This window comes from Anomaloglossus baeobatrachus, chromosome 9 (genome assembly GCF_048569485.1).
Source record: "Anomaloglossus baeobatrachus isolate aAnoBae1 chromosome 9, aAnoBae1.hap1, whole genome shotgun sequence".
Lineage (NCBI taxonomy): Eukaryota > Metazoa > Chordata > Amphibia > Anura > Aromobatidae > Anomaloglossus > Anomaloglossus baeobatrachus.
Window position 1 is genome coordinate 150572497 of NC_134361.1, and position 144179 is coordinate 150716675.

Sequence of the window (144179 nt, forward strand, 5' to 3'; positions counted from 1 at the left end):
CGGCAACCTCACAGCAGGGGCCAGGTCGTTGCTGGATGCCACACACAGCGACAGCGACGGGACGTCGCTGCAACGTCACAGAAAATGGTGACGTAGCAGCGACGTCGTTGTCGTTGTCGCTGTGTGTGACACCAGCTTTACCCATAGAGTCGACACCCTTACTGAGCAGCAATCAAGCTCCCAAATCTCTATTCAAGCTATCCAAGAGACAGTAAAGAATCAGTCCAAGCAATCATTCGCCCTTCAACAACATATAGATGACCAAGAGAATAGAAATAGAAGGAACAATCTACGTATTAGAGGCCTTCCTGAATAAATTGCGGCCCCCGATATCCCCGCTGTCCTCCGTTCTATTTTTAATAATTTGTTACAGAAACCACCGGGAACCCCTCTAGAGCTTGACAGAGCTCACAGGGCTTTACGGCCCCCACATCCAGAGGACCCCCACCCAAGAGATGTTGTGTGCAGGGTGCATTTCTTTGCCGCAAAGGAGGCCGTTTTACAAGCAGCCAAGAAGAACACGAACCTATCGTACAACGGCTCTCCCATCCGTATAATGCCAGATCTCTCCAGACACACCCTAGCCCAACGTGCTACTCTTAAGCCCCTTCTGGATGTTTTAAAACAAAAGGGACTGCCATTCCGGTGGGGATTCCCATTCTCATTAGCGGTACAGAAGGACTCACGATGGTGGGTCCTGCGTTCTCCAGAGGACCTCCCGGCATTCACCAAGACCCTGGGCCTGCCCGCAATCCCTATCGGGACCTGGCCCATTACCCTGCTCCAGCCTTGGGTCCCCAGGGAAAGAATCATCCCTACCAGACCAACCCCACCTTCTGGGTATAACAAGGGACTACCCCCGAGAGGAGAACGGGGACGTGGAGCGGGTCGCTCTCGTTACCCGACATAGAGAGAGGCACAGAGGCCGCGTACGCCTATATGATCTATGTTATCTACAGTTATTCAAAGCCAAATGACTGTTATTTGTTGCTTTAAAGTTTACTCACTGCCCGTAATATATCAGCATTTCAATCTTTTGCCGGTATTTATGGTCATCATTAATGTTTTCAATATATCCAGAGATCTGCTTGGCTATGTCTGACATCCTTTTTCCCCAAATAGGTTGGGATCCTCTATCCCGCCAAGATGACACGGATATGTTCCCTAGGAACGTTTGTTCGGTATTAGCATACTATGCAAGGTTTTTTCACCTGATGTTCTTTGTGTTTTCCTCTCCGCTATACTCTACTCACCTCAAATCTCTTTGTCTCCCTTCTTCCGGCGGCCTGGCTGATCGTGTTCGATCCCTTTCTCATACATCTCTAATACTTCACTCCCTTATAGATGGCGGACCTAACTATCGCTTCTTTTAACGCCAGGGGCCTCAATGTTCCGGAGAAACGATCACAGATATTGTACCACCTCCATAAGCGGTGGGTGAGTGTGGTGTGTTTTCCGGAGACCCATTTCAAACAAGGACATGCCCCCATCCTCAAAAATAGGTATTATCAGACATGGGTATCCTCGGATAACCCGGATTCCCGTTCTAAAGGTGTGGCGATAGCCATTCATAAATCCCTCCCACATCAAATCCTAAAGTGCACGACAGATAGTCTGGGAAGATATATTGTCCTCTCGCTGAAGGTGGGGGATCAAACACTAACAATAATTAATGCTTATGCCCCAAATCAAAAGCAGGACAGTTTTGTTGCCCGTCTGGTAGACACCGCGATCCCACTAATACAGGGTACAGTAATTTTATGTGGCGATCTCAATGTCACCCTTGATCCCACTTTGGACAACTCCAGGGGGAAATCTAACATTGCTTACACCACCATTAAACGTATTAAAAAAGCTTTATTGCGCATTCAATTGTTTGACACCTGGAGACTGAAGCACCCGTCTGATAGAGACTACAGTTTCTATTCCCATACTCAAGACTCATACGGTCGCATTGACTACATATTATTACAGCACAATGCCCTCCCCTAGATCCGACATACTGGGATGGATAACATACTATGGTCAGACCATGCACCGGTCTATTGTTCAATTGAGATTCCTTCTCTCTCGGCCCCCAAAGGATCGTGGCAGATGAATGAGTCGTTGCTGCTGGATGAACTCTGTGTTGCAGACGTCCAGACCTCTATCACTAGGTTTGTGGAAGACCACTCAGTAGATGACACAGCCCCCACTTACAAGTGGGAAGCATTAAAATGTGTCATACGAGGTATTTTTATTAAACACGGGTCCCGTATCAAAAAAGAACGGGCCCAAGATATAGTAAAAGCTCTTCATAGGGTCTCTGAACGGGAGCTCATTCACAAGCAAGCCTTATCGGCCACGAACTTACCGGCTCTTCTACAGGCCAGGATGGAGGTTAAAAAACTATTAGATTCCTCATATAAGCGCCTGATACAGGTGGGGAAGGGGAGGTTTTATGAGTTTGGAGATAAGCCGGGCAGGTTGTTGGCTAATGCGTTGAGAGAAGGGAGAGCCCACACCCTTATACCTTGCATCAAGAACCCACGCGACGAACTACTCTACACTACCCCTGACATCTCTAACACTTTTCATGATTACTACAACAAGTTATATAATTTGCCTGTCGAGCCCTCTGGTTCAGATGACAGATACCCCTCAATGCCCTCGCCTTTTAAACGTCCCAGTAGCTCCACAATTGAGGACCTGGAAAGTCCATTTTTACTGAATGACTTGTTGATGGTGATCCGTGACACACCGGGTAATAAAAGCCCTGGACCCGACGGATTCCCTGCCAAATTTTACAAGCCCTTTTCGGAACAGTTAGCACCTTTAATGCTTCTTTCCTTCAATTCAATTTCGGACTCTGTCCCTTTTCCACCCTATTCAACCACTGCCCATATCTCTCTGATCCGTAAAGCTGGTAAAGACCCCACGGCATGTAGCAGTTTTAGACCGATATCAATCCTTAATGTAGATTTAAAAATCTATGCCAAGCTTTTGGCAAACAGGTTGGGCCCTCTGCTCCCTGACCTGATCCATTTAGACCAGGTCGGGTTTAACCCGGGAAGGGAGGCAAGGGACAATACCATAAAAACCCTAGACATAATTCAACACGCACATACTAAAAAACTTTCTTTGATGCTGCTGTCTTTGGATGCAGAGAAGGCTTTCGACAGAGTCTCCTGGCAGTCACTCTCACAGACACTGGAGCATATAGGCCTGGGACCTGTCTTCTCATCCAAGATAATGGCCTTATATCATTCCCCGACTGCATACCTCAAGATTAATGGCACTCTGTCGAAACCCTTCTCCATCCGGAATGGGACACGGCAGGGATGTCCCTTGTCACCTTTACTCTATGTTTTGGTGATGGAGCATCTGTTATCGGCCATCAGGAATAACCCGGATATACAAGGTATTCGGATCGCCAAGCGGGAGCATAAATGTGCCGCGTTTGCCGATGATCTTCTTATTTACCTATGCAACCCTCTCACTTCCCTCCGTCACTAATGTTGGAGCTAAACCGCTTCAGCAAATGGTCCAACTTCAAAATTAATTTTGATAAATCAGAGGCCCTAAACATCTCTTTACCCCTAACACTGGTAAATGCTCTTAAACCAAATTTTCCCTTTAGATGGCCACCCCACGGCAGTATCGGATATTTGGGAATAAAGATCCCCTCCGACCCGGCTAGGCTCTTCCAATTAAATTATCAAACTTTTCTTTCAAAACTTGAGGGAGATTTGGCCTCATGGCAAAAAGGTACTCTATCGTGGTTTGGCAGGATTAGCGCTCTCAGGATGACGGCCATGCCACGACTGTTGTACTTAATCCAGATGGCTCCGGTATACATCCCGGCAGCATACTGGGCCAAGATACAACGCTTATTCAATCAATTTGTTTGGTCCAAGAAACGCGCTCGTTTGAGATGCAGTGTCTTAACTAGGACCAAGAACGCGGGAGGAGCGGGTTTGCCCGATTGTAGGCGATATTACATGGCAGCCGCTTACGCAAGGGTCCTGGACCTTCTGCACTGCTCGGAGTCCAAGCTCTGGGTTGGTCTGGTGCAGGATTTGTGCCCTTTATCAATACCGACCCTGCCGTGGACATAGCCTCTCCTCACCAAACATAGAATTGAGATGTCCTATAGCACCAAACAAACATTGAAAACATTACACTCTATGCCATCACGCAACCTCATGATCCAGCCTAGAGGTCCCCCTTATGCCACTAACTGACAATCCAGAGTTCCTGTCGGGAGCATCGTCCAATAACTTTTTGGGCAGCATGAAACTAAACCCCCTGAGATTAAAACAGGTGGCCCCGGGGGGATCCCTCCTTTCGCTCCGGGAGATTGTAGAGAATCGCAACTTCAAACTGCGGTTCCATTTTGAATATGCCCAACTCAAACATTTCATAACCTCCCAAGACACTGTCATGTCCCTCTGTCCGACCCAAACACCTTTTGAAAATCTTTGTAGTGGGTCTTCTGACACACGTCATGCAATTTCAAGGGTGTACAAGTTTCTGACAAGCGCGGAGACGTCCCCCCCTCGCTTCTGTGTGGCATGGGAAGCAGAGCTCAATCAGATGTTCCCCTGGAAGCAATGGGAGCGATGTTTCCGCCTGACCCACAGGTCAGTGGTGGCCACCAGAATGCAAGAAACCAGCTATAAAATACTTTCTAAGTGGTACAGGGTCCCAGCCTCTCTCTATGCGTGGTGTCCCGAAGTTCCTGATACGTGCTGGCACTGTGGAGCGCAGGGGGGTACTATGTCACACATCTGGTGGTACTGCCCGAGCTTGTCGGTCTTTTGGAACAAAGTACTAGTAGCCATCCACGAGGTCACCGGGATTGCAGTCCCAAGCCGCCCAGAAGCAGTTTTATTGTATATCTTTAACATATCCGAAAAGGTTTATAAAAAATCCATCTTAGGTAACCTCCTCCAGGCTGCCAAGACTGTAATTCCACGACGTTGGAAGGACCCTAGCCCCCCTACGCTGGACGAATGGGTAATGGAGGTGAATGTGATTCACCGAATGGAAATGGTAATGGCCCAGTCACGTGGGCAAACCATAGAGACAGCCTCCAAATGGTTTCAGTGGGAATCATTCCTGTCGAGTAAAAAAATTCTGGAGCTACTCTAACTCCCGGAAGACAGTTACCCTGGCCCCCTTATTCTTCAGATAATATACCGTCCTTTTGACAAGTCTTGGTCCAACAAACAATGTATTAGTCCCGGCCGCTGCGTCCAAGTTCCTATCTTTTCACTTCTTTCTCTGACCCACTCTTTCCTCTTTACACTTCATGACTGCCTCTTTCCTTTAGCTTTCTTCTTTGTTTTACTATTTTATATGGTTTAAAATGAGTATTCATGTATCAATGTAATCTTCGATATTCCATTATGAAGCCCATGATAGTTTGTTATCGTTCAAATTGTCGATGAGTGCTATTTGCTACAACACGGTTCCGTGTTCTTCTCATGTATGTTTCTTTTTTTGAAAACTCAATAAAACTTTAAATTGGAAAAAAAAAAAAATATAGAGGAGTTATGTGTTTTCGCGTGACTTGACCACGGTGTTTATGTATTAAACTGTTTGGGAGGGGTACACTGGGAATATATGGGTATACCGGAAGGGTGAATTATTCCTTGTTATATTGTTTGACCTGATGTAATGATTATGAAAACTGAAATAAAAATTTGTGTTTAAAAAAAAAAAAACTGGAGATGTATGTTTTCGCTGTCCATGAGGTGCAATTTTTTGGGTACCTGTTGTCATCTTTGGGGTTTCAGATGGATCCAGAGAAGGCCCATATGCTACTTGACTGGGATTGTCCAGAAAACCTGAAAGCATTGCAGCGCTTTCTAGGGTTTACCAACTTTTATCAGAAATGTATTCAGAATTATTCAGTAATCGTGAAACCTCTCACAGGTATTGAAAAAAAAGGGTCCGGATTTTTCTAAATGGTTGGACTCCACCAAACAGTCTTTTTTCTCTTTAAAGAGATGTTTTTTTCCCACTGCACCTACACTCATCCTGCCTGATGTTTAACAGCATTTTATTGTGGAGGTTGATGCGTCTGAGGTGGAGGTTGGGGCTGTGTTTTCACAGGGTCCGTCTCCTGATAAATGACATCCATGCACTTTCTTTTCCAATAAATTGTCTTCGGCCAAGAGAAACATTGATGTTGGCAATAGAAAACTCTTGGCGATTAACTTGGCTTTTGAGGAATGGCGCCATTGGTTAGAGGAGGCAATCATTCCATTACCATAATCACAGACCATAAAAACTTGTCATATCTTGAGTATGCCAAACATCTCAATCCTAAGCAGGCTAGATGGTCCTTGTTTTTTTGCCAGGTTTAATTTTACTGTCACTTACTGTCCAGGGGTTAACAACGTCAAGGCAGATGCCTTATCCCGGAGCTTCCCTGATGGTAGTGATCATGTAAACTCTTTGCCTATTTTGCAGAAGGAGATGGTCATCTTGGGATATTGCGCAGACCTGGAGGGGAAGGTGTTGGCGTCTTAGGGGGGACGCCCCGGCCTCTTGCGCTTCAGGGAGGTTATTTGTGCAACCTAATTTGCGTCATAAAATAATTGAAAAACATCACAATATTGTACTTACGGGTCATTATTTTTGGTAGCCGGTTTTCCATTAGGATGTGCTTGACTAAGTGGCTACTTGCTGTATTTGCGCACGTTCCAAGGTAATGCATACTCGTCAGTCTGGATCTCTTCTGCCATTGGCTATCGCTTGTAGACCATGGACGCATTTTTCCATGTATTTCATATTACTGACATACATTTGTCTGCAGGAAAGACTGTGGTTTTAGTGGTTGTTGATAGGTTCAGTATGATACTACATTTCATCACGTTACCGGCACTTCTGAATGCCAAGATTCTAGCTCAGGTGTTCATCAACGAGATTGTAAAGCTTCACAAGGTTCCTTCCGATGTGGTTTCAGATTGGGAAGCCCAGTTTGTTTCCAAATTTTGGAAAGCATTTTGTACTCGACTGGGGGTACAGTTGTCTTTTTCTTCTGCCTTCCATCCTCAGTTGAATGGTCAAACCAAGTGCATAAATAAAAATTTGGAAAATGATGTTTGTCTCCGAGAACCAAAAGGATTGGGTATCTTACTTACCGTTGGCCGAATTTGCTATAAACAATCATCACCTTTTTCTGGTGCATACAGTTTTCATCCGCCATTTGATACCTTTAGTCGTACAGAGGCTTGGGGAGTTATTGAGGAGCGTTTTTTCTCATCACTCTCTTCTGTATGGCAAGGGGTTCAGAGTAGTGATGAGCGAGTATGCTTGTTACTACTCGGTACTCGCACGAGTATCACTGTACTCGGTCTACTCGGCGGGTACCGAGTAATTTTGCAATACTCGTGCTTTACTCGTGGTCTTCATCCCTGCATGTTGGCGCTCTTTTGAGAGCCAGCCCTCATGCAGGGATTGGCTGGCAGACCACTGCAATGCCACAGGCCTGTTAGTTGTGGAATTGCAGTGATTGGCCGGCCTGCACAGCGTGACCGAGCCTTTATACCGGCCGGCGCGCTGTGCTCTGTACACAGCCATCTCATATTCCCTGCTTTCCACTCCCACAGGCGCCTATGATTGGTTGCAGTGAGACACGCCCCCACGCTGAGTGACAGGTGTCACACTGCACCCAATCACAGCAGCCGGTGGGCGGGTCTATACTGTGCAGTAAAATAAATAAATAAATAATTAAAAAAAACGGCGTGCGGTTCCCCCAATTTTAATACCAGCCAGATAAAGCCATACAGCTGAAGGCTGGTATTCTCAGGATGGGGAGCTCCACGTTATGGGGAGCCCCCCACCCTAACAATATCAGTCAGCAGCTGCCCAGAATTGCCGCATACATTATATGCGACAGTTCTGGGGCTGTACCCGGCTCTTCCCGATTTACCCTAGTGCGTTGGCAAATCGGGGTAATAAGGAGTTAATGGCAGCCCATAGCTGCCACTAAATCCTAGATTAATCATGTCAGGCGTCTCCCCGAGATTCCTTCCATGATTAATCTGTAAATTACAGTTAAAAAACACACACACCCGAAAAATCCTTTATTAGAAATAAAAAACACTAACAAAGTCCCTCATTACCAATTTATTAACCCCGACAAACCCTCCATGTCCGGCGTACTCCACGGACCTCCAGCGTCGCGTCCAGCTCTGCTGCATGGAAGTGACAGGAGCTGCAGAAGACACCGCCGCTCCGGTCACCTCCACGCAGCTAATGAAGACAGCCGTGCGATCAGCTGAGCTGTCACTGAGGTTACCCGCTGTCACTGGATCCAGTGACGGCGAGTAACCTCAGTGACAGCTCAGCTGATCGCGCTACTCACCTCATTTGCTGCGTGGAAGTGACCGGAGCGGCTGTGTCTTCTGCAGCTCCGGTCACCTCTATGCAGCAGCGCAGGATGCGACGCTGGAGCATCCTGGATTCCGGCGGACATGGAGGGCTTTTTGGGGCTGATTAAAGTGGTGAACCAGGGTATATGTGTGTGTTTTTTATTTCTAATAAAGGATTTTTTCGGGTGTGTGTGTTTATTTACTGTAACTTACAGATTAATCATGGAGGGTGTCTCATAGACGCCTGACATGATTAATCTAGGGTTTAGTGGCAGCTATGGGCTGCCATTAACTCCTTATTACCCCGATTTGCCAAAGCACCAGGGCAAATCGGGAAGAGCCGGGTACAGCCCCAGAACTGTCGCATATAATGTATGCGGCAATTCTGGGCGGCTGCTGACTGATATTGTTAGGCTGGGGGGCTCCCCATAACGTGGAGCTCCCCATCCTGAGAATACCAGCCTTCAGCCGTATGGCTTTATCTGGCTGGCATTAAAATGGGGGGGGACCGCACGCCGTTTTTTTTAATTATTTATTAATTTATTTTACTGCACAGTATAGACACGCCCACCGGCTGCTGTGATTGGGTGCAGTGTGACACCTGTCACTCAGCGTGGGGGCGTGTCTCACTGCAACCAATCATAGGCACCGGTGGGCGGGGAAAGCAGGGAATAGGAGATTGTTTAATGAGCGGCCGGCTTTTTCAAAATAGTAAAAGCCGCCGGTCACCTCCACGCAGCTAATGAAGGGAATAGCGCGATCAGCTGCTGTCAGTCAGGTAACTCCCGGCCACCGCTGGATCCAGCGGTGGCCGCGATTAACCTCAGTGACAGCAGCTGATCGCTATACTCACCTCAGTTGGTGCATGGAGCTGACTGGAGCGGCGGTGAGTATAGCGATCAGCTGAGCTGTCACTGAGGTTACCCGCGGCCACCGCTGCATCCACCGCTGGATCCAGGTAACCTCAGTGACAGCTCAGCTGATCGCTATACTCATCTCATTAGCTGCGTGGAGGTGACCGGAGCGGCGGTGTATTCTGCAGCTCCTGTCACTTCCATGCAGCAGAGCTGGACGCGACGCTGGAGGACTGTGGATTACGCCGGACATGGAGGGTTTGTCGGGGTTAATAAATTGGTAATGAGGGACTTTGTTAGTGTTTTTTATTTCTAATAAAGGATTTTTCGGGTGTGTGTGTTTTTTAACTGTAATTTACAGATTAATCATGGAAGGAATCTCGGGGAGACGCCTGACATGATTAATCTAGGATTTAGTGGCAGCTATGGGCTGCCATTAACTCCTTATTACCCCGATTTGCCAACGCACCAGGGTAAATCGGGAAGAGCCGGGTACAGCCCCAGAACTGTCGCATCTAATGTATGCGGCAATTCTGGGCGGCTGCTGACTGATATTGTTAGGGTGGGGGGCTCCCCATAACGTGGAGCTCCCCATCCTGAGAATACCAGCCTTCAGCCGTATGGCTTTATCTGGCTGGTATTAAAATTGGGGGGACCGCACGCCGTTTTTTTTAATTATTTAATTATTTATTTCACTGCACAGTATACACACACCGGCTGCTGTGATTGGTTGCAGTGAGACAGCTGTCACTCAGTGTGGGAGCGTGTCTCACTGCAACCAATCATAGGCGCCGAAAAGCAGGAAAGCAGAGAATACGAGATTGATTAATGAGCGGCCGGCTTTTTCAAAAGAGGAAAAGCCACCGGAGTTTGAACAGCTGTGCAGCGCCGCGGCAGTGATCGGGGAACGGTAAGTAAGAGAGAGGGGGGGGAACTGACCGACAGACTGTGAGAGGGGGACAGACAAGACAGAGAGAGACAGACCGACGGACTGAGGGAGATAGAATAAAAAAAAAAAATGACCGACATCGTTAGTAAAAAGCACAAAACGTGCGTTTTGGACATCGGACTGCCACACAAGGTTTTCATGTAAAATCTTTCATGTATTAATCTCAAAAAGTAACATACACCAGCTCTATCTCACTATTGGGTATGTGCCCTTAACATTTCCGCCATGAAAATTCATTTTGGTGTCATTTTGGAAGGTTTTCTGGTGAGTCCGTAAAAATGGCGTAAAACTCGGACAAAATTGTTCACAGCTGTGACTTTTGAGTGATAAATGCTTCAAGGGGTCTTCCCCATGCTGATGCCATGTCATTTTAGCACTCTTCTGAGACTTTTGTGACATTTTTAGGGTTTCTACATGCTGCCGGGGGGTCATTTCACAAAAATACTCGGGTCTCCCATAGGATAACATTGGGCTCGGTGCTCGGGCCGAGTACACGAGTATCTTGGGAGGCTCGGCCCGAGCTTCGAGCACCCGAGCTTTTTAGTACTCGCTCATCACTAGTTCAGAGTAATTTGAAGCTGATGGGAGACAGATACAAAAGTATGGCTGACAAAAAACTCTCACCAGGTCCGGACCTAAGTGTGAATGACTATGCGTGCTTTTCTACCAGGAATATCAAGTTGAAGGTTCCTCCCTGGAAGTAAATTGCTGTCATTAACCCAGTAGCATTTCATCTGGAGTTACCTTAGGCTTTTAGGATCTACAATGTGTTCCACAGGTCTCTGCTCAAGAAGTATGTGATACAATTGGACTCGCCCCCGCTTTCTGCTGACCCCAATCATGGTTGATGGTATTTTAGAGTTTCAAATAGCAAAGATTATTGATTTCGTTTTGTGTGTTGGTTCCTTCAATACTTAGTGGAGAGGTTACAGTCCAAAGGAAAAGATGTGGGTCCCAGCATTGGTTGTGAATGCCACAAAGGTTGGTTAATTAATTTCATGCTTCCCATCCAGGTAAGCCTGGTCCTGAGTGTCTGGAGACCACTCGTAGAAGGGAGGAGTACTGTCACAGGTGTGTTACGGTTGACAGACAGTCCCATGATGTCCGGCTGTAGAAGGTCACAGCATTTTGCTACTAAAACTGCTCCCTGACATGCTATTCATCCTGTTGTGGTGTAAATCGTATTTATGTATCTTCTCTGCTTGGGGTTTATCCCTATCCTTTTAGGACACTGCAGATAGCATCACCTTTCAGGTGCTATCATAATCACTTCCCCTTGTGTCCTTAAATACTCACATTTTCCTTGGATGTTTTCTGGTGATAGAGTTATATTCCAATGCAGGCCTTGAATGCAAGCAGTCAGCTTGCAATCATCTGAAGAAACATTGTAATTTGTTGCTGTTTCACTCCCTGAGTCTTCTTGGAGATAAGTTATTCCTTCACTCCCCGTTTGTGGTCCTTGTCTCTTCAGTAAAGCTTAGTGGGGTTGTTTAAGCGCTCATGCCATCCATTCCCTACTTAGGACCTAGATCAGGGTCAGCCAGGCTAGGTATCCTGCTCAGCGCATAGGTGTGGGACTTATCTATGGTGATCAGGGGAGCCAGGGGCCAGCAGAAGGTTTATTCAGGGGTCACCATCTCCCCCTTCCCTAGACATATGATCTCCCTTCCCTGTTGCCGTATACATGGTACTTCCCTATACCTAGCGTGATAGAGTAATGGATATCACTAATACCTTAATATTCATTCAAGCAACGAATAGTGCCAAGTATATATGCTTATTACTAGTCATGTTCTGTTCATTTCGTCTTTGATAATGTTGAGTTTGCCTTGGTTTATGGTTAGATACATTCCAAGCTTCAAACTAAATTATATTTCTGCAGCTTTTGATCTTCCTTTTTGACCAAGTGATATCAGCACCAGACATTCTTCTAGCTTTAATCCGGCACATCTTGCCAGGTCTAACTTCCACGCAATAATGTGCCACTCGTGAAGGAGCCACAATGAATCAGCATTGTATGTTCTCACTATAAATGGCCTCATCACGCAACGTCCTAGTGGTGACGCTGGCTCTGGGCATTCTGCTTAGTCTGACACCTATATTGAAACCAATTTGCCTGAGGTATGCTGGCCCTGATAGCAAAATATATTGCAGACTGTATAGTTTTTAAATTGGATATGAGGAGCCAATAAAGGGATTTTCAGAGGGAGGAAGAAGAAGAGTAACGAGGAGAGAGATGGATTAGTTGGACAGCAAACTTAAGGACAGAGTGGAGAAGTGCGAATGTGTTAGCAGTCATGCCACAGAGAAAGTTGTTGCACTAATCATGGTGGGAGATGATGAGTAAATGTAAAATTTGTATTCTTTATACCAGGAGTCCCCAACTTGTGGCTCTGTAGATCCTGAACCTCGGGTAATACTGATGGTTCGGTGACCAACATTAACCTCATCCACGAGAGCCATGGCCTCTTGAAACCAAAACAGCGCTATTTAACCCTTGCTTGATCCTCTTTGATTTTCCTCAGAACTGCAGGAATCAACTGGTGGGAAGGCATGAGTTAGATTAAAGTCCCATCTGACCAGGATGGTGTCTACCATATGCGGATCTTCTCAGGGATTCAGTGAGCAAAACTTCCTCACTTTCCTGTTCTGTTTGTTTGCGAACAGGTCTATGTCCGGAAGACCCAGTCTACTATCTGGTTGAAGTCTGCTGGATTCAGAGCCCATTCTCCTTGGTTCAGGTGATTACGGCTTTAGAAGTCAGCTATGTAGTTTTCTTTCCCTCTTATGTGAAGTGCTATTAACCCCTTCCTGCTCCAAGAGACATAACGTTTTGTTTTTTTTCTGTCAAGATAGCCATATGAGGGCTTGTTTTTTGCTGGGACGAGTTCTACTTTTGAATAACCCCTTGCATTTTGCCACAAAATGTACTAGAGCTGGCAAAAATTAAAAAGTATGTTGAAATTACAAAAAAACAATTCCACAATGATTCTTTCATTTACCACGTTGACTATATGGTAAAATTGACTTGCTAATATGACTCCCCAGGTCAGTACGAGTTCATAGATACCAAACATGTATAGTTGGGGTTTTTTTGTTTGCTTTTTTAGTTAAGCGGTGAAAAAAAAAATCGTAATTTGGTTTTTTTTTTTGTTTGTTTTTTTTAAAAGTACTTTTGGCTCCATTTTCTAAGATCCATAACGTTCTCATTTTTGGGATCGGGGGCTATGTGAGGGCTTATTTTTGTACGGTGAGCTGCCATTTTTAACCCCATTACAACAGTTTATAAACGGCAGGCAGAAAAAAGTAAATAGCGCCCCCCAGCATCCGAAAATCTCCGGGGTTTCAGCTCAGACCCTGAAGATCATGATTCGGGATGGTTTTTCCATCCCCCGGTCACGTGATCGCCGTTACACCTGGTGTAACAACGATCCCATATAAGAAAATATAATCGATGCTGAAAAATGCTTTTTCTCCCATCTGATATGATCAATCATGTTAGATGGGAGAAAAATGTTCTCCCCAGATCCCCTACGGTCCCCTGGTGCTAGCACGGTCCCCCACGGCCCGCCCCCCGACCATGTTTTCAGCCTCCAAAATGGCGACCGCCAGCTCTGTGCGGCCGCCGAGAAGTATCACAATCTGGTGATCTCTTTCACATCTGAGAGAGATCACCAGATTGTGACTTGAGAAAAAGCTCACCCGGTCCCCTCCGGTGCTAGCACGGTCTCCACCCCCCCCCCCGACCCCCACCATGTTTTCAGCCTACAAAATGGCGACCGCCAGCTCTGTGCGGCCGCCGACAAGTATCACAATCTGGTGATCTCTTTCACATCTGAGAGAGCTCACCAGATTGTGGCATGAGAAAAAGCTCACCCGGTCCCCTCCGGTGCTAGCACGGTCCCCCACCCCCCGATCCCCACCATGTTTTCAGCCTCCAAAATGGCGACTGCCAGCTCTGTGCGGCCGCCGAGAAGTGTCACAATCTGGTGATCTCTTTCACATCTGAGAGAAATCACCAGATTGTGACATGAGAAAAAGCTCACCCGGTCCCCTCCGGTGCTAGTACGGTCCCCCACCCCCTGATCCCCACCATGTTTTCAGCCTCCAAAATGGCGACCGCCAGCTCTGTGCGGCCGCCGAGAAGTGTCACTATCTGGTGATCTCTTTCACATCTGAGAGAAATCACCAGATTGTGACATGAGAAAAAGCTCACCCGGTCCCCTCCGGTCCTTTCCCGGTGCTAGCACGGTCCCCCACGGCCCGCCCCCCGACCCCGACCATGTTTCCAGCCTCCAAAATGGCGACTGCCAGCTCTGTGCGGCCGCCGAGAAGTATCACAATCTGGTGATCTCTTTCACATCTGAGAGAGATCACCAGATTGTGACATGAGAAAAAGCTCACCCGGTCCCCTCCGGTGCTAGCACGGTCCCCAACCCCCGATCCCCACCATGTTTTCAGCCTCCAAAATGGCGACTGCCAGCTCTGTGCGGCCGCCGAGAAGTGTCACAATCTGGTGATCTCTTTCACATCTGAGAGAAATCACCAGATTGTGACATGAGAAAAAGCTCACCCAGTCCCCTCCGGTCCTTTCCCGGTGCTGGCACGGTCCCACACGCCCCCTCCCCCCCCCGATCCCCACCATGCTTTCAGCCTCCAAAATGGCGACCGCCAGCTCTGTGCGGCCGCCGAGAAGTGTCACAATCTGGTGATCTCTTTCACATCTGAGAGAGATCACCAGATTGTGACATGAGAAAAAGCTCACCCGGTCCCCTCCGGTCCTTCCCCGGTGCCCAAGTACCGTCAATGCCCCCTCCCCCATTCTCCTCCAGCTTGTCTAATAGCGGGCGCATGCGATGTATGCGACCGCTGCAATCAGCTTCTTCTGTCCCATCTAACGTGCTCAAACATGTCAGATGGGTCAGACGTGTGCTCCCCCGGTCCCCTCCGGTTTTCCCTGGTACCTCAATAAAATTATAAGTCCCCCGCAGCCCCCCTTCTTCTCTCCTGGTCCAAAATGGCGGGCGCATGCGCAGTGTGTCCACAAGAATCTGCCTCCTCCACATAGCAACCAGTTTCATTGGTTCCTGGCATTTTATCACTGTGGTAGATCCTATCACAGTGATAAAATACCCAAAATATTTACAGAAATGGCAGCATTTGGGTCTGCCTCCCTCTTTTCTCCCTTGTAGTTGATCTGGGAGAGAAGAGAGAGAGAGACTACATCTGCTGCTGCTTCTTGTAAAAAAAAAAAAAGAATAGTTTATCATAAATTCAGCTAATATCCTCACCCCAAATATCCTCACCCCAAATATCCTCATCACCTCTTTCAGCATTCCCCTTAGTTAGAATTTTTCATTTTCTATTTTAGATCAGGGTTAGGGTAAAGGCTGCTTTACACGGTACGACCGATTGTGCAATTTCACAATCGATCGTACCCGCGCCCGTCCTTTTTGCGTCACGGGCAAATCGCTGCCCGTGTCGCACAAAGTCAGTAACCCGCGTCACACATACTTACCTCTCGTGCGACCTCGCTGTGGGCGGCGAACGTCCACTTCCTGGAGTGGGAGGGACGTTCGGCGTCACAGCGACGTCACACGGCCGCCGGCCAATGGAAGCGGAGGGGCGGAGATGAGCGGGACGTAAACATCCCGCCCACCTCCTTCCTCCACATAGCCGGCTGCGGCCGCGTGACGCAGGTGAGCTACTGTTCATTTTTCCCGGGGTTTCACACGGAGCGGCGTGTGCTACCCCGGAAACGATGAACTACTAAATTAAACAATATTATGGAACCTAGCGAGCAGTACACGACTCACGATTTGTGAGCGATACTGCGTCGCTAGGAGGTGTCACACAGGCCGGCATCGCCAGCGATGCCGGATGTGCGTCACAAAAACCGTGACCCCGACGATCTATCGCACGATAGATTGTCTGGTGTAAAGCAGCCTTTAGTGTTAGGGTTAAAAAAAAATTGTATTTTTTCTTTTTTAGTTAGGCAGTGAAAAAAAAATGGCTTGCAGAACATTCACTGCTGAGCAGGTATACACGCTGCTTGCCGCCAGCAGTTCAGGCTCAGATACAGAGTCTACAAAACCAAAAAAGATCCCAGTGATCAATTATACCAGTATATAGAATAAAAAGGAAGATCGCTGGTAAGTAAAGGAGACCAAAAGCAAAATATATGGTGAAATACAAAGAATTTTTAATAATAAAGTGTGCGTGACATAAGGACAGACAGTAGAGGCGAACAGAGTCTTAAAGTCGCCAGACACAAAGAATGCACAAACATCACCAGCAGATGACAGACCAGCTACTAAACACGTGGGTCAGGTTTCAAAAAGGCCAAATAGCCAGGAGAAAGAAAGGAAAAGCAAATTAATCAAGGGGTAGATTACCCATAGAAAGCTTTCCCTAAAACGGTACCAATAACATGTCATGTAATAGAGTTATGGCAAATTTACCTTGAGACATGTTAAAGTTGTTTAGCCGGCAGGCTGGTGGTGGTGGGCAGGGCCCCGACGCGTGTTTCACCGGGCGTGGCTTCTTCAGGAGGCTAGCCATCGTGCATAACATGTGGGTTTATAAAGAGGGTTGCAGGGATCAAAGGCAAATCGGCGCGCTCCGCGTCATGTTGCCCCGCCTTCCAGGGCAGGGGCCGCCGGGCACCACGTGAGAGAACAGAAGGGGGACAAACGTCATCCCACCATTCATCACAAAAGCACCCGGAAGCCCCCACCGCAGAAGGCGCAGACAGCACATGTGCGTGTCGCGTCTGTGCCCTAGGTACGGTCCACCAGATAATGACGTGGGGTAAAGATAATTAAGGGAGGGGGGGAGTGTCGAAACAACCGGACATATGCGTCACGGAGTTCAGACACAGAGGCCCTCCCACCACAGAGGACGCAGACAGCGCTTGCGCGCGTCGTGTCTGTGGTGCCCTGAATATAGCCAGCCAGGCAATAATGCCATGGAGGAAATGTAATTGAGGGGGAGTGTCAAATAACCAGGCGGCTTCGTCACGGGGTTCAAACACGGGAATCCCCATCACAGAGGACGCAGACAGTGCATGCGCGCGTCGCGTCAAAGATCTGGATACAAGGCCTCCCAGCGACCGTAAAATAAAGGACATAATAGCATAATAGCTGGGGGCATAGGTCCGGGCGCCTGCATGTATGAGGCTGAAGCCTTCAGGCAACTCAACGATAAACTTTGTTATCGACGGTTGACCAGCTGCCCTATGGCTGCCTTTACCCAGGAATTGAAATCTTTACTGGATGACAGTGTTGAAACTCATGCTATCACCCCAAAAATGTATGACTCATTGCTGCCTACTCATCCTGTTGTTGCTACTTTTTATCTCCTTCCCAAGATTCACAAGGACCCCCATGCCCCACCTGGTAGACCCATAGTCTCTGGCATTGGGGGTCTTTGTGAACCAATCTGCCACTTTGTTGACTTTTTTCTCCAGCAGTGTGTCCAAACCTTACCATCATTTGTACAGGACACAAACGACGTTTTGAGAAGACTGGACGGGGTGATCTTCGAGGAGGATATGTGGTTGGTGAGCTGCGACGTGGAATCCCTGTATACTTCTATATGTCATCCACAGGGCATTGAGGCTGACGAATTCTTTTTGCATATGACTAACTTTGAACCAGTTCTTCAGGAGTTTATTATATCTCTCCTTCGGTTCATTCTCAGCCACAATTTTTTCGTGTTCAAGGACCGCCCCTTCCTACAGCTCCAGGGAACGGCTATGGGGGCTGCTTACGCACCCTCATATGCCAACTTATTCCTGGGCCTGTGGGAAAGGGAGGCAGTCCTTGACACTGTGGGCCACGAACATATTGTCTCATGGATGCGCTATATAGATGATGTGCTTTTCATCTGGCAGGGTTCCATGTCACAGCTCAATACCTTCTTACAACTCCTCAATGTCAATGACTGGAATATTCGTCTGACTTGGAAGTTTAGTCAGACCTCGATCGACTTCTTGGACATATCTATCTGTAGACAGCCCGACGGCTCTCTCCGGACTGATATTTACCGTAAACAAACCGCAACTAATTCACTCCTGCATTTTTCCTCCTCACACCCCCCACAGTTAAAGCGTTCTATCCCCATCGGACAATTCCTCCGTGCACGGAGGATCTGTTCGGATGATACGACATTTCACAATCAAGCTTCCATCTTGTCCAGTCGGTTTAAAGACAGGGGATATTGGTCTGTGGACATCAACAGGGGATACCAGCGGGCATGTAGCATTTCTAGACAGACCCTGCTGTCCAGTGATAGAACTCAGAGAACATCGGGAGACAACACTGTCACGTTTATTACCTCCTTTAACTGTAAATCACAAGAATTTAAAAAGGTCCTGGAAAAACACTGGCCAATCTTGCTTACGGATAGGGTTTTAAAAACTACCCTTACCCCACATCCCTCCATTACTTGGCGCAAGTCACATAATTTAAGGGATTTACTTACCAAGAGCCACTATATTCCCCCAAGGAGTAAATTCATATTTTTTAGTCGTGGACCCCCTTGGGGTTCTTTTCCATGTGGCTCATGCTCTGCTTGTCAATATATTCCCAAGCGATTTAACTTCAGTAACTCCCGTGGAGACAAGCAATTTCGGATAGTACATTTTATCAACTGTAATACGGAGGCAGTCATCTATCATGCCACATGCCCGTGTGGGCTGATTTACATTGGCATGACCACATGCAGCTTGAGAGTTCGGTCACAGGAGCATGTTAGATATATTCGAAATGCTGCTCAAACCCTTGAACCAGAAAAACTAAAAACCATCCCTAAACATTTTTTCTTCCACCACTCCAGTAACCCTCGTGGCCTCTGCATACGTGGATTTGATCACGTTTATATGGGCATTAGGGGAGGTGACATTACAAAGAGACTCCTACAAAAAGAGACAAGGTGGATGGTCACCCTGGATACGGTCACCCCCATGGGCCTGAACGAGGCGATTAGTTTCAAATCCTTTCTGTAATATGCTGCGCAAATTTTAATTGGGCCCTTTTGGACATCTTTGTATGTTTTTTAACTTGATTTTAATTTCTGTGGTTTATATTTTCAGGGATCTTTTTATCCCAGTATGTATTGACCGAATTGTTCCGTGGCTGGCTGCGCCTCCTCAGACCGACTGGACATATACTGGAGTGGATTTATGCAATATGGACTTTTGAAGACGGCTATTGGGAATCCCCTAATTCATGTTTCATTATTATGTGTATATTCATGACACATTTTCTGTATGTTTTTTGAATGTCCTGACCTTCTTACTTTTTTCTGCTCTGACTGGAACATTAATCATGTCTTTCCTCTGTACTCGGATCATGCGTTTAATTTTATTTCTATTATTTTGATTTATTTCTTCTTGGAGATGTCTATAGTTACCCGCAATATGTGCGGGTCCATTTATCCTTTTTGATCCCTGTGCCCTTACCTTGTCCTCCTCCCCCCCCTTCTCTTCCCTCCCCCCTCATCACCTCCCTTTTCATCCCTTTCCTCCCTCCAACAATAACCCCCCCACTCTTCCACACACTACATATTATATACAGGGGCCCTTTTAGTCCTTGCAAATTCTTCCTTATTTTGGCATGCTTTATAGGACCCCTCTATAACTCCGTGATGGCTTCTTGATCACATGTTTTGGTATTCCAATCTACGATTCCTCTCTGCCCTCTCTCTATCACTTATCTTGTCATATGTATTGTCCACATAAATTGCCGTCTGCGCCCGATTTGGAGATGAGCGGCATATTCTTCTGTCCAGTTGCTATGGAGCTTTGTGCTCTTTCCTGTGTGGGGGGGGGGACTGGTCCCCTTATCCTGCCCCTTTACTCTACCCTGGTCACAGCCTACTGCCCTCCAAACGGTCACCCTTTTTCCACCCTTGGAGTACTCATGGGTCTGGATTAACACACAGGCGCCCGGACTTATACCCCCAGCTATTATGCTATTATGTCCTTTATTTTACGGTCGCTGGGAGGCCTTGTATCCAGATCTTTGACGCGACGCGCGCATGCGCTGTCTGCGTCCTCTGTGATTGAACCCCGTGACGTAGCCACCCGGTGACGTAGCCACCCGGTTATTTGACACTCCCCCTCAATTACCTTTCCTCCATGGCATTATTGCCTGGCTGGCTATATTCAGGGAACAGACGCGACGCGCGCAAGCGCTGTCTGCGTCCTCTGTGGTGGGAGGGCCTCTGTGTCTGAACTCCGTGACGCATATGTCCGGTTGTTTCGACACTCCCTCCTCCCTTAATTATCTTTACCCCACGTCATTATCTGGTGGGCCGTACCTAGGGCACAGACGCGACGCGCGCATGTACTGTCTGCGCCTTCTGCGGTGGGGGCTTCCGGGTGCTTTTGTGACGAATGGTGGGATGATGTTTGTCCTCCTTCTGTACTCTCACGTGGTGCCCGGCGGCCCCTGCCCTGGAAGGCGGGGCAACATGACGCGGAGCGCGCCGATTTGCCTTTGATCCCTGCAACACTCTTTATCAACCCACATGTTATGCACGATGGCCAGCCTCCTGACGAAGCCACACCCGGTGAAACGCGCGTCGAGGCCCTGCCCACCACCACCAGCCTGCCGGCTAAACAACTTTAACATGTCTCAAGGTAAATTTGCCATAACTCTATTACATGACATGTTATTGGCACCGTTTTAGGGAAAGCTTTCTATGGGTAATCTACCCCTTGATTCATTTGCTTTTCCTTTCTTTCTCCTGGCTATTTGTCCTTTTTGAAACCTGACCCACGTGTTTAGTAGCTGGTCTGTCATCTGCTGGTGATGTTTGTGCATTCTTTGTGTCTGGCGACTTTAAGACTCTGTTCGCCTCTACTGTCTGTCCTTATGTCACGCACACTTTATTATTAAAAATTCTTTGTATTTCACCTTATATTTTGCTTTTGGTCTCCTTTACTTACCAGCGATCTTCCTTTTTATTCTATATACTGGTATAATTGATCACTGGGATCTTTTTTGGTTTTGTGTTCTCAATGAGACCCTCCCTTTCAGGGAAGTTGTAGGTTTACAATCAGATACAGAGTCTGCCTCTGAAATCGAGGGATTTTCAGATAGTGACGACTCCGCATCCTCCACAGGATCCCGCAGTCCAATGGTAGCGGAGTCGGTCGCCACTGCTGGAGCTTTGGCGGCTAGCCCCGTCACTGCTGGAGCTTCGGTGGCAGGCCCCGTCACTGCTGGAGCTTCGGCGGCAGGCCCAAGTACTGCGGTCCCACCTGAACTATGGTATCCCAACGAATCATTTTCCCCCCAAATTCCCCCTTTCATAGCAGCCCCTGGAATCAAAATAAATATAACCAATTTTGCCCCCTTCGATTTTTTCAAAATCTTTATAAACCAAGATGTACTAGACCTTATTGTCAACAAACCAATTTGTATGGCCATCAGTATCGCTCCCAAAACCCCAACTCCATCCATTCCCGCTCTTGGATCCCCACAACCGTCCCAGAAATAAAAAAAAATTTTTAGGCCTTACCCTCAACATGGGTTTAGTAAAGAAAAAAACACTCTTCGCTTGTACTGGGCTACTAAAAGTGTCCACAGCACCCCTGTGTTTGCAGCCGTAATGCCCCGATCCCGATATGAGACCCTTTTACGATTCTTGCATTTTAGTAATACTGCCCAAGCCCCCCAAAGAAATGACCCAAACTATGACCGCCTTCATAAATTGAGACCCCTAATTTCCCTCCTAAAAGCTTCCTTTCTAAATTCATACACCCCTGAAAAAAATGGTTCTGTAGACGAGTCCCTTATGAGTTACAAGGGCCGTCTGTCATGCCGCCAATTTATACCCTCCAAACGTGCCAGATATGGTATAAAATTATATAAAATGTGCGAAAGCACAACCGGGTACACATGCACCTTTCTAATATACGAAGGTAGGGACCGCCAAATTAATCCCCCAAACTGCCCCCAGACAATTGGCATCTCAGGCAAAATTGTCTGGGAGCTAATGACCCCATTTTTACAGCAAGGATACCATGAGTACACAGATAATTACTACACCAGTATCCCCCTTTATAAATCCCTCCATGCTGCAAACACAGGGGCCTGTGGCACAATCCGTAAAAACAGAGTTGGTCTACCGTCACAGTTGGTGTCCAGACGTCTGGAGAAGGGTGCGTCCTGCTCACTGGCAAGTGACCATCTTCTTGCCATGAAATGGAGAGATCGCAAGGACGTATTCATGCTCACCACCCTGCATGCGGGCACCACTGTGACGGTCAGAGACAGGGGCACCACCAGGGACAAAGAGAAGCCAGTCTGTGTTGCAGACTATAACAAGTACATGGGAGGCGTAGATCTGTCCGACCAGGTGCTTCAGCCTTATCTGGTCAAGCGGAAGACAAGGGCCTGGTATAAGAAGGTAGCAATCTACCTGATCCAAATAGCTATTTATAATAGTTTTGTGCTCTATAAAAAAATCGCAAGGACCACTTGCCTTCCTCCAATATCAGGAGACAATTATTGAGCATCTCATTTTTGACTCGGAGGCACAGGAGGAAGCCTTCCAGTCGGAGGATGTGCGAAAACTGTCGGAGCGCCATTTTAATCACCCCATCCCTTCCACTCCCACCAACAACCGTTCTCAAAAAAGATGTCGGGTTTGTAGCAAACACGGCAGGAGGAGAGATTCTCGCTACTACTGCCCCATGTGCCCGTCCCAACCAGGCCTTTGTCTCTCCCCCTGTTTTGAGACCTTCCACACAACTATCAATCATCCCATCCCAAATTATTATTCAGACAAATACTCGTCCACATGCCCACGTCTGCATACTCCAGAATGTGGACCCCACTAACGTTCTTGAAAAGTCTGATCATTTGACAACTTTCCAGGACTCAGTCACTCACAAACATTTTATTTTACCATTTATCTTAGTTTGACGGTATTTACGACTGTCATGCTACACAAAACTTGTCTTTGCATTTATATTACTTCTTTATCTTGGTAATATGGGCACGATCATTTTATTGGAGGATCTCTAACAATGAGGCTGTTCCATATTCATACGCTATGGGCTATACTGTATGGTTCTTGCCGAACCTCCTGAACAGGCCATAACTTTTAGCATTCTGTAGGATATTGGTTATTTTGTGCACATAGCGGTTCCTACCCTGGCGGGCAGAAACCTGTTATGATGTACCACGTCGCTTGGCACATTCATCCCTCATATAGGGATTGATGGGGCTAGAAGACGTTGTATGACCAGTCTCTTTGAAAAATAAACCTGTCCTTCTTGCCCCGCTGGTGTTCATTCATCTTTGGAACAGACTCAGGTTTGCCACATAGTGGCTGCTTATTCCTCCATATTTTGCCCTTCACTCTTTTCTTCCACACTTTTCTTCCTGCTACAAAAGCAATTACGAAATAAGTGTTTTCTTAGCAAGACCAAGTTTTATAATCAACAAATATGTTTTTAGGGGTATGCCGCCCTTTGTGAGTAATAACTCCTGGAAAGATTTTTTTGTTTGATAGCTCAATGTCTCTGTAAGCCTTGAATTGGTCCTGGAATTCCATCAGTTTTACCCTGAAGACCAAATGGTGCACCATCTATTATAGGCACATGCATGTGTTGCATCAACTGCATACAAAATGGTGGTGGCAAACTAGTCACTACCATCACTAGATAAATACATTACAGGGTATCATTTTCAAAAAATACATTTATGTGGGTTTTATGTTGTTCTTGTACCACATAGGCTCTGAAAATATGACAATCTACTATTCCAAATAGAGATAAATTTGCTTTCCAAAATTGAAATATTGCTCCTTCCCTTCCAAGGTCTGCTGTTTGTCCAAACAGAACTTTTTGACTACATGTGAGGTATTGCCGTGCTCATAAGAAAAAGGGTAACAAACTATGGGGTCCAAGTGTTGGTGTTACTTCTTGAAAAAGTGAGAAAATTGATGCTAAAGCAACATTTTTGTTAAAAAAATAAAAATTTTCAATATGACAACCTAATGTTATCAAATTCTGTGAAGTACCTGTTAGTCCAAAATGCTCACTATACCCCTAGATAGAAGCCATAAGGGGTCTATTTTCCAAAATAGAGTCACTTGAGGGGGGTTTCTGCTGTTTAGGCACCTTAGGGGACCTGTAAATGCAACATGATGCCCGCAATCTGTTTCAGCCAAATTTGCTTTCAAAAATTCAAATATTGCTCCTTTCGTTCCAAGCCCTCCCATTTGCCCAAACAAAGGTTTCTGACCACATGTGGGGTATCAGCGTGCTCATAAGATAGTGGGTAACAAAGTGTGAGGTCCAATTTTTAGTGTTACCTCTTGAAAAAGTAAGAAAATTAGTGCTAAAGCCACATTTTTAGGTAAAATGTTATTTTTTTTTTCATTCCACATTACTTTAGTTCCTGTGAGGCACCTAAAGGGTTAATGAACTTCTTTGATGTGAATTTGAGTACCTTGAGCGGTGCAGATTTTAGAATGGTGTCACTTTTGGGTATTTTCTGTCACCCAGGCCTCTCAAAGTCACTTCAAATGTGATGTGGTCCCTAAAAAAATGGTTTTGAAAATTTTGTTGAAAAAATGGGAAATTGCTGATGAACTTTGAACCCTTCTAACTTCCTAACCCCAAAAAATTTTGTTTCAAAAATTGCGCTGATGTAAAGTAGGCAAGTGGGAAATGTAATTTGGTAACTATGTTGTGTGACAAATCTCTCTGGTTTATCGGCATAAAAATTAAAAGTTTGAAAATTGCAAAATTTTACATTTTTTTGTCAAATTTCAGATTTTTTCACAAATAAAATAAAAAAATATCATCCTAAATTTACCTCTAACATGAAGCCCAATATGTCACGAAAAAACAATCTCAGAATCACCGGGATCCATTGAAGCGTTCCAGAGTTATAACCTTATAATGTGACATTGGTCAAAATTACAAAAAATGGCCTGGGCATTAAGTACAAAACTGGCTTCGTCCTTAAGGGGTTAATTATACCATTATTGGGTAGATGTGTTGTTTTGTTGTTTTGCCTCTTATTGCATTATATTGCAATGTTGTGACAACTCAAAAAACTTAATTCTGGCATTTTTATTTTTTCTCATTATGCCCTTTACCAATCAAATTTATTTTAGATTTTGATAGATCAGGCATTTCGGAGCTTGATGATACCAAATTTGTATTTTGTTTTTTCAATGGGGCAAAAGGAGGGTGATTTGAACTTTTGTGGGTTTGTTTTATATTTTTTAAAACTCTTTATTGTTTTTACTATTCCCCTGAGGGGACTTGAAGCTGCAATCATCCAATCACTTGTACTGTATAGAGCACAGCATCAGCACCACTTTGTACAGCAGAAATGCTGACTTCCTATAAGCCGGCGTTCATAGGAAGTTTGGCATAACAGACAGGGGTCATCTGCTGATCCCTGGCTGTCATGACAACCCATCGGTGCCCTGCGATCACATCACGGGGCCGCAGCTGGGGGGGGGTATTGCATTCCGCGCCGGCACACGTTAAATCGCAGCTGATAGTGTGACGCCCTAGACCCCAGGGGTCACAGAATAACATCACATACACACACCCCCTCCCCCGGTCAGGAACACCTGTCAAACAAAACCCTTGTTGCCTCCCTCCAGGGTCTGGTGTCCACACCAGGTGGGGCGGAGCCAGGCGGTTGACCCCTTCCAGGAGTTCACAGGCCTGGAGGCGGGAAAAGTAGTGAGTGAAGTTGGAGTTGAGTGAAGAGGAGTCAAGTTGAGTTGTAGTGGAGAGGTGGAAGTGAGAGGAGGAAAGTCTGTGTGTGTCTGGGTCGGCGACCAGGCACAATCAGCAAGGTCGGCAGACGGTGGTGGCCGTCTGCAGGAGTTGGTGGAGGTCAGCGGAACCGTAGGACCGGGGGAGGGCGATGGCCTGACGGTACCGAACCGGGGAGCAGATTGAAGCCAAGCACCAAGGCAGGGTACTCAGACCCCGACTAGGCTAGGAGCCGCCGTAAAGGTCAAATTCTCTGATTGCTGTCTTTACCTCAGGGGTTCATTCCCAACCAAGTCCCGTCAGAAGGCAACAGCCCAACCCGTCCGGATAAGAGCCACCGCCAACGGCCAGAGATCCAAGGGCCAGCGCCTGCAGGCAAAACGGGCTCTCCCGACACGTACAAGCCGGGGAGCGGACTACCCGTGGGAAGCCATAGGAGTCAACACTTACACATAGGTGCAGGGAACGACAGCCACCATCAACCCGTCCGGGGAGAGTGAAGACACCGCAGCCAACTGCGGGCCCCACCGATCCAGCCGTTTGGTTTACCAGAGACTCTGTTCTTGTCTACCTGAGTGAGTACAAGAGTGCCATACGGCACCGCACTGCACCGTAACGATGCACCCGCGTCCACGCTGCCTCCCCGCATCGGCACCTGCACCTATCCCTCCTCCCTTCTCCCCAACCGGGGCCCCGGGACCAACCGCCCCTACCAACGGAGGGGTCAACACCTTAGCTGCTCTCCGCCATCGCTCCCGGGATCCCCCGTCACCAGCAGCGGTGGTGCCCACCATCACCACAACCCGTGGGTGGCGTCACAACCGACATCCCACCACAAACCTTCCCTCCCTTTTCACTCGTGGGCGAGGAGGCGCTGCTCGAGCCCCCGGGTCCGGCCCTGTGCTCGAGCCACCAAGGAGCAGAAGCACCAGACCCGAGTGCCAGCGATTCCCAGGCGAGCGGCGTTCCCAACCCCTCCGCCCGCGACAACTTGGCGTCACGAACAGGATCCTACCCATCTACTTACCACTAGAAGTGCGCCTTGCAGTCCCTGCCGGCGGTGCCCGGACGAAAAATTTGAAAGTCCGTCATCTTGGGCGTGAAAGTTCCCGCTTGAGTCGTCTTCCCCGAGCAGGTAAGGTGCGAAAAGTGAAGCCCCGCCCCCAGGAGAAGGAGGTGCCGGAGAGAACCAAAGGGGGTGAGAAAAAGATGTCTGCGCCTGACGGGGCTGTCGGAGGGGCGCCGGTCGCGGCGCCCGGAGATGGTAATATGGCAGCCCTCGCTCCAGCCGCAGACGCGGGGGGGCCGCGGGTCCAGCGGTCGCCCAGGTAATGCCGATCGCCCTGCCCTATGTGCCCGGTGCTACCTGGCTGCTGCAATACGATGGGAAGACTGATACCTTGCAGGCATTCCGGAAAAGGATTAGCCCGGTCTTTGACCTGTATGCTATGACCGGCAGACAGCGGGCGGCGGTAGTGCTACGGCAGCTAACCGGCGAGGTTGAGCAGGAGACGGAGACCTGGACCGATGCGGACCGGGCCTCAGTGACTACCATTTTTGAGAAACTCCAAACCGCTTTCGAGACCCGCACCGAAGCTGAATTGCGGATGCAGTTTTACCAATGCCGACAGCGACCTGCAGATAACATAAGAGACTATGCCCTGCGCCTGCAGACTGCCCTCCGTACGCTGAAACGAGTGGACACCATTAACGATGTGGACAGCAATAAGATGCTAGTGGAACAATTCCTGCAGGGGCTAGGGTCCACGGAGGACCGCAAGCAGCTGTGGCTGTGGGCCCTGGAACATCCCGATCTGGACTTTACCGTATTGAAAGAGCGGGCCATCAAGGCCCTGCAGGTCCCAAACCCTGACACCCCTGATGTAACCCCATGGCCGGCTGAAACCGCTCCTGTCTCGGTAGCATCTCCCCTCCTGGCTCCACCGGCCCCTGCAGCGCCCGGTGGACTGATGGAGGAGCTGGCCGCACAAGTCCGCCGCATGGATGGAGACCTCGCCCGGATCCTCGCCGCACTCCAGCTTCCGACAAGAGTCAAGCCCCTGGAGAAGATCCAGCTCGCCAACAGCCCGGAGGATGTCCCCTGGATGCAGCGGAAAAAGACCAATGACCAGCGGTATGGAACTCCTAGCTGTTACAGGTGCGGCAAGCCTGGTCACTATTCCCGGCGATGCCCGTTAACCGAGCAACCCCTGGGGCCAAGGGCCAATCCTCAGGAGTAGACCCTAACGGCTCTACTCATTGGCGAGACCGGTACGTTGGAGGCCGCCCTATCATCCCCCTGGCGGTGGACGGCGTCCCGACCATGGCCCTATTGAACACAGAATCACAGGTAACCACTATGTCATATACGTTGTACCAGCGGTATTGGGTTGATAGATGATAGTGAACATGCCCCCCCTGATGACAGCCTGACCATTATTGCAGCCAATGGGCTCTCTATGACACAGGTGGGCTTTAAAGAAGTGACCCTGACTGTGGGACGTACCGAGTTAAAACACCAAGGGATGATTGTGGTGCTGAATGAATCCAGTGACCATAACCCAAAAGTAATTTTAGGGACTAATAGGATTGAGCATTGTATGGGGGAAGTGCTGAGTCTGTTGCAACAGTTGTCCGCCACTGCAGGAGGAGGCCAACAGAGGGCAGTGCAGCGTGAGATCCGGGCCCTCCTGCATCGGCAGCAAGTGAACTTGATGGGTGGAGAGATTGGTGGAGTGTGGGTGATGGACGTGGCCCCTTTGGTGGTGCCACCAAGTGGCGAGATGATGATTTGGTGCAGGGCAGCAGTAGGCCCCCAAGGGTGCGATTACCCGGCTATGGTGGAACCCACGCCTTCAGAACACTGGCCCACGGTGATGGCGGCCAGAGGGGTGATTGACATCAAGAAGGGGAGAGTGCCTGTGAGAGTGCTGAATTGTGGGGAGGAAGAAGTTAGGCTTCCTCGTTACGCTACCATTGCCAAGCTTCTTACCATAGATCCCCACGCCATTCACGAAGCCACCCCTCCTACCTCTGCACCCCCCACCAATAGCGGCACACCCCCCGAACAACTAGAGGAGTGGTGCCAGGAATTACATGTAGGCACTGAAACTACACCCACGCATCACAAAGAGGGGGTATACAGGGTAGTACAGGAATATGAGCAGGTTTTCAGCAAGCACCCGCTAGACTTCGGGAGGATTAAAGGGGTTCAACACCATATCCCCAAGGGCATACATCCACCCATCAAAGAAAGGTATAGGCCAATCCCACCAGCACACTATCAATGCGCTAAGGACATGTTGAGGAACATGAAGGAGGCAGGTGTCATCCGGGCTAGTTGTAGTCCCTGGGCAGCTCCACTGGTGCTGGTGAAGAAGGATGGCACCATGAGAATGTGTGTGGATTACTGGAAGATCAATCAAATAACGCATAAGGATGCCTATCCTCTCCCCCGTATTGAAGAGTCGCTAGCTGCGTTGAAAACGGCTAACTATTTCTCTACCCTCGACCTTACCAGCGGATACTGGTAGGTGGCGGTTGCACCAGAAGATCGTGAGAAGACTGCATTTGCCACCCCCATGGGACTCTGCAAGTTCAACAGCATGATGTTTGGGCTGTGCAATGCCCCTGGGACCTTCCAACGGCTTATGGAGTGCTGCCTGGGACATCTTAATATTGAAACTGTCTTACTGTATCTGGATGATGTAATCGTGTATTCCCAGACGTACGAAGCTCACCTGGAGCATCTGGCGGAGGTGTTCGTGTCTTGCTAAGTACGGGATGAAGCTGAAACCCTCCAAGTGCTATCTGCTGAAGCCTAAGGTGCAGTACCTCAACAACGTGGTGAGTGCAGAAGGTGTCGCCCCAGACCCTGAGAAGGTTATCGCTATCCGGGACTGGCCGCGGCCGACCACAGTGAGGGAGGTGAGGCAGTTCCTGGGCCTGGTGGGCTATTACCGCCGCTTCATCAAGGGGTACACGAAGATGGCTGCACCAATGCAAGACCTCCCCGTGGGACAGACCAAGGGTGGTAGGACCCCCGGACCCCCGTTTGTGTGGGAAGAGAAGCACGAGGAGTCCTTTCACCAGCTGAAGTCAGCCTTAACAGGGGAAGAAATCCTGGCGTATCCCGAATACGGCCTCCCGTCCATCCGCTGGAATTGGTCGCCTTGGACCATGTCAAGCTCGCACCTAGTCGAAATGGGTATACCTATGCCCTAACCATCGTAGACCACTACTCACGGTTCATGGTGGTTGTTCCAGTTAAAGATCTGACAGGTCGTACCGCAGCTAGAGCATTCCAGGCCTACTTCTGTCGACTGCATGGGTACCCGGAGAGAGTGCTCATGGATCGGGGTCCGGCCTTCGAAGCAGAGATGTTCCAGGAGTTTTGCCAGTTGTACGGGTGCAAGAAAATCAGGACCACACCATACCATGCCCAAACCAATGGGATGTGTGAAAAGATGAATCACTTGGTCCTGGGTCTCCTCAAGACACTACCGTTGGAAGAACGAAACCTGTGGCCGGAGAAGCTGCACGACCTGGTAGCCATGTACAACAATATTCCCTGTAGTTCTACCAAGTGTGCACCCGCATATCTGATGAGAGCCCGACCGGGCCGGCTGCCGGTGGACCTGGAAATGGGCCTGGACGCTCCAGAGGCTCTTGCCGCTACTGCAAACTGGGATACCAAGTGGCAGGCACAGTACCGACGGACTCAGGAATATGTGGAAAAGAATCTGCGTCAGAGCCGAGAAAAGCAAGAGCAGCGCTTCAACAGACGGGCTCCGGCTGTCCCCTTTGAGCCTGGGGATATAGTGCTGAAACGGAAGAGGAGAACCCATAAGCTTGATGATCAATGGGAAAGAACCCGTCATACAGCCCACTGGATGGGAGAACGAGAAGACTTATCTGATTAGTCGCGACCAGGGGAGAACCACGGCTACAGTTTCCAGGGACCACCTGAAGAGATGCCCACACCCCTTACGATTGGCAAATGAAGTCCCAGTCCCCATACCGAACGGGGAAAAGAAAGAGGTGATCCACACAGTGATGGGTGACTTCCCAGTAGACTGGCCTATGCAGAACGGCGCGGTGATTATTCCGGTGATAATGTTCCCACAACCCGTGGAAGAAGTGGAAACGGAAATAACCGCCAGTGAACCGCTTGAACCAGTGCCCAGGGATGCACCTATACCAAGAACCCGTAGGTCTCCACATGCCATACCCGACACACGGGAAGAGGAACCAGTTGTCTCCTCTGTCCCAGTGCCCCCCAATGTCGTCATTGGGCCCAGAAGGTCCACACGCCCCAACCTAGGTAGGCCCCCGCTTAGGTATAGGGAAACTGCCATCTAGGGGTGCCGTATGTTGATTGTGTAAATATTTGAATGAATGAGCACTAATCACCCGAGATCCTCACTTGATTTGCAGAAGAACCGTTGTCCCCGTTGGGACCATCAGTATGTTGTTGTCCCCTTTTTGCCACGTTACCTCCCTAAAGCAGCCCACTTGAGAAACTGCTCATGAACATGGCCGAGAACTAGCAGGCCACCCACGAACTTGTGGGCTTGTAAATAATTCCGGGCTGGAGTTCCGTTAACCGCCTCCGGAGAGGCAGGTTGGAGGAGGGACCCGCAGCAGAGCAGGCTGGGGTCCGGTCACCACCAGGACCGGTGACCATCCTCCGGGGTCAGGGGTCCCCCTGGACGTGGAGCCCCCTGAATGACAGTCGGGTGCGAGATACCGTACCCGTTCCCGCTTGGATAACCTGAACCAGGTTCTGTTTTCTGGACTGGGGAAAAAGGGTGCTACCCGCTTCTTAGGGGCAGCATCAAGGTTTAGGTTGTTTGGGTGGGGAAGCGCAAGAACTGGGACCCGTCCGTTGTTATTAAAAGTGTTTTTATTAATGTTTGCAACGTTAAAGTAACATGCCTCCCGTCAGGCAAGATTTGACAAAAATGCGTTCCATTGTTTTTCCCTGTTATTTATCTTTTACAGAAAATAAAACCGGTGATAGACGGGCAGCCCGCAAACGGTCTGCGTTTTACCAAGGGGGAGTGTGACGCCCTGGACCCCAGGGGTCACAGAATAACATCACATACACACACACCCTCCTCCGGTCAGGAACACCAGTCAAACAAAACCCTTGTTGCCTCCCTCCAGGGTCTGATCTCCACACCAGGTGGGGCGGAGCCAGGCGGTTGACCCCACCCACCGAGGAGTTCACAGGCCTTGAGTCGAGAAAAGTAGTGAGTGAAGTTGGAGTTGAGTGAAGAGGAGTCAAGTTGAGGAGTTGTAGTGGAGAGGTGGAAGTGAGAGGAGGAAAGTCTGTGTGTGTCTGGGTCAGAGACCAGGCACAATCAGCAAGGTCGGCAGACGGTGGTGGCCGTCTGCAGGAGTTGGTGGATGTCAGCAGAACTGTAGGACCGGGGTCGGGCGGTGACCCGCTGGTACCAAACCGGGGAGAAGATTGAAGCCAAGCACCAAGGCAGGGTACTCAGACCCCGACTAGGCTAGGAGCCGCCGTAAAGGTCAAATTCTGATTGCGGTCTGGACCTCAGGGGTTCATTCCCAACCAAGTCCCGTCAGAAGGCAACAGCCCAACCCGTCCGGATAAGAGCCACCGCCAACGGCCAGAGATCCAAGGGCCAGCGCCTGCAGGCAAAACGGGCTCTCCCGACACGTACAAGCCGGGGAGCGGACTACCCGTGGGAAGCCATAGGAGTCAAACACTTACACATAGGTGCAGGGAACGACAGCCACCATCAACCTGTCCGGGGAGAGTGAAGACACCGCAGCCGACTGCGGGCCCCGTCCATCCAGCTGTTTGGTTTACCAGAGACTCTGTTCTTGTCTACCTGAGTGAGTACACCAGTGCCATACGGCACCGCGCTGCACCGCAACGTTGCACCCGCGTCCACGTTGCCTCCCCACATCGGCACCTGCACCTATCCCTCCTCCCTTCTCCCCAACCGGGGCCCCGGGACCTACCATCCCTACCCACGGAGGGGTCAACACCTTAGCTGCTCTCCGCCATCGCTCCCGGGATCCCCCGTCACCAGCAGCGGTGGTGCCCACCATCACCACAACCCGTGGGTGGCGTCACAACCGACATCCCACCACAAACCTTCCCTTCCTTTTCACTCGTGGGCGAGGAGGCGCTGCTCGAGCCCCCGGGTCCGGCCCCGTGCTCGAGCCACCGAGGAGCAGAAGCACCGTACCCGAGCGCCAGCGATTCCCAGGCGAGCGGCGATCCCAACCCCTCCGCCCGCGACAACTGCGGGATTTAAATAGTTAACAGGTGCAGGCTGATCTCCACTTCACCAGCGCTTTTTAGAGGAACAGGTCGGCTGATCTGTGTTAGGCTGGGGCCACACGGGGCACTACTGCGATGCTCGCATGACACTCGGCTCACGCTGGCAGCACAGCAGGAGCCGAGTATCATGCTAGTATTCCTGCGACTGCGGTCCGACCATGCGAGCGGACCTCAGCTGCGGGGGGGGGCGGGCCGGCGCTGCAGAGGGGAGGGAGGCCGGTTATTGCGATTCTCGCTCTGCACGCATGGTACACCGGTGTACCGCGAGTGCAGTGCGATTTTTCTCTCGCCCCATTCACTTGAATGGGTGCGAGAGAAAAGAGTCTTGCTTTACAATCGCAGCATGCTGCGATTGTTTTCTCGGTCCGATTAGGGCTGAGAAAATAATCGCTCATGTGCGCTGACACACAGGCTAGAATTGGTCCAAGTGGAATGCGATGTTTTATTGCACTCCACTCGCACCAATTTTCTCGCCGTGTGGCTTAGGCCTTCCTCACGTTCTGGATGCAGCATATTACAGTACAAAAAAAGTAGATGGGATTTATAGAGATCTCATGCCTACTCTGCTTCTTTTTTATGCTGCACAACCACAACCTCACCTGAAGTTCGTTTCCCCAAGCTGCAACATGTCTTGTGGAAACGCTTAAGTTTTCTATTCAGATTTTCCTCATAAACTTGCATTAGAGGAGGAAAATTTGCAGGTAATAGACACATGCATTTTTAGTGTGTTTACACAGCGGAAACAAACCAAAAACGCATGTAATCTGCACCTACTGATGTTAATACCAGGACGTTTCAAAAGCAAAACACCTTTATTTAAAGGATGACACACCAAACAGAGACAAAAAACACAGTCAAAAACACGAGAAAAATGCAGCTTCAAAAAAACACACAAAAACGCAATAAAAAATACAAGTAAACTAAAGTACGGAGATGGTGCAGAAATTCTGCACAAACAAAAACTTAACAGATACTGAATATGGGAACGTAGCCTAATAGTATGGGCATCATCAATGGGCTCTAATCCAGACATTGTACATCACACTTATGTGTGACTGGCGCCCATTACAAGCCTCAACTATGTGCATTTATTTTACTAGGCAATCACCCCCAACCACTAGTAATTTGCTCCTGTGCTCCCTCCGCCTTTATCATGGGGTCTACTGCCTCCTGTAAGTGCATTAGTATTGTGGTAAGGAAGGCTCCTTTTTTTTTTTTTGTGATAGCGATCATGAACGCATTTGGTATTTAACCCCTTTCCGACCTTGGGCATACTGGTACATTCTAGATCGGAGGTACTTACCGACCTATAACATATATGTACTTACTAGCAATTGCGCGGGTATTGGAGCTGTGTCCGTCACGATTGCCACCAGGAAATCGGCATTCCCAACAGCCCAACCCTGGCCTTCACAGTGGACAGTCTCCACAATGTCCCTCGCTATTTCACCTCATAAATACTGCGATCAATATCCCCAAACAGTACTGTACAATCACAGATGGGTATAGCCATGTTCAGGAGAAATTGTATAACACATTAAGGGGCCCTTTTTTTTTTTTTACCTATTCCGTTAGTGAAAATTGGAAATTTGGTGTTAAAACAACAATTTAGTGGTAAAAATCTAATTATTTTTTTGTTCACCACCCAATAGTATAACATTTTTCGACACACCTGTAGTGTCAATATGCTAAGTGCACCACTGGTTGAATTCATTGAGGGCTGCAGTTTGTAAAATGGGGTGATTTGTGTGGGGTTTCTCCTGTGCAATGTAATGTGATAGATCCCAAGCACTCAATCAGACAAAGGTAATGCAAAAAAGGTTTTTTTATTTTTGAATTATATGCAAAAAGAAAAAATGCCACTACCGATAGAGCAAAGCCAAGCCAACGTTTCGGCCGATGTTAGGCCTTTGTCAAGGTCTTGCCTACAAGAAATAATAAAGAATATTTACACACCAAAAGTGACAAATTGTGACCAAAAATTTACATATTTACAAGTTATGTATGTACACATACGTTTGTGAGAGACCATGGAATATGGACGAGTCAAACGTCCGAGGATTGTACCACGGGTAAGGCGTTTTTGCTTTGCAGGCGTAGTTCGCTAAATGAGAGAGGTATAATTAAGCACCACAGGCACAGTGTAAACAGGCCGTACAGCAAATACAAGCGTGTGCTGGTATAACAGAAAATCAAGAGTGAGTATACCAATAATTGGTAAGTAAAATGTTATATGGGCACAATATATAGATTAACACAGACAGTCCTATAATGGGACAGTGTTGATTTGGACAACATCTTGGTAAGTAATCACAACCAATCAGAGGAATAGGCATTATTACAATAATATGTGTGTATTCAGAGGGCAAGCACCAGGAGGAGGTATCCGACTAGACAATGAAAGGCTAGTAAGGAGACATATTACTGTTAGTATAATCAAGCATATTGTGGGCATGAACAGGCATGGAAATGATTATATGCAGGTTTGTGTTAAACAATGATATACAGGCATAATATGAAAAGTATGAGGTAATATGAAACATACCCATAGTCAGGGAGAAGCGAGAGGCTAGAGGAGAGGTGGAGGAAGTGCCTGAGGGAGAGAAGGAGGTTGAGATAATGTTAAGTAACTGTATTGAGAACCATGTATATGTATACAGTTAGAGGCAGAGCATACAATTAGAGGCAAAGCATACAGTGTGGCATAGATTTACCTTATGGGCACCTGGAATGGGGACAGAGTCCCAGAGGAGCAGGCAGGAGGCGTGTGGCGCTGCTGTGTGCAGCGGAGCGGCTTTTTAAAGGTGAATGCCACTTCCTGGTATGAGTCACAACTGTCATAGCGCGTGCGCGCGTGACGTCAGCGGTGACGCGGGTGCGCATCTGCGCATGCGCGCCGCGTCATCGGGGGGAGAGGTAGACACATGAATGGACGATATGTGTGTGCTGTGTGCGCACGCGCGCTGAGTCATAACAGGGGCAGGATGAGGGAAACACAGGACTGGGCAGGTCCATGCATGCAACGTCAGTGATTATGCAAATGTCTCACTGCACGTTCATTGGGCATAGAGTGAGGGATGGGCATGTGAAGTCTGTGTGAGAAACAGTGCGTGTAACGTACTGAGTGGGATGGGAGATGACATGTAAAGCTCCTGTAGGGAGATGTCTTAGTGGAATGAGGGATGGAGCGAAATAGAGAGGATGTTTCAAACTGTGTGGGAAGGAAGAGATGACATATGCAGTTCCTATAGGGAGATGTACTAATAGAATATGGGAATGGAGTATAACGGGGAAAGTGTATAACTGTGGACAGATTGGTTATGGGAGGAGCAGATAACTTAAAGGGGATGTTTATTTGGGGAAGGGGGGGATATGTGAATCTGAGAAATGAGGGGTTCTGGGGAGTATGCGCAAATGTGAACCATATGTGACCTGGGGGCATAGGGTGAATAGATGTTTGAAAAGAGTGAAGGGACGCGGGTTACTATATAAAGTGTATGTGGTGTCACCCAAGTGTATGGTTTGACAAGTGTGTGGATCCGGTAAAGTAGGAACCTGGAAAGGAAGAAGTTAGAAATGCTACCTTGTAGAAAGGTGGTGCCCATAGGGAAGGTGTGAGAATTGGATCCTGCCTGTGAGAAAGGTGGTCAGTACCTCTGAAAAAAAGAAAAAGGGTTAGGACTACTGGGTATACAGGATGTGCAAATTAGAACACACAAATACAAACACAAATACTTACAGTATATATCTAAACACGGTTAATAATTTGTTTCATACTCTCTGTTCATGCCTAATGGTTCCAGAGTTTGTAGTGTGTGTATCCAATAAGCCTCACGGTCCCGGAGGATTTGTACCCTGTTGCCGCCCCTTCTGGGCAATGGGACATGTTCCAACACCTGAAACCTAAGTTGGGACACTGAGTGCCCTCTAGCAGAGAAACGTGCTGGAATGGGAAGTATAGTCTGGCCGCAGCGTATAGTAGATTTATGTTTACTGATGCGGTCTCGGATATGTTGGGTGGTCTCCCCAACATATCCGAGACCGCAGGGACATTTGATCAGGTATATAACAAAATTGGTGTCACAAGTGTAGAAGCCTTTAATGGGGTACTGTTTGCCAGTTCTAGGATGTGAAAAGTATTCGCCCTTTGTAACGTTCGAGCATTGGACACAATGGAGACATTGGAATGTACCCTTGCGTGGTGTGGCCAAGGGAATGTACCCATGCGTGGTGTGTCTGCCTTTACTCAGGGAGGAGCCAATGTCGGCTCGAACTAAAGTATCCCTGATGTTACGAGCGCGTTTATGGCAGATCAGTGGTGGCTGTTGAAATTCTGTGATGTCCGGGTATGCACTGCCAAGAATAGACCAGTGTTTTTTGATGACCTGACTGAAGGATGGAGAGAACGGATGATAGGTGTTGACAAATGGTATCCGTGGGTTCTTATTGAGTTCTGGGTGGCGTATAGGGGTGGTAGTGGATGCCATATCGGGGGGGTAATCCCTGACTAGAAACTTAGTACTCGGAGTTTACAAGTTGTGGGGTTGGAGACAATTCTATCCACTCTACAGTGTTGAGAGATGGGTAGGAATTAATTGATGTGCTTCGGGTGGCAGCTGCTATATAGAAGAAGACTATTTTTGTCGGTGGGTTTAGTGTAGATGTCGGTAGATATTTTACCGTCGGAGTCCATGATGACTAGAGTGTCAAGAAAATTTATGGAATCATGGTCGTAGTGCAACGTAAATGAGATGTTCGGGGAAATGGTGTTAATATCGTTAATTCAATAAGTGATTCCTCATTGCCGGTCCAGATGAAAAATATATCGTCGATATATCGTTTCCAAAGGGGGATGTTGCCAGAGAAGAGGCGGTGAGGATAGATGAAGTCCTCCTCAAATTTTATTAGCGTAAGGGGGCGCTACATTGGACCCCATAGCGGTCCCCTTGCGCTGTATGTAGAAAGTGTCCTCGAAGAGAAAGAAATTGTTCTCTAGGACTACCTTTAGGACATCCAAACAAAACTGTTTCTTTAAGTTGTCAAAATCGGTGTATGCATTGAGAAACCATTGGACGGCTTGGAGGCCCCCATGGTGATCAATGCTGGTATATAGGCTGGTTACGTCCATAGTGACCAAAAAACAGTTATCAGTAAGATGATTGGCATTAGACAATGTTTGTAGGAAATGGGTGTTAGTATTTTTTCCAGGCTGCGGGCCAGTGGTGATAGGATGGAGTCTGTTGAGGCAACGATTGGTCGGTCAGGGAGAGAAGTGAGGTTTTTGTGTATTTTGGGGAGGGTATAGAATACGGGTGTGATGGGGTGATTGATTAGGAAACTGGATAATTTATGGTCGATTGTGGCATTGTTAGAGTAGAAGTTGACAAGGTCCTGAATGATAGAGCGGATGGTTGCGGTGGGGTCCCGTGGGATAGGAGTGTAAGTTGTAGAGTCACTAAGATGGTTCTTAATCTCAGATATGTAATAAGACTTGTCAAGGACGACGACCGCGCCACCTTTATCTGTGGGTTTTATGACCAGATGGGGGTTATTTTTCAGTGCAAGAAGGGCTCTCGACTCATCACTTGTCATGGTGTAGCGAAGGTGCATGCGTCCGTGTCCAATGTCAGTTGTGATTTTGTCAATGTCACGTTTGACCAAGGCTATATAGGTTTCGATTGAATGGTAGTGTCTCTGGGGTTGGAAAGTGCTCGGGTGATTGAGGCCCAATTCTCGTAGAGTAAGGGAGGTTGATGGGCAGGAGTCCATTGTGGGGACCACAGGGTTGATGTTGGTAAAGTTGTGAGAGGTGGAAAAGTGAGCTTTCAATCGAAGGTTTCTAAAGAATCGGTTGAGTTCCTGTTCCAAGGTGAAGGTGTTGAGAGGGGGTGTGGGACAGAAAGAAAGGCCTTTCTGTAGAACCTTGGTTTCTATTTGTGAAAGTGTTAGAGAGGAAATGTTGTATACGATATTCTCCCTACCTGGGACCGCGTGGTTATTCTGTGTGGTGGAGCCCTGTTTCTTGCCCCTCCTGGTTTGCCTCTTGTTGGTGGACCGGTGCCTAAAAAAGAAGAGGAGGGACCAGAGTAACTCTGATCGCTGTCCGAGCTGTAGGCACTTGTGTAATTGCCTCCATGGGAAGGTCTGCGTTCCGAAGGAAATGAGGAGGTGCGCCATTTGTAGACTCGATTCTTAAGGTAATCGAGTCTAGGCTTGGCTTTGCTCTATCGGTAGTGGCATTTTTTCTTTTTGCATATAATTCAAAAATAAAAAAAACTTTTTTGCATTACCTTTGTCTGATTGAGTGCTTGGGATCTATCACATTATCTGTAGACTTTCCTTCAAGCACCTGTCCTATATAGCAGTTGAGCCCAGCTTTACCCCCATTATCTGCTGTTCAATGTGACATGGCACCCAAACACCATTCCAAATAAACCTGCACTCCAATATGCGCAACTTCCCTTCTTCACTTTGTCCAGTGCCTCAAAAGTAGTTGTCAATTACACATGGGATATTGGCACAATAAACTGTTGGGCCCATTTTCTCCTGTTACCATTTGTGAATTTCAAAAATTTAGTGTTAAAGCAACAGTTTGGTAGTTAAAAATGTATTTTTTCATTTTCATGGCTTAACGTTATAAAATTCTGTGAAGCACCTGGGGGTTCAAGGTGCTCATATCACATCCAGAGAAAGTTTGTGAGGAGTCTAGTTTCTAAAATGGGGTCACTTGTAGGGAGCTCCACTGTTTAGGCACCCCAGGGGCTCTCCAAACTTGACAAGGCTTTTGGTAAAGATTCCAGCCAACTTTGTGTTCAAAAAGTCAATGGTGATTCTTCCCTTCCGAGCCCTGCTGTGCACCCAAACAGTAGTTTTACACCACACATGTAATATTGGCGTACTCATGAGAAATTGCACAACAAATTGTATGGTACATTTTCTCCGATTACTCTTGTCAAAATAAAAAAATTGGGGCTAAAGTAATATTTTTGTAGGAAAAAGTAAAATTTTCATTTTTTCCTTCCACATTGCTTTAGCTCTTTTGAAGCACCTAAAGGCTTAATAAACTTCTTGGATATGATTTTGCGCAGTTTGAGGGGTGCAGTTTATCACTTTGGGGTATTTTCTGTCACCTAGGCCCCTCAAAGTCACTTCAAATGTGATGTGGTTTTGTAAATTTTGATGTAAAAATGAGAAACTGCTGATGAACGATGACCCCTTCTAACAAAAAAAAAATCTGTTTCAAAAATTGCGCTGGTGTGAAGTAGACATGTGGGAAATGTTATTTATTAACTACTTTGTGTGATAGAACTCTCCGGTTTAAGGGCATAAAAATCCAAAGTTAAAAATTGCAAGATTTGTCTCAAATTTCCAATTTTTTCACAAATAAACGCAAAAAATATTGTCCTAAATTTACCATAACATAAAGTACAATATGTCACAAAAAACAATGTCAAAATCAACGGGATCCGCTGAAGCGTTCTAGAGCTATAACCTCATAAAGTGACATAATGGTCATTAAGATGAAAACAGGCTCAGGGGTAAAGAGGTTAAAGAGAACCCATCACCAGTCTGGGGCTGTTTTTATTTAACCCCTTACCATATTAGGTTGTGAATTAATGTCTTGGGAAGGGGTTCGCATGTGTGGAGGGGGCTCAGGGGCAGAGCTCCATCCACACACCGGCTATCTCACATAGTCAACATCTGTCTTTTACAGCCGCAGCCAAGGGTGAGCTCCGGTCATTAACCATTTAATTATCATTGTCAGCTGCATTTAAATCGAAAGTGCGCTTGTTCTTGTGTGCCTAGGCCTCCCCTGACACAATCGAAGAGGACAATGAGTTACCATGGCAACCAGGAGTCTGCTACAGGCCCCTGCTCCTGTCATCTCAGTAATCCTATTAAGTATAGTCTCTAAAAAAAAAAAAGTTAACCAAAAAAAGTGGGTTTTTTTTGTTTTTACAGGACATGCATCAATCATTTCATTCAGAATATTTTTTAAAATCAATTAAATGCTCTTTTTTGCATTGTCCTGGTATTTTCTGAGACAACATTTTTTGTGTGTCGATGAGGCTGGGCGAGGACTTTATTTGCACAGCGAGTTGATGGCTTTTATTGAAAACAATTTAGTGTACCTGCGTTGCTTTGATTACTTATTATACTTCTTAATTCTATATTTTGGTAGATCTCACTTTTATAACTGCGACAATACCAAACCCCCCCCCCCCCCCTTATTTTTAATGGGAGAAAGGGTGGTGATTTGAAGTTTTTTATATATACATAGCAAAAAATTTTTTTTTTAACAATATTCTGAATTAAATGATTGTTGCATGTTTAGTATTGTCAAAATTGGACTGACCTGGGCAACTATATTTCCATATCATTTTTACCACACACTGAACAGTGAAATTCCAAAACCTAAAAAAACAAAAAGGTGGAATTGCATTTTTTTTTTTCTTCATTTCATCTCATCTGGAATTCCTCATCCCATTTTTCAGTATATTATATGGTAACATTAATGGTATCATTCATAATTATAGTTTGTCCCCTTAAAACACCAAGCTCTCATACATTTTTATCGACAGAAAATTAGAAAGAAACAATGGGTCTTGGAAGGCAAGATGAAAATAAAAGTACAAATACAAATAGAGTTAAGAAAAAAAAAGTGGGTATTTAATAAAAACTAAACAAATGTGCGTAATGGCCCCTAAAGAACCCAACTATCGCTAGTGTCACATCTGAATTTTCAGCTTGTAAGATCCCAGCATACAGAACAGGATCCACAGCCCTCCACTGCCTTTCTCACTCTTTGCACTAACCCAGAGGTTAGAAAACTGAAGCCACACTAATGATGCGACCGTTATGTATCTACTTAGTAAAGAATTCGGCAGCTATGGATGTGGGGGACTCAGTTTTGGGATTCCGCTTTGCATGCCAAGATTTCACACGGAAGTTAAGATCGGACTTTTGTTAGGACACTTATGAACACTTTTATTAATAGATGTTATTTAGAAAGAAAGAAAAACACCAGAAGCTATCCACTCTTAAATGAAAAGGGTAGCCTCAGACTGACTGATTTTTTTTTTAATGTAACTAGCATTGATAAGAAGCAGTATGCTCTCTAAAAATAGAGCATAGCTGTAAAGGCCACATAAATAACCTGAATACTGGGCACAATGGAATAAATGCATCTCAGACATGTACAGTATATACGTATGTGTTTCCAGAACCAATACTATAGCAAAATAAATTTTGTTACATCAGTTGGTCTGCAGAATGACTGAGCTAGAGTCCCTAAATAGAATAAATAAGGTAAAACATAAGGAGACCTCAGAAGTGTAGTAGAAATGTTGGTAGCACAGATGAACATGCACCATCAGCACTTTTGCTCCAAGCAAGAAGTCTCTCTATAAGGGGAGGGTCACACAACTGTAAATTCTCCCATCTGAGAGAATCAAATGGATTATGCTAGTAACACTCCAAACTCTGATCACGGTTTGATAAGTGTCAGCTTAGTGTGCTCTGATTGTAGCAGTAAAAGATACAGAACAAAATTTCTCCACTGTGCGAGTCTGCAGTAATAAGACTGCACTCAAATGTCATCCAAATGCAGTCCGACAACGTCCACCAATAGCCTCGAATGGATGAGAGACATCCGATTTCAGAATGAAATCACAATGTTCCTGTCAGTTAAAAAAAAAATCAGGCATCAGCACTGCCCTATTGAATAAAAATGGTCCATGTTTCATTCAATAAAAAATTTGGAATGCACTTATCTGATTTAAACAGTGATGTGAGTCCTAAAGCTGTGAAGCTTTTTAAAAGTGTATTCCTACCTTAAAGCACCACTACTGCATTTGTTTTTTTTCTTCAGCACTAGAGTTGCCCTTTATGTGTACGTCCCCTGCCCTCGTTCCTATACTTATTTGCCAGAGATTATATCCTTGTTCGGTTCAGCTCTGGTACTGTGAAGCAAACTTGTGACTGGACAGAATTACGTCATAAGCTCCCAATGCATCTCTTTGAGAGCCAGAACGAGACCAGATCAAGGCTCTCCTAGAGTTGCATTGATTTGTAGCCTCTGGCCCACTCTATGAAAGAATGGAGCTGCGGGCAGCTCACAAATCGCCAGAGGCTAACTGGAACGACACTTGAAGATGAAGATGGTGGCAGGGGACAGTGTACTAACATTTAAAGCACAACTCCAGCGCCAAAATAAAAAAACCAAAAACACTGGAGTGGTGCTTTAAGAATTTATAGCATATCTTAAAGGGAATGTGTCAGCAAGTTTTTGCTATATAATGTAAAGACAAAATGAGGTAGGGTTTAAAACACTGAATTCATGTGTCACTTATCAAGCTGTGTTCTGTTTACCTATAATGAAGGTTTTATCACCAGTTGATTATCACTGCCAGGAATACAGCAGGGTGTGAACCCTAGCCCAATCATGTCTCCAACTCTGATAAGCAGCTCACTGTCTAGAGACAATGTACATAGTGTTTGGTTTGAGAGGAGACAGCTTTCTCAACCCTTCCTCATACTACATCTAAAATCTCTGTCACAACTGCTGCACCCAGTAATCTAAGTGATACATTGTTGGATTCAGGGTCTCTCTTCCTTCATTATGCTGCTCTCAGATGAGGGAACAAAAATCTGGTGATAGATTTCCTTTAACCCTTTCACCCCCGGGTGATTTTCCATCCCTCCAAGCAGTTTGCTAGTGACCCTTGATGTAGAAAGCTTGTATACATCTATAGAACATTCCAAAGGCTTAGAGGCAGTCAAAATTTTACTTGAAGGTTCTGACCTTACCAACAATGCTATCCTGTTTTGTATAGATATTTTGAAGTTAGTTCTTTATGAAAACTTCTTTCTCTTTGGTGATGATTATTACCTCCAGATACGGGGTACAGCTATGTGGTCTAACGTGGCTCCGGCCTACGCTAATTGTTACATGGATCACTTTAAACACGATTAGGTTTACTCCAACGCACTCTTTAACCAATTTGCCACTAATTGGCTAAGATACATAGACGATGTCTTCTTCCTTTGGCACGGTTCTCCAGAAAACCTTGATTTATTCGTCTCCCAACTCAACCCCATTAGGGCTGAACTGAAATTCACTATCCAATCTGACAATAACAAAATTTCTTTCCTTGACACTCAAGTATTGAAAGATAACATCGGGACTCTGACAACTGACATATACACTAAACCCACGGACACCAATTCATTACTCCTCTACTCCAGTTGTCACCCTAGAGCCACGAAAAATAGTTTGCCTCGCTCTCAATTTCAGAGGGTATCCAGGATTGTCTCGGACACCACCACACTTTCCATTAGGCTGGATGAAATGACAAAAAAGTTCCAGGAACGAGATTATCCTCCTACCTTATTGAAACACTAGCGACATAGGACCTTAGCACCACATACTCATAACAATTGGAACACTGAAAGAGTACCATTCGTCCACACATACCACCCTATTATGCCTAAACTCTACAACTGCATTCGCAAACACCGGTCCTTACTTCCAACAGCGTACCCCCAGATTGAAGCCTTCAAGACACCAACCCTTATCTGTAAAAGATCACGCAACATCAGAGATAATCTTGTTCGAGCTGATATTGGCAGCCTTACCAGACAACCTGTTCAAGTTTTTGAACACACCTAAAACAGGGACCTTTCCCTGTCTTGGCTGCGCAGCATGCTCCAACGTGATCAAGTCACCCGTAATTCTACATCCTCATACGGGGAAGTGTTTCCCAATCAAAGGATTTTTTACATGCGAATCCAATTTTGTTATTTATTTAATTAAATGTCTCTGTGGTTTACTCTATGTAAGTGAAACTTCCCAGCATGTGAGGGACAGGATAGCCTCTCACAAATCTACCATTAGATGTAAAAAGACCTGGCTTCCCATCCCGCACCATTTCTGTTCAGCCCCCCACACAGTATCCCAACTACGCTTTCAGATCATTGAGCAGGTTCCTAGACCCCGCAGAGGGGGCAACCACATTAGGATTCTCAAAGATCGTGAGGCCTTCTGGATTTTCACACTACAAACTCTACATCCCAGGGGTTTGAATCGTGAGTTTGACTTAGTTTTTTGAAACCTTTATGATTATTGTACTACTACTGTATTCTCTATTTCCTAGATCCACTGATTGAGTGTCAGTACACCGGCCTCTTTTTCCCCTCTCTTCTTCTTTTATTTCCTTTTCATCCCATCCACCAACCTACTTGCTTACACTTCCTATTTCTCCTTTTTTTTCCTCTCCTTCTTCCCTTCCGTCATTCACTCATCTTCTTCCATTAAGTTTAGTTCACGATTATCATTTTTCCTATTCTATTTTTAATTTGTTTTCATTATTCTTCATTATTATTTTTAATCATTATTTTTATTTCATTTTATTTACTATTTAATTTTCATTTATTTATTTTCAATTATTATTCATTATTTATTATTTATTATTTTTTTCACCATACCTCCACTCTTCAGCCGTTCCATCATTCAATTCTCATTTCCCTTTTTTTAATAATTTTTAATTTTTCTATTTTCTATTTCTCTCTCATTCCGGATTATCAATTCATCAGCATCCTTATTTCCCTATTTTCCCTTGATTTTCCTATTATCATTATTATCATTTTTTCCTTTTCTTCATTCACTCTTTATTTTTATTCATTATTCCTTGTTTTTCATTATTTGTTTTATTTTTATTATCATTTTTATTCTTTTTATTTTTATTTCTTTCACACATACAAGTGCATTCATATACATATGCACATCCATTATTTATATCAATTCCCCTCTTTCCTCTCATCTTTCTTTATTCCTCATTTTTTCATGTCCTACATAATCTACTCCTTATCTATACACTCATTATTCATATCAATTCCCCTCTTTTCTCTCATCTTTCTTTATTCCTTATTTTTCATGTCCTACATAATCTACTCCTTATCTATACACTCATCTCTGATCCTGTAACCACCCTGATCCTGTAACCACCCTGTCACACACAGCGATGTGTGCTTATCAGCGGGAGAGCAACAATAAAAAAAACTAACCAACACTGTGTGTACCGAGCAGCGATCTCACAGCAGGGGCCAGATCGCTGCTCAGTGTCAAACACAGCGAGATCGCTAATGAGGTCACAAAAAACGTGACTCAGCAGCGATCTCAGTAGCGATCTCGCTGTGTGTGAAGTACCCCTTAGTGCTTCAGTGCACTATATTCCTCAAGTTATACTGTCACCCATCAGACAGGTAAATCCTTGCCGGTGTACTTACTATTGTGTGCATTTCTCCTGTTTATCCATTATGCCTCAGTGATGCTATTCAAACTCCAGCATTTAATGATTTTACATCTAATTTCTTGTGTCTATAAGCAGTTAACATAAATATACTTGTAATTTGAACGGAATATAAAATTCTACTTGTTACTATGTTGCCATAGCAACTGTTCCCATATCTACATACCACCATATCCTGGACTTGATATTTTGATCTGTTTTATCTGCATATATTTTGTATACGTTTATATTATATATTAGGAATTACTGTATATACTTTCTTTAATTTTGATTATATGTTTGTATTTTCACTCTAGCAACTTGATAAAGACCCGGTGGGTCGAAACGTCGTTGGATATTTTTTCTTTTCCACGTTTCATTAAAAATTATTTCACGTTCAATAACGAGTGCAGTGAATTTATTCATACATGACTTTCGGGTATTACCCCATTTTCACTAGCACCATCCTCAACTCAGCCTGAGTGCAGACCATTTATTTGTTATTAAAGACAATGTACATAGTGTCTGGTTTGAGAGGAGACAGCTTCCTCAACCCTGCCTCATACTACATCTAAAATCTCTGTCACAACTGCTGCACCCAGTAATCTAAGTGATACATTGTTGGATTCAGGGTCTCTCTTCCTTCATTATGCTGCTCTCAGATGAGGGAACAAAAACCTGGTGATAGATTTCCTTTAACCCTTTCACCCCCGGGTGATTTTCCGTTTTTCCCTCTCCTTCAGAGAGCCATAACTTTTATTACTTTATTTTTGCGTCAATATTGCCATACAAAGACTTATTTTATGAGGAACGAGTTGTACTTTTGAATGAAACCATTAGTTTTACCATATAGTGTACTGGTAACAGGAAAAAAATTCAACATGTGGAGAAATAGTGAAAAAAGTGCACAAATTTTTTTTTTTTTATTCACCGTGTACATTATATGGTAAAACTGACGTGTCTGTATGACGCCTTATGTCGGTATGAGTTGGTAGATACCAGACATGTATCCTGTTTCTTTTATGTAAGTGGTGAGAAAAAAAAAAATTCAGAAATTTGCCAAAAAAAACAATAGCACTTTTGTCACCATTTCCCAAGACCCGTTGCGTTCTTATTTTTTGGGATCTGGGGCTCAGTGATGGGTTTTTGCAACTTGAGCTGGCGTTTTTAGTGGTACCATTTTTGTGTAGATGTGATGTTTCGATAGCCTGTTGTTACATTTTTGTTGCAGTGACCAAAAACCAGAATTTTGGCAGCTGGAATTTTTTTTTCTCGCTACACCGTGCACAGATCAGATATTTGATTTTATATTTTGAGAGATTGAGCATTTCTAAAACGCGGTGATAACAAATATGTGTATTTCTATTTTTTTTAAGTTTTATTTGCAATGGGGCAAAAGGGGGGTGATTTAAACGTTTAGGTTTTTTGTAATTTTTCATATTTTTTTAAAAATAATTTTACTAATCTCCCTAGGAGACTTTATGATTGGACATCCGATCGCCTGTGCATTTCTACTGATCAGAGCAAACCTTGGTCGTAAAGGGGTTAAGGCTACGCCATAAGTTCCTGACAAATGCACACCTTTTTGAAGGGAGTAGTGATAAGCAAGCACTACCATCTTCTGGAAAAATGCTTGAGTTCCATTATACTCGGTACACAAGTTGAGCCCATCCGAGTGTCCGACTGCTTGTTACGAGTACCGCCCCGTGACGAAGGTACTCGAAACGGCCGTCGGGCCGCTTCCTGCTGGCTACTGCACGTGTCTCCTAACTTATCTATCAGGTATGGCGTTCACCACTTAGGTGCTTTTTTACATAACATCTACTAATGGGATTCAGTGATTACTATCACCGGGATATGCTAAGCAGTCAACCGCGGCTCTATTGTGCGCTATTTAGCTAGTTATTGGGTATGGTAATTATTACTGGTTTACTTCTGCCGTATGTGTGACTGCTGACGTATTTAGCTGGTTGTTTGATATGCTAATTATTTCTGTCTGAATCCCTTAGGGTACCTTCACACTTAGCGATGCAGCAGCGATCCGACCAGCGATCTGACCTGGTCAGGATCGCTGCTGCATCGCTACATGGTCGCTGGTGAGCTGTCAAACAGGCAGATCTCACCAGCGACCAGTGAACAGCCCCCAGCCAGCAGCGACGTGCAAGCGACGCTGCGCTTGCACAGAGCCGCCGTCTGGAAGCTGCGGAGACTGGTAACTAAGGTAAACATCGGGTATGGTTACCCGATGTTTACATTAGTTACCAGTGTGAGCAGGGAGCAGGGAGCCGCGCACACTGAGCGCTGGCTCCTTGCTCTCCTAGCTACAGTACACATTGGGTTAATTAACCCGATGTGTAATGCAGCTACATGTGCAGAGAGCAGGGAGCCGCGCACACTGCTTAGCGCTGGCTCCTTGCTCTCCTAGCTGCTGTACACATCGGGTTAATTAACCCGATGTGTACAGCAGCTACATGTGCAGAGAGCCGGAGCCGGCACTGGCAGCGTGAGAGCTGCAGAGGCTGGTAACTAAGGTAAATATCGGGTAACCACCTTGGTTACCCGATGTTTATCTTGGATACAGCTTACCTCAGCTGTCAGACGCCGGCTCCTGCTCCCTGCTCGCTTCATTTGTCGCTCTCTTGCTGTCACACACAGCGATCTGTGTGTCACAGCAGGAGAGCGGCTTTGAAGAAAACGAACCAGGGCTGTGTGTAACGAGCAGCGATCTCGCAGCAGGGGCCAGATCGCTGCTCATTGTCACACACAGCGAGATCGCTAATGAGGTCACTGCTGCGTCACAAAAAGCGTGACTCAGCAGCGATCTCGGCAGCGAGCTCGCTGTGTGTGAAGCACCCCTTAGTATATATCTTTTCATGGCTCACAAATTAGGTATAGTTGGGGATTATCCACTAATACCACTTAGTCATTGTGGTTGGGATTCACACTGGCTGGCTTTTCCCTTTTTCTGATTGGTATACCGAGTGGGTTAGCCGACCATTACTTATTTAAATTATATTAATTGTGTGATATATATACCCCATATTGGTGGCCATGGGATTTTTCCTATGTTAGTATGACTCAAAGCAATTAGTTATATATTATAGGAGGATCACATGTGAGGTTCTGAGACTGCTATGTAGCTGTGGCTGTAATTGCTGCATTGATTGTGATACCCCTTTATATAGTGGTGATTCTATTCAGCGAGTTGAGCTTGATATTTATATTGGGGATTATTTATCGATGCAGCTCAGCTGCAGTGACATATTGAATTCCTAGCAGACTTCTATAGATTAGTCTTGGGAGATGGCATTGTTATATTAGCAGCTGCAGGAACCTCCTATGTATCCATATACATCTTCCCCCTCTTTTGCCACTATCAAAACACTGGATGTGAGCTTAAAAGCATTTTTTGTGACTGTGACACCATTGGGCCAATACATTGTAGATGTAATTCTGCTTTGGCCCTTTTTCTGTATACTGATTTATGTATCTTATCTAGTGTTGGGTCCCACGTGCAGCGCTCAGTTGGATATATTTATATTTACGATTCACCGCTATTTCTTCCATACCATGTATATCCATTCACTGTTCCATTTAAATCTACCTTTGATATATAAAATATTATTGAATAAATTATTTACTTGATGATATTGGACGTTGTTCGCCTCTTCTTTTTCTCTTTACTGAGTACCGAACATGGTAGTGTTCACTCATCACTAGATGAGAGCGAAATAGTGCACAAATTAATGACGTCTAATGTTTTTACATGAAAATTTTACCAATGTTTAGAAGTATAATCCGAAAAGAAATAGAACAAGAGAAGCAGTGACAACTCACAGCCAAAATATCAGATATAGATATTTATATACACAGACATGGTCTCCAGCACAAGGACACAGGCAGCATAGTTGCTTATAAGCCCAGGTCTGAGTGTGTTATAACTGGTCAGCACATGCAGGAGGTCACAGTATCAGCTATGACACCTCTAATTTAACATTTAACCAAGAGCCACCATGACCATCCAGCTCCAAAGCTGATCATTAATAAATACGCTCCCCCTTCCCTACACCCCTAATAGGGCATTCCCTACATACATGGCTAAGCAATGAAAGGTTGTCTGATGATGGCCATCTTTAACCAGAACTGGCAACATAATAAGTGCTCCCATACTTTATAATGACACCTCTGTATGATACTGATAATGTATATATTCCCGAGGTGTGAAACAGTCATAACACAATGGTGTAGGTCAATAACTCAGAAGTGTCAGTGTCTTGGGGCTCCCGGAAAACAGACAGGTCTTCTCCAGTAGACTCCATGTGCTCTTCAATGCCAATATACAATCTTCTCTTCGCTTGTAATAGTCAATATCTGAATACGAGCTGGATTCGGCCGGAGAGGATGTTATCTGTTATAACCACTTACATATCTCACAATACACATTTTGCTGTGCAGCAGATATACGCCTATACTTTATCTGATGTCTGTACTTGAGTGTTAAATATACAGCACGCTTGTGGTGATAATCAGGGAGGGCAGGGAGTGCACACTTGCTTCATCACTCCAAGACTTGGGGCACAAGTTACAGACTGTATTAAAAGATCTGCCAGTCGTGTAAAAGTAAAAGGGAAGAAAAAAAGTTTTCCACTTTAAATAGCACTCCAGGGCATTTATGAACATTCACTCAAGACAGAAGTAGTCTGATAGCGGGTCTTCTGAAGATGAGAGAATAATGCTCAGATAGAAAAGGGTCTATCAGTAAAGCTTGTATGTTTCAGAGCTAACAATTAAGAGGATAAAGGTCATATTGGACATCTCCCCAACTCCGGGCAAGGGAGAGGATGGAAATAAACATGAGTAAGATTCAAAGAAAATGACAGTGATATAAACAGGTAAAAACACAGGATAGCTTCATGAAGGACAGCATGGGGTCATGAAGAGGGGACAATTGGAGACCTAGTGTAAAAATAAATGTAATTTAGCAGGCAATGGTGCGCGAGGGGCAAGGAGATGGATGTGCCTAGAATTCTCACTGGCGTACTTTGCCTGGCACGTAATTTCTATCAATTGTTTCATCCTGCAAGAACATATGCAGACAACGCTCATTCTGAGCAAGGGGATGTCCAGCGATCCTGTAAAAGAAGAAAGAATTGCTTATTTCACGTAAGGATGTGCCATGTTACAGAAAATTAAAGAAAACCATCAGTACATTCATGGTGCCCTCTCTGAAGGAAGCAATAGTGACAAATAGGCTCATTTCATTGTGTGACCACTGTATTTTTGGCCATTTTTGGCTGTGGCACAATGACACAATGTATGTATTCATTTGATGCAGCCTCCCACGCAGGAGTGATATCCTGCTATTATGGATTTCAAGACCCCCAAAACGACATTCACACATTGTGTCTGTCACTACTTCACGCTGTCATCAGGGAGGCAACAGAATCCCCGTTATTCTCAGAATATTTTTTAAGGATTACAATAAAGTATCAGATTACGACACGATTGTTGCATAGGTGCTGTAGACACAAACCAGAAGACATTTGTAAACTCCACTCTAGCATTTTCACTTTTTTAATTTCAGCACTAAAGTGATACCAGTAATGTAATTTTCCTGAGTTTAGTAATATACTCACCACTCGCCGTCTTCAGCTATTCCCAGCGCTGCCATCTGATGACTGACTTCTGACTGATCTGAAGTCAGCGGTAAAAGGCACAAGCTCTTAATGCAAGTCTATGCGGGTCTCGTTCTGCTGTCATAGACTTACATTGAGAAGTGACCTCCAACTCACCCAGCACACAGTGCAGTGATCCAGCAGGTCACACATAATGCTGGAGCTCGACTGGAGCAGCAGCAATAAAAAAAAATGAAGACCACAGCTGGTAAGTATGAAACCAAGTGCAGTGAGCACCACTTCAGCAGTAAAATGGGAAAAAAAACCCAAAAACGTTGGAAAGGTCCTTTAATCAATATTAATTGCCATTTGTCCTAGAAGGGGCCAGGTGTGAAGGTCCACTAGCTGCGAGATGCAGTAACACTTTATACCAGTTTAGGGCACCTGCGGATCTGTCTATTGGAGTACGTTCACATGTACCCCCAGATGTGTTGTGCTTTTTGGTGCAGATTCATTCTATGCAATGCAGAAGATTTTGTAAGATTTTGTTAAGATCCCTTCCAGTGTGCAGCTATGGTAATATATTGCAGATTTTATGCTGCAAATCCAGTGGAAATCTTAGAGACGATCTGTCATTTTTGAGAAAAACTTATACAGTGACAGTAGATGAACTTGTGAGACTTTTTTATAATACATACAGTATAATGCGTCTGCAAGGGTAAAATTGTTTGAAAAGAGGTGATTTTTACATACTTTGATAGCTTAACTGAGTAAAAATATAAAAACATCCCATCACATACAAGTTTTTCACAAACACTTACTCCCATAGGGTTTTTCTTGAACCATACTTTGACCACTTTGCGTGACCTTTGGTGGATAATTTTGGTGTCATTAGATTAATTTCTAACCAATGAATCCATTAAAGATTCTGAAGAAATTTTCACGCTACTCCCAATGAGCCGCAGCTCTCTTCACAGCCCAAATTAAATGATTTAGTCAGGGACTTGGACCTTCCTAAACATTTTACAAAACCTTAAGGCTATGTGCGCACTGGAAAATGGAATTTTCTCAAGAAAATTCCGCAGGCACTGAAAGATTACCGCACCCGCGGTAAAAAAACGCGGCAAACCGCACCCGAAAACCACATGCGTATTGCCGCGTGCGGGTTGGTACATGTGCTTTATTGCATTCAATGCAATAAAGCACATTGAAAGAAAAAAAATAATAATTTCCTTCAGAGATAGATAGAAGAATAGATAGATAAATAAATAGACAGATAGAAGAATAGATAGAGGGATAGATAGATAGATAGATAGATAGAGGACAGATCACTGCATTTCTCACGGGCGGCAGTGAGTTCACATTACCGGCCGTGGGAAATGCCCTGTGGTTACCTCTGCTGTCTCACTGCGAGGCTGCATTCATTCAGCGCTGTGTGTCAGTCGTGGCTGGATGTAAGCAGCGCAGGACCTGTGGATTACGTCGGAGCTTTGTTTCGGGAGGGGTTAATAAAAGGGTGAACGAGGCTTGTTTGTGTTTTATTTAAAATAAAAAGGATTTTTCGGTGTCTGTGTTTATTCACTTTACATACGGGTTGATCATGTCAGCTGTCACATAGACGCTGCCATGATCAAGCCTGGAGTTAATGGCGGTGATCCGCCGCCATTAACTCCTTGTATTACCCTGACTGCCACTGCATCACGGCAGCAGGAAGAGCCGGGGACACTCCGGTACTGCCGCATAATGCATGCGACAGTCCCGGGGCAGCTGCAGCTGATATTCTCGGCTGCGGGAGGTGGGAGGGAGGCGGGGGACATTAACCCTGCCCCTCTCCCTCCCCAGCCTGAGAATACCGGGCCACCGCTGTGTGCTTACCTCGGCTGGACGGTAAAAATACGGCGGAGCCCACGTGTTTTTTTTCTATATTTCCGTTTGATTTCTATGTGTGTTCTATGTGTCTGTGTTCTATGTCTGTGATGTCTGTGTGTGTCTGTGATCTGTGTGTGTTTACTCTGCTCCGCTTCCTCTTCCTGTCATAATGACATCACTTCCCTGCAAAGCCGCAGGCAAGCGATGTACATTACCGCAGGTAAACCGCGAAATACCACAGGGAATAACGCAGGAAAACGCAGTGAACCGCACAGAATTTGCTGCCTGCGTTATTCCCTGCGGGATTTCACGATTACATGGCAGTCAATGGAGTGAAATCCCGCAGCGACGTGCGGAAAAGAATTGACATGCAATTGTTTTTGCATTCCTGCAGCAAAACATGCAGCTGTCAAAATCCGCCTAGTGCGCACAAGATTTTTTTTTCCCCATAGGTTTTGCTGGTGATTCACTGCAGAGATGTTATGAACATTTTCTGCTGCGAAACATGCATCAAATCCGCGGCAAAATCTGGTAAGTGCGCACAGGGCCTTAGACTCTATACTAAAAGGAAAAGAACCTGGTAGCTCCTGGTATCTGTTTTTCATGGTACAGAAGCAGAGAATAGAAATTCCTACCATATTTTTCTCAAGACGGTGCTCTATTGGATTGATGTTCCTGGGATGATGGAAAAATTTCACAAATGTGAGCGAGTGGAGACTCTATTTAGGGCGGCACGGTGGCTTAGTGGTTAGCACTGCAGCCTTGCAGCACTGGGGTCCTGGGTTCAAATCCTACCAAGGACACCATCTGCAAGGAGTTTGTATGTTCTCCCCGTGTTTGCGTGGGTTTCCTCAGAGTACTCCGGTTTCCTCCCACACTCTAAAGACATACAGATAGGGACTCTAGATTGTGAGCCCCAATGGGGACAGTGTTACCAATGTATGTAAAGCGCTGTGGAATTAATAGCGCTATATAAATGAATAAAATTATTATTATTATTATTATTATTATTCACCCAAAAAAGTCTGAAAGCTGCTCCTGCACAATGACAGCAAGTATGCTTCAGTGCCTATAGGCCATTCTGTGCACTCGAAGGAAAGCTGTGAGAATTTAGACTTAATATTAAAGAAACTCAACCACAAAGATCAAGGATGGCTAATCTGTCGTGATCTGAAAGTTCTCTCTTTGGGCAGCGAGGAGGATACATGAAGCACCCATGCTTTTTGTGTGAATGAGATAGCTGGGATAGGACTCACAACTGGAGCCAATAAAGTTGGCCAACAAGAACATCTTTGCAACCTGGACTCAAGTACATGGTTTCGGAAAGTTTAGTTGATGCCTCTAAAGTTCTCCTGCCACCACTCCACATTGAGCTTGGACGTATGAAGCAGTTTGTGAAAGCTCTACTGAAAGAGACTTAAGTACCGTATTTTTCATTTTATTAAGACGCACCGGATTATAAGACGTATCCCAAATGTAGAGAAAAAAAAAAAAATACGGGGTCAGTTTTAAAATCTGGTAGTGTCTTACTGGGGGGCAGCAGCTGTGATGAAGAGGGATTCACAGGAGGCAGCGGCGGTGCTGGAGTACAGCGATGCTGCGGCGGTGCATAGGGAGGCCCAGATGTTCACTGGGGGCTGCAGTGCTGTCCTGGGTCAGACGGCGTTGCTCTGTGCTGATGCTCGCTGCTGGTGGTGAGTCACTGGCCATTCTGAAGATGTCAGCGGTGCGGGATTCAAAATAATGGCGGTCGGAGTTGGCCCGTGCGCTTCATCTGCACACGGGCCGACTCTAGGCGCCATTATTTGAAGCAGACATCTTCAGAATGGCTCGTACCTTACTGCCCGTCATATGAGATCCGCTGCCCAAACCTAACTGCCCGCTGCACAATAGAGCCGCTGCCCGCTGCACAGACCTCACAAATTTTTCGGAGGAAAAGTGCGTCTTATAACCTGAAAAATACGGTATATATGTACCAAATTTAAAAGACTGTCCGAACTAAAAAGTGAATGACGGCATTTTTGTGGGTCCGGATATTCGGAAATTCATGAAGGAGGACATGGTCAAAACAAAAATTAAAGTTGTTGAGAAAAAGGGCTTGGGATTCTTTTAAAGAAGTCATGAAGAAATTCCTAAGTAACAACAAAAATGCAAAATTTAAGTCCATCATGGAGAACATGCTGAATCGTTTCAAAACCTTGGGTTGTCTGATGAATGTGAGGTTGCATTTTTACATTCCCATTTGCACTAATTTGTTAAAAACCTTGGTGCTATTAGTGAAGAACAAGGAGAAAAATTTCATCAGGATAGTAAGGTAGATGGAACATGAGCATGATGGGGGACGACTGCTGGATGCTTCAGAGAAGATACGCAGCTTTCTATAAGAGTAAAGGGATCAAGAGAAGCTTTGAAGAAAAAAGGAGAAAGTGCAAGAATTCATTTCCAATAAAGTTGCAGAATGAATGTTCTATGAATTTATACAGAATATTTTAGACCTATTTGGCTACAATAGAAGGATTTTTTGTGTACTCACCGTAAAATCTCTTTCTCTGAGTCTTCATTGGGGGACACAGGACCATGGTGTATGCTGCTGTGACTAGGAGGCTGACACTAAGTAGACATAAAAAAAGTTAGCTCCTCCCTAGCAGTGTACACCCTGAGCCGGAGGCGGATCTATGCCAGTTTAGTGTACAAGCAGTAGTAGGAGAAACCTGAACAACCATAACTAATCAAGGTAATAACAAGAAACACACAGTATCTTATCTAAACCTATACTGTATATAAATATATATAAAGACATAAATAAGCCGGGTACAGAAGAAAGTGTTCCCATAAAGAACCAGTAACATCCAGCAAACTAAGAGCAACCCAATATCCAAACAGGGAGGGTGCTGTGTCCCCCAATGAAGACTCAGAAAGAGATTTTACGGTGAGTACACAAAAATCCTTCTTTCTCTATCGCTTTCATTTGGGAACACAGGACCATGGGACGTCCAAAAGCAGTCCCTGGGTGGGAACAGGAGCAATCATACAGATTCAAAACATATCCAAAACTCTGTAAGAATGCTCAGTGCAAAAGTATACCGGCTTATCATAGGTGTGCGACAGCCGCTTGCTGTATCCTGGAAACCCTGGAAAAGGTATGAAAAGCTTGACCACGCGGCGGCTCTGTAGACTTGCTCGGCTAACGCCTGCGTCTGATTGTCCTAGACGCCACAATTGCACAGGTGGAAAGGCTTTTACACCCCTCGGAGAAAACCTGACTAATCCTGCAGGCCTCTGATATGGTCGGCCTGATCCAACTTGCAATGGTAGCCTTGGATGCCGGCATGCCCCTCCTGGGCCCAGTAGGCAGGACGAATAGGTCGTCTGAGTAGCAGAAGGGCGCGGATCTCGAAACGTAACTCCTCTGAGCTCGCACTAGATCCGGTGTAAGCCGTGACTTCTCCAAGGATCGAATGGAGGCTGGACCGAAGGATGGAAGCACGATCACCACATTCAGATACTACTTTCGTTAGGAAAAAACCTGAGACGGGTGCCGAACAACCTCGTCTTGGTGGAAACAAGAAAAAAAGAGACCCGCATGAGAGGGCTGACCGTTCAGACCTTCCACTGATTGAAGTGACTGCCATCAACAAAACCACCTTCCCGGATAGGCGTGAGATTGAGGATCGAACGGGGCTAATTGAAGAGACCCTAGAGCCAGCTGGAGGTCTCATGGTTCTAGCGGGAAATGATCTAGCGGTGCCAGATGGACGACTCCTTGGATGAACGTCCTGACTTGCGGCAGAGATGCAAGATTTCTCTGGAAAAGAAAGATCGAGCCGACACCTGCCCTTTGAAGGTTGCTAGCGAGAGACCCGCCTGTAAGCCTGACTGTAGGAAGGCCAGTAACGCTGGGAGTGACAGATCCAGTGGAGATGAGCTGACGTTGACCTCACACTCTTGAAAGAAGGCCTTTCCGGTGCGGTAGTAGATGTTTGAAGACGGAGGCTTCTGAGTTCTGACCATAGTCTGTATCACCTGTGGGATAAAGCCTGCCTGGGCTAGTAGCCATGGTTCCACAGCCATGCGGTGAAATCGAGAACCTAAACATTGATGGAAAAGAGGACTTTACGACAGGAAGTTCAGACGATCTGGAAGCTACCATGGGGTGTCTGATAAGCTGCGTGAGCTCTGCGAACAACGCTTGCCTGGGTCAATCCATGGCAATGAGAGTCACTGGGATGCCCAACCCCACCCCCCCCCCCCCCCTGAGTTTGAGGACTCTTGGGATCAGTGGAAGCGGAAGAAGGATGAAGGGAAACCTGAAAACTGATTCCCCGGAGGTATGCAAGCGTCGACTCCTGGCGCTTGCCGGTCGTGGTAAAGGGAGATGAACTGTGTGACTTGATTGTTGAATCGAGAAGCCATCAGGTCCACATTCGGAATACCTCATCTTAGGCAGATCCATTCGAAAGCCTCTCTGTTGAGGGATCATTCGCCTGCCGCCAGACCTTGCTGATATAGTCTGCTGTCCAATTCTCCACGGCGGGAAAAATGATTGCGGACAAATTCTGGAGAGGTGAGGTTATGCCCACTGTAAGATCTTATTCACCTATGTCATCGCCATGACGCTCCTTGTTCCGCCCGGGTGATGTCCGACTGGATCCTGGATGGCGATTCTTGTATGAAGGGCTGAAAAATCTGTAGGGCTCGGAGAAAAACTCTGATCCCTAAAAAAAATTGATAGGCAGACGGCTCTCCTGGGAGGACCACCGACCGTGAGCCGTGTGGTCGGAACACCGCTCCCCAGTCAGCGTGGTGACTGCCTGCCAGTGTACTGGTATGAAGAACATTCCTCTGGACCGATGAGGGCCGCTGGTCCACCATAGAAGCGAGCGGCGGGTTCCCGGAGACAATTGGATCCTGCGATTCAAGGTGAATAGAGAATTGTCCCATCTGTTCGGCCAAGTCAGCTGAAGGAGACGAAGGTGGAAACGGCAAACGGAACCGCCTCTATTGCCGCCACCATCCGACTGAGGACTCTCCAGCTTGGAGTGACGGAGGATCTGGAGGTCTCTTTGGAGGGACACGCGTCCTTGGATGGTATCGAACTGCATGCCTAGACAGGTAATCCTGCTGGCCGGGGTCAGAGAGGGCTTCTTCTGATTGATGAGCTAGCCGAGTCGGGACAGGATATCGATGGTGACCTGAACACTTAGGAGACAGTCGTCAAAAAGAAGAACCCCTGATCGACAAGGCGTCCAGGTACGGAATCACCAAAAATGATCGTCTGCTACTGCGAAACGCAGGAAACATCTGTGCTGTTGGCAAATTAGGTGTGACCCGTATGTCCGACGATAGACTTGCTGAAAAACTCTATTATGTACCCTGCGTCCAGCATCTCTCCGACCCAGGCGTCCGTGATCCAAGTCCGCCAGACGTGATTGAGATGATACAGGCGCCCCCACCTCCACCTAATCTGCGTCCGCGCGCGACGACAAAAGTCATCTAGCGGGGTAGCGCTGTGATCCGGACGTCGTCTTTGATGGCTGGCGTGGCTGAGAAACGCCCGAAAAGGTATGTACTGAGGGACAGAATCTTCCTGTTCCTCTGCGGGGACCTGGTTTTCTTGTGTGTGTGGAACCGAAGCTCCTGTGATTTCGTCGATAATCTGATCCAGCCAGTCCCCAAACAGACGACCTCCTGTAAATCAAACGACCTACCATTGTTGAATATCTTGACCGGTTGTCGTCTGTGCTTGTATAGAATTTCAGCAAAGTCTGGATGGTTACCGAATTGCTTGTGTGCCAGTTTAACCTGTTTGAAGGAGACATGCAAGCACTGGGTAGCCACGGAGCCCGTCTGGGGCTTTTGTGTATGACTTACCGCTTTGACCGGACTATCCACCCTACTTCTGACATCAGCCCTCTGATCTGGAATCAGCATCGAGGCTGCATCCGACTCTTCTCCTGAAAAAAGATCGTCCGGTCTCGGAGACGAGGAGCACTCGGGGCCAGGAGGTGATAAAGATCTCCGGGAGGGGTTGAGAGGAGGCCCAGCAGGTCCCCTTCTGCGCTCCAGTAGTAGGGTCTGGATCAGACCGACTGTTGTCCAGAGCCAGCTGGACCGGGGGAGCATGGCCCGGGCGTAGGGAGCGACTGCAACGCCTGCGCGATGGTCATAGATGCCCTTGGCAGAGAGTCCACAGACTGGGATAGGGGGTCTACCACTCGAGGTAAGGGAGCGCAGCGGAGCTCGGGTGCTGGCGGTGACAGGATGGTTTGGGGTGTAAGCCGAGCGGGGGGCGTAGCCTGGCTTGGGAGAAATTGACCTAGCAGGCTGTGCATGCATAAAAGGCTATAAAGGGGTCCCGGTTTGGATGGGGAGGCTAGGGTTAAGGTCAGCAGAGGTCTCAGAAACTGCGGGGACAGCATTGCTGGAGAAAAAAACGCAGCCCTTTATTTTTTTCTTTTTTCACAGTAGGGGGCTGGCCGGCTTGGGACTGGGCAGGAAATGCAGGGGTACACCTTGGGAAAAAGCACGTGCGCGCAAACGGGGAGGCGGAGGACTGAAGGCCTGAGGCAGGCCGAAACAGGGGACTAGAGTAGTGGGCGGCCCGCCGGGAGCGCAGCGCTGAGCGCAGAGATGTCTTGCCTGCGTTTTGCCGGCGTCGCTGTGATCCTCGGCCCCATCCTGCCTTCCGGAGAGGTGCCTGGGGAGAACTGCCGAGCGCTCCTGCGCTGTGGTGACCACGATCCCCTGCCCGGGCCCAGGGAAGAAGTGAACGCTGGGGAGGCCTGGAGTTCCTGAGCGCTCCTGCGCTGCAGCTGTGATCCTCTCCCTGGATCCTGTATCGTAGGGGACGCTGGGAGGAATGGGGGGCGTGCTGCAGGACTGAGTTGGCTGTCTCTGGGCAGAAGAAGAGGGGGGGTGGCCGGAAAAGCGCGCGCGCGCAAACAGGGGGGCTGAGCACTCCAGCCTGAGGTAGGCCTGAAGCCGGGAGCTAAATTAATGAGCGGCCGCCGAGAGCGCAGCGCTGCGCGCGGAGAAGATCCTACCTGCGTCCTGGCGGCGTCGCTCTGATCCACTGTCCCATCCTCTGATGCTGCGGCTGCCGGTGAGTCCAGTCTGCCCCTGGGAGACACCAGGGGGAAACATAGGGGGAGCTTGGGGAACGCTGCAGAGCACTCCTGCGCTGCATGAAGAGATCCACTGCCTGGGCCCAGGGTAGAAGGAAGAACGCTGGGGGAGGCCTGGTGCTGTGAGCGCTCCTGCGCTGCAGCCTGTGATCCTGACATCGGGTCCTGGGTTGCAGAGATTCCTCGCCGCCTCCACCAGAAGCACCCCTTCGGACGGTACCATAGGGGCAGACGGGGAGTGTGCCCTTAAAAAATAAAAATGTTCGACCCCAAGCAGCCCCTGGGCCGGTACCATGGGGCAGGAGGGGGATAGGGCCTGGCGTCTCAAGCCTCAAACAACCCTGGGGACGGTACCCGAGGGGAGGAGAAGGCGAGGGTTCTCTCTGATGCGGGGACTTTAACCCTGCAGAAGAGACAAAAAACCTAGAAAGATGAGAGGGCTGAGCGGCGCCGTATAGCACAAAAAAAACGGAAAAAAAGGAATAGCCTAGGCTGAGGTTGGCCCACAGATATATGGGCCCACTTCAGCCTCCTACGACACTAAGCAAAAAACTGGCATAGATCCGCCTCCAGCACAGAGTATACACTGCTAGGGAGGAGCTAACTTTTTTTATGTCTACTTAGTGTCAGCCTCCTAGTCACAGCAGCATACACCATGGTCCTGTGTCCCCCAATGAAAGCGATAGAGAAAAAGATTTTTCTTATTTATCTCACTTGTACATAATTTCACAAGCATCATCCATAAGTGATGGTTAAAAATAGAAGTGTTTTGTTTTTTTAAATTATGTCATTGGGTTTGAAACAATTTTCATAAACCCAAAATTGCATACCCGTGTTATTAGTAAATCAGATGATGCCCCTCAGTATTGCAGGGACACGGATTTTACTTTCATGTTAGCACAATGCACTTTACAATAGAATTGTTGCTGCCCCATCAACTAATCACAGCACAGGTTTCATTTTACCACTGCCGTTTAAAAAAAATGAAAGTTTGCATAACCAACAAAGAGGAGGTTTTTTTTAACAGTTTTAATAAATGAAGCCCAAGGAGCCTTGATCTCGAGTCTCCCCCCTCTTCCCCTCTGAGGAGAACAGATTCTATACAGCATCTGAAAGTAAAGCATTGTGCTGGAATCACCAGCTGGCTCTACTTTCATTTGCTGGCTCGACATCTTCTTCTCTTCCTCTCACTGTTGGGGTCCCTCAAGGTTCAGTCCTCGGCCCTCTTCTTTTCTCCCTCTACACGGCCCCAATTGGAATGGCCATCAGCAGATTTGGCTTTCAGTGCTATCTTTATGCTGATGACACAACTATACACTTCATACCGTGACCTCACCCCCGCTGTACTACAGAACACAAGTGACTGCCTGACTGCAGTTTACAATGTCATGTCTGCTCTCTATCTGAAACTTAACTTCTTCTTTTCCCTCCATCTTCAAACCTTCCTAAAACTGACATCTCCCTTTCTGTGTGTGGCACCGCGATAACTCCTAGGCAGCAAGCCCGCTGTCTGGGGGTTATACTTGACACTGATCTCTTCTTCACCTCCCACATACAATCTCTTGTCCACTCCTGCCGCTTGCACCTCAAGAACATCTCTAGAATCCGTCCCTTTCTTACAATGGAAACGACAAAAACCCTCACCGTGGCCCTGATCCACTCCCACCTTGACTACTGTAACTCTCTATTAATTGGTCTCCCCCTAACTAGACTCTCTTCTCTACAGTCCATCCTTAATGCAGCAGCCAGGGTCACCTATCTGGCTAACCGCTACTCGGATGCCTACTCTCTGTGCCAGTCATTGCACAGCTGCCATTATATCACAGGATCCAATTCAAATTGCTTGTTCTCACCCACAAAGCTCTCCACAGTGCGGCACCCCCCTACTTTTCCACCCTCCTCTCTGTCTATCACCCCACCCGTTCGCTACGCTCTGCAAATGACTTTCACCTAACATCCACACTAATTTGAACCTCCCACTCCCGGATTCAAGACTTCTTCTGAGCTGCACCAATCCTCTGGAATGCTCTACCCCAAGAACCTAGGATGAAACACAACTTACACAGCTTTAGACGCACCCTAAAAATGCATCTTTTTAGGGTGGCCTATCACACTCCCTAGCCGAACTAAATTCACATAGTCCCTCCACGCCTTCTCAGAACATAACCCCACGTCAAACTCCATGGCACCCACATGCATCTTAAGGTTCAGGCCAATTGGTCCAGCCAGCAATTATCTATCCCCCATTTCCTTGAGATGGCTGGATTGTCATTGTAAATAAGCACTTGTACCTTGTGTGTCTCCCCCCCCCCATCTCATTGTAGATTGTAAGCTCTCACGAGCAGGGTTGTCTTTTTTTCCCCTCTAATAATTGTATTTTCTGTAACTGTTACTTGTTTGTATATGATCCTCCTGAATTGTAAAGCGCTGAGGAATATGTTGGCGCTATAGAAATAAAGATTATTATTATTATGGAATACAACAGGATAATAAGATTATCTATTTTGTCCTAAATTCCCCAAAAGAGAGTCACAAATATGGTAAATTAATTATCTAACGTATCCAATGGGTAGTGAATCACAAACAGGTGAAAATAGGCCTGACCTCTAAAGGGAATCATCAGCAAATTTTCACCACCTCATCTGAAAGCAGCATAATGTAGGAAGAGACCCTGAATCCAAAGATGTATCACTTATATTACTGGCTGCAGCCATTCTGAGACAATCAGTTTTTAGATGTAGCCATGCAGCAGAGCGGAGAAAGCTGTCCTGCCCACACTAGGCTCCAATAGATTGTGCAATGACAGTGAGGTGCCAATCAGAGGAGGGGATGTGGCGGACTGCTGTGGGCGTGACATTGTAGTCCAAGCAATGATAAGTCCTGCTGCTTATATAAACATAGCAATTAAACTACAGATAAGACCTTTATAAGACAGGCTTCCCTGAATTCTCTGTGTTAAACATACTGTTTTCAGCTTACAAAGCAAAAACCTACTGACAGATTCCATTACACCAGGAGCCTCAGCTGTACTTCATGCTGAATATTATTACTGCCCAGCTGGTAATAAGAGCTCCCAGTGCACTATGCTGTATAACAGTATTAGTGTAATGATCTGCAGCCGATGTCTTAGCATTTCCTCTACATTTTATGCATTAGGCGCGCAGTTACAGCATCCTTTATAGACACAGCATAAATAGTAGTTTCAAAATACCCTCAATTAGTAATTTTGTGTTTTGGCAATTTCTGATATGCTATTGTGACTTGGCAATGAGTTTTATTGACTGTCTGTCATGCATTCAGCAGCTGAGCATTTCCACCCGTACTAATGGTGTCGGGCTGTATGGAATGGGATGCTGGACCAGACTGCATCTTGCGCCATCTTTTCCAGCAGAAATAGACTGTTCATGCTGGTTGGAGAAAGCAATGTGATATAGTGACAACCACAGATCCGTAAATTAGGTGCTAATACCCAAATCAATCTATCTTACTTATTAATAAACTGCTCTAGTCCTTGCCGTCGCTCTTCAATGAAGGACTCTTCAAAAATGCCCTCATCCCCCCGAAATGGAAGCTGTCTCTTCAGTGCTTTTCCTGGCAATGGTGGTACAACAATCTATAGGAGTGAAAAACACAATTACATTTTAATAATAGGTTTCTTGTGCTTTTTCCATATTATATAGAAGTAAATTGTAGATTCTAGCATTTGAACGACGACTCAAGTGTTCACGTAAGTGGTGTAATTTCTCGGGCTCACCTTACTGTCTCTCTCCAGTTCATTCTTCAACCACTCGAAGTCGCTGTACCGTCTTCTAACAGTGGAGTCCTTCAGCTTAAAGATTGGAAGATTTGTCTAATGAGGAATGAAGAAACAGCTGAGCTTTCATTTAATCGCCCAGAAAAATTCTAACAAAAAATGTAAATATGGCTTAAATATCCAAAACAAGTAAATCACTGCAATAAACCATCCTGTATATAATGGAGGGGGATTCAGATGGTTTCTAAAAGCAAAACATAAAGCAGCACCGTGTCCAAGTAAGTAGGGCATACACTGCATGCAGAAATATTAGGCAAGTTGTATTTTAGAGAATTTTTTTTATTATTGATCAACAACTATGTTCTCAATCAACCCAAAAGACTCAAATATCAAAGCTTAATATTTTTGGAAGTTGGAGTGGTTTTTTTTTTTTAGATTTGGCTATCTTAGGAGGATATCTGTTTGTGCAGGTAACTATTACTGTGCAGAATTATTAGGCAACTTAATAAAAACCAAATATATTCCCATCTCACTTGTTTATTTTCACCAGGTAAACCAATATAACTGCACAAAATTTAGAAATAAAAATTTCTGACATGCAAAAACAAAACCCAAACAAATTAGTGACCAATATAGCCACCTTTCTTTATGACGATACTCAACAGCCTACCATCCATAGATTCTATCAGTTGCTTGATCTGTTTACGATCAACATTGCGTGCAGCAGCCACCACAGCCTCTCTGACACTGTTCCGACAGATGTACTGTTTTCCCTCCCTGTAGATCTCACATTTTATGAGGGACCACAGGTACTCTATGGGGTTCAGATCAGGTGAACAAGAGGGCCATGTCATTATTTTTTCATCTTTTAGACCTTTACTGGCCAGCCACGCTGTGGAGTAGTTGGATGCATGTGATGGAGCATTGTCCTGCATGAAAATCATGTTTTTCTTGAACGATACCGAATTCTTCCTGTACCACTGCTTGAAGAAGTTGTCTTCCAGAAACTGGCAGTAGGTCTGGGAGTTGAGCTTCACTCCATCCTCAACCCGAAAAGGTCCCACAAGTTAATCTTTGATGATACCAGCCCATACCAGTACCCCACCTCTACCTTGCTGGCGTCTGAGTGGAACTCTCTGCCCTTTACTGATCCAGCCTCTGGCCCATCAAGAGTCACTCTCATTTCATCAGTTCATAAAACCTTTGAAAAATCAGTCTTAAGATATTTCCTGGCCCAGTCTTGACGTTTTATCTTATGTTTCTTGTTCAAAGGTGGTCATGTTTCAGCCTTCTTTACCTTGGCCATGTCCCTGAGTATGGCACACCTTGTGCTTTTTGATACTCCAGTAACGTTGCAGCTCTGAAATATGGCCAAACTGGTGGCAAATGGCATCTTGGCAGCTTCACGCTTGATTTTCCTCAATTCATGGTCAGTTATTTTGCACCTTTTTTGCCCAACACGCTTCTTGCGACCCTGTTGGCTATTTGCCATGAAACACTTGATTGTTTGGTAATCACGCTTCAAAAGTTTGCCAATTTCAAGACTGCTGCATCCCTCTGCAAGACATCTCACAATTTTGGACTTTCTGACCCATTTTGCCAAAGGAAAGGAAGTTTCCTAATAATTAAGCACACCTTATATAGGGTGTTGATGTCATTACATCACACCCCTCCTCATTACAGAGATGCACATCAGCTGATTTACTTAATTGGTAATTGGCTCTCAAGCCTATACAGCTCGGAGTAGGACAACATGTATAAAAAGTATCATGTGATCAAAATACTCATTTGCCTAATAATTCTGCACACAGTATACGTCTCAAGACTCCGACTCAGTGTGTTCTTCAAACTACCGTATATACACTCAAGTATAAGCCAACCCGAGGCCCCTAATTCTACCACAAAAAAACTGGGAAACCATAGACTCCAGTATAAGCCTAGGGAGGAAAATTCAGCAGCTGCTGGGAAGTTTCAAAAAGAAAAATAGATCCCAATAAAATGTACTGTGCCCATCCTTGTAGTAATGTGCCCATCCTTGTCCCCCTTGTAGTAATGTGCCCCTTCCTTGTGCCATCTCTCCTTATTGTAATGTGCCCACCCTTGTGCTCCTTCCTTGGGCCCTCTAGAAATGTGCCCTACAGTAATGTCCTGCTATCGGTGTCCTTCTAGTCCTCTATTATGAAATAAAAAATATTCTCACCTGTCCTCCATTCCCGCAGTAACCTTAGCTGCTTCTTGTAGACCCCTCCATGATTGCGTCCAATGCACGGCGCTGCAAGCTGCTTTACTGCAGTTGAATGTTTTAGGACAGCAGCCGTGCAGTAAAGCATTCATCTGCAGTAAAGACATGATGGCAGCAGCAGTGGCCCCGTGTACAGGATGCAATCACGAAGGGGGTCTATGTGCCTGCGGCACCCCTTGATGATCACGTCTTGTGCACAGAGCTGCCGCTGCAGGATGCCATCGTGGCTTTACAGCAGTTGAATGCTTTGCTGCACCACCGCCGCTGTAAAGCATTGAACTGCAGTAAAGACATGACGGCATCCTGCAGCCCTGTGCATCAGACGCTATCACGGAGGGGTCTACGTGCCTTGTGGTCTACAAGAAGCAGCTGAGGTCACTGCGGCAACGGAGAACAGGTGAGAATATAATTTTTTTTTGTGGGACCCTAAATCGAGTATAAGCCGAGGGGGGCATTTTCAGTTGAAAAACATGGCTTATACGCAAGTATATACGGTAATAGGGGGCAGATGTGCAGTACCTGGCCTCAGCCACTATTCTGTTGATGGAGCTGTGCCGTGCCGAGTATTCCCAGCCAGTAGCAGCACCAGGAAGAGCTGACCAGTTGTTGCACTCCCACCTATCAGATATTGATGACCTATCCTTAATGTCCAGGACAACCCACCCAGTGAATACTGGAAAAAAATATACCGTATATAACACTGACAGAATAATTTATTCATCTTGTCTCCAAAAAAGTAATGTCAATTTATAAAAATAGCCAAACGTTCCCAAAAGTGATATCAAAACTGTAAAAGTATCAAAATTTGTCTTGCAAAAAAAAAAAAAAAAAAAAAAAAAAAAAAAAAAAAAAAAAAGCCGTTCCTTGGCTCTACATGAAAAAAAAAAAAAAATCTTTGCGAAAATCAGATATTCTTACAATCATGGGTGGCACGGTGGCTCAGTGGTTAGCACTGCAGTCTTGCAGCGCTGGGGTCCTGGGTTCAAATCTCACCAAGGACAACACCTGCGAGGAGTTTGTATGTTCTCCACGTGTCTGCGTGGGTTTCCTCCCACACTCCAAAAACATACTGATAGGGAATTTAGATTGTGAGCCCCAATGAAGACAGTGTGTATATGGGGGACAGTGTGAATGATCGTATGTAAAGCGCTGAGGAATATGTTAGTACTATATAAAAATAAAGATTTATTTATTTATAAAGAAATCTATTCAGTAAACATAAAAAAAACAAAATTTAAAAAAAAAAATAATTCTGTTTTTGGTCACTCTGCCTCAAGGAAATTGAATAAAAATGAGAACTATAATGTGTCACACCAAAAAGATAAGTTCTCACTCAGCTTCATGACTGAAGAAATAACAAGAAGTTACACTGTACTAATATGTCAGGGGTTCTCAAATGCAATCAGGCAACCAGTATCTTTGTGGCGACCACAAAGATGCACGTTTTTGGCCCAAAAAAAAATTATCACAGAGAGCGCCATAGAACATGACTGCCTGCTGTGAGCTCCAGGCAACAACTCAACAACTGAAGTGAGCCGCGCGATCAGTGGGGACGTCACTCAGGTGATTTGCGGTCACAGGTGGAGGACTCCGGCTGTGGCCGGGGCTAACCAGAGTGACGTCACCGCTAACCGCACAGCTCACTTCAACTGTTGCGTGGACCTCACAGCAGGAAGTCACATTCTATGGCGCTCTCTGGGAGCTTCAGATGTATTAGTGGTCGAAGCGTAGAGGGACCTCGTGCAGATGCAGGGGTGTTTTTGGGGTATAAAGAAGTTAAAGAGGGGGCTTTTTTGTCTTAATTCAAATAAAGGATTTTTATGTTGTTTGTGTTTATTTACTGTCACTTACAGATTAGTGATGGGCGTGTCTCATAGATGCCTCGCATTACTAATCGAGGACTTAGTTGCTGCTGTGGGCTGCCATTAACTCCCTCATTACCCCGATTGCCACCGCACCAGGGAAATCGGGTAAAGCCAGGTAAAGTGCCATTACTGTCGCATCTAATGGATGCGTCAATTTCGGGGGGCTGCTGGCTGATATTTTTAGGCTGGGGGGCTCCCAATAACCATGGGTATCCCCAGCTTGAGAATACCAGCCCAATTTATTTTACTATACCATATAGACCCGCCTCACACACGCTGTCACTCAGAGAAGGGGGCTCATCTGAATGCAACCAATCACAAACACCGGTGGGATGGAAGGCAGTGAATATGTATGAGCCTAACGAGCAACCCGGGAAGAAGAAAGAGAGGCTGCGGGAGCAGTGTGACAGCCTACCCTTTTCGCCGGATTCTTGTCCCCATAGACTTTATATGGGGACTGGCATCTGGTCAGATACCAGGGATAAATCCCCCGCCGACACAGAGCCAGTGGGGGATTGATCTGGCAGTTCTCCGAACACAGGGACAAAAAGCAAAAAGAATACAAAGATGCAGCCCAAAAATGACATTTTTGTGTACTCACCGTAAAATGTCTTCCTTGGAGCCTTTCATTGGGGGACGCAGACAGTGGGTATTATGATGTCTCCAGGGAGGCGTGACACTAGATTTGCAAAAGTGTTAGCTCCTCCCCCCACAGCATATACCCTAGCTAGACAGGAAACTAGCTCAGTTTAGTGTAAAAGCAGTAGGAGAAGGACAACGAAAACCAAGGGTGGGAGCTGTGTCCCCCAATGAAAGGCTACAAGGAAGACATTTTACGGTGAGTAGACAAAAATGTCATTTCCTTTCTCGCCTTTGCATTGGGGGACACAGACAGTGGGACGTCCCAAAGCAGTCCCTGGGTGGGAACTGAACTACTAACAGTGTATAACATCAGACTAAGAGCTGACTAACAACTGCAGTGAACACATATCAACACTGTCAAGAAACCGAGCAGTGGCCACTTATAAATGGGCCACTGCCGCCTGAAGGACTTGTCTTCCAAGAGCTGCATCCGCGGAAGCATGCATATGCACTCTGTAGAATTTTGTAAACATGTGCACACTGGACCAGGTAGCGGCCTTGCAAAGTTGGGTCGCTGAAGCCTGATGGCGGATAGCCCAGGAAGCACCCACTGCTCGGGTAGAGTGGCCCGCACAGATTGAGGGGGAACAGAACCTCGTGCTTTGTATGCCTCCCAGATGGCAGTCCTGATCTATCGAGAAATCGTGGATTTTGAAGCCTGATTGCCCTTTTTGTGTCCTTGTGAGAGGACGAAGAGGGCATCGGACTTGCGCAATGGCGCTGTTCTGGAGATGTAGATCCGCAGAGCCCTGACGAGATCTAGAGTGTGAAGGGCTTTTTCAAAAGAGTGGACCGGGACCGGGCAGAATGACGGCAACACAATGTCCTCGTTTAAGTGGAAAGAAGATACGACCTTCGGGAGAAAAGCGGGGGAAGGCCGAAGGACCACCTTATCATGATGGAAAATCAGGTAAGGTGAACGACAGGAAAGGGCTGCCAGTTCGGACACTCGTCTGATAGAGGTAATGTCGACTAAAAAGGCAACCTTCCAAGAGAGACGTTGAAGAGAAATTTCTCTCAGAGGTTCAAAGGGAGGAAGCTGAAGAGCTCCGAGAACCAGATTCAGATCCCAGGGATCTAAGGGGTGGCGATAAGGAGGGACCAAGTGCACCACCCCTTGAAGAAAAGGTATGGACCTGAGGGCGAGAAGCCACCCGCTTCTGGAAAAATACTGACAAGGCAGAAACTTGTCCTTTAAGGGTACTGAGAGCTAGTCCCGAGTCCAGACAGTCTTGCAGAAAGGCAAGAACATTAGGGATTGAAAAGGTAAGGGGCGACAGATTATGACGGTCACACCAGGAAAGATAGGTCTTCCAGGTCCTGTGGTAGATATTGGCGGAGGAGGGCTTCCGAGCATTAAGCATGGTATGAACTACCTTAGAAGAAAGACTTGATTTTGCTAGAATCAAGGATTCAAGTGCCACGCCGTCAAATGCAGCTGTGCTGTATTCTGGTGGAATATTGGACCTTGCGACAGAAGATCCGGGCGGTCGGGAAGACGCCAGGGAGAGTCGCCGAGCAGTTGGAGAAGCTCTGGGTACCAGGCTCTCCTGGGCCAGTCCGGGGCCATGAGGATCACCGGGATTCCCTCCGCTTTGATTTTCTTGATTACTCTCGGAATGAGAGGAAACGGAGGGAAGATGTAGGGTAGGCGAACCTGCGACCACGGAAAGACTAGAGCGTCGGAGCAGAACGCTAGCGGATCTCTCGACCGGGATATGAAGGGATGTATTTTGGCGTTCATCCGAGAAGCCATGAGGTCCACATCTGGGAGTCCCCAACGAAGAGTGATCTGATGGAACACTTTGTCGTGGAGGGACCATTCCCCTGCCGCTAGACCGTGCCTGCTGAGAAAGTCTGCGGCCCAGTTGTCTAACCCCGGAATATGGACAGCTGAAATAATGGGAATGTGCATCTCTGCCCAAAGAAGAATCCTGGATACTTCCTTCTTCGCTGCCCTGCTGCGAGTTCCTCCCTGATGGTTGATGTAAGCCACGGCCGTGGCATTGTCTGACTGGATCCGAACAGGGAGGCCCAATACTAAGGGTTGAAAATTCTGAAGGGCCAAAAATATGGCTCTGATCTCCATAACAATGATGTGCAGGGAGCGCTCGGAAGGAGACCAGCGTCCGTGAACAGTGTGGTGGAGAAACACAGCCCCCCAGCCTATCAGGCTGGCATCCATCGTGACTACTTGCCAGTGGACTGGGCGAAAGGACTTCCCTTGAGTCCACCAGACGAGGGAGCTGAGCGCAGACCGAGATAGGCGGACTGACCGGTCTAGGGAAGCTGGATTCTTGTCCCAGGAGGATAGAAGATCCAGTTGTAGAGGGCGCAGATGGAATTGGGCAAAGGACACGGCTTCTATGACCGCCACCATCTTGCCTAACACTCTCATTCCATTCTGGAGGGATGTGCGACGGCGAGAGCGGAGGGATTGGGCGGCCCGGATCAGGGAAGACCTCTTGTCCTCTGGAAGAAAAACCCGGGACTGAGCCGTGTCTATCAGCATACCTAAAAAGGTGATGCGCTGATGAGGAATGAGGGATGACTTGTTGAAGTTGATCAGTCACCCTAGCCTTGACAGCGTGTCTAGGCAAATCTGCACGCTTTCTGAGCAAACTTGAAGAGAGCTCCCTTTGACAAGAAGGTCGTCCAAATAGGGAACGACCAGGATGCCTTTGGGGTGTAAAATGGACATGACGGCCGCCATGACCTTTGTGAAGACCCGAGGCGCAGTGGCCAGCCCAAAGGGGAGGGCCCTGAATTGGAAATGACGGTGTCCTACGGCAAAGCGAAGGAACCGTTGATGAGAGACACATATGAGAATGTGTAAATAAGCATCTTGAACGTCTATGGAACCTAGGAATTCTCCAGGTTCCATGGCGGCTAGCACTGCTCTTAATGATTCCATTCGGAAAGTTCGAATCCGTACGAATTTGTTCAGCCGTTTGAGGTCCAAGATAGGGCGGACAGAGCCATCTTTTTTGGGAACGACAAAAAGGTTTGAATAGAAACCTTCGCCGCGCTGTTCCAGGGGCACTGGAATGATAACGTTTGCTTTCTGTAAAGAGGCTATGGCCTGAAATAAGGCCTGGCTTTGCGTTTTGGACTTTGGAAGACGAGAACGCAGAAACCTGTTGGCCGGCAGGGAATGGAAATCAATCTTCTAACCTGAGGTGACGATTTCTCGAACCCAAGCATCGTGAGTGTGGTCTAGCCAGATATCCCGAAAAAGGAGAAGCCGCCCTCCAACAGGAGTCGAATCTGAGGGATACCTGGCGTCATGCTGAGGGGGCCTGTACAGAGCGAGGTCCTTTGGGTTTAGGTTGCTTGGAGTGGGAACGCCAAGAAGATCCCCTTGAGGGACCGGATCCTCGATATGAGCGTTGGGACGATCCTTGGGCTGATGGTTTTTGGGGGGGCAGGCCGAAAGGTCTGCCTGCGCCAAGGAGATTTTTTAAAATTCCTGGATACAGGCCGCTTTTGAGGTAGAATGGCACTTTTACCACCCGTCGTCTCAGATATTAGTTTTTCCAGGGATTCTCCAAACAGACGCAGGCCATAGAAGGGGAGTGTGGACAGGGATTTCTTGGAGGCACTGTCCGCATTCCATATTTTTAGCCAAAGGACTCTGCGGGCAAAGACAGCATTGGCTGCCGATAGGGCTGACAAACTAGCTGCATCTAGGGAGCCGTGAAGAAAATAATTAGAGGCTAGAGAGAACAAATCAAGGATCTCAAAAGCCGCCGGGGGAATATTACAAGAGCGAAGCATCCTGCGTAGGTTCTTGCTCCACACACCCATAGCTCTCGCGACCCATGTTAAGGCAAACAGGGGGCGAAGAGAGGAGCCTGAAGCCTGGAAAATAGATTTGACCGCAGCATCAGGTGCGCGGTCGGACGAGTCCTTGAGAGACGCGTTGTCTGAAACAGACATGACCGTGTGTTTAGCCAGTCTGGATACTGGCGGATCCACAACGGGGGGTACTGACCAGGGCTTAACCATTTCAGAGGGAAAGGGATAAGCGAATGAAGTGAAGGGTTTTTTATTAAACCTTCTATCAGGGTGATCCCACCGTTTAGATATCATTTGCTGAAAAACCGGATCCTGAGCAAAGGATTTAGGAGGCTTCTTGGCCCACTTGATTGCCGACTGAGAAGTCGGCTTCGGAGGCTGATCAGAAATCGACAGAGTGATTGACAGCCAAAATTAGTGTGTCTTCTATATGCCTAGACTCAGAAAGGACATCTGAATCAGAGTCAGAGTCTTGAGAATCGTGACTACTAAAGGTCACGGAACCTCGGTCAGACTGACCATCGTCCGAGTCGGATGAGGCGTAGAGGTCGCAATGGCGCCTTTTGGAAACAGCCTTTTTACGTTCTGGGGTAGAGGGACCAGACGAAGCAGGCGGGCTCCTCTGAGGGAGCTAGGCCGGGGGAAGGCTGTGGGAGCCTGAGGACGGCTGGGATATCTGAGCGGCAAGGTCATCTAACCTTTTAGACATTAGAAGAGCCCATGCAGACATTACGTCATCAGACAGGGGGGGCTGCCTGGCCGGAGCAGAATCCAGAGACTGCACGGCATCCTGGTCCGGCAACGGGGTCTGTTGTGACACGGTAGAAGGGGCATCGCAGCCTCGGCATAGTGGATAGCTTCGGCCATTAGAAAACGAGCGTCCACAGGTGGTACAAGCATAGTACAGGTCCGTAGAGGACGCCTGGGAAGCTTTATCACCCTTGCGGTTACGCATGTCAGCAATAGAGTCCTACAGCCCTATATAGGGATATGCCGCTGTTAGTATGAGTGAGGAGCCACTAGCAGTATTATAAAGTGACTGCTATGCACAGCCGGTATATACCGTAGCAAAATGGCATATACTGTCAAACAGCCGGCATATACCTGCAGGCAGAGCCAGTATATACCGCTAATAGCTGATATACACCGCTAGCCAGCAGGCACACACCGCTAGAGAGACAGCGATATACCGCTGAGCAGAGCGGTATATAGCGCTGTAGAAGTGCAGAGCCAAGGAGGCGATCTCACCCGAGTCTGCTCCCCACGTGGAAAATGGCGTCCAGTGTTCCTGGCAGCATGGAGGAGAGAGACTGCCCCCGGAGGCTGATTGGTCTCAGGGCTGGGACTAAGCGTGACGGCCAATCGGAAAGGAGCTGCTCCTGAGTGAGGGAGCGGCTTCCAGAGCAGTGAGAGGGGGCGTTGCTAGAATGCAGGCCGAAGTCGGGGGCTAAATTAATGATGCTCCCCGGGATCACGGCCTTCATCGCCCCACCGGCGCCTTTCCAGGCGGCGGTTCGGATGCAGGGAACAGATGACTCGTCGTCTCCCTACCTGCTCCTGGCTCCGTCTGAAGACGCGTCGGTGATGGATGCGGGGATCTCAGGGACGCATCTTCAGCTCAAGGCTGAAGCAGGTCCTCGGCTCTGCTCAGCCCTCTGGAGCTACCTTGGTGTGAGGTGCTTCCAGGGAGCCTGGAGGGGTACGCAGACCCGACCACTTGGGCGCGAGGGAAGACTGACGGCTTGTGCACGCCAGGTTTCCTCTGCCCATACACGGGGGGGGGAACGGGGGGTGGCAGGGCACCCTGGTATTGCCCCTATCAAAAATAGAATGAATAAGAAAAAGAAAACAAAATAAGCTGGCCTGAGGCACCTCTGGTGGGGCTCAGTCCAGACATGTCAGCCTCCCTGCTGACACTATAAAAAAACTGAGTTAGTTTCCTGTCTAGCTAGGGTATATGCTGTGGGGGGAGGAGCTAACCCTTCGCAAATCTAGTGTCACGCCTCATCACTGGAGACATCATAAGGCTATGTGCACACAGTGCGTTTTTCTCGGCGTTTTTGCGCGTTTTTCGGGTGCGTTTTTGGCCTCAAAACTGCAGGACTTTGCTTCCCCAGCAAAGTCTATGAGTTTTAATTTTTGCTGTCCCCACACATCTGTTTTTTTTCAGCTTCGTTTTTGTGGTGCCACAAAAACGCAGCATGTCAATTATTACCGCGTTTTTCACTGCGCTTTTCATCCATTGAGTTCAATGGGATGTTGAAAGACGCAATGAGAAACGCAAATAGCTGCGTTTTGGTGCGTTTCTAAGACCAAAAACGCAGCTATAAACGCAGGAGGTGGGTAGTAAAGTGACGTGTACAGGAAGAGGATTCCTTCTGTCAGTATATACAGAAGCGTGAATCCTCCCGGTACCGTCACCGTCGCTTCCATCTCCCGTCCTGTGCATGTATGCTGCCGTGCGGCGCCATGTCTGGGCGGGAGGTGGAAGCGGCTGCGAAAACAAAAGTTAACAGTAGAAAAAAAAAAAAAGTTATACTCACCTGTGTGCAGCCTCCCGGTGCCATGCCCGCTCCCAGATTCTGTCACGGTATCGCCACCCCCGCTCCGGCTGTGTGCAGATGGCCGGGAAAGCTCCGATGGATGCAGGACCTGGCGATGGATCACCTGATGCAGTCACCTGACGCATCAGGTGATCGTAAGTATCGCGGTGACACGGGCGCCCGGCTGGTATCAGCGGATGCGTCAGGAGACTTCATCCCTGATTACCGGCAGCTGCTGCAGCGATCGGACAGGATCAGACTCCCGCCCCATCGCTGCCGGTAATCAGCACATAAGTGAGTATTATTTATTTTTTTTTTTTTTTTTTTGCACCGATGCATCAGCTGATTGTATAATCGGCTTTTATACAATCAGCTGATGTGTGATGTGATTCAGGCACTTGATCCTGACACATCATCTGATCGCTTTGCCTTCCAGCAAACCGATCAGATGGGGAAGGGGAATGGTGGAAGGGGATGAGGGTAAAGCCAACCTGCTGAATGACTTTTTTTCTACGGTTTTTATAAAAGAAAATGCCATGGCAGATGACATGACCAGTGATACCATAAATTCACCCTTGAATATTACCTGCTTAACCCAGCAGGAAGTACGCCGCCGCCTCGAAATCACTAAGGTTGACAAATCTCCGGGCCCGGATGGCATACACCCCAGAGTACTACAGGAATTGAGTTCTGTGATAGATAGACCATTATTTCTAATCTTCTCAGATTCCTTAATAACAGGGTCGGTACCGCAGGACTGGCGCATAGCAAATGTGGTGCCAATATTCAAAAAGGGGACAAAAACTGAGCCGGGAAATTATAGGCCGGTAAGTTTAACCTCTACGGTTGGTAAAATCCTTGAGGGTTTCTTGAGAGATGCTATACTGGAGTATCTCAAGAAAAATAACCTTATGACAGAGTATCAACATGGGTTTATGAGGGATCGATCCTGTCAAACTAATTTGATCAGCTTCTATGAAGAGGTAAGTTCAAGCCTGGACCAGGGAAATGCAGTGGATGTTGTGTATATGGACTTTTCAAAAGCTTTTGATACGGTGCCACACAAAAGGTTGGTACATAAAATGAGAATAATGGGGATAGGGGAAAATATGTGTAACTGGGTTAAAAACTGGCTAAGTGATAGGAAACAAAGGGTGGTTATTAATGGTACGTACTCGGACTGGGTCTCAGTTCATAGTGGGGTACCGCAGGGGTCAGTATTGGGCCCGCTTCTTTTCAACATATTTATAAATGACCTTGTTGGGGGCATGCGGAGTAGAATTTCAATATTTGCAGATGATACTAAACTCTGCAGGGTAATCAATACAGAGGAGGATAATTTTATATTACAGGGAGATTTATGTAAATTGGAGGATTGGGCTGAGAAGTGGCAATTGAAGTTTAATGTAGATAAATGTAAGGTCATGCACTTGGGTAGAGGAAATAACATTTATGATTATGTACTTAATTGTAGAACACTGGGTAAAACAGACACAGAAAAAGACTTGGGTGTATGGGTGGATGGTAAACTTCACTTTAGTGGACAGTGTCAGGCAGCTGCTGCCAGGGCTAATAAAATAATGGGATGTATTAAAAGAGGTATAAGTGTTCATGAAAAAAATATAGTTCTACCTCTGTACAAGTCACTAGTGCGACCGCACTTAGAATACTGTGTACAATTCTGGTCACCGATATATAAGAAGGACATAGCTGAACTGGAGAGGGTGCAGAGAAGAGCCACCAAGATTATTAGAGGAATGGGTGGGCTGCAATACCAAGACAGGTTATTAAACTTGGGGTTATTTAGTTTGGAAAAACGAAGGCTTAGGGGGGATCTAATCACAATGTATAAATATATGAGGGGACAGTACAGAGACCTTTCCAAAGATCTTTTTACACCTAGGCCTGCGACTGGAACACGGGGGCATCCGCTACGTCTTGAGGAAAGAAGGTTTAATCATAATCACAGACGAGGATTCTTTACTGTACGAGCAGTGAGACTATGGAACTCTCTGCCGCATGATGTTGTAATGAGTGATTCACTACTAACATTTAAGCAGAGCCTGGACGCCTTTCTTGAAAAATTTAATATTACCAGTTATGTATACTAGATTTTATGACAGGGTATTGATCCAGGGAACTAGTCTGATTGCCGGATGTGGAGTCAGGAAGGAAATTTTTTCCCCATTGGAACTTGTTTGCCACATTGGGGGGTTTTTTGCCTTCCTCTGGATCAACATGTTAGGCTACGGGTTGAACTAGATGGACTTAGAGTCTCCCTTCAACCTTAAAAACTATGATGATACTATGATACTATGATACTATGATATTGGATCCGGATTGGACGGTGCGGGACCCTGACCCAGGATTACTGCGGAGGGGGGTTCTTTATTTCAATAAAGATGGAGTCACTAATTGTGTTGTGTTTTATTTCTAATAAAAATATTTTTCTGTGTGTTGTGTTTTTTTTTTATCTTTACTAGAAATTCATGGTGGCCATGTCTTATATTGGCGTGACACCATGAATTTCGGGCTTAGGGCCAGCTATACAGCTAGCCCTAACCTCATTATTACCCGGCGAGCCACCCGGCATCAGGGCAGCTGGAAGAGTTGGATACAGCGCCAGAAGATGGCGCTTCTATGAAAGCGCCATTTTCTGGGGTGGCTGCGGGACTGCAATTCACAGCGGGAGTGCCCAGAAAGCTTGGGCACCCTGCACTGTGGATTCCAATCCCCAGCTGCCTAGTTGTACCCGGCTGGACTCAAAAATTGGGCGAAGCTCACGTCATTTTTTTTTAAAATTATTTCATGAAATAATTTAAAAAAAAAAAGGGCTTCCCTATATTTTTGGTTCCCAGCCGGGTACAAATAGGCAGCTGGGGGTTAGGGGCAGCCCGTACCTGCCTGCTGTACCCGGCTAGCATACAAAAATATGGCGAAGCCCACGTCATTTTTTTTGTTTGGGGGGGCAAAGAAATACTGCATACAGTCCTGGAAGGAGGATGCTGAGCCTTGTAGTTCGACAGCTGCTGTCTGCTCTCCTGCATACACTATTGGATGGAGGATGCTGAGCCTTGTAGTTCTGCAGCTGTCTGCTCTTCTGCATACACTAGTGGAGAATGAAGAACACATTGAAGAAGGAAATGACATCAGACCTTTTTTTTTTTGTTCACTGATAAAAAACGCATAAGGACGCAGTGAGCAAAAACGCCGCAAAACGCAGCAAAAAACGCACCAAATCGCGGCAAAACGCGTGCGTTTTTTGCCGCGTTTTTAGCAGCCAAAAACGCACAAAAACGCAGCGTCAAAAAAACGCACTGTGTGCACATAGCCTAATACCCACTGTCTGTGTTCCCAATGAAAAGGCGAGAAAGGAAAAACTGCAACGTGTGCACAACAATGAAATCTCATTAACTTTGCTGGGGAAAGAAATGCATGCAGTTTTGGGACAAAAATCACACCAGAAAAACAAGCAAAAACGCAGCAAAAAAATGCAGCGTGTACATAAGGCCAAATCATTTTTAGTAGTTTTAGTTTTTTTCAGTGCACAATACAGGTATTTACATAGCTGGAGAAATTACTTAAAGGGTATGGTACCTCTGCATTTTTGCTGCTTTTTTGATTAAACTAACATTATTTAACATGTAGCGTAAACAAATGACATAATTACACCAAAATACAGCAAAACATGCTTTTTTTTTTTTTTTTTACTGTAAAGAGAGCAGGGTTTGGCTGCAGAAAAAGAAAAAAAAACCCGCAGGAAAGAAAGCAAAATATGAACATAGGATACGTTCTGCTACTTTTTGGTGATCTGCAAATGCAATAAAGCCAATCCAGCAATATTTGCTTTCAAAAAGTGAAATGTCACTTCTTCACCTGCGAGTCCTGCTGTGTTCCTAAATAGTGTATGATATATGAAGGGTTCAAAAAGTGAAATGTCACTTCTTCACCTGCGAGTCCTGCTGTGTTCCTAAATAGTGTATGATATATGAAGGGTACAATCAGGAGAAACTGCAATAGATTTTGGGGCTCATTTCTTCATGGGAAAATGTAAAAACATTTTCTTTTTAATTATTTATCAACATGACTTGTCAATTTCACAGCTCAATGATAACGGAATCTGTCCAACACTACATAGGTCAAAGTCTCACCACACCACCAGGTGAATTCCTTCAAGGAAGTAGTTACCACAATGGGGAAGGGGGGGGGCACTTTTTTCCACCTTAGAGTCCTTGCAAATGCAAAATGACGCCAGCAATTTTTTCCAGCAAAAGTTGGACTGCAACTTCACTTCTGTGCCCAAACACTGATGTACAACCCCAAAGGATAGCACTGAAGGCCGCTTTACACGCAACGACATCGCTAACGAGATGTCGTTGGGGGTCACGGAATTTGTGACACATCCACCTCGTTAGCGACGTCGTTGCGTGTGACCGCTAACGAACAAAAATACTCACCTAACCGTTGACACGTTGTTCTAATCCCAAATATCGTTGTTGCTTTTGGACACAGGTTGTTCGTCGTTCCTGAGGCAGCACACATCGCTATGTGTGACACCCCAGGAACGACGAACAGCACAGTACCTGCGTCCTCCGGCAACGAGGTGGCCGTGTCTTTCATGCGGCTGCTCTCCGCCCCTCCGCTTCTATTGGACGCCTGCCGTGTGACGCCGCACAAACCACTCCCTTAGAAAAGAGGCTGTTCGCCGGCCACAGCGACGTCGCAGGGAAGGTAAGTGTGACGGGGCCTAGCAATATTGTGCGCCACGGGCAGCGGTTTGCCCGTGACGCACAAACGACGGGGGCGGGTGCGATCAACAGCGACATCGCTAGCGATGTCGCGGTGTGTAAAGTGGCCTTAAGCTCAGGAGAAATAGGGTAACAAAATAGTGGGGGGGGCCGGGGGGGGTTCTGAAAATTTCTTGAAAATAAGGAAACATTCTGCTAAATTTATAAGTAATCTAATGCCTTATAAAAATAAATGGAATTATAAAAAAATAACACCAAAATAAAGGAGACATGGGAAACGTTAAAGGGATTGTCTAGGCCTTTTTTTCTTTTTTACCATGTGCCTAAAAACTAACAGGCAGGTAGTTGCTATCAGGGGCTACTACTTGCCTATTGTACCTGGCTGTGGGCACAGAGCGGTCACTGTCCATCCTGCCGGCAACTCAGCTGCTCGATGCCGACAGCGTGGCTCTTCTTCTGGGCTGCTCTGTCGACAGGGACTGACTGCCAGTTTAAGGCTGCTTTCACACTACGTTTTTTTTAACATGTGTCATGAACGTTATTTTAACGCAAAAACGGATCCAGTGCAAATGCGTTTTCATTTCAATGCATTTGTAATGGACTTGTGTGGCGCCCTGGACAAGCCAGGACGTCACAGGTACTGCAACAACACACCCCACACCTCGGCTAGGCACATCTAGGTCAAAACACAAATCGTTGTTGCCTCCCTCCAGGGGCTGATGTCCACACCAGGGGGTGGGCCAGGCGGTTGGCCCCGCCCACCGAGGAGTTCACAGTCCTGGAGGCGGGAAAAGGAAGTCAGATGAGTTTTGGAGAGTGAAGTGGTAGTAGAAGAGACTGACCGTGTCCGGGTGCGTGGCCCGGGCACATACAGCAAGGCTGGCAGACGGTGGTGACCATCTGCAGGAGAGGCTGATTGAAGTGAACCGTAAGGACCGGGGGCGGTCGGTGGCCCGCCGGTACCGGATCGGGGAGCGAAGAGAAGCCAGCACCATTCGGCAGGGCTTACGGACACCGACCAGTCTAGGAGTCGCCGTAAAACCGGTCAAATCCGTTAGCGAAGGGAACCTCCGGGGTTTCCCAGCAGTCAAGACCCGATTGAAGGCAACAGCTCAAACCGTGAAGGGAAATACAGTCACCGCCAAGGCTACAGTTCCCAGGGCTAGAGCCTGCGGGCAAAAGGGGCTCCCTCAGCATCCATCCAAGCTGGGGAGCGGGTTACCGGTGGGAAGCCATTGGAACCGTGAACACAACACAGGTGCAGGGAAAAGCAGTCACCACCAACCTACCGGGAGAGCTACCGCAGCCGTCTGTGGGACCCGTCCATCCAGTCGTTTGTTTTACCAGAGACTTTGCATTCATCATTGGCTGAGTGAGTACCACCGTGCCGTGCAGCACAGCGCTGCCCCCGCGACCCTGCACCTCACCAGGCCCCGTAGCCTGCCTGCCATCCCTCCCTCACCGGGCCCCGGGACAACCAACCTGCCTACCCACGGAGGGGAGAAAACAACATCCAAGCTGCTCCCTGTCACCGCTCCCGGGATCCCCGTCCAGAGCAGCGGTGGTGTCACAACCTCACCACAACCGTGGGTGGCGTCACGGACAATATCCCTAAACCAAACCACCCCCCTTTCACTCACGGGCGAGGAGCGCCGCTCGAGTCCCCGGGATCCGGCCCACCGCTCGAGCCACCAACCGAGCGAGCAGCAGCTGGACCCGAGCAGTGGGGGAGCGCAGCGTCCCCTCCTCCGCCCGCGACACTCGCGTCAACATGCGTTCACATGCGTTATAGTGAGGATCCAGCGACTTGCCGTTTTTTTTAACTTTTTTCAAAAACGCTACTTGCAGCATTTTTGAGCTGCGTCCAAATACTGCAAATCGCTGGATCCTGACTAAACAGCATGCAAACGCTGGCATGCTGATCGACAGGATCCTGCTCTCTCTACTGAGCATGCCCAGAAACCAGCCTGTCGTGATCAGTGTCTCTCCCCCTCCCTCTCTCCTCCTCTCCCGCCTGAGAGCGGCGGACGCTCGTAACCAAGGTAAATATCGGGTATTCAAGCAAAGCACTTCACTTAGTTACCGGATATTTACCTAAGTTACAGCTTACCGCAGCTGTCAGATGCCGACTCCCAGTCTCACATTCAGTTCCCCTCACTCCCGATCACATGACTCCAATGCCCGCCTATAAACTTCAAGTGACAGGATCCTGCAAAATAACATGCGTTTGCATGCGTTTTTCTTTGCAAAAACAGGATCCGCTTTTGCAGCAAAAAAACGTTCATGACGCATGCTAAAAAAATAAGAATTATTCTTACCGTTAATTCGATTTCTAGGACCTTCCACGACAGCATAGGAGGTTGTCTCTCCACGCCCTAATTGGGACAGGAAGTTCAAGAGGTTTAAAAGGACCCTCCCACCTCCCATAGCCAGTGTCTTACAAAGAACCCATAGCAAATGAGAAGTACAACATATCCATGAATATATGAATATAAAAGGGGAGGGAATTACCTGCTGTCGTGGAAGGTCCTAGAAATCGAATTAACGGTAAGAATAATTCTTATTTCTCTAGTCCCTTCCACAACAGCATAGGAGGAATACCAAAGAATTGATACCTAGGGGGGGACCACAGCCTGCAGGACCGTCCTGCCAAAAGCCAATCCCTGCTGGAATCCGGATCCAGACAATAATGCTTCGTGAAAGTATGGAGGGAAGACCACGTAGCCGCCTTGCAGATCTGCTCAGGAGAAGCCCCTGCCCATGCAGCCCAGGAGACAGAGGTAGCCCCAGTGGAGTGCGCCGCGAATCCGGTAGGCGGAGAGAGATGCTGAGCGAGGTAGGCGTCTCAAATTGCCCGCACAATCCAGTTGGCGACGGCACTCTTAGCCACCTTCCTGCCCTTATGTCGGCCAAAGGGTTGGATGAACAGGATATAATCAAGGCGCCAAGAAGCAGTAACCTCCAGGTAGTGCAACACTGTCCGACGAACAACCAAAGAATGAAACACTTCCTCACCCGGAGGATTCTGACAGAAGGAAGGCAGGATGATGGACTGAGAACGGCGAAAATCCGAAACCACCTTGGGAAGGAAGGAAGGGTCCAGCTGAAAACAATGCTGTCATCTCTGACGGTCAGGAAGGCTCCCGAATAGACAAAGCCTGAAGTTCCCCGACACTACGAGCAGACGTAATAGCCCCAAGAAAGGCAGTCTTGTGAGAAAGAGAACGAAAGTTACAAGAGGACAGTGGCCCAAAGGGTGACCGAGAAAATCCGGTAAGGACCACATTGAGATCTCAGCAAGGCGTCAGGATCCTCCGCCGCGGACAGAGCCTACTAGCGGACACCCTGAAACGGCGGATCCAGCGATGATCTGCCAGAGCCGGGACAAGACTGTACGAAGCGCCGAGATCTGCACCTTCAGGGTGCTGGGCCGAAGGCCTAAGTCCAATCCACTCTGGATGACCTCGAGAATCTGCGCAATGGTAGGCCGGAGCGGGTCAGGAGGCCGAGAACCACTCCAGGAGGAAATCTCATCCAGATTTCAGTGGAAATACTATTAGCCACTGGTGTACGGTCCGCTTGTAGAGCAGCCACGGCCTAGTCAGAAAGTCCTTGGGCCTTCAGTGCTCGGGCCTCAGAAGCCAGGCAGCCAACTGGAGCTCCTGGGGGACCGGATGGAATATCGGATCCTGAGACAGGAAACTGGGGTCTGAACCCAGGAGGACCGGTCCGTCGAGTCTGAGAGTCAGGATCAGGCAGTACCAACTCCGCCGCGGCCACAGAGGAGCGACCAGGATGGTCGTGGCTCCGTCGTCCCTGATCGTCCTCAGGTTTCGTGTGAGAAGAGGAGTAGGCGGGAAGGCGTATCGAGGCAAAAAGGACCAATTGTGGCAGAAGGCGTTCACCCCCAACGCATTGCCCCGAGGGTTCAGGGAGACAAATGTTGCGACCTGGCGATTTCCTGCTGAAGCAAAGAGGTCTACCTCTGGAGTACCCCACCTTGCCACCAGAGAGTAGAACACCGCTTGGGCCAGACTCCACTCCCCTGGGTGAACATCCTGACGACTCAGGAAGTCTGCTTGAAGGTGTAGGGATCCTTGTAGATGGACTGCAGAAAGGGACAGCAGGGACTGTCCTGCCCAGTGGAAGATCCGGGAGGACACAGACTACAGGGTGCCGACCTAGTACTGCCCTGATGGCGGAGATGTGCCACTGTGGAGCCATTGTCCCAGTAGACCTGGACGTGAGTGTCCCGGATGGGATCCTGGGCAGCGAGGAGGGCTTCTCCGACCACCCCGAGTTCCCGGTAGTTGGAGGACTGGGTGCTGACCTAAGGGCTCCAGCCCCCCTGAACCGAGAGTTTTCCACCATAGCCCCCCAGCCCCTCTGGCTGGCATCGGCTGCCAGTGTAACCAGGGGTGACCGGGTCCAGGCAACCCCAACCATCAGGTTGTAGGGACACACCAGAGAAGGGACGAGAAGACGGGTGCCGACAGGCGAAACCGGTGTTCAGGGAGGAAGGGAGTCCGACCCAATGAACCAGGATATGATCGCATAGACAACGAGAGTGGGCCGGAGCCCACAAGACTGAGGGAATGCAGGACGTCATAAAACCCAGGGCCGATATAGCGCCTCGAAGGGTCGGGCGCGCTTGTCTATGAACATCGCCTAAGTCCAACCTCTGGGGGAAGGATGCCTGTCAGGTTGAGGTCAACTCTGCAACGCAGGAAGGTGACCACCCCAACCCTGCTCTTTGAAAAGAACCTTGAAGCCGAGAAGAACCCGAAGGGAAGTATCTGTAAGTGGAAATGAAGCATGGTCCCTCCGTGCAGAACCGCAATTTTGAGGTACTGCCGGAGACAAGGATGGAAGGGCACATGGAACTAGGCGTCCCTCAGGGCAATCGAGGCCAACAGGTGGCGGAGACCGAGCAGGGGAACAACAGAGTTCCCAGACTCCATTCATGAAACGTCGGTATCTGACCCGCTGGATTTAGACGCCTCAGAAAGATGAAAAACCGGACGTCTCCAGATGGTGTGTTGACAAGGAAGAGACGGAGAAGCGACCTACCCCTACTTCCCGACTCGGGACAGAGAAACGACCCCCGAATGGATTAACTCCCGAATCATCGAGCACAGGAGATCCTGAGAACCCTGTGACGACAGGGCCGTGACGCGGAGGCCGGGGGGGGGGGGGGTTAGTCTACCAATAGACCCTCTGAGATGAGCTTGTAGGACCCCTGGTCAGGTGGAGAAGGCCCGCCACTGGGGAAGAAAGGCAGGGAGCCGTCCCCCCACCCGAGCCGACACACTGTTCGTCATGCTGAGGACTTTGTGGATGGGAAGGGATGAGAAAAGTACTCCTCTCACCCTAAGGGTAGTTCCCCCGGTCAGACTCACCTCTCCCCGTGGGCTGGGAGGCCCGAGGTATCGAGGGACGAAAGGACCGTTGCCAGGACGGAGTATCCGGTAGGCCTGACGATCAGTCGCCCTGTCCAGAATATCATCCAGGGCAGGCCCAACCCTTAAACAGACGGGAGCAAGCCGCAGTGTGGAAGTAGAGTCCCTACTCCAAGCCTTAGCCTAGAGCTCGTCTGTCCGAGTTAGACAAGACTGAGGTCATGGCAGCCAGGCGGACCGACTACACAGAGGTACCTGTCAAACTAGTTGCCTTCCTAAGTAAGGGAAGGGATTCCAGTACTCAACCCTAGGAGCACCCCAGGAAATGAGCCTCCACTGGTCGAGCCTCCGAAGGAGGGACAGGGGGACCTAAGAGGAGGCAGCATGGGCCCGATGGGAGACGACGAAGCCTCCTAGGACTTCTTCATGAGACTCCTGACCTAAGGATCAGATTCCCAAGCTGGTAATCGGCCGCAAGGGGAAGCGCTGTTTGTAGAGCGACCTTGGCCACCTGCATGGGAATCTCCCAAAGCAACCCAGAACTCTCCAGGGGAAACTGTGTCAGAGGACACTCCAGAAAGCTCCTCAAGGAAATCCCATTCTAGAGAGAAGATCCAGGACAGTAGCATGCCCAGTGGTTTTCAGGTCCGCGAACATTTCGCCCTGAATGGAGGGGAGGACTACTCATCCTCCAACCCCATAGTGCACCCTGCTGCTCCATTAAGATCCCTCAATCATCTCAGGGAAAAAGAAAAGACCGGTCAGGCCTCCCGGAGGAAAACCTTTATCGGGACCCACCGAGGCGGAATCAGCCTCAGGATCAGACGACTGGAGGTAACTGTTTTGTGGCCGAAGGGTCAGCAGCAGGGAGGGAGGCTAGCGAGGCCTGAAGCTCCTGTATCAACATGGACCGCAGCTTGGCACAAGGGACGGTGTTCAGCCCTAAGCAGCTATACACACTATGCCTGCCCTCTCCACTCAACGGAACAGAGAGGCGTCATCAGACCAGGCCCCATGTCCTGATACAGCAATATCCAGGAGTGTCCACTGGGATTCAACTCCCAAGCTCACACACCCAAGGCCATCAGCCACCAGTAGCCCATGGAAGGGATAGACGTACACTGCTGGCAAAGTTTCCGTAGCCTTGCACACTTGTCAGACTTGACCCAAATACCAGCAGGCACAGCCTCCTGGAAACCACTCACCAAGTCAGCCTGATACCAGGCATAAGGGACCGTCCCTCAGCCTCTTACTGAAGCAGGGGGAACGCTGGGCTCTGCAGAAGCAGAGGAAGACCTGACAGTGCACACAGAAGAATCCTTACCGTGGTTCTGATGCCTTCCGGGCAGCCTTCTTGTGGAAAGGCCTGCCCCCCCCAGCGACTGGTGATGTTCCCCGCCTCCTGCAGCAGGTCCCCGACAGGCCGTGTCAGCGGCGGCGTGTCCTCCACGCTGCCTCCGCAAACCGGAAGCGCTCAACCGGAAGTTCGCAAGACCGGAAGTCCCGCCCCCGGGAGCACTTCTGGATCGCTCCGGCAGCGTGCATGCAGGAAGCGGCCGGCGGCTCAGGGAGGACGCCGGCCGGGGAGCTCAACAGCCTGCATCACCCCGGAGGAGGTTCCGGAAGGCTGGAGCAGCGGTCCCCCACAGCGTGAGGGAACAGCAAGGGAGGAGCGGTGAAGGCCCGACCGATGCTGTCCGGCTTAAGGTAACAGGGGAAGAAAAAAAAAAAAAAAAAAAAAATATTATACTGTAGTTCGCCGGCCACCACAGCATAGGAGAAAATAAAAACCTCTCCATGCCCCATGGGGACAGGAAAGACACTGGCTATGGGAGGTGGGAGGGTCCTTTTAAACCTCTTGAACTTCCTGTCCCAATTAGGGCGTGGAGAGACAACCTCCTATGCTGTCGTGAAAGGGACTAGAGAAAAACGTAGTGTGAAAGCAGCCTTATACTGATTGCCAGCTTCCACAGTTTAAGCAGCTAGCTGTCAATCAGCCTGATGTTGGCAGTCACAACCCGTCAACAGAGCAGAAAAGATGCCACTGAATTACCGTCAGGAGCGGTCTGTGACCCCAGAGAACAGAAGTATCCCGGAGAACTCCTGCACCTCAAGCTTTCATACCATTCGGCTTCTATCCAGGCATCTGGACACATGTTTACAATCCTGGAGTACAGTGAGCGCTTACTACCAACCACATGCAAATCCAGCCCACTGATCATCATGTATATTATTGTCATGTATATCATTGTGGGCATTCATTCTGCCATATGTGGTGGCATATTGTGTCCTCGTATGTCTGCCTGGTGGGTATGTCCCCACTGGAGCCTCCAGGGTCAACTAATTTTTCTTATTTTTCCAGCTCCAAGAAATATTTTTTAATTCAAATGTTCTCTGAAAAATCCTCAGGTCTTTGGTCCACCAGAAGCCTAATATTATGCGGATTTGGGGTGACAAGATGAAGGCTGCTCACTGGATGATGGGAAATCATGTCCGCTGTGCAAATCAGAGGGGCACATAGATTCATACCATGGTGTTTCGCATCACTTGTGCCCACCTTGTTGTAGGGGCACATACACCTGGAGCTCCGCAATCTTGGGAGAAGGGGCAGAAATGCATGTTCTATTTCTAGAATGCTCGCCGGAACACACCCCGGGTCAACCCTCGCAAGCACCCACTCGCCAGCACAGACCCTAGGGCACACTCGCCAGTACAGACCCCAGGGGCACCCTCACCAAAACATACCCAAGGGTACACATGCTTACCAGCACTCGCCCCGGGCACACATACTCGCCGGCACTGACTTTAGGGCTTGCTCGCTGGCACACGCGCAGGCACAGACCTCCCCGGGGCACGCTCGCCGGCACAGCGCTTGCCAGCACACACCCCCCAGCGCACGCTCGATGACACACACGCTTGCCAGCAGACTCCCCAGGATACGCTCGCTAGCACACAGTTAGGTGCACACACTCGCCAACACAAACCTACTCGCTGACACAGACCCAAAGGCACACTCACATGCACACACGCTCACCTTCACAGACCCCGGGGCACGCTTGCAGGCACACACACAGGGGCACACGCTCGCTAGCACATACTTTAGGGCACACACCCCAGGGAACACTTGCTGACACATACAATCACTGGCACATACCTAGGGGCACATGCTCAACTTCAAAGACCCCGGGGCATGCTCGCAGACGAACACCTAGGGGCACACGCTCACCTTCACAGACACACTTACTGGCACAAATGAGAAAGCCGCGGAGACACCATCACATGTTTCTCAACGCTGGCAGGAAACTAGCCAGGTCTTTCACCGGAAGGAACAACCACGGGAAGGGCAGTCTCCAGTCAAGGAGACCACCTATACCAAACATGGTATCCATCCACAGACAGCCACTAGCCAGATTCCTACTCCACACTGATGAGGGGCAAATACCCCGAAACGGCTGTCTGTGGATGGATACCATGTTTGGTATAGGTGGTCTCCTTGACTGGAGTCTGCCCTTCCCGTGGTTGTTCCTTCCCGTTGAAAGACCTGGCTAGTTTCCTGCCAGCGTTGAGAAACATGTGATGGTGTCTCCGCGGCTTTCTCATTTGCATACTTCCCAGGGGGCTTTGCTCTAGAATCACTGCGTTGAGAAACACGTGATGGTGTCTCCGCAGTGGATATGTTGATCTCCCTAAGGTCAACAATGCTTGCTTAAGTAGTCTTTTACTAGGCATTGCCCCCAATAGCCAGATTCCTACTCCACACTGATGAGGGGCAAATACCCCGAAACGGCTGTCTGTGGATGGATACCATGTTTGGTATAGGTGGTCTCCTTGACTGGAGACTGCCCTTCCCGTGGTTGTTCCTTCCCGGTGAAAGACCTGGCTAGTTTCCTGCCAGCGTTGAGAAACATGTGATGGTGTCTCCGCGGCTTTCTCATTTGCATACTTCCCAGGGGGCTTTGCTCTAGAATCACTGCGTTGAGAAACACGTGATGGTGTCTCCGCAGTGGATATGTTGATCTCCCTAAGGTCAACAATGCACACTTACTGGCACAGACCCCGGGCCACACACGCTCGCCTTCACTTACCCTGGGGCACGCTCGTAGGCACACACATAGGGGCATACACCTAGGGGTACACGCTCGCCTTCAGTTACCCTCAGGCATGTTCGTAGGCACACACAGAGGCTACACATAGGGGCACATGCTCGCATTCACTTACCCTATGGCACGCTCGCAGGCACACACCTAGGGGCACACGCTCGCCTTCACTTACCCTGGGGGAAACGCTCGCCGGCACACACATAGGAGCATACACCTAGGGGCACACGCTCGCCTTCACATACCCTAGGGCACGCTCGCAGGCGCGCACACACACACACACACACACACACACACACACACACACACACACACATATAGGGCACACGCTCGCCTTCACTTACCCTGGGGCACGCTCGCAGGCGCACGCACACACACACACACACAGGGGCACACACACACACACACAGGGGCACACACACACACACACACAGGGGCACACACACACACACACACAGGGGCACACACACACACACACACACAGGGGCACACACACACACACACACACAGGGGCACACACACACACACACACACAGGGGCACACACACACACACACAGGGGCACACACACACACACACACAGGGGCACACACACACACACACACACAGGGGCACACACACACACACAGGGGCACACACACACACACAGGGGCACACACACACACACAGAGGGGCACACACACACACAGGGGCACACACACACAGAGGGGCACACACACACAGAGGGGCACACACACACAGAGGGGCACACACACACAGAGGGGCACACACACAGAGGGGCACACACACAGAGGGGCACACACACAGAGGGGCACACACACAGAGGGGCACACACACAGAGGGGCACACACACAGAGGGGCACACACACAGAGGGGCACACACACAGAGGGGCACACACACAGAGGGGCACACACACAGAGGGGCACACACACAGAGGGGCACACACACACACACAGGGGCACACACACACGGACACACACAGAGGGGCACACACACACACACACACACCACACAGAGGGGCACACACACACACACACACACCACACAGAGGGGCACACACACACACACACCACACAGAGGGGCACACACACACACACACCACACAGAGGGGCACACACACACACACACCACACAGAGGGGCACACACACACACCACACAGAGGGGCACACACACACACCACACAGAGGGGCACACACACACACACACACACACACACACACACACAGAGGGGCACACACACACACACACAGAGGGGCACACACACACACACACACAGAGGGGCACACACACACACACAGAGGGGCACACACACACACACACACACAGAGGGGCACACACACACACACACAGAGGGGCACACACACACACACACAGAGGGGCACACACACACACACACAGAGGGGCACACACACACACACACAGAGGGGCACACACACACACACACAGAGGGGCACACACACACACACACAGAGGGGCACACACACACACACACACAGAGGGGCACACACACACACACACAGAGGGGCACACACACACACACAGAGGGGCACACACACAGAGGGGCACACACACACACACAGAGGGGCACACACACACACACAGAGGGGCACACACACACACACACACACACACACAGAGGGGCACACACACACACACACACACAGAGGGGCACACACACACACACACACACACACACAGAGGGGCACACACACACACACACACACACACACAGAGGGGCACACACACACACACAGAGGGGCACACACACACACACACACACAGAGGGGCACACACACACACACAGAGGGGCACACACACACACACAGAGGGGCACACACACACACACAGAGGGGCACACACACACACACAGAGGGGCACACACACACACACAGAGGGGCACACACACACACACAGAGGGGCACACACACACACACAGAGGGGCACACACACACACACAGAGGGGCACACACACACACACAGAGGGGCACACACACACACACAGAGGGGCACACACACACACACAGAGGGGCACACACACACACACAGAGGCACACACACACACAGAGGGGCACACACACACACAGAGGGGCACACACACACACACAGAGGGGCACACACACACACAGAGGGGCACACACACACACACAGAGGGGCACACACACACACACAGAGGGGCACACACACACACACAGAGGGGCACACACACACACACAGAGGGGCACACACACACACAGAGGGGCACACACACACACACAGAGGGGCACACACACACACACAGAGGGGCACACACACACACACAGAGGGGCACACACACACACACAGAGGGGCACACACACACACACAGAGGGGCACACACACACACACAGAGGGGCACACACACACACACAGAGGCACACACACACACAGAGGGGCACACACACACACAGAGGGGCACACACACACACAGAGGGGCACACACACACACAGAGGGGCACACACACACACACAGAGGGGCACACACACACACAGAGGGGCACACACACACACACAGAGGGGCACACACACACACACAGAGGGGCACACACACACACACAGAGGGGCACACACACACACACAGAGGGGCACACACACACACACACAGAGGGGCACACACACACACACAGAGGGGCACACACACACACACAGAGGGGCACACACACACACACAGAGGGGCACACACACACACACAGAGGGGCACACACACACACACACAGAGGGGCACACACACACACACACAGAGGGGCACACACACACACACACAGAGGGGCACACACACACACACACAGAGGGGCACACACACACACACACAGAGGGGCACACACACACACACACAGAGGGGCACACACACACACACACAGAGGGGCACACACACACACACACAGAGGGGCACACACACACACACACAGAGGGGCACACACACACACACACAGAGGGGCACACACACACACACACAGAGGGGCACACACACACACACACACAGAGGGGCACACACACACACACACACAGAGGGGCACACACACACACACAGAGGGGCACACACACACACACACAGAGGGGCACACACACACACACAGAGGGGCACACACACACACACAGAGGGGCACACACACACACACAGAGGGGCACACACACACACACAGAGGGGCACACACACACACACAGAGGGGCACACACACCACACAGAGGGGCGCACGCGCACGCAGAGGGGCGCACGCGCACGCAGAGGGGCGCACGCAGAGGGGCGCACGCGCACGCAGAGGGGCGCACGCAGAGGGGCACACACACACACACAGAGGGGCACACACACCACACAGAGGGGCGCACGCGCACGCAGAGGGGCGCACGCGCACGCAGAGGGGCGCACGCAGAGGGGCGCACGCGCACGCAGAGGGGCGCACGCAGAGGGGCACACACACACACACACAGAGGGGCACACACACCACACAGAGAGGCACACACACCACACAGAGGGGCACACACACCACACAGATGGGCGCACACACACACACACACACCACACAGAGGGGCACACACACCACACAGAGGGGCACACACACCACACAGAGGGGCACACACACCACACAGAGGGGCACACACACCACACAGAGGGGCACACACACCACACAGAGGGGCACACACACCACACAGAGGGGCACACACACCACACAGAGGGGCACACACACCACACAGAGGGGCACACACACCACACAGAGGGGCACACACACCACACAGAGGGGCACACACACACACACAGAGGGGCACACACACACACACAGAGGGGCACACACACACACACAGAGGGGCACACACACACACACACAGAGGGGCACACACACACACACACAGAGGGGCACACACACACACACACAGAGGGGCACACACACACACACACAGAGGGGCACACACACACACACACACAGAGGGGCACACACACACACACACACAGAGGGGCACACACACACACACACAGAGGGGCACACACACACACACACAGAGGGGCACACACACACACACACAGAGGGGCACACACACACACACACAGAGGGGCACACACACACACACACAGAGGGGCACACACACACACACAGAGGGGCACACACACACACACAGAGGGGCACACACACACACACAGAGGGGCACACACACACACACACAGAGGGGCACACACACACACACACACACACACACAGAGGGGCACACACACACACACACACACACACACACAGGGGCACACACACACACACACACACAGAGGGGCACACACACACACACACAGAGGGGCACACACACACACACACACAGAGGGGCACACACACACACACACACACACAGAGGGGCACACACACACACACAGAGGGGCACACACACACACACACAGAGGGGCACACACACACACACACAGAGGGGCACACACACACACACAGAGGGGCACACACACACACACAGAGGGGCACACACACACACACAGAGGGGCACACACACACACAGAGGGGCACACACACACACACAGAGGGGCGCACACACACACAGAGGGGCACACACACACACACAGAGGGGCGCACACACACACAGAGGGGCGCACACACACACAGAGGGGCGCACACACACACAGAGGGGCGCACACACACACAGAGGGGCGCACACACACACAGAGGGGCGCACACACACACAGAGGGGCGCACACACACACAGAGGGGCACACGCGCACACAGAGGGGCACACACACACAGAGGGGCGCACGCGCACGCAGAGGGGCACACACACACACACAGAGGGGCGCACGCGCACGCAGAGGGGCGCACGCGCACGCAGAGGGGCGCACGCGCACGCAGAGGGGCGCACGCGCACGCAGAGGGGCGCACGCAGAGGGGCGCACGCGCACGCAGAGGGGCGCACGCAGAGGGGCGCACGCGCACGCAGAGGGGCGCACGCAGAGGGGCGCACGCGCACGCAGAGGGGCGCACGCAGAGGGGCGCACGCGCACGCAGAGGGGCGCACGCAGAGGGGCGCACGCGCACGCAGAGGGGCGCACGCGCACGCAGAGGGGCGCACGCAGAGGGGCGCACGCGCACGCAGAGGGGCGCACGCAGAGGGGCGCACGCGCACGCAGAGGGGCGCACGCGCACGCAGAGGGGCGCACGCGCACGCAGAGGGGCGCACGCGCACGCAGAGGGGCGCACGCGCACGCAGAGGGGCGCACGCGCACGCAGAGGGGCGCACGCGCACGCAGAGGGGCGCACGCGCACGCAGAGGGGCGCACGCGCACGCAGAGGGGCGCACGCGCACGCAGAGGGGCACACACACAGGTTTGAGCGCGCGCGCGCACACACACAGGTTTGAGCGCGCGCGCGCACACACACAGGTTTGAGCGCGCGCGCGCACACACACAGGTTTGAGCGCGCGCGCGCACACACACAGGTTTGAGCGCGCGCGCGCACACACACAGGTTTGAGCGCGCGCGCGCACACACAGGTTTGAGCGCGCGCGCGCACACACACAGGTTTGAGCGCGCGCGCGCGCACACACAGGTTTGAGCGCGCGCGCGCGCACACACAGGTTTGAGCGCGCGCGCGCACACACAGGTTTGAGCGCGCGCGCGCACACACACAGGTTTGAGCGCGCGCGCACACACACAGGTTTGAGCGCGCGCGCGCACACACACAGGTTTGAGCGCGCGCGCGCACACACACAGGTTTGAGCGCGCGCGCGCACACACACAGGTTTGAGCGCGCGCGCGCACACACACAGGTTTGAGCGCGCGCGCGCACACACACAGGTTTGAGCGCGCGCGCGCACACACAGGTTTGAGCGCGCGCACACACAGGTTTGAGCGCGCGCGCGCGCACACACAGGTTTGAGCGCGCGCGCACACACAGGTTTGAGCGCGCGCGCGCGCGCGCACACACAGGTTTGAGCGCGCGCACGCACAGGTTTGAGCGCGCGCACGCACAGGTTTGAGCGCGCGCGCGCACAGGTTTGAGCGCGCGCGCGCACAGGTTTGAGCGCGCGCGCGCACAGGTTTGAGCGCGCGCGCGCACAGGTTTGAGCGCGCGCGCGCACAGGTTTGAGCGCGCGCGCGCACAGGTTTGAGCGCGCGCGCGCACAGGTTTGAGCGCGCGCGCGCACAGGTTTGAGCGCGCGCGCGCACAGGTTTGAGCGCGCGCGCGCACAGGTTTGAGCGCGCGCGCGCACAGGTTTGAGCGCGCGCGCGCACAGGTTTGAGCGCGCGCGCGCACACACACAGGTTTGAGCGCGCGCGCGCACACACACAGGTTTGAGCGCGCGCGCGCACACACACAGGTTTGAGCGCGCGCGCGCACACACACAGGTTTGAGCGCGCGCGCGCACACACACAGGTTTGAGGGCGCGCACGCACACACAGGTTTGAGGGCGCGCGCGCGCACACACAGGTTTGAGCGCGCGCGCGCACACACAGGTTTGCGCGCGCGCGCGCACACACAGGTTTGCGCGCGCGCGCGCACACACAGGTTTGCGCGCGCGCGCGCACACACAGGTTTGCGCGCGCGCGCGCACACACAGGTTTGCGCGCGCGCGCGCACACACACAGGTTTGCGCGCGCGCGCGCACACACACAGGTTTGCGCGCGCGCGCGCACACACACAGGTTTGCGCGCGCGCGCACACACACAGGGTCTCGCACACACACAGGGGCGCGCGCGCACACACACACACACAGGGGCGCGCGCACACACACACACACAGGGTTGCGTGCGCACACAGGGTCTCGCACACACACACAGGGGCGCGCGCGCACACACACACAGGGGCGCGCGCACACACACACACAGGGGCGCGCGCACACACACACAGGGGCGCGCGCACACACACACAGGGGCGCGCGCACACACACACACAGGGGCGCGCGCACACACACACACAGGGGCGCGCACACACACACACACAGGGGCGCGCACACACACACACACAGGGGCGCGCACACACACACAGGGGCGCACACACACACACAGGGGCGCACACACACACACAGGGGCGCACACACACACACAGGGGCGCACACACACACACAGGGGCGCACACACACACAGGGGCGCACACACACACAGGGGCGCACACACACACACAGGGGCGCACACACACACACACACAGGGGCGCACACACACACACACAGGGGCGCACACACACACACACAGGGGCGCACACACACACACAGGGGCGCACACACACACACAGGGGCGCACACACACACACACAGGGGCGCACACACACACACAGGGGCGCACACACAAATAAAAATAAATCTTTATTTTTATATAGCGCTAACATATTCCGCAGCGCTTTACATACACATAGGGACACATACACATAGGGACACACACACATACATATATATATATATATGGGCACACGCTCGCCTTCACTTAAGCTGGGGCACGCTTGCAGGCATACATCTATGGGTGCACACTCTGTCCCCTTGCCCAGCCTTCAGCTCTCTGGGTGGCAGGCATGTGTGCCCCTCTGTAGGTGGTGTGTGCACCCCTGTATGGTGACACCCTCCATAGCCTCCGGTGCCTGCAGACAGCACAGCGCAGCACTCACCCTCATGCGGACCTCGTACACCGTGTACCGGTTTCGTCCCACTCCCACTGTCTGTGGGTTGAAGATGTCAATCTCCAGGAAGTTGCTGGGCGGACCGTAGGCGTCTGTCAGATCCTGAGGTTTGGAGTTTAGACGGCGGGTATCCGCCACCGAGGCGTCCGACATACTGACCGGAAACCAGAACCAATAGACGGCGGGACCGACACACCCGGCCCAGCGCCCACACAGCACATGCGCAATACGTACCGCTGCGCGTTCTCCTAGATAGAAGCTTCTAAGTGATTGTGCGCATGCGTTACTGTGTTCCGCCGTATCCCGGTGCAGGGGCCGGAGTAGTCGCTGTGGGCAGAGCTTGTCTGCGCTGAAATCAGCTACTCGAAGACTCGGTCTGAACGAACCATGAAAACCCGGGGTCTCACCGTTATCTTCCTTTGGCCAGAATCACACTTGCTAGTGCCTCGCGTGTAACTCGCGTGAGTCTCTCATGGTAGAACCCGGCATGGCCGCACACTCTCCTGACAGGAGCGGGTCGGTTGCATGTATCTCTATGCAGCTCAGACGCTCCTGTATGCATAGTGTGCGGCCATGCCGGGTTCTACCATGAGAGACTCACGCGAGTTACACGCGATGCACTAGCAAGTGTGATTCTGGCCTTTGTAAGGCCTGCAACACACATCCGTGCCGCCGGCACGTGTTTGTCATTTTGTACACGTACCGGCGGCACGGAGACACGTTAAGCAATGCTACCCTATTGTAGCAGGCGCACGCGCACACACGTAAAACCACACGGAACGTGTGCGTTTGTACATGTGTGCGTTTTTCAAAGCGCTGACATGTCAGTGTTTTCTCCGGCAGCACGGGTGTCACACGGCCCGCACCCGTACCACACGGGTGTAGTGTGGATGCGGCCCCGTGTGACGCGCCGGAGAAAACACACGTGTCGGAAAAAAAAAAACATTAAGGGCTGCTTCTCACTTGCGAGTTTCTCACAGTAGAGCAATGCGAGAAAAACTCGCATTGGAATCGAACACATTTTAGTCAATGATTCAGCTCTCATCTGCGATTTTTTTCTCAGTCCAAATCGGACTGAGAAAAAAATCGCAGCATGCTGCTTTTTTGCGAGTTTCTACTGCGAGTCTCTCCAATGCAAGTCTATGGGAGCGTGTAAAAAATCGGATGTCACGGGACGGCACTCACACCATCCTAGTGACATCTGATTTTCTAAATACATTTCTCGCATGTTTCCTAAAACACTGGAAACGAGTGATGTGTCACAATGTCTGTCAAACACTATTCTCTGTCAGTCGGTTTCTCCCTCTCGGTCTCTATTCTCTCTTTGTCGGTCCGTCACTATCTCTGTCCCTCTCTCACAGTCTGTCGGTCATTTTCCCCTCCTCTCTCATACTCACCGATCCCCGGCGCAGCGCTGCACGGCTTTCTCACTGCTGCGGCGGCTTTCACTATTGTGAAAAAGCCGGCCACTCATTAAACAATCTCGTATTCCCTGCTTTCCCCGCCCACAGGCGCCTATGATTGGTTGCAGTGAGACACGCCTCCACGCTGAGTGACAGGTGTCTCACTGCACCCAATCACAGCAGCCGGTGGGCGGGTCTATACTGTGCAGTGAAATAAATAAATAATTAAAAAAAACGGCGTGCGGTCCCCCCCAATTTTAATACCAGCCAGATAAAGCCATACGGCTGAAGGCTGGTATTCTCAGGATGGGGAGCCCCACGTTATGGGGAGCCCCCCAGCCTAACAATATCAGTCAGCAGCCGCCCAGAATTGCCGCATACATTATATGCGACAGTTCTGGGACTGTACCCGGCTCTTCCCGATTTACCCTGGTGCGTTGGCAAATCGGGGTAATAAGGAGTTAATGGCAGCCCATAGCTGCCACTAAATCCTAGATTAATCATGTCAGGCGTCTATGAGACACCCTCCATGATTAATCTGTAAGTTACAGTAAATAAACACACACACACACATATGAAAAAATCATTTATTAGAAATAAAAAACACAAACAAATTCCCTCATTACCAATTTAATAAGCCCCAAAAAGCCCTCCATGTCCGGCGTAATCCACGGACCTCCAGCGTCGCTTCCAGCTTTGCTGCATGGAGGTGACCAGAGCTGCAGAAGACACCGCCGCTCCTGTCACCTCCAAGCAGCAACTGAGGTGAGTAGCGCGATCTGCTGAGGCGTCACTGAGGTTAATCGCTGCCACCGCTGGATCCAGTGACAGCGGGTAACCTCAGTGACAGCTCAGCTGATCGCGATACTCACCTCAGTTGCTGCGTGGAGGTGACAGGAGCGGCGGTGTCTGATGCAGCTTCGGTCACCTCCATGCAGCAAAGTTGGAAGCGACACTGGAGGTCCGTGGATTACGCCGGACATGGAGGGCTTTTTGGGGCTTATTAAATTGGTAATGAGGGAATTTGTTTGTGTTTTTTATTTCTAATAAATGATTTTTTTATGTGTTTGTGTGTGTTTATTTACTGTAACTTACAGATTAATCATGGAGGGTGTGTCATAGACGCCTGACATGATTAATCTAGGATTTAGTGGCAGCTATGGGCTGCCATTAACTCCTTATTACCCCGATTTGCCAACGCACCAGGGTAAATCGGGAAGAGCCGGGTACAGTCCCAGAACTGTCACATATAATATATGCGGCAATTCTGGGCGGCTGCTGACTGATATTGTTAGGGTGGGGGGCTCCCCATAACGTGGAGCTCCCCATCCTGAGAATACCAGCCTTCAGCCGTATGGCTTTATCTGGCTGGTATTAAAATTGGGGGGGACCGCACGCCGTTTTTTTTTAATTATCTATTTATTTATTTCACTGCACAGTATAGACCCGCCCATCGGCTGCTGTGATTGGTTGCAGTGAGACACCTGTCACTCAGCGTGGAGGCGTGTCTCACTGCAACCAATCATAGGCGCCTGTGGGCGGGGAAAGCAGGGAATACGAGATTGTTTAATGAGCGGCCGGCTTTTTCAAAATAGTAAAAGCCGCCGGAGCAGTGTGAATGCCGTGCAGCGCCGCGCCGGGGATCGGTGAGTATATGAAAGAGGGCTGCTCAATTCAGTTACTCAGGAGTTTAGCGGTCACCGGTGAGCCCTTCACAGGTGACCGCTAATCAGGGCGCGACACAGACAGAGCCGCAGCATGACCATGAAGTCGGGTGAAGTTCACCCGAGTTCATTCTGATTGTGCGGCTCTGTCTGTGTCTGCTGTCATCTGCCATTCAGCTCTGCTACATGGCTGTCTGTGTCTGCTGTCAGCGGCCATGTAACAGCGCTGAATGGCAGATGACATAGTAAAAAATACGCATTACACACGCATTACACACGCTAGTAAAATCATTAATTTATTCAGAAAAAGCATCGCACTTGCGTTGCACTCGGACCTAACGTGAACTAAAATCAGCCGAGTTTTTTTCAGCCCAGTTGGACCAATTTTACTCGCATAGATGTGTTTCCACCCTAACTCACCTTCTCCAGCCGCTGCTGCCTCTTGCTGCCGACCGCCGCTTATTATTCTCTTTTAATATTCACTTCACTGCCTAGCAGCAGCGGGGAGACGGGAGGGCTGGAGCCGAAGATCAGCACCACAGACAGCAGCGCGGACAGCAGGAAGGACCAGGTGAGTATGTAAATTACCGGTTCTATGTGTGCTATCGCGGATAGCACACGTAGAACACACGTGGCCCGCACGTACCAGAGACACGTACTTACCTACACGCAGGGGAAATACGTGTCTCTCGGCACGTGCGTGATTTTCACATGAGTGTGGCAGAGGCCTAAGGCCCCCTTCACACGTCCGTGAAACACGTGCGTGTTTGTTCCGTTTCCGTATATACCGGAGACACGGACAAACATGCACCAATGTTAATCTATGATTGTGGTCACACGTGCGTTATTTCATTATGTCCGTGTGTGCGTGTCCGTGATCCGTACGTGTTTGCGATTTGCACGGACGCATGTCCGTTATCTGCACTGAGCATGCACATGTGGACACAATGAAAGTCTATGGGTATGTGCACACACGTTAGTAAACACGTATTCATCTACCTATAGTCCGTGTCCGTTTGGTGTTTTTATTTCTAGTGATGTCGGCCATTCTTTCTATTTCTGTGTATGTCGGTCAATCTCCCTGAGTCCGTCGGTCGGTCTCTCTGTCTCTCTATTGGTCTCTCCGTCTGTCTGTCCCTCTCTCACAGTCTGTCGGTCAGTTTCCCCCCCTCTCTCATACTTACCGTTCCCCAATCACCGGCGCGGCGCTGCACGGCATTCACACTGCTGCGGCGGCTTTTACTATTTTGAAAAAGCCGGCCGCTCATTAAACAATCTCGTATTCCCTGCTTTCCCCGCCCACAGGCGCCTATGATTGGTTGCAGTGAGACACGCCTCCACGCTGAGTGACAGGTGTCTCACTGCACCCAATCACAGCAGCCGGTGGGCGGGTCTATACTGTGCAGTGAAATAAATAAATAATTAAAAAAAACGGCGTGCGGTCCCCCCCAATTTTAATACCAGCCAGATAAAGCCATACGGCTGAAGGCTGGTATTCTCAGGATGGGGAGCCCCACGTTATGGGGAGCCCCCCAGCCTAACAATATCAGTCAGCAGCCGCCCAGAATTGCCGCATACATTATATGCGACAGTTCTGGGACTGTACCCGGCTCTTCCCGATTTACCCTGGTGCGTTGGCAAATCGGGGTAATAAGGAGTTAATGGCAGCCCATAGCTGCCACTAAATCCTAGATTAATCATGTCAGGCGTCTATGAGACACCCTCCATGATTAATCTGTAAGTTACAGTAAATAAACACACACACACATGAAAAAATCATTTATTAGAAATAAAAAACACAAACAAATTCCCTCATTACCAATTTAATAAGCCCCAAAAAGCCCTCCATGTCCGGCGTAATCCACGGACCTCCAGCGTCGCTTCCAGCTTTGCTGCATGGAGGTGACCAGAGCTGCAGAAGACACCGCCGCTCCTGTCACCTCCAAGCAGCAACTGAGGTGAGTGTCGCGATCTGCTGAGGCGTCACTGAGGTTAATCGCTGCCACCGCTGGATCCAGTGACAGCGGGTAACCTCAGTGACAGCTCAGCTGATCGCGATACTCACCTCAGTTGCTGCGTGGAGGTGACAGGAGCGGCGGTGTCTGATGCAGCTTCGGTCACCTCCATGCAGCAAAGCTGGAAGCGACGCTGGAGGTCCGTGGATTACGCCGGACATGGAGGGCTTTTTGGGGCTTATTAAATTGGTAATGAGGGAATTTGTTTGTGTTTTTTATTTCTAATAAATGATTTTTTCATGTGTGTGTGTGTGTGTTTATTTACTGTAACTTACAGATTAATCATGGAGGGTGTCTCATAGACGCCTGACATGATTAATCTAGGATTTAGTGGCAGCTATGGGCTGCCATTAACTCCTTATTACCCCGATTTGCCAACGCACCAGGGTAAATCGGGAAGAGCCGGGTACAGTCCCAGAACTGTCGCATATAATGTATGCGGCAATTCTGGGCGGCTGCTGACTGATATTGTTAGGGTGGGGGGGCTCCCCATAATGTGGAGCTCCCCATCCTGAGAATACCAGCCTTCAGCCGTATGGCTTTATCTGGCTGGTATTAAAATTGGGGGGGACCGCACGCCGTTTTTTTTTAATTATCTATTTATTTATTTCACTGCACAGTATAGACCCGCCCACCGGCTGCTGTGATTGGTTGCAGTGAGACACCTGTCACTCAGCGTGGAGGCGTGTCTCACTGCAACCAATCATAGGCGCCTGTGGGCGGGGAAAGCAGGGAATACGAGATTGTTTAATGAGCGGCCGGCTTTTTCAAAATAGTAAAAGCCGCCGGAGCAGTGTGAATGCCGTGCAGCGCCGCGCCGGGGGATCGGTGAGTATATGAGAGAGGGCTGCTCAATTCAGTTACTCAGGAGTTTAGCGGTCACCGGTGAGCCCTTCACAGGTGACCGCTAATCAGGGCGCGACACAAACAGAGCCGCAGCATGACCATGAAGTCGGGTGAAGTTCACCCGAGTTCATTCTGATTGTGCGGCTCTGTCTGTGTCTGCTGTCATCTGCCATTCAGCTCTGCTACATGGCTGTCTGTGTCTGCTGTCAGCGGCCATGTAACAGCGCTGAATGGCAGATGACATAGTAAAAAATACGCATTACACACGCATTACACACGCATTACACACGCTAGTAAAATCATTAATTTATTCAGAAAAAGCATCGCACTTGCGTTGCACTCGGACCTAACGTGAACTAAAATCAGCCGAGTTTTTTTCAGCCCAGTTGGACCAATTTTACTCGCATAGATGTGTTTCCACCCTAACTCACCTTCTCCAGCCCTCCTGTCTCTGCCGCTGCTGCCTCTTGCTGCCGACCGCCGCTTATTATTCTCTTTTAATATTCACTTCCACTTCACTGCTTGGCAGCAGCGGGGAGACGGGAGGGCTGGAGCCGAAGATCAGTACCACAGACAGCAGCGCGGACAGCAGGAAGGACCAGGTGAGTATGTAAATTACCGGTTCTATGTGTGCTATCGCGGATAGCACACGTAGAACACACGTGGCCCGCACGTACCAGAGACACGTACTTACCTGCACGCAGGGGAAATACGTGTCTCTCGGCACGTGCGTGATTTTCACATGAGTGTGGCAGAGGCCTAAGGCCCCCTTCACACGTCTGTGAAACACGTGCGTGTTTGTTCCGTTTCCGTATATACCGGAGACACGGACAAACATGCACCAATGTTAATCTATGATTGTGGTCACACGTGCGTTATTTCATTATGTCCGTGTGTGCGTGTCCGTGATCCGTATGTGTTTGCGATTTGCACGGACGCATGTCCGTTATCTGCACTGAGCATGCACATGTGGACACAATGAAAGTCTATGGGTATGTGCACACACGTTAGTAAACACGTATTCATCTACCTATAGTCCGTGTCCGTTTGGTGTTTTTATTTCTAGTGATGTCGGCCATTCTTTCTATTTCTGTGTATGTCGGTCAATCTCCCTGAGTCCGTCGGTCGGTCTCTCTGTCTCTCTGTTGGTCTCTCCGTCTGTCTGTCCCTCTCTCACAGTCTGTCGGTCAGTTTCCCCCCCTCTCTCATACTTACCGTTCCCCAATCACCGGCGCGGCGCTGCACGGCATTCACACTGCTGCGGCGGCTTTTACTATTTTGAAAAAGCCGGCCGCTCATTAAACAATCTCGTATTCCCTGCTTTCCCCGCCCACCGGCGCCTATGATTGATTGCAGTGAGACACGCCCCCACGCTGAGTGACAGGTGTCTCACTGCACCCAATCACAGCAGCCGGTGGGTGTGTCTATACTGTGCAGTAAAATAAATAAATAATTAAAAAAAAACGGCGTGCGGTCCCCCCCAATTTTAATGCCAGCCAGATAAAGCCATACGGCTGAAGGCTGGTATTCTCAGGATGGGGAGCTCCACATTATGGGGAGCCCCCCACCCTAACAATATCAGTCAGCGGCCGCCCAGAATTGCCGCATACATTAGATGCGACAGTTCTGGGACTGTACCCGGCTCTTCCCGATTTGCCCTGGTGCTTTGGCAAATCGGGGTAATAAGGAGTTAATGGCAGCCCATAGCTGCCACTAAATCCTAGATTAATCATGTTAGGCGTCTCCCCGAGATTCCTTTCATGATTAATCTGTAAGTACAGTAAATATACACACACACACCAGAAAAAAATCCTTTATTATAAATAAAAAACACAAACATATACCCTGGTTGAACAATTTAATCAGCCCGAAAAAGCCCTCCATGTCCGGCGTCATCCAGGATGGTCCAGCGTCGCTTCCAGCTCTGCTGCATGAAGGTGACAGGAGCAGCAGAAGACACCGCCGCTCATGACACCTCCACGAAGCAACTGAAGACAGACGCGCGATCAGCCAAGCTGTCACTGAGGTTACCCGCTGTCACTGGATCCAGCGTTGACAGCGGGTAACCTCAGTGACAGCTCAGCTGATCGCGCGGCACTCTTCATTTGCCGCGTGGAGCTGTCAGGAGCGGCGGTGTCTTCTGCAGCTCCTGTCACCTCCATGCAGCAGAGCTGGAAGTGACGCTGGACCATCCTGGATGACGCCGGACATGGAGGGCTTTTTCGGGCTGATTAAATTGTTGAACCAGGGTATATGTTTGGTTTTTTATTTCTAATAAAGGATTTTTTCTGGTGTGTGTGTTTATTTACTGTAACTTACAGATTAATCATGAAAGGAATCTCGGGGAGACGCCTGACATGATTAATCTAGGATTTGGTGGCAGCTATGGGCTGCCAATAACTCCTTATTACCCCGATTTGCCAAAGCACCAGGGCAAATCGGGAAGAGCCGGGTACAGTCCCAGAACTGTCGCATCTAAGTATGCGGCAATTCTGGGTGGCTACTGACTGATATTGTTAGGGTGGGGGGCTCCCCATAACGTGGAGCTCCCCATCCTGAGAATACCAGCCTTCAGCCGTATGGCTTTATCTGGCTGGCATTAAAATTGGGGGGGACCGCACGCCGTTTTTTTTAATTATTTATTTATTTATTTTACTGCACAGTATAGACACGCCCACCGGCTGCTGTGATTGGGTGCAGTGAGACACCTGTCACTCTAGAAAGGATAACCCCGGCACACTACCACTCCCAAAAACAGGCAATAATCCAGTAATAAGTATGCAAAAGTCTTTTTATTGATCAGGTTTGTTCAATATTTATTACGTGCATGTGCTTGGTCCAACAATTTATTAAAAGTCTTTTTATTGATCAGGTTTGTTCAATATTTATCACGTGCATGTGCTTGGTCCAACAATTTATTAGACGTTTCGGCCAGAGGCCTTCGTCAGCATGGACTTTTATCTGATAGTAGTAAAAATAACAAATCAATATCACATATACATTTCAATACAGTGTACAATAGTATCCAACACCACTATTAGCATTTGACAAGGATATTTAGACAAGGTAGAGATACGTGAATTCAATTACAAAAAACATGTCAAGGACAAAGATATCATTAGAAAAAGAAGGTCATATAAGTCAGAGTATTTAGTACAAGAAAGATATTTAATATTTATTCATTTTTAAATTGTTAGTGAGATTCCCACTAAGGGTGAGGGTTGTGCGAGCGACTGAGTAAATGGAGAAACCGACCATGAAAAAGGCCAAGAGAAGAATGGAATGAAAGGAATGGAGATGACAAAAGGAAGACAAAACAAGGGGGGGGGAAGAAAGAGAGTGGAGGGTATATGGCAAGAAGAGGAAATAAAGAGTGGGAGAAGAGTAGAAAAAAGAAAGAAAAATGAAGGAAGGAAAAAAAGTAAGCAGGAGCGCAGAAAGGTAATGTGGGATCAACATACAGAACACTCACCACGTAATTGTATGGCAAAGGGAAAAACACTAGGCTCTTGAGCCGCATTAAGATAATGTGGAGAGTCTCTCAAATGACATACACTACAATGGAGAAATACATATTAGTACAGTTCACCATGTATCAATGCGAGATGTACTTAGGAATACAAGCAAGAAGCTAAATACCTGTAATTAAATAGGTACTATCAGGTGATAAATGTGCACTGCATCAGGGGCGATGTAGCAGGTACTAGGGCTCCATGCAATAATAGAAGGCAAAGAGGGGAAAGGGTTCCAGGACCTCAATGAAAGGAAGCATATATGTGTTAAAGGTTATCCTAAATATACAGTGAGACTATGCATCATATAATGGAAAATTAGAAGGAAATACCTATATGTCCCCCGTTTTCAATGAGACAGCATATACTGAGTCATACTAGTATATATGGTATAGCTGCTGGACCCTACTGTAGAAGGATCAGGGTTCTACATATGAAAAAAGAAGAATAGGATGTATGTCCAACCATCAGATCTAGGAGTGAGAGAACTGCATAATGGAATAATATATGTGATGAAATCATCCCATATCATATTGCGGCCAAAAGACTATTACCTTTAAGAAAGCAGGGAGGCTATGGACTGTGTGAGCTGTTAATCCTGCCAATATATGTGGGAAATGCTGCAATAGAGGTTAAACGTTTAAGGTGAGATAATAGGACTATAGGGAGAAACAGACTAAATTCAGTATAAAAGCACATTACCTAACCTAGACACGTCCAGGGAGGAAGTGTGGCCGGTGTATCCGGTAGGAGAAAGTGATCTTTCCTTAGTCATGAGAAAGAAAGAGACATCAAGTAGTTAAAAGACAGAAGATATACCAGGATTGCAGATAAGGGACAGACCGGTCGGTTACCATGACTCACCTAACCACCGCTGGGCACGTGTACCATGTGAAGGGTCCTGCACAGTGAGCTGCGTTCAGCGTGGAGCGTTTACAAAGGAAGTGTGGGTGGGTACCTGCATATCGCTTCCTGTATGTGGAACGCAGGAAGTCGGGCGTATGGAACGCACACCGCGCATGCGCACTGCGCGCTCCAGGCCCGAACTACTGGCAGAGCATCATAGTGACTGGGATCATGTGATAGTGAGATACCAGAGTTAGGGAGGATATATAGAAGCTCCGTTTTCGTACGTAGTAGTGACTAGGAGACTTGGTGATCTATCCAAGGTGCCTCATGAGTTATAAGGAGCGGTGCAATTATCCATGAAGATATTGATAGTGCTCGCTATTTGCTATAACTAGCGTTTCTGAAAGGAAGAGAGACATATATCAGTATAGGAATAAGAAACATAAGTAGATAATGTATTAGCATGCATGGCTTCAGAGATATGGAAACACCACCAATATGTTATAGCATAAGTCATTGTTTTAGTATATAATCCTATGCCATTAACTCACATGTAGAAATGGGAGATTACATGAACATATATACACATACATATATATACACATATATATAGATATATACCAATGGGAGCACCATCGTTCCACAGTATATAGGCCAACATCAGACATCAAAGTAAGCGGGGATCAATAGGTAGCTGTCTCATATTTGCGGTTCATACCATAAGGCTCAAGTGTACCCAGGGTGTGTATCCACATAGCCTCCCTATCACGCAGACGCTTAACTCTGTTGCCTCCCCTGCGCATCGTGTCAACGTGATCGATGACTTGGAACTTAAGTTGGGAGATTTGATGTCCTGCTGTTATGAAATGATGGGGAATAGGCAACAAGGAGTTACCACATCTGATATCTGATTTGTGCCGACTTATGCGGTCCCGGATATGCTGGGTAGTCTCCCCAACATACCCGAGACCGCACGGGCACTTAATGTAATAAATCACGTAAGTGCTATCACACGTGTGAAAGCCCTTAATATGAAATTTCTTTCCAGTTCTCGCATGTGTGAAAGTATTGCCTTTTGTGACATTGGCACATTGTGCACAGCTCAAACATGGGAAGGTGCCTTTTTGTTGTGTGTCTAGGAACACTTGACGTGAAACTGTCTTGTTGGAACCAATGTCAGCACGTACTAGGTGATTACGCAGATTAGGAGATCTCTTGTGGCAGAAGAGGGGTAAATCATGAAAGGCACCAATCTTGGGGTATGCTGATTTTAGGAGGGGCCAGTGTTGGCAAATGATTTTCCTCAGTAGGGGTTGGAAGGGATGATAGTAATACATGGTACCTGATTTTGCGATTCCTTATTACGATTAGATGTGGAACATGTAATATCAGCTACTGCCCGTGGGTACCCTCTCTGCACGAATTTTTGGCTCATCTCCTTATGTCGGAGGATTTTAGTTTCTGGTTTACTTACTAGTCTATCAACCCTAGTATGCTGTGAGATTGGTAGGGCTTTCTTGACGTGTTTAGGGTGGTTGCTGGTATAGAAAAGGAGACTATTCCTATCGGTGGGTTTAATGTAGATGTCGGTCACCAGAAGCCCATCGACATCCACAACGACCATGCAATCCAGATAATTGATCTGGTGTTTATCGTAGTGGATGGAGAAGGTGAGCCCAGGTAGGAACCCATTGAGATCGGCGAAAAATTCAAGAAGAGAACTCAATTCTCCATCCCAAACCATGAAGATATCATCAATATATCTCCGCCATACCAAGGCATGTTTGATGATAAGTGGGTTGGGATGGATAAAGCGATCCTCAAAAGAGGCCATGAAGATATTTGCGTAAGGGGGCGCCATGTTGCTACCCATTGCGGTCCCCTTGCGCTGCATGTAGAATTGGTCCTGGAACATAAAATGATTTTTCTTTAATACAAGATCAAGTAGGTCAAGGCAAAACTGCTTGTTGTTATTGGGCAGGGTTGTAAATTCATCAAGGAACCAATGTACCGCGTTAATGCCCTCATCATGTGCAATACTGGTATACAGACTGGTGACATCTAATGTTACGAGGTATGCATTAGTGGGGATACCATGCAGATCCTTGATAATATCTAAGAAATGTGAGGTGTCCTTTACGTATGATGTGATAGATGGTACAAAAGGTGATAGTATTTTCTCTATAGTTTTGGCAAGAGGGGATAGTATGGAGTCTGTGGACGCCACAATGGGCCTGCCGGGTGGATGGGTTAGATTTTTATGGACTTTCGGTAACGTGTAGAACACAGGTATAGTTGGGTGAGGGTTCAGTAAAAAGCTAGCCAATTTTGAATCGATGGTACCTAATCGTAGATAATGTGTAGAGATATCCTGGATCAAAGAAGAAATCAGAGTTGTAGGATCCCTAGATATGGGCTCATATGTGCTAGTGTTGGACAGTTGGCCTAAAATTTCGTTAATATAATAGTCACGATCTAGAATGACAGTAGCCCCACCCTTATCTGCCGGCTTAATTATAATCTTGGTGTTAATTGGTGTTATCTTTCAGACTCTTAATAGCCCTGGATTCCTCAAGACTTAAGTTATGATTCAAGTGAAAATCACCTCTATGTATCCTGGTATTCAAATCATCAACGTCTTTAGAAACCAAAGAGATGAAGGTCTCGACGGGATGGTAATGTCTCGGCATATATGTGCTGGTCATAGTAAGACCAAGATCTTTAGGATTGAAGCAGACATTACCACCCATCGGCGGCCCGGATCCCATACTGACAGCATTAAAATGAACCTTCAGTCTCAATGTTCTGAAGAAATAATTTAATTCCTGCTCCACCTGAAAGGTATCATACCTCGAGGTGGGACTGAATGATAACCCCTTCTGTAACACTAAGTGTTCCGCGGGTGATAAGTTATAGGACGAGATGTTGAAAACGAGGTTGGTATTACCTGTGATCGAGTCCATATCCGACCGTCCTGATTGTTGGGTTGTCGGTCTCTGCCCCCCGCCTGGTCTTCTTGTGGGTGGTCTGCGTTCTAAAAAAACGGCTTGCTGACGGGAAGCTCCATATTCCCCATCTGAGTCGCTTGTGGACGTATATCCTCCAAATCTGTAGGAACGCTGAAATCTGAAAATTTCCCCACACCGCCATCTATATACTGTGCCTTTGGCGTAATCCTCTTGATCTCGAAGAAATTTATGTTGTTTTTTGGTTTCCAGATTTGTGCGGAAATTTGTGATGAGGTCGTTAGTTTTCGTCTTCAGTTGGTCTAGGTCTGAGGCCGATAGAGATTGTTTCAGTTGTTCCTCGGTAGATGCGATATTATCAGAGACTTGTTGAATCCCCTTCTGTAAATATTCGATCGTCAGTGTGATAACGTCCATTGAGCATTTATTCAAAATTGCTTCGAATTTGTCACAAAAAAGTGGATTGTTAGAGAAAAGAGTTGGTCTAAGGGATACTCTTAAACCTCGGGGTATCCTCTTTGTACGGTGATATTCAGCTAAAGTCACTAAATGAAGATCAAGTGCTGTTCGTCTTTGTAATTCCTTCTCATAATCTCTACCTCGTAGTTCTGCCGGAGGTATCACGAGGAATTGATTAGACGTAGATACTTTGGAAACTATAGTAGAGGTTTCCTCGTCATTATAGGAAAAGGTTGAGAAATTTGGCTGTGACATTTGTCAATATGGATGTTGGAATGGGAGATCAGGAGCTAGAGCCAAAAAACTAGCAATAACGAAGAAGCTCTGCGTCACTGAATAGATAGGTGCTCTGAGGTAAAAATATACAATAGGAAGGATAACCCCGGCACACTACCACTCCCAAAAACAGGCAATAATCCAGTAATAAGTATGCAAAAGTCTTTTTATTGATCAGGTTTGTTCAATATTTATCACGTGCATGTGCTTGGTCCAACAATTTATTAAAAGTCTTTTTATTGATCAGGTTTGTTCAATATTTATCACGTGCATGTGCTTGGTCCAACAATTTATTAGACGTTTCGGCCAGAGGCCTTCGTCAGCATGGACTTTTATCTGATAGTAGTAAAAATAACTTTTGGGAGTGGTAGTGTGCCGGGGTTATCCTTCCTATTGTATATTTTTACCTCAGAGCACCTATCTATTCAGTGACGCAGAGCTTCTCCTTCGTTATTGCTAGTTTTTTGGCTCTAGCTCCTGATCTCCCATTCCGACATCCATATTGACAAATGTCACAGCCAAATTTCTCAACCTTTTCCTATAATGACGAGGAAACCTCTACTATAGTTTCCAAAGTATCTACGTCTAATCAATTCCTCGTGATACCTCCGGCAGAACTACAAGGTAGAGATTATGAGAAGGAATTACAAAGACGAACAGCACTTGATCTTCATTTAGTGACTTTAGCTGAATACCACCGTACAAAGAGGATACCCCGAGGTTTAAGAGTATCCCTTAGACCAACTCTTTTCTCTAACAATCCACTTTTTTGTGACAAATTCGAAGCAATTTTGAATAAATGCTCAATGGACGTTATCACACTGACGATCGAATATTTACAGAAGGAGATTCAACAAGTCTCTGATAATATCGCATCTACCGAGGAACAACTGAAACAATCTCTATCGGCCTCAGACCTAGACCAACTGAAGACGAAAACTAACGACCTCATCACAAATTTCCGCACAAATCTGGAAACCAAAAAACGACATAAATTTCTTCGAGATCAAGAGGATTACGCCAAAGGCACAGTATATAGATGGCGGTGTGGGGAAAATTTCAGATTTCAGCGTCCCTACAGATTTGGAGGATATACGTCCACAAGCGACTCAGATGGGGAATATGGAGCTTCCCGTCAGCAAGCCGGTTTTGTAGAACGCAGACCACCCACAAGAAGACCAGGCGGGGGCAGAGACCGACAACCCAACAATCAGGACGGTCGGATATGGACTCGATCACAGGTAATACCAACCTCGTTTTCAACATCTCGTACTATAACTTCTCGTCCTATAACTTATCACCCGCGGAACACTTAGTGTTACAGAAGGGGTTATCATTCAGTCCCACCTTGAGGTATGATACCTTTCAGGTGGAGCAGGAATTAAATCATTTCTTCAGAACATTGAGACTGAAGGTTCATTTTAATGCTGTCAGTATGGGATCCGGGCCGCCGATGGGTGGTAATGTCTGCTTCAATCCTAAAGATCTTGGTCTTACTATGACCAGCACGTATATGCCGCCGAGACATTACCATCCCGTCGAGACCTTCATCTCTTTGGTTTCTCAAGACGTTGATGATTTGAATACCAGGATACATAGAGGTGATTTTCACTTGAATCATAACTTAAGTCTTGAGGAATCCAGGGCTATTAAGAGTCTGAAAGATAACACCCAGATTATAATTAAGCCGGCAGATAAGGGTGGGGCTACTGTCATTCTAGATCGTGACTATTATATTAACGAAATTTTAGGCCAACTGTCCGACACTAGCACATATGAGCCCATATCTAGGGATCCTACAACTCTGATTTCTTCTTTGATCCAGGATATCTCTACACATTATCTACGATTAGGTACCATCGATTCAAAATTGGCTAGCTTTTTACTGAACCCTCACCCAACTATACCTGTGTTCTACACGTTACCGAAAGTCCATAAAAATCTAACCCATCCACCCGGCAGGCCCATTGTGGCGTCCACAGACTCCATACTATCCCCTCTTGCCAAAACTATAGAGAAAATACTATCACCTTTTGTACCATCTATCACATCGTACGTAAAGGACACCTCACATTTCTTAGATATTATCAAGGATCTGCATGGTATCCCCACTAATGCATACCTCGTAACATTAGATGTCACCAGTCTGTATACCAGTATTGCACATGATGAGGGCATTAACGCGGTACATTGGTTCCTTGATGAATTTACAACCCTGCCCAATAACAACAAGCAGTTTTGCCTTGACCTACTTGATCTTGTATTAAAGAAAAATCATTTTATGTTCCAGGACCAATTCTACATGCAGCGCAAGGGGACCGCAATGGGTAGCAACATGGCGCCCCCTTACGCAAATATCTTCATGGCCTCTTTTGAGGATCGCTTTATCCATCCCAACCCACTTATCATCAAACATGCCTTGGTATGGCGGAGATATATTGATGATATCTTCATGGTTTGGGATGGAGAATTGAGTTCTCTTCTTGAATTTTTCGCCGATCTCAATGGGTTCCTACCTGGGCTCACCTTCTCCATCCAGTACGATAAACACCAGATCAATTATCTGGATTGCATGGTCGTTGTGGATGTCGATGGGCTTCTGGTGACCGACATCTACATTAAACCCACCGATAGGAATAGTCTCCTTTTCTATACCAGCAACCACCCTAAACACGTCAAGAAAGCCCTACCAATCTCACAGCATACTAGGGTTGATAGACTAGTAAGTAAACCAGAAACTAAAATCCTCCGACATAAGGAGATGAGCCAAAAATTCGTGCAGAGAGGGTACCCACGGGCAGTAGCTGATATTACATGTTCCACATCTAATCGTAATAAGGAATCGCAAAATCAGGTACCATGTATTACTACCTATCATCCCTTCCAACCCCTACTGAGGAAAATCATTTGCCAACACTGGCCCCTCCTAAAATCAGCATACCCCAAGATTGGTGCCTTTCATGATTTACCCCTCTTCTGCCACAAGAGATCTCCTAATCTGCGTAATCACCTAGTACGTGCTGACATTGGTTCCAACAAGACAGTTTCACGTCAAGTGTTCCTAGACACACAACAAAAAGGCACCTTCCCATGTTTGAGCTGTGCACAATGTGCCAATGTCACAAAAGGCAATACTTTCACACATGCGAGAACTGGAAAGAAATTTCATATTAAGGGCTTTCACACGTGTGATAGCACTTACGTGATTTATTACATTAAGTGCCCGTGCGGTCTCGGGTATGTTGGGGAGACTACCCAGCATATCCGGGACCGCATAAGTCGGCACAAATCAGATATCAGATGTGGTAACTCCTTGTTGCCTATCCCCCATCATTTCATAACAGCAGGACATCAAATCTCCCAACTTAAGTTCCAAGTCATCGATCACGTTGACACGATGCGCAGGGGAGGCAACAGAGTTAAGCGTCTGCGTGATAGGGAGGCTATGTGGATACACACCCTGGGTACACTTGAGCCTTATGGTATGAACCGCAAATATGAGACAGCTACCTATTGATCCCCGCTTACTTTGATGTCTGATGTTGGCCTATATACTGTGGAACGATGGTGCTCCCATTGGTATATATCTATATATATGTATGTGTATATATATGTTCATGTAATCTCCCATTTCTACATGTGAGTTAATGGCATAGGATTATATACTAAAACAATGACTTATGCTATAACATATTGGTGGTGTTTCCTTATCTCTGAAGCCATGCATGCTAATACATTATCTACTTATGTTTCTTATTCCTATACTGATATATGTCTCTCTTCCTTTCAGAAACGCTAGTTATAGCAAATAGCGAGCACTATCAATATCTTCATGGATAATTGCACCGCTCCTTATAACTCATGAGGCACCTTGGATATGTGGCGCCCCTGACCTGGTCAGGCACCACTGAGTACTGCACCCATGCTGGGGACAGTACAAAAACAGGTAATCCAGAAGGCTGACCGAGGTGTGACTACACAGGCGCATAGTGATCAGGTCTCACACATTTACCTTTGAGAGGACCCCTGGGGATCCCAGGAGGGGGCGAAGCCTCCATCTCCACTCGAGGGGTGTGGTAGAGAGCCTGGTTGCTAGGTGACGTAGGCAAGAACAGGAGAGGAGGGAAGAGTGAGCCGAAGACAGTTGAGTGGTGAAGTTCAGGGAGGGCAGAAGCAGACCCTGTAGCTCTACACAATTCTAACAACGTACGTGCAGTGACTACCAACGGGGGAGAACGGTCACCTGGTAGTGCTGCCCGAAATCCACCCACGACTAAAGAGAGAGCGACGGAGTGGAGAGTAAGGAGACTGTCAGGGAGATACCAGGCCCAAACGGGTAGCAGGTCCCAGTGCAGGGACAGATCCACCTGTCCTTTGCCAAACCTGCATGAGGGGGCACTTTACACCCCCAAGACAACACTACAGAGTCCGCAGCCACGTAGCAAAGTGAGGGCCCATAGCTCACAGGAGGCAAGCAGCCGGAGTGACCTGGTCCAGGCTACAAGCAAACGGGCCAAAAAGAAGGGGAGAGAGGCACCAGCAACTTCCCTGGGCGACCCCAGCAGGGCTTCAAGCAGGGGTTACCCCAAAACACAACGGGCTAAGGAAGGCGAGTTGGTAGTCACCCTCACCAGTCAGCCTGAAGGACACCTGGTTCCAGCCTGGTTCATCCCAGCTACGCCCGGGTTACTCACCCTGCCACCAACAGTGAGTAAAACCCCTGAAAGACATCCTGCTTGTGCGTGTGAGTCATTCTGCGACTTGTAGTTCCACACACCTACACGGGACCCTGGGGCATGCCTCACTCTCAGGAGGCTATTACAACTGACTGCACCTACTATCAGCCCCAGGCACCCCTAACCTGCAGTGGCGGTCTCCACTGACCGCAATTCTGAGAGTGGCGTCACGACAATCAAAATAGAGGATTTCCTACCTGTGACAAGATCCAGCCGCGTGGAGTCCCTGAAGGTAATGCACCGCCGCACCGACACCGAACCTCGGGGCCCCACACATCTGGCGTCACGAACAGGATAAGGACTAGACCTGTTCAGACAGGTGACCATGTGCCTGGGCGGTCCGCTTGGAAAATTGGAAGCGCCGCCATATTGCCACCATGAAAAGCGCGCTGAAAAACAACAGCAGCCCGCGCTGGGAGAAGTTACCGCCCACGAAGAGGTGTGGCTACCCAGAGATCCCCTGCAGGGTCCTGGCCTCGCAAGTGATGAGAGCGGAGGCGTTCAGAGACGTCAGGAAAGAAAGGGAGACAGAAGCCTGCTACTAGAAGAAGGAAACGCAAAGGAAATGGCTTCTGAACGCAGAGACCCAGAGCCAGGCTCCGCTGCCTGGTGGTATCGGGAACTTGCCCAGTTTTGCGACCAACTGGAGGCCAGGGTCGTATGGCAGATCAGCGAGGGACGCACGGAGCTTCTGGAGATGGCTGCAGCGGTTCAGGCCTATGAGAGGGGAACCGCACGACGAGTGCCAGACCGAGCGGCGACGACTCAGACCCCGATGATGTTACCGATGGGTGAGTCCTGTGTTGCCCCTGTCAGCGCGAGTGCCCCGACCCCTGCTGCCATGCCCGCGGTCCCTGGGGAGATGCCCGGCGCGGCGACGCTGAATCAGGCCGCAGCCACGCCAGGTGCGGCCCGCCGAGCCCAGGCCGCCGCGGCGATGCCCAGCCCGGCCCGCAAAGATCCGGCTGCCACCGCGACCCTCCTCCACGCCGCAGGTGCGGCCCGCCAAGGACCGGCTGCAGCTGCGACGCCAATCCAGGCCGCAGGTGCGATGCTCAGCCCGGCCTGCACAGATCCCATCGCAGCTGCGACGCCAATCCAGGCCGCAGAAGCGCCCAGCCTGGCCCGCACAGATCCCATCGCAGCTGCGACGCCAATCCAGGCCGCAGAAGCGCCCAGCCCGGCCCGCACAGATCCCATCGCAGCTGCGACGCCAATCCAGGCCGCAGAAGCGCCCAGCCCGGCCCGCACAGATCCCATCGCAGCTGCGACGCCAATCCAGGCCGCCGCAGCGATGCCCTGCTCGGCCCGCCAAGACCAGGCCGCCGCAGCGATGCCCTGCTCGGCCCGCCAAGACCAGGCCGCTGCCACGCCAGGCTCGGCCCGCCAAGACAAGACTGTACAATTATTTACCCCGGCCTGCCAGGTCAGAGCAGACACCGCTCCCCAGCCCAAGGAAGTCCCTGCTAGGAAGTCCCTGCTGGGGGAGGACCCCGAATACTGGAAGCTGAAGGCTGATCTAGAGGCCCACTTTCCAAAGGAGATAGTGGACCGGTATCTGCTCCCTCCGCATACTCACAGGAAGACTCCTGCAACATTCATGCCAAAGGGTCCCCCGCCCTGGCCTGCTGATGAAAATCCATCCCTAGCGCTGCCACAAGAGGAGTGCCCAGAAGAACTAAGGGGGAGAGGAGGCCAGGAAGCTGAGAAGCTGACCCCAGAATCATCAGCAGTGGATGCAGCACCAGTCCAAGAGCCAGAGATGCTGCCGTACTCCCGCTGGGATGAAGAGGGCCCGACATCCTCCGCTGAGGAAGATTTGTCCAGATACCTCACCTGGGAGCCTGCAAGCGGTGAGATAGCAGTCAGGCAGAACCCAGCCCGCAGGACACGGCGCCGCAGCAGGACAAGGGATCCACCTGCACAGCAGTCTCCCGAGGAGAAGGACGAGGTCACGGCCAGAGACTTAGAGGAAAAGCGGTCTTTGAGAAGGGCCAAATCGCAGGTCAGAGGCCCACTTTGTCGAGGAGTTGTAGAAGACTTCAATCTAAGGTCTGGATATGGCTTTATAGTAGCACCTGGTGTAAAAGAGGGCATCTTTGTGAACAGAAGGGATGTAAGAGCACATTTACCTAGAGGACATCCAGGAAGAAACCTACAGATAGGAGACTCAGTAGAATTCACAAAGCACCAAGGAGAACGCGGATGGTACGCACTAGATGTTACACCCTGCCCCAGAAATCCCTACAGTAAACCTGCTGTCTCAACACTACAAGATAAAGAAAAAGAAATAGAAACAGAAGATGGAGATAGAGAAAGTGAAGACAAAAGCAAAGAACCCATTGATGAGACCACTACAGATGATGACAGAGATGTAGAAAGCAACAGGTGCCGTAGCCCTACAGGCCCAAGCCCTGGTGAAACAGAGGAATCCATGTAAACAAAGTAAGAAGTACAGCAGTTTGAAAAGTTTGCAACGTTAATGTTCAAGAAATGTGCCCACATGAACTAATGTGAGAAATTGACACTTTGCACCTGGTTTTGTGCACTTTAAAATATGAACCTTAAGGCTATGAACTGGCTATAGCCACAAACTCTCGCAGTGTAAATAGTTACCCCAGAGGTACCACCACCAGAGCCAGCCTGTTTATGGGGCCCGGCTCGCCTGCAACCAGGGAGCACGCCTGTTTATGGGGCCTGGCTCTCCACCACAAAGAGGGTACCTGGTCAGCACCAACTGTGGAGGCCGCCTCTGCATCCTGCCAGAAGAGGCTGAAGGCGCGGCTCCACCAGGCCAGGTATACCCTGAAACCACCAGACCATGAAAGCCGCCTCTACATCCTGCCAGAAGTGGCTGAAGGCGCGGCCAACGGGAGAGGCAGATGGGAAGAAAGGTCTGGGGAAGCTGATGGCCCATACCTGGTTACCAAAAGAAACCGGTGACCTGCCACCTGAGAGGGTTTAGGGTGGGTTAACGGACTTGTGGGTGGAGGGTGGTGATGTATGGTACCTGATGGTTTTAAAACGTTTTACCATGTTTTGCTGTTTTACGCATTTTAAAATGTTGTCTTGCAGCCCGAGGACGTGCTGGTGATAACTAAGGGGGAATGTGGCGCCCCTGACCTGGTCAGGCACCACTGAGTACTGCACCCATGCTGGGGACAGTACAAAAACAGGTAATCCAGAAGGCTGACCGAGGTGTGACTACACAGGCGCATAGTGATCAGGTCTCACACATTTACCTTTGAGAGGACCCCTGGGGATCCCAGGAGGGGGCGAAGCCTCCATCTCCACTCGAGGGGTGTGGTAGAGAGCCTGGTTGCTAGGTGACGTAGGCAAGAACAGGAGAGGAGGGAAGAGTGAGCCGAAGACAGTTGAGTGGTGAAGTTCAGGGAGGGCAGAAGCAGACCCTGTAGCTCTACACAATTCTGACAACGTACGCGCAGTGACTACCGACGGGGGAGAACGGTCACCTGGTAGTGCTGCCCGAAATCCACCCACGACTAAAGAGAGAGCGACGGAGTGGAGAGTAAGGAGACTGTCAGGGAGATACCAGGCCCAAACGGGTAGCAGGTCCCAGTGCAGGGACAGATCCACCTGTCCTTTGCCAAACCTGCATGAGGGGGCACTTTACACCCCCAAGACAACACTACAGAGTCCGCAGCCACGTAGCAAAGTGAGGGCCCATAGCTCACAGGAGGCAAGCAGCCGGAGTGACCTGGTCCAGGCTACAAGCAAACGGGCCAAAAAGAAGGGGAGAGAGGCACCAGCAACTTCCCTGGGCGACCCCAGCAGGGCTTCAAGCAGGGGTTACCCCAAAACACAACGGGCTAAGGAAGGCGAGTTGGTAGTCACCCTCACCAGTCAGCCTGAAGGACACCTGGTTCCAGCCTGGTTCATCCCAGCTACGCCCGGGTTACTCACCCTGCCACCAACAGTGAGTAAAACCCCTGAAAGACATCCTGCTTGTGCGTGTGAGTCATTCTGCGACTTGTAGTTCCACACACCTACACGGGACCCTGGGGCATGCCTCACTCTCAGGAGGCTATTACAACTGACTGCACCTACTATCAGCCCCAGGCACCCCTAACCTGCAGTGGCGGTCTCCACTGACCGCAATTCTGAGAGTGGCGTCACGACAATCAAAATAGAGGATTTCCTACCTGTGACAAGATCCAGCCGCGTGGAGTCCCTGAAGGTAATGCACCGCCGCACCGACACCGAACCTCGGGGCCCCACAGATAGATCACCAAGTCTCCTAGTCACTACTACGTACGAAAACGGAGCTTCTATATATCCTCCCTAACGCTGGTATCTCACTATCACATGATCCCAGTCACTATGACGCTCTGCCAGCAGTTCGGGCCTGGAGCGCGCAGTGCGCATGCGCGGTGTGCGTTCCATACGCCCGACTTCCTGCGTTCCACATACAGGAAGCGATATGCAGGTACCCACCCACACTTCCTTTGTAAACGCTCCACGCTGAACGCAGCTCACTGTGCAGGACCCTTCACATGGTACACGTGCCCAGCGGTGGTTAGGTGAGTCATGGTAACCGACCGGTCTGTCCCTTATCTGCAATCCTGGTATATCTTCTGTCTTTTAACTACTTGATGTCTCTTTCTTTCTCATGACTAAGGAAAGATCACTTTCTCCTACCGGATACACCGGCCACACTTCCTCCCTGGACGTGTCTAGGTTAGGTAATGTGCTTTTATACTGAATTTAGTCTGTTTCTCCCTATAGTCCTATTATCTCACCTTAAACGTTTAACCTCTATTGCAGCATTTCCCACATATATTGGCAGGATTAACAGCTCACACAGTCCATAGCCTCCCTGCTTTCTTAAAGGTAATAGTCTTTTGGCCGCAATATGATATGGGATGATTTCATCACATATATTATTCCATTATGCAGTTCTCTCACTCCTAGATCTGATGGTTGGACATACATCCTATTCTTCTTTTTTCATATGTAGAACCCTGATCCTTCTACAGTAGGGTCCAGCAGCTATACCATATATACTAGTATGACTCAGTATATGCTGTCTCATTGAAGACGGGGGACATATAGGTATTTCCTTCTAATTTTCCATTATATGATGCATAGTCTCACTGTATATTTAGGATAACCTTTAACACATATATGCTTCCTTTCATTGCGGTCCTGGAACCCTTTCCCCTTTTTGCCTTCTATTATTGCATGGAGCCCTAGTACCTGCTACATCGCCCCTGATGCAGTGCACATTTATCACCTGATAGTACCTATTTAATTACAGGTATTTAGCTTCTTTCTTGTATTCCTAAGTACATCTCGCATTGATACATGGTGAACTGTACTAATATGTATTTCTCCATTGTAGTGTATGTCATTTGAGAGACTCTCCACATTATCTTAATGCGGCTCAAGAGCCTAGTGTTTTTCCCTTTGCCATATAATTACGTGGTGAGTGTTCTGTATGTTGATCCCACATTACCTTTCTGCGCTCCTGCTCTTACTTTTTTTCCTTCCTTCATTTTTCTTTCTTTTTTCTACTCTTCTCCCACTCTTAATTTCCTCTTCTTGCCATATACCCTCCACTCTCTTTCTTCCCCCCCTCCCCCCTTGTTTTGTCTTCCTTTTGTCATCTCCATTCCTTTCATTCCATTCTTCTCTTGGCCTTTTTCATGGTCGGATTCTCCATTTACTCAGTCGCTCGCACAACCCTCACCCTTAGTGGGAATCTCACTAACAATTTAAAAATGAATAAATATTAAATATCTTTCTTGTACTAAATACTCTGACTTATATGACCTTCTTTTTCTAATGATATCCTTGTCCTTGACATGTTTTTTGTAATTTAATTCACGTATCTCTACCTTGTCTAAATATCCTTGTCAAATGCTAATAGTGGTGTTGGATACTATTGTACACTGTATTGAAATGTATATGTGATATTGATTTGTTATTTTTACTACTATCAGATAAAAGTCCATGCTGACGAAGGCCTCTGGCCGAAACGTCTAATAAATTGTTGGACCAAGCACATGCACGTGATAAATATTGAACAAACCTGATCAATAAAAAGACTTTTGCATACTTATTACTGGATTATTGCCTGTTTTTGGGAGTGGTAGTGTGCCGGGGTTATCCTTCCTATTGTATATTTTTACCTCAGAGCACCTATCTATTCAGTGACGCAGAGCTTCTCCTTCGTTATTTATAGACACCTGTCACTCAGCGTGGAGGCGTGTCTCACTGCAACCAATCATAGGCGCCGGTGGGTGGGGAAAGCAGGGAATACGAGATTGTTTAATGAGCGGCCGGCTTTTTCAAAAGTTCAAAATAGTAAAAGCCGCCGCAGCAGTATGAATGCCATGCAGCGCCGCGCCGGTGATCAGGGATCAGTGAGTATGAGAGAGGGGGGGAAACTTTAGTCACTCGGGGGATTAGCTTTGAATCCTTCACAGGTGACCACTAATCAGTACTCGACACAGACAGAGCCGCGGTATGAGGATGAAGTCGGGTGAAGTTCACCCGAGTTCATTCTCATCGCGCAACTCTGTCGGCTGTCAGCCGACATTTATAAACGACATTGTGCATCACACACACGGACATTCCACGTACACATACACGTTCATTCTACACGCACACACGGACGTTCTACACACAAACACGGCTAGCATACGCAATTCACACAGATGCCACACGGACCATAAAAACGGACACAAAAACGGGACACTGACCCGAAAAACGGCCCGTAACACACGTGTGTGTTTTTCATGGACGTGTGAAGGGGGTCTAAAGGTGTATTGGTTTCAACAACTCTTTACTTTCTGTTTTGTATGTATTTATTTTCCTCATATAGCACCATCATATTCCGCAGCGCTATACAGACATCATCACTGCCCCCATCGAAGCTCACAATCTACATTCCCTATCAGTAGGTCTTTGGAGTTTGGGAGGAAATTGGAAAACCCAGAGGAAACCCACACAAATATGGGGAGAACATACAGACTGCTCCATATCCTCCAGTGTATGTAACTTGCACAGCCCCGGGATGTACGAAATAACAGAACTGAATAATCTCAGTTTTTATGTGGCCACAGGGATTCAGACAGAAGATAACACAGGATCCAGCTGTACCCCACTTCACTGCTGGTCTTTGTTGATTGGCTGCAGCAGTGCCATCATGTATACAGCATACATCACCTCTGCAGACAATCATCAAGCTTGGTGATTTTTATCATCTACATCAGTGTAAGCTTAGTCCAGTGATTGGCTGCAGTAGTGATATGCACTGTGTACATGATGTCACCACTGCAGGCAATCACTGATCTCAACAGCTTGTGCTGTCTACTTCAGTGTAAGCTTAATCCAGTGATTGGCTGCAGTAGTGATAATCGCTGTATATATGATGTCACCACAGCAGGCAATCACTGATCTCAGCAGCTTGTGCTGTCTACATAAGTGGAAGTTTATCCCAGTGATTGGCTGCAGTAGTGATATGCGCTGTGTGCATGATGACACCACTGCAGACAATCACTGATCTCAGAGGCTTGTGCTGTCTACATCAGTGTAAGCTTAGCCCAGTGATTGGCTGCAGTAGTGATATGTGCTGTATACATGACATCACCACTGTAGGCAATCACTGATATCAGGAGCTAATGCTGGTTACAACAGAGGAACAGCTGAGCCTAGTGATTGGCTACAGCAGTGATATGCGCTGTATACATGATGACACCACTGCAGGCAATCACTGATCTTAGCAGCTTGTGCTGTCTATGTGACGCCCTGACAAAATCAGGTTGTCACAATAGACTGCATCCATCTTCCAGGTGCAGGACTCTCTCCTCCTTGTCCTACCAACACAACCCCACACAGGTACATACACCAGCCACAAAAGCCTAGTCACCCCCCCCCAAGGACAATAGGCACACACCAGTGGGCGGGGCCAGGCAGATGGTGACGCCCACCTAGGGGTTCTGAGGTGTCAGGGGAGGAAACAAGTCAGTTGAGCAGAGGAGATGAGCAGAGGAGTTGAGTGCTGACAGTGGAAGTGATAGGAGTGAAGTGGTAGTCGGGGGGTCGTAGCTCCTGGACTGCCGGACTACCTGAGCTGACTAGATGGCAGACGGCAGAGCAGGGCCACAGGCGACGGAGATCCGGTCGCGGGAGACCTTAAGTGGACCGGGGCAGGTTTGTAGCCCGCCGTGCACAGTCGGGGTACCTGGACCCTAGGGCGAGGACAGCTTCAAGCACCTTTCCAATCAACTAGCAGGGGACAAGATTCCAAGTCTTGTCCCACTAGCAGCCCAGATAGAGCAAGACAGAAGCCCAACGCGGGGGATAGGGCGCCTGCAAAAATCCCAAGGGTCAGTTATCGCGGGCCACAGCTCCCACAGCAAAGACACCTGGAGTGGACTTTTCCCGTTTCATGCGGACTAGTCAACACACAAGACAACAACACAGAAGTGCAGGAGGAAGGGCCCCTGTCCTGTCTACCGGTGTGCGGGACCCGAGCACACCCCTCCGGAGGCTACCGGTATCCGGCACTTGGTTTACTACTTGGACTCTGTGTGACTTTATTCAAATAGTGAGTACACTGTTATCACCCGGTCTATCGCCGCAGACTGCGCCCCAGCACTCCACTCCACCCACACCTGGGCCCCGGGACAACACCTCCCCTACCCGTGGAGGGGATTCCATCCTGCTGCCCTGCTCCATTAGCCCAGGGCGCCCCATACCAAGGCAGTGGCGGTGCCACCAACCATCACCACAACCCACGGGTGGCGTCACTGACAAACTCTCCCCTGTAAATAACCCCTTTATTCAGTTGTTTTCCTACCTCTGTCTGTCATCATTTATGCTGCTATGGACAAAGACTTTTTTTAATATGATTAAATAAAGACTAAAGAAACTTTTTATCTACTACAACTTTGGCTAGCTGGATTCATCTCTTCTATTTGTGCTGGTAAGAGCTTCTACCATATATCCGTGCTAAGAGCCTCTATAGTCATAGCAGCTTGATCCTATAATATATTGGGTAAGCTGGAAAAACTTTTCCTTTTTTTTATATAGGACAGGTAAGAACTTCTTAGGGAATAAAGAATCATTCATCCTCAAATCCAACATGCTTGTGTCCTCACTTTCCATAAAGGCTGATTTCGGTGCCAGTTGTTCACCTTCATACATTTATCTAAGGTACATAGCCAGATTCTACTTCAAATGTATTTTAAAGGGATTGTGTCATCAGAAAATGACATATAGTTTAAACCAGGTTTTCTGATGGAGGGCTATTCCCACAATAAATATGTACAGACCAAGCCCAAAATGAGGATTCTTTATTGTGAATTTGTGTTTTTTTTCACCTCTATCTGCCCTTCCAGCTTCACATTGCGCAGTGAGCGGTCCTATTACATCACATATTGTGTCTATATATTTTACCCATTGCTCCCCATACTTCCCCTAAATTCGGTCCCCATTTTGTGCGTCACTTATCACCCCCTACTCCCCATTCTCAGTTCTCAAATGGCCCCCGTTTGCTCTACAGAAACACCCCCTCCACCGTCCTCTAATTACAGTTAATCTTCAGTGCCTTCAGCTCCATTGGAGTACTTTCCATCAGCTCTGTGCGTGCCTTTGCGGCGCCAAGCAGTGACATCAGCAGTGTGATCAGCTGACCGGGTCACACTGCTGAGGTCGCTGGGTCAGGACTTGTTCTGGTTTCTAACAGGCGCTAGTACAGTTGATCCCTGGGAGCCGGCGGTGCAGATTCTGCGAGCCGCGGTCAGCTTGACAGCGGCTCAGAGAACGTCCGACTCCCAGGCAGCCGCTGAGGAGACACCATGGACCCACACATCAGGTGCCCCCCTGACAGCTGTGCCCACCTGCCTCCTGTACATACGGCCCTGGTCCTCGCCCCCTGCCCCTGGGACCTGGTAAGTAGAAAAATGAAAGTGGAGGGGTCTGGGCTGCCAGTGTGTCCATGCCCCCCATGTGCTTCTGCTCACCGGATGCGCCCTCTGATGAGCATCCAGCTGAAGAAAGGTTGGGGCTGTGGTCGGCAGCCCCCCCCCTGCTATGCACCGCAGAGCTGGTGTCCAGCTCAGCACATTGCTAATTTACATGCTCCACCCCTTTTCATGCAAACTAGCCTTGTATAGTAGTCGAAGCCACACTGCCGGGCCCCTCTGCTGTGGCTGTGACTGGATCACGGTGAAGAGGGGACCACGGCTGGCCCAGGGCTTAATAAAGCTAAGTAATTACCCCTGGCCAGGCCGGGCCCTTTTATTCACAGGCCTTGTACACCAGTCACGGTTGTAATGCCCCGATGGCAGCCCTGACAACAGCTAAAGTTGATATGGATAGGTGCAGCAGCGGGTATGGTAGGTACAGCTGGTACGGATACAGGGGGGGTTTAGGAATTCACCACGCCATGGACTTAATATGGAAGCCGGGAGATCTCTGGATCTCTGGCTTGTCTGGTGCAGAGCAGCAGACAATAGCATGAAAAAGGGAGGAGCAGTTTTTATGCTTACCAGATGGCTGTGCTGCACTCCTCCCTTTTTCATGCTATTAGCTGGTACGGATAGTTTCAACAGCGGGTATATCAGGTACTGGAACACAGACAGGTAGGTATTAGCAATACAGCACACAGCAATATAGCAGCAGCACGAGGGAAATGACAACTAGCAATGCATCTATAACAAATAGACCATGTTGCCCAGACACCTCCCATTAGGGCAGGGTGCCTTAAATACCAAGTGCATCTCAACCATAGGCTGAGAGACACTTCCAGGTTAGGGCGCACTGGCCCTATAAGAATAGGCGAGTATGAGCCCTAAGTGTTCTCCCCGGATGCGTGTGCAACACAGACAGGCCCTGAAGGCAGCACCGAGGATGGAGCAGCCACCGCTGAGCGGGAGGGTGAGTGAGCCAGCGTCCCCGCAGGAGGAAGGGGCCCCGACAGTGCGGGGATGCCGGTAACAGCGTTCCAACTTTCAGACTGTTCTGTAGTAGTGTTGAGCGGACCCGGACTGTTAAAAATGAAAAAAACAATAAATGAGTGTTTCATACTTACCAAGACTCGGTGTCATGGCAGCACACTGCTTCCGGGTCGCGCTTTCACTTACTGTGCTGTGCACACAATCCCACAGCTTTCCGTGTTTTCCCCACCCACCGACCGTCCTCTCAGCTGTGATTGGTTCCTGGCTGACGCGCCCGTCAGCCTGTGACAGTCTGCTGTGGTCATCGCTTATCGCGGCTCAGTAATAGGCTGAACTGAGAGCGGCTTTGGGCTTCTCCTGTGGATTACGTCGGAGCTGCAGGGTGTTTGGGCTTAATAAAGAGATGAAGCAGGGTGTGTTTTGTATTTTATTTCAAATAAAGAATTGTTCTCTGTGTCTGTGTTTATCTACTGTCATTTACAGATTTGTGTGATGCAGGTATCTGATAGACGCCTGTGCCATCACACAAAGCTAGGGTTTAGCAGCAGCCGTGTGCCTCTATTAACCCCTCAGCTGGCGTTATCTTGGCTGGGGAACTGCACGTCGTTTTTTTTTTTGTTTTTTTTTTACTTTCACCGGAATCACACATGCGAGGGGCTCACGCGAGTATGCCATGGCAGCACCCAGCAGCCTCGCACGTGTGACCCTGGGCACTGTATACACAGCACAGATACAGCGCGACAGCTGGGGCTGCAGCCGCGCGCTATAACTGTGCTGCCGAGTGTTTACCACCGTGAACTGACCGACAGACTGCACTACTTTCACCGCCCACCGGCCGCCCTGGCGCCTGTGATTGGTTGCAGTTAGCTGCCACGCTGCCACTCAGGGTGGGGGCGTGTCTAACTGCAAACAACACGCGCCGGTGGGCGGGGAAAACAATGAATATTGAATTGTCGGCTCCAGAAGGTAACAGCGTGACCCGCAAGGAGTGTGCCGCCAAGACAGCGCCTCGGTGAGTATGCCGCGCTCGCTCCTAGCCCCCTAGCCCCTTCACAAACGTTTTTAACCTCCGGATTCCGGTCCCCATTGACTTATATGGGCACCGTATTCCGGAGCGGATGGGACTCTTTTTTTTAAATCTGGCAGTGATTCGCCGTCCGATCAGCTCTATTCTGTAGTCCATGCCGTACAGAAGAGAGTGACAAAGAAAATCGTTGCTCCCCAGAAACTAGACCGATCTCTACTGAAAATATCGAACTGAGGGTGAAAACCATATGCACCAAAAAATTGTTTCAATCCCTCACCCTCAAGGTTTGAGCTCAGGGTGAAAATGACCACCCTCTCTTGTAGAATAAGTACAGAGTCCTCAGAACTACTTCCCCCAGGGATACTCAAGGACAAAGCATCAGCTTTGACGTACTTAACCCCAGGGCAGTAAGTGGCAAAAAAAAAATTAAGCCTGGTAAAGAATAACAACCACCTAGCTTGTCTAGGATTGAGATATTTAGCAAATTTGAGATACCACAGATTTATATGGTCGGTAATCACCATGACTGGATGAGCTGCTCCCTCCAACAAATGATGTCACTCCTCAAAAGCCAACTTAATGTCCCAAACTTCCCTATTCAGAATATTATAGTTCCTTTTGGCCAACAACATTTTTTTTTGAGGAAAAGCTGCATGGATGCCAATCACCCGGAGATAGCCCTTGTGATAACACGGTCTCAAACTCTACCTAAAGCCTGCTTTACACCTTACGATCCAGCATACGATATCATATGCGATCGTGACCGCCCACATCGTATGTGCGGCACGTTCAATTTGTTGAATGTGCCGCACGAACGATTAACCCCCGTCACACGTACTTACCCGTCCATACGACCTTGATGTGGGCGGAGAACGTCCACTTCCTGGAGTGGGAGGGACATTCGGCGTCACAGCGACGTCACGCGGCAGCCAGCCAATAGAAGCGGAGGGGCGGAGCTGAGCGGGACGTAAACATCCCGCCCACCTTCTTCCTTCCGCATTGCTGGCCGGGAGCCGCAGGACGCAGGTAAGATCTGTTCATCGTTCCCGGGGTGTCACACACTGCGATGTGTGCTACCCCAGGTACGATGAACAATCTGACGTTCAATTCTAGAGAAATGAACGATGTGCATGCGATGAACGTATTACCGTTCAATCGCAATAGCACGTACCTGTCACACACTGCAATGTACCTTACGATGCCGGATGTGCGTCACTTACGACGTGACCCCGCCGACACATTGTAAGATACATTGCAGCGTGTAAAGCGGGCTTTAGATGCATTAACCTCAACAATAAATGGTAGAGAGACATCAGGCTGAATGAATACAGGTGCTGTGGCAAAGCATTTCTTTAAGGAAGAAAATGCCTAGTGGGCAGGGTTGGAACACCTAGAAAAGTCTGTACTTTTCTTAGTCATCTCTGTGAGAGGTTTGACAATTGATGATAAGTTCAGGATAAACTTTCGTTAATAATTGGCAAACCCCAGAAAGCATTGTAAGGCTTTCAGATTCTCCGGAGGATCCCAATCCAAAACTCCATAACCTTATCACAGTTCATTCAAAACCCCACAGACAATACCAGAAAACCTAAAAATGTAACCTCCTGTAATGCAAATACACATTTTTTAAGTTTGACATACAGTTTATTAGTCTGTAGTATCTGTAATACCTGCCTGACTTGTATCTCATGTGTCTTAAGGTCAGGTGAGTAAATAAAAATGTCATTGAGATATACAACCACAACCCTGCCCACCAGTTGACGGAAAATATAATTGCCAAAAATGGCGTGAGCATTAGTAAGACCAAAAGGCATGACAAGATTCTCATAATGCCCTTCAGGAGTATTAAAGGCCGTGGCGTTTTCCATTTCTCCCCCACTCTGATTCTAATCAGATTATAGGCCCCCCTAAGATCCAACTTGGAGAACCATTTTGCTCCAACAATTTGACTAAAGAAATTAGGAATGAGCGGGAGAGGATAAGTATCTTGGATGGTAATCCAATTCAGCGAAAATGTAGCAATGACATAGGTCCTTGTGAAGGATATATATACTCCCAGATTATAATCCTCCACACCACCTGGGGTCAGACGTTTTCCTAACATTTTTCTGCTTAGGGACCGACAAACTCCAAGCAAAAGAAACATCCCCCATCTTACAGCGTACCACCAGAGACCCAGACTGAGGAGAGGCTGGTGCATTGCAATACATTATATCAGCAATCAAAGCAATAAAAGTTAATGTCCCATATTGGGACCAAGTAAAAAAAAGTTTTTAAAAAAAGGGAAACAAAATAAATAAAAATGTAAAAAAAAAATCTGAAAAATAAATAGCAAAAAAAGGAAAAAACATATAACAATAAATATATATATTTATGTAAAGCAAAAAAAGTACACATATTCAACATTACCGCATCTAAAACAGCCCAATCTATAAAACTGTCACAGTAGTTATCCCCTTCAGTGAACACTGTAAAAAAATAAATTAAAATCATAGCAAAAACTGTCTTTTCATAATACAGACAAAAAAGGGGAATACAACGTGATCAAAAAGGTACATGTAAGTAATAGGATAGTTGCGAACGTCATCTTGTCCTGCAAAAATAAAAGCAACCATACAGCTTCATCAGTGGAAAAAAGGTATAGCTCTCAGAATACAGTAATGCAAAAACTATATTTTTTTATATTGGTTTTATGGTGTAAAAGGGGCAAAACCTTAAAAAAACATAAATGTGGTACTGCTGGAATCATACTGACCTGAAGAATAAAGCTGTCATCACTTTTACAACATGGTGAACAGTGTAAAACAAATAATAAAATCCTGAATTGCTGTTTCTTCTTGATTCTGCATCACAAAAAGCAGAATAGAAAATGATCAAAAAATATTATGTGGCCCAAAATGCTACCAATACAAACTCCAACTTATCCTGCAAAAAACAAGCCCTCACATGACTGTCGGCAGAAAAAAAATCAAACTATAGCCTTCAAAATACGGTGATGTAAAAACCTTTATTTGTAAAAAAGAGGGTTTTTCTGTGTGATAGTAGCCAAACCTACAAAAAACTATAAATCTGATATCACTGTAATTGTACTGACCTGAGGAGTAAAGCCGCCCTATCACTTATACGACATGGTGAATGGCATAAAAAAATAAATAAAGCCATGTCTGATACTGCTGTTGATTTGTTTATTTTGCCTCTAAAGATCGCTGTTAGGCGGGCTTTGCACGCTGCGACATCAGTAACAATGTGTTACCGATGCTGCAGCGATAGTCCCGCCCCCGTCGCACGTTCGATATATAGTGAAAGTTGCCGTAGCGATTATTATCGCTACGGCAGCTTTACACGCACATACCTGCCGTGCGACGTCCCTCTGGCCGGCGACCCGCCTCCTTCCTTAGGGGGCGGGTCGTGCGGCGTCACAGTGACGTCACACGGCAGGCGGCCAATTGAAGCGGAGGGGCGGAGATGAGCAGGATGTAAACATCCCGCCCACCTCCGTCCTTCTCATTGCAGCCGGCGGCAGGTAAGGTGAAGTTCCTTGCTCCTGCGGCTTCATACACAGCGATGTGTGCTGCCGCAGGAGCGAGGAACAACATCGCACCTGTCGCAGCACCGGCATTATGGAAATGTCGGAGGCTGCAACGATGATACGATAACGACGCTTTTGCGCTCGTTCATCGTATCAAAAAGGATTTGCACGTTGCGATATCGACTGCGACGCCGGATGTGCGTCACTTTCGATTTGACCCCACCGACATCGCACGTGCAATGTCGCAACGTGCAAAGCCCGCCTAAGGCGTGGTTCGCATTTATCTTGCTTTCTACGCTGAGCTCTTATATTGAGGATTAAGTGTAAATCTCTAAAAATTGTGATTAATACAAAATTCCCAACGGAAAATACAATGTAGTGAGGCATATGGAGTCACATAGCAATTCCCGTCTGACCTGTGGTCCAGCAGAGTCCACCTTTTTTCTCATCTTTTTTAGGCGTGCACAAAAGTGCGGTCAACAATAGTTTTGTGGACCTTTGAATTGACAGACACTAGTGAACAGAGTCCGGAGTAACTCTGCTGCCTCCTTATAGTGAATGGATCCATCAGGGGTTTCACCTGCGTCACATATTTTGGAAATGTAGATGGAAACCCTAATGTAGCTGCTCAACATGGAGCACGGGATAAATGTGAACTGATCCAAAATGTTCTGTACCCAAAATTGCCACCAAATAGTATTCAAGCCAACTCACAAATACACAAGTCCCCACTATAAGGGGCTTCCTCGTTACTGGTAGCACAAATGCTCTGTAAAAGTGCTATGTCTGTCCCCAAAAAAGAAATCCATCAAAATCTGCATTCCCAAATCCAAATGCCCCACCATTCTGAGCACCACAATATGTCTAAACCACAGTTAACATGTTTGGCATTGATGTAGCAAGGAAAGCCCACTTAATTTATAGGCTTTCCATCCACAGTCAAATGGGCAAACTGAGTGCATGAATCAGAACCTGGAGCAGTATTTGCGCTGTTTTGTCTCTGACAACCAGTGGTCCTCGTTCCTTCCTCTTTCTGTGTTTGCTATTAATAACCACTTTCATGAGACCTCTGGGGTGTCTCCTTTCTTCTGTGTCTATGGTCAACATCCCCAATTCTGCACTTTGCATAAGGGTCGCTCTTCCGGGGTATCTGAAGAGGACCAGGTAGGGTCAGTATTGTCGTCTACATGGCTAAAAGATCAGCAAGGTACTAAGTATAAACGTATGGCTGACTGTGGACGTGTGCCTAGTCCGGACCTGTGTGTGAGTGATTTGGTGTGGTTATCCACTAAAATTATCAAGCTGAAATTTATACACCATATTCCTGCACTTGATCTGCAGCTTCTGGAAAAAAAACGCATCAAAACACTATTCAGTTTAGATGCGATAGTGATGCGATTTTTTTTTTGCCAGGAGATGCAGATTTGGTGCAGGAATATGGTGTATAAATTTCAGCAGCAAATCTGCATCTCTTGAAAAAAAATAAAATGCACAAAATCAGTTTTGATGCCGTTTTAGTGCAGTTTTCTACCAGGAGATGCAAATATGGTGCTGAAATGTCTGCACCAGATTTCAGCACCACATTTACATCTCCTGGCAAAAAAATGCAGCAAAACGGGATCAAAACCGTTTTTGTGTGGTTTTTTTTTGACAAGAGATTCAGATTTGGTGCTCAAATTTATGCACCATATTGCTGCACCAAATCTGCATCTCCTGGCTAAAATCGCATCAATATCACATCAAAACTGAATAGTTTTTTGATGCGTTTTTTTGCCAGGAGATGCAGATTAGGTGAAGGAATATGGTGTATAAATTTCAGCACCAAATCTGTATCTCTTGGCTAAAAATCCCACAGTTTTCTGCCAAGAGATGCAGGTCTGTGAACTCAGTGACCTCCCCTGAGATAAGGTCACTGAGGTTACCTGAGCTCACGTTTCCTGCTGTCACAGGTGGAGGACCATGGGAACCTAAAGCTGTGACAACAAATAAACTGAGTGACGTCAAAGCTCATTTGTTACGTCCGGGTGGTGGAAACACTGGACCGTACACCGGATTCCCCTGGTGAGGCAGCCAGGCCGGTCACCCCGCCAGAGGGCCTTGATACACGGCAGCCGAAGCACTACTGGTAGCAAGACAGTCCGTATGAGAGCTGGAAAGGAGATGTCCCTGGGAACACAGAGTTCTAGACGGTAGTCCGATGACGAGGCTCAGGGTCCGAGGCCGGGTTGTAGGGTCAGGCGGAATCCGGAACCAGCTGAGCGAGAGGACAGGTCACCAAACGGAGCCAGGGACCGGAGACTGGCGGAGCTGAAGAGGTGGTGGAACATCAGCCGAAGTCACCGTCAGGAGTACTGGAACGGATGTGGTCCGGACCGGCTGGCGTGGCAGGACAGGCTCTGCGAGACAGACAGGGGTTAATACTGGGCAAAGCAATACGGGGACCTGAACTCCTAGCTTACTAAACACGTAGAACAGGCCCCGCCCACCAGGAAAGAGAATCCTAATATACCCTGTACCTGTCTATGCAATATCCTGTTTCTAGGTGCTGGCCCTTTAAGAGAGGGTCAATGACCGCGCGCGCGCCCTAATGCGCATGCGCGAGGCCCGTGTGCCAGAAGCCAGCACAGGAAGCGGTGCAGAAGAAGCAGGAGTGCCCGGCAGTGTGTCCTGCGTTGCAGAGGAGCGCCGGCAGCGGGGAGCAGGACACATGGGGGGTGCAGGCGAGGGAGAGGAAGCCGGGACCAGAGTGGTGAGCAGGGGACGCCGTCGGGAACCGGAGAGTGGGGCACGGGAACCGGGGAACGGGCCACGGGGACCGGAGAGCGGGGCACGGGAACCGGGAAGCGTGACATCATTGTTGCAGCTCAGTCATTCTCTGCCTGAAGCCACAGCATGCGGACATGTTCTGTGCCTGCTGGCTGTCATTTCAGTATGCAGCAGAGATAGAATCGTGGTGGAACCTTGAGTTGTCTTTTATGTTGGAACTGAGTGTTTTGGGGGTCAATAAAGAGGAGAAAGAGGGTGGTTTTTTTGTATTTCATTTCAAATAAATATTTATTCTGTGTTTTGTGTTTTATTTCTTTCCACTTCCAGATTAATAATGAGAGGGGTCTCATAGACACCTCCCATTACTAATCTAGGGCTTAATGGCTGCTGTGAGCTGACATTACCACCTTATTACCCCGTTGGCCATAGCAGCGGGGCAGTCGGGATGAGCCAGGCAATGAAGCAGTTTTGATGCGTTTTTTTCTAGGAGATGCAGAGTTGGTGCAAGAATATGGTGTATACATTTATGCATCTCTTGGCAAAAAAAAAATGCACAAAAACAATTTTGATGCCGTTTCGGTGCAGTTTTTTGTCAGGAGGTGAAAATTTGGTGCAGAAATCTAGTGCAGAAATTTCAGCTCCAAATCTGCATCTCTTAGCAAAAAAAAAAAATTGCAATTTTCTGCCAAGAGATGCAGGTCTGTGACCCTCTCTTTTCCCTTTATTTTTTTAATTACCCGGGTGGCCGGATCTGGATCAGTACCCGGAGATCCATGAGAACTCCAGGTCCGGTGCACGGGTGCTTTTGTACCTGTGCAGATTCGGACTTTTACAGTCCGGGTCTGCCCATCTATATATATAATTGCCTTATTCTGTCTGTCTGTCTGTCTGTCTGTCTGTCTGTCTGTCTGTCATGCTCCGAAATTGTGTCCTTATGGTGACACAAAGCTGATTGGCCGCTGGGCTCGCCATGGCCCCGCCCCCCCACACGGATTGGCCTCTCGCCCCGGCTCTCTGCAGGCCCCGCCCCCCTCACGCAATGCACGCTCGCTCTGGCCCAACTGACACGGAGCCGCGACTCCCAGGTGAGTACACAGACACATCAGATCACACTCACTCTCACACTCACTCTCACACACACCTCACACATCACAACATGCTGGGATATCGCTTGCTTCTACACCGGCTGCGTCAGGATCCCGGCAGCGCCAGACATAACCTTGCGATGCTGGGATCTTGACGGAGGCCGTGAAAGCTGGTAACCATTATACACATCGGGTAACTAAGGTCCCTTAGTTACCCGATGTGTATCATAGTTACCAGTGTACACCGGCTCACACTCACTCTCACACACACCTCACACACACATCACATCGCATCCACACATCAAGGTCCTGCAGCGGCGGAAAATACAGACACATAACAGCACACACACATAACAGCACACACATACACACACACAAATCAGATCACACTCACTCTCACACACACATCACATCGCATCCACATACTCACAACATCCTGGGATATCGCTTGCTTCTCGGCGGCGGTACTGTGCTGTTAGCTTCCAGGACCTGCGGGAGGATCACATGGCCAGAAGCATGTGATACCTCCGGATGTTGTGAGTATAAGCGCGTATGTGCGATATCGTCAGTGTCTGTGTGTGTGAGTGGATGCGATCGGGTGTGTGTGAGTGGATGCGATCGGGTGTGTGTGAGTGGATGCGATCGGGTGTGTGTGAGTGGATGCGATCGGGTGTGTGTGAGTGGATGCGATCGGGTGTGTGTGAGTGGATGCGATCGGGTGTGTGAGTGTCGGCAGAGGAGCACGGCGTGCTGGAGGAGGCTGGGAGCAGAGAGGCTGATCATGGGGAAGGCTGGGAGGAGAGAGGCTGATGCTGGGGGAGGCTGGGAGGGGGAGGCTGGGACGAGGGATGCTGATGCTGGTGGAGGCTGATGCTTGGGGAGGCTGATGCTGGGGGAGGCTGGAAGGAGAGAGGCTAATGCTGGTGGAGGCTAATGCTGGTGGAGGCTGATGCTTGGGGAGGCTGATGCTGGGGGAGACTGGGAGGGGAAGGCTAATGCTGAGGGAGGCTGGGAGGAAGGAGGCTGGGAGGAGAGAGGCTGATCCTGGGGAAGGCTGGGAACGGGAGGCTGATGCTGAGGGAGGCTGGAAGGAGAGAGGCTGATGCTGGGGGAGGCTGGAAGGAGAGAGGCTGATGCTGGTGGAGGCTGATGCTTGGGGAGGCTGATGCTGGGGGAGACTGGGAGCGGAAGGCTGATGCTGAGGGAGGCTGGGAGGGGGAGGCTGGGAGGAAGGAGGCTGGGAGGAGAGAGGCTGATCCTGGGGAAGGCTGGGAAGGGGAGGCTGATGCTGGGGGAGGCTGGAAGGAGAGAGGCTGATGCTGGTGGAGGCTGATGCATGGGGAGGCTGATGCTGGGGGAGACTGGGAGCGGAAGGCTGATGCTGAGGGAGGCTGGGAGGGGGAGGCTGGGAGGAAGGAGGCTGGGAGGAGAGAGGCTGATCCTGGGGAAGGCTGGGAAGGGGAGGCTGATGCTGAGGGAAGCTGGAAGGAGAGAGGCTGATGCTGGGGGAGGCTGGAAGGAGAGAGGCTGAGGCTGGGAGGAGAGAGGCTGATGCTGGGGAAGGCTGATGCTGAGGGAGGCTGGGAGGGGAAAGCTGATGCTGGGGAAGGCTGGGAGGACGGAGGCTGGGAGGAGAGAGGCTGATCCTGGGGAAGGCTGGGAGAGGGAGGCTGATGCTGGAGGAGGCTGGAAGGAGAGAGGCTGATGCTGGCGGAGGCTGATGCTGGGGGAGGCTGGAAGGAGAGAGGCTGATGCTGGCGGAGGCTGATGCTGGGGGAGGCTGGAAGGAGAGAGGCTGATGCTGGTGGAGGCTGATGCTTGGGGAGGCTGGGAGAGGGAGGCTGATGCTGAGGGAGGCTGGGAGGAGGGAGGCTGGGAGAGGTAGGCTGAGAGAAGAGAGGCTGATGCACACACACACACACACACACACACACACGCGCGCACTGCACAACACACCACACACACACACACACACACACACACACACACTGGGAACCACAAACAACTGCCCTACACAGACACCCACACACACAGACAACGCTGCACACACACAACACCCAACACACAAACACCGCGGCACACACAAATATACGCACATACCGCACAACACACACATTGCACAAAACATACCTCCCCCCAAAACACACCACACACACACAAACCGCGCAACACACACACAACGCTACAGACACACAGCGCTCCACAAACAACGCAACACACGCAACACACATACAACACCGCTCTCACCCCCCGCCACACCCAGACAACACCCAGAACATGTACAGCGCCTACACAAACACTTGGTAACTACACACAACAACATCTCTCTATATATATATATATATATATATATATATATAACAAAAATCATACATGAACTACACAATACGTAAATTCTAGAATACCCGATGCGTAGAATCGGGCCACCTTCTAGTCAATAATAATGACACATTTGCCCTTTACCAATCTAGAGGAACTACTCCTGTTTCCCGAACAGTCCATGTGATGGTCTGGCTCACTGTTTTTTTATGGTGCTCAGGAGAATAGAGTTCAATAGTAGAAAAGAAAAAAACTCCGGCACTCAATATATGAAGCTTATTTGTTTTTTTATCCAAAATTAGATATATCAGATATAACGTTTCGGCTGATGCCTTCTTCACAACTGAAAAATTATATAATGAGATACAAAAGGAAAATCAGTACCATCATTAAATATTCATACATGGTTCCATATTAAAAATAAAAAACACTCAATTTAATATAGTGCAAGAAGTTTACCTAAATGATATATCTAGGAGTGCCTAAGAAAAACGTCAGACGTGCTTGATATCAGTTATATCTATAGGAATAAAGCCCAATTATTAGAGATAAAGTAAGAAAACAGAAAAAGGAGAAAAAAGCGGCAAATATATACTGCATACCTAGTATAGCTTGTGAATCTTTATCATAAGCAGGCGAATCACCAGCAGGTATAAATAGATAAATCTATGGGACATAACCATTTGTACAATTACATTTGTATAGAGGAACATATAGATTGAACATAATAGATAAGAACTAATAATATTACCTCTATTGGGAAGATAGTATTCAATTATGTTACTATTCCCAGAGGGGATAAATGTAATGCTGGGCCGCTATTGGGCTGAAAAGACAGAAAAAAACATAAGGGTTCACTTTTTAACATACCAGCAATTGGCAAACCAACCATAAATAAAGAGGTAATAAGTCCCATAGGCAATTCTATTATAGATCATAGTGTCAAGGTGTCGCCCAAGAAGGGGTTAACAAGGGAAGAGGGAATAGCATACCTGTATAGCCGAGGATCAGCGGTGAAATGTGACAGAGAGTGACCGCGCTGGGGTTTAAATGTGGAAGAGGGGCGGGCGTTACTTAGCAATTTCCTGTAAGGTGGAACGCTTGGAGACGAAGTGACACGCACTCCGCGCGTGCGCAGTGAACCCGGAAGTACGCGCATGCGCAGTTGCGATAAACAGATGAAAGTAAGTTACGACTCCCAAAGCTTCCTTATAGAGCGATAATATTAAATACGTGTCTGCAAGGAAAAAGAAAGGAAGAAGGACTTGTCAAAATTGATGTAAGGAATGTGAGAAATGTACATATAACACTATAATGAACAAATTACATTATTATCCATATCCATAAGGAACAATGAGAATATATTACATATACATGTGTGCATATGTATACACCACACATATATGTCTATTTTCATACGCAATATAGAACTCTTTATATATGTATATATATATGTCAACATATATCACACATAAGATGATAAGAATTCATACCACAGTACATATTCACCAATGATGCTATTTGGAGATTTAATGTTATAGACATTATGTCTATTTAAGTGAAAATCCTTTCCAAAATGCGAAGACACATATGAGTGCACACACCATGTGTGTGCACGCATATATGTACCCACGGATCACATCCCCATATCAGTAGAAAAGGTACAAAAATATTCTGATATTAAGCATCAACCAATAATGAATGTAAATTGTTAAGGAAAAAGTAGGACGGACCTCATATCACCATATGATAGCTCTCATACTCTCTATTAAGTCCGTGTGGGGAGAGGGTGTTAAGCATATGGATCCAACAGGATTCCCTTTCTTTGAGTTTTTTAATCCTATCTCCCCCACGTCTCAATGGTAGAACATGCTCTAAAACCTGGAATCTCATTTGAGAAATTGTATGACCACACTGTATAAAATGATGTGGTATGGGCAGCATAACCAATTTAACCAATTTACAATACGTTGTAAATTGGTTATGCTGCCCATACCACATCATTTTATACAGTGTGGTCATACGATTTCTCAAATGAAATTCCAGATTTTAGAGCATGTTCCACCATTGAGACGTGGGGGAGATAGGATTAAAAAACTCAAAGAAAGGGAATCCTATTGGATCCATATGCTTAACACCCTCTCCCCACACGGACTTAATAGAGAGTATGAGAGCTATTGATCATATGGTGATATGAGGTCCGTCCTACTTTATCCTTAACAATTTACATTCATTATTGGTTGATGCTTAATATCAGAATATTTTTGTACCTTTTCTACTGATATGGGGATGTGATCCGTGGGTACATATATGCGTGCACACACACATGGTGTGTGCACTCATATGTGTCTTCGCATTTTGGAAAGGATTTTAGACATAATGTCTATAACATTAAATCTCCAAATAGCATCATTGGTTAATATGTACTGTGGTATGAATTCTTATCATCTTATGTGTGATATATGTTGACATATATATATACATATTGTAGCGGGGTGGAGGTCCCCCAGGACGACAAAGAGGCAGTGACCCAAATAGTCCGATCCAAACAGCTTTATTGTCCTCGATGTACAGGCAAAGTCATCCGGAACACAGCCGGGTTATGCACCGTCAATACGGGTCCCCGTCACACAGGCACCCCTTGCCGTAGGAGATGGTCTTACGATACCCCGTTCGGCTGTTCCAGGAGGGTCCACAGACTTATAATCGGTCCACGCAGGCCTGGAGCTTTCCCAGGCTTCCTGCTCTGCAGCTTATAGAACAGACTCTGCCCCACACAGGCCTTTACAAAGAGCTTTTAACTGAGAACTGTGGCCATGAGCCATCTGCATAACCCGGCCTGGAGGTTACTGGACTGACCACTATGTAGGGCTCTAATATGTTTCTGTACGCATTCTGGGAGATACGTACCGTCCATCACATATCAATGGCCCCGCTATCTCACATACCCCCCCCCTCCGTTCAACCCGAGGGGATGAACGGACGCTCCCAAACAGGCCGCCCGAGACAGGGTATCGGCATTGCCCTGGGACGAACCGGCCCGATGTTCTACCGTAAAACTGAAATTCTGAAGGGACAGGAACCAGCGGGTGACCCGGGCATTCCGTTCCTTCACACTTCTCATCCAGACGAGGGGTGCATGGTCCGTTACCAACCGAAACTGTCGCCCAAGCAAATAATAGCGCAGGGACTCCAAGGCCCATTTAATAGCCAAGCACTCCTTCTCCACTACGCTATAATTCTTTTCTGCCGGGATAAGTTTCCGGCTCAAATAGGTAACCGGATGCTCAGTTCCGTTTACCTCTTGCGAGAGTACGGCACCCAGACCCTCCTCGGAGGCATCTGTTTGTACCAGGAAGGTGTTACCGAAATCGGGGCTAATGAGGACCGGTTGACCACACAAGGCAGTCTTCATGGACTGGAACGCTTCCTCAGCCTGAGGGGTCCAGTGGACCATAGCCGCCTTCTTACCCTTCAACAGATCGGTCAAAGCTGCTGTTCTCCTGGCAAAGTCCGATATAAACCGCCGGTAATACCCGACAATGCCGAGGAACGCTCTCACCTGTTTAGTGGACCCTGGTCTGGGCCACTTTTGGATGGCCTCTATTTTATTTACTTGAGGTTTGATCACCCCACGGCCAATCACGTACCCCCGTAATAGCGGGCTTCCTCCTGACCGATTGCACATTTATTTGGGTTTGCGGTCAATCCTGCCGCCCGCAGGGAGTTAACGACGGCCTGGACCTGGGACAAGTGGGTCTGCCAATCGGAACTGAAGATGATGATGTCATCTAGATAGGCGGATGCGTACTTCTGATGGGGTTCCAACACTATGTCCATCAGTCTTTGGAAAGTAGCCGGGGCTCCATGTAAACCGAAAGGCAAGACAACATAGTGATAGAGCCCCTCTGGTGTAATAAAGGCCGTCTTTTCCTTGGCTAACCCTGTCAGCGGCACCTGCCAATAGCCTTGGCAGGTGGAAGGTCAAGCGTCATGAAATATTGAGCCTTTCCCAACCGGTCAATAAGTTCGTCCACCCGGGACATAGGTAAAGGTCGAACTTGGAAACCTCATTCAATCTCCGGAAGTCATTGCAGAAACGTAGCGACCCGTCGGGTTTTGGAATTAGCACAATGGGACTAGCCCAGTCACTCTTTGATTCCTCGATCACCCCTAGGGTAAGCATCTGTTTCACCTCTGCTGCAATGGCTTGTCTCCGGGCCTCGGGCACCCGGTACGGTTTCATACGCACCTTAACCCGAAGCTCGGTGACAATGTCATGTTGGATAACCGAAGTACGGCTGGGTACCTCGGAAAACAGATCCGAGTTCTGCTGTACTAACTTCCGAACTTCCCGACGCTGCGGCTTAGTGAGGGTGTCGCCTAAGTGTACCCCCCCTTCGGTTCCCAGGATGGGCGGCCCTACAGGTTCCTCACAGGGCCCCACCTGTGTCACTCCCATCACCAGACAGTCACGGTCTTTCCAGGCTTTAAGCAAGTTAACATGATACAATTGTTCCGGCTTCCTCCTCCCCGGCTGGTATATTCGGTAGTTCACCACCCCCACCTTTTCCCGAACCTCATACGGCCCCTGCCATTTGGCCAACAGTTTACTTTCGGCGGTGGGCACCAAAACCAAGACCCGATCCCCTACATTAAAAGATCTGTTGGTGGCTCGTGTGTTATAAGTGCGCCTTTGTGCCCCTTGTGCCCTTGTTAAATGTTCTTTTACAATAGGCAAAACCGCTGCGATGCGGTCCTGCATTAGAGCCACATGTTCAATCACACTTTTATATGGGGTGGGCTCCTGTTCCGATGTTTCCTTGGCTACGTCCAGCAAGCCCCTAGGGTGTCTGCCATAAAGCAACTCAAATGGCGAAAAACCCGTGGATGCCTGCGGCACTTCTCGGAGCGCAAACATAAGATAGGGCAACAACATGTCCCAGTCCCTCCCGTCCTTGGCAACCACTTTTTTAAGCATGGACTTAAGGGTTTTGTTGCACCGCTCGACCAGCCCATCGGTTTGCGGATGGTACACCGATGTGCGCAGGTGCTTTATTTTCAACAGTTTACATAATTCTTTTGTCACCTTGGACATAAACGGGGTCCCCTGGTCAGTAAGGATCTCCTTTGGTAACCCAAGACGACAAAACATGGCAAATAACTCCCGAGCAATAAGCTTCGCGGAGGTATGGCGCAGCGGAATGGCCTCTGGATAGCGTGTGGCGTAATCCACAACCACCAAAATGTGTTGGTGACCGCGTGCGGATTTTACCAGGGGCCCTACCAGATCCATTGCAATCCGTTCAAAAGGTTCCTCTATAATAGGAAGAGGCACCAATGGACTCCGGAAATTCGCAATGGGCGAGGTCAGTTGGCAGTCCGGGCAGGATTCACAGAATTTCCGTACATCTGCGTAGACTCCTGGCCAAAAGAACCTCTGTAAAATACGCTCTTGTGTCTTGATAACCCCTAAGTGCCCCCCAAGGGGGTGTGTGTGAGCCATGTTAAGCACTGCCTGACGATGGGATTGTGGCACTACCAGTTGTTCTACTATCTCTTCCCTGCTTTTGTCTATTCGGTAGAGTAAATCATTATAAACCGCCATGCGGGGAAAGACAACTTCTGCTCCTGGTTGTTGGGCCACCCCATTCACCTCTTTTACATTCCCCCACGCCTGGGAGAGGGTAGGATCCCTTAGCTGTGCCATCCCGAAGTCCTCCCGGGACGTTTCCAGCTCTGGGATCGCTACAGTCTCTTCACTTTCTCCTGCCAACACCTCTAGTGGACCCCTGTCAGGTTCTCCCCCTGTCCCAAGGTCGGTGATCCCTACAGCAGGTATCCCCGACTCGGGGTCATCGGGTTCCGCACCCAGATTCATTTTTGCCTGGGAAAACGTATTTCTCTCCCACAGGTACCAAAACAATGGAAAATCCCTTCCCATCACTACCC

The 144179-nt window shown here is 48.6% G+C and overlaps 1 protein-coding gene and 2 long non-coding RNA genes across 4 annotated transcripts; 1 reads left to right on the top strand and 2 right to left on the bottom strand.

Moving 5' to 3' along the window:
* Positions 1–12835: 12835 nt before the first annotated feature.
* LOC142250583 (uncharacterized) lies at positions 12836–21095 on the top strand. Its single transcript, XR_012725226.1, has 2 exons — positions 12836–12910; positions 19264–21095. It is a non-coding gene; the product is annotated as an uncharacterized LOC142250583 (long non-coding RNA).
* Positions 21096–35092: 13997 nt separating this feature from the next.
* On the bottom strand, positions 35093–41671 carry LOC142251324 (uncharacterized). Of its 2 annotated transcripts, XR_012725306.1 has the most exons (6): positions 41610–41671; positions 39235–39314; positions 36837–36909; positions 35799–35846; positions 35270–35357; positions 35093–35178 (listed from the first exon to the last, which is right to left on the bottom strand). It is a non-coding gene; the product is annotated as an uncharacterized LOC142251324 (long non-coding RNA). The 2 variants fall into 2 exon arrangements; XR_012725307.1 differs by lacking the exon at positions 39235–39314 and having other exon boundaries at positions 41610–41669.
* Positions 41672–50389: 8718 nt separating this feature from the next.
* SNX12 (sorting nexin 12) lies at positions 50390–98078 on the bottom strand. The gene is made up of 4 exons (XM_075324012.1): positions 97836–98078; positions 64905–65000; positions 64639–64763; positions 50390–51674 (listed from the first exon to the last, which is right to left on the bottom strand). The coding sequence occupies exons 1-4, from the start codon at positions 97998–98000 to the stop codon at positions 51572–51574; spliced, it is 489 nt and encodes a 162-aa protein (XP_075180127.1). The 5' UTR covers positions 98001–98078; the 3' UTR covers positions 50390–51571.
* Between the last annotated feature and the right edge of the window lie 46101 nt (positions 98079–144179).

Excerpts from the sequence above, each read along its gene's own strand:
- SNX12 (XM_075324012.1), bottom strand. The coding sequence starts at position 98,000 with ATGTCGGACGCCTCGGTGGCGGATACCCGCCGTCTAAACTCCAAACCT. Across the intron at positions 64,764-64,904 it reads AACTGGAGAGAGACAGTAAG|ATTGTTGTACCACCATTGCC; the intron begins GTGAGCCCGAGA and ends TCACTCCTATAG. Across the intron at positions 51,675-64,638 it reads CTAGAGCAGTTTATTAATAA|GATCGCTGGACATCCCCTTG; the intron begins GTAAGATAGATT and ends CTTCTTTTACAG.